Source organism: Lontra canadensis, unplaced genomic scaffold (genome assembly GCF_010015895.1).
Source record: "Lontra canadensis isolate GAN:19392208 unplaced genomic scaffold, GSC_riverotter_1.0 scaffold208, whole genome shotgun sequence".
In the NCBI taxonomy this organism is placed as follows: domain Eukaryota; kingdom Metazoa; phylum Chordata; class Mammalia; order Carnivora; family Mustelidae; genus Lontra; species Lontra canadensis.
The window spans coordinates 1107530-1242368 of NW_022631202.1; the positions used below are offsets into that span (position 1 = coordinate 1107530).

The 134839-nt window shown below is 45.3% G+C and overlaps 4 protein-coding genes and 1 non-coding gene across 11 annotated transcripts; 4 read left to right on the forward strand and 1 right to left on the reverse strand.

Annotated features, from left to right (window-relative positions):
* The first annotated feature begins 42834 nt into the window (after positions 1-42834).
* On the forward strand, positions 42835-48942 carry PDCD5 (programmed cell death 5). 2 transcript variants are annotated; one of them, XM_032848776.1, is made up of 6 exons: positions 42836-42992; positions 43823-43860; positions 46555-46616; positions 47348-47439; positions 48373-48444; positions 48761-48942. In XM_032848776.1, exons 1-6 carry the CDS (start codon positions 42927-42929, stop codon positions 48806-48808), a joined length of 378 nt encoding a protein of 125 aa, XP_032704667.1. In that variant the 5' UTR covers positions 42836-42926; the 3' UTR covers positions 48809-48942. The 2 variants fall into 2 exon arrangements, with proteins under 2 accessions (XP_032704666.1, XP_032704667.1); XM_032848775.1 differs by lacking the exon at positions 48761-48942 and having other exon boundaries at positions 42835-42992; positions 48373-48581.
* A 2821-nt stretch (positions 48943-51763) lies between these two features.
* Positions 51764-104867, reverse strand: ANKRD27 (ankyrin repeat domain 27). Of its 5 annotated transcripts, none has more exons than XM_032848771.1 (29): positions 104740-104867; positions 96074-96205; positions 89227-89337; positions 86842-86998; positions 85959-86113; positions 85462-85521; positions 85322-85375; positions 85135-85200; positions 84968-85044; positions 84014-84135; positions 82532-82610; positions 81921-82053; positions 75289-75381; positions 74186-74313; positions 73320-73402; positions 72673-72788; positions 72181-72273; positions 70607-70804; positions 68895-68954; positions 68676-68795; positions 67623-67667; positions 65019-65141; positions 59402-59599; positions 57382-57501; positions 56908-57069; positions 55796-55907; positions 54358-54436; positions 54101-54173; positions 51764-53249 (listed from the first exon to the last, which is right to left on the reverse strand). In XM_032848771.1, exons 2-29 carry the CDS (start codon positions 96173-96175, stop codon positions 52812-52814), a joined length of 3357 nt encoding a protein of 1118 aa, XP_032704662.1. In that variant the 5' UTR covers positions 96176-96205; positions 104740-104867; the 3' UTR covers positions 51764-52811. The 5 variants fall into 5 exon arrangements, with proteins under 5 accessions (XP_032704662.1, XP_032704661.1, XP_032704664.1 ...); XM_032848770.1 differs by having other exon boundaries at positions 85135-85209; XM_032848773.1 differs by having other exon boundaries at positions 52766-53112.
* Positions 104868-105512: 645 nt separating this feature from the next.
* Positions 105513-106638, forward strand: RGS9BP (regulator of G protein signaling 9 binding protein). The gene has a single exon (XM_032848766.1). It carries the CDS (start codon positions 105925-105927, stop codon positions 106636-106638), a length of 714 nt encoding a protein of 237 aa, XP_032704657.1. The 5' UTR covers positions 105513-105924.
* Positions 106639-116007: 9369 nt separating this feature from the next.
* Positions 116008-121137, forward strand: NUDT19 (nudix hydrolase 19). Of its 2 annotated transcripts, XM_032848764.1 has the most exons (3): positions 116009-116810; positions 119808-120015; positions 120931-121137. In XM_032848764.1, exons 1-3 carry the CDS (start codon positions 116109-116111, stop codon positions 121134-121136), a joined length of 1116 nt encoding a protein of 371 aa, XP_032704655.1. In that variant the 5' UTR covers positions 116009-116108; the 3' UTR covers position 121137. The 2 variants fall into 2 exon arrangements, with proteins under 2 accessions (XP_032704656.1, XP_032704655.1); XM_032848765.1 differs by lacking the exon at positions 120931-121137 and having other exon boundaries at positions 116008-116810; positions 119783-119957.
* A 5855-nt stretch (positions 121138-126992) lies between these two features.
* Positions 126993-127099, forward strand: LOC116861900. The gene has a single exon (XR_004381557.1). It is a non-coding gene; the product is annotated as a U6 spliceosomal RNA (small nuclear RNA).
* The last annotated feature ends 7740 nt before the right edge of the window (positions 127100-134839 follow it).

Consider the following 134839-nt stretch of genomic DNA (forward strand, 5'->3'; position numbering starts at 1 on the left):
GAGCCTCACTGGTGTTCCAAACACTTCAAAAGTGGTACAACAAGAACTCAAAGTTATAGGACACCTTTTGAAAAACGCAAGTTGCTTGGATTAACTGTTTCACTATACAACAATGAAGTGGTTAATAGATAAAATAGCAAAATGAATAGTGTGATCATACCATTAGATCAAGGTTTTCTTTTTTCTTTTTATTATGGGGATGTTCAATACTAAGTGAAAATATGTCAACCTAAGCTCCCTCCATCCTCATCTTTGATGGCCTTTCAACTATTGTCTTCTTGCGTTTTCAATCTGCTTCTGGGTAACAGACACGCAGAGCCTACCAGAAGCAAGCTGAATTGGAGCCCTGGCACTACCCAGACATGACCACATCCGTTGTGGTCCCTCTGGCTGTGCCAAGGGTTTAAGGCAAGCAGTTAATGAACTCTTTACAATGGTAGGGGTTAGGTTATGGGGAGCACCAGCAGACACTGGGAAGCTGTTACTTCTGGGGCCTGAAGAGAGCACAGGAGGGACAGCGTGATCTTCCTGGAACCTGTGAGATCTGGGCTGTAGGAGATGGGTCCTCACAGGAACTGGGGCCTTGAGTAGAAGGCTGCCAAGCTCGATATGGTGGTTCTGTGGTTCGGATCCTGCCTGGACAAGCTACAGACCTGGTCTCCTCCTCCATACCCTGTGCGTAATAATATCACAAACTTCACAGGACTAAGGATTAAATGTGATCTGCATCAAAACACTTGGAAAGCGGAAGTACTCAAATGCGAGCTCCAATGCATGGACTTTATCTGGAAACTGATTAGGACCGACGAGCTAAAAAAGCACTCGAATCATCTGAGCATGTGCTAATTAGATACTGGATCTTAAGGAACTGCAGAAGGGGATTAACGGAATCAGGGCTCTGTGAATTTTCCGACAAGTCCTTCTTTTTTAGAAATACATATTGAAATATTTACAGATGAAATTAAATGATGTCTGGGACTGCCCCCAAAACATCCGGTGAGAAGAGGGTACAGATGAAACCAAACCACTCAAGCCAGTCGTTACTGAGCTGTGAGCTCCTCCTATTTTCTAAACTCATGCGTACATGTGAAATAATCCATGTTAAAGACAGACACAGAATAGGATGTATACACTAAGCATCAGACACATCTGAACATTTTATACCTTTTTTTTTTAAGATTTATTATTTATTTGAAAGAGTGTGTGTGTGCTGGGAGAGGGGCAGAGGGAGAGAAAGGGAGAGAAACGGACTCCCCACTGAGCTGGATCCCAAAGTGGGGCTTGATCTCACAATCCTGAGATCATGACCTCAATGGAAATCAAGAGTCTGACACTTAAAGGACTGAGTCACCCAGGTGCCCCCATTTCGTATTTTTAATAAAAATATAATGTTTGGGGACGCCTGGGTGGCTCAGTTGGTTAAGCAGCTGCCTTCGGCTCAGGTCATGATCCCAGCGTCCTGGGATCGAGTCCTGCATCAGGCTCCTTGCTCAGCAGGGAGCCTGCTTCTCCCTCTGCCTCTGCCTGCCATTCTGTCTGCCTGTGCTCACTCTCTCTTCCTCTCTCTCTCTGATAAATTTTAAAAATCTTTAAAAATATATATATAATGTTTGGTTTTAAGATGAACTCTGATTGGGGAAACCCCTCCCCCTGTCAAGGGATTTGAACATAAATTTCTGAAGACTTGGAGTGTGAGCTTCACTGGAAGTATTCCAGCTCTTGGATGATATGGAACAGAGACATCAAGCCTCCAAGGACCCTCCTGAAATAGCTCTAGTTCCCCCACCTCAGTCCCACTCCCGGGGTCCAGCCTGATTCATTTGGCTGGCTGGTTTGTGTTGTGCAGAGCCGGGGTGCCTCCCTGGGTGAGGAGGGGTAGAAGAATAAAGTAGGAGAGGAGGGTGAGGGGCATAATTTGGAAGCATGAACCAGGCTGTCAGCTGGAGCCGTGCATACGGTAGGCACTTAATAAATGTTTGCCAGGAGGCGTGGGAACCAAAGCACAGATACTGAAGAAAGGCAGTAACTTTTTCCCCAAAGGTGAAAGGAGAAGACTGTTGATAAAGGCCATAATAAAAATCTAATTTCTAGCAAAAAGCTAAGTATTCTCTGGCAGGAATGAGCGTCAATATTCCAAATAATACTGGCCCTCCTCTGAGGGAATTTTCCTTAAAGGAATTTCTGGGGTTCTTGTTTAAACTCATTTCTCTCCACCCCCCCCCCCCGCCAAAGTTGTTTATCTTTTGGGATTTCCCATATTATTTTTCCACTGCATTTATTTTTTGGCTTGCACGATATGGCCACAACAAACTACCCAAGGTCATAAATATGCACCAGGCAGCCACAGTCATATTGCAGGAATTTAAGAAACGAAATAAAACGTCAAAAGTGTGACTTCTTAGACATAAATGAAAAAAAGGCATCGCAGACATGGCCCGATTCCATGTAAACTGATTCAGCTGAATTTAGACGCTCAATTAGGCACTTACTTATCCTGACGCTTTATTGACGCCCTGGTACAAGGCCCCGCCTCCTTAGAATCAAACGGAAGGTCCAGGTGGGCTCCCTGGAGGAGCGGGGAGGTAGGGGTGCTGCGGGATGGCAGGGAGCGTTCCAGCCGCCGCGCGCAGCCCCGCCCCTCCTGTGTACATGCGCCTTCTCCCCGAGAGACCCGCCCCCCACCCCATCTGAGTTTTACAGGTGCGTCTTCTTCCAGGATTCCAAGCACACGCTGGCTCCGCGGCACCGCCCGCCCTGAGGATGTCAGCCTTCAGCGGCCGGAGAACCCTCAGACCTGGCCGGGCTTACCACCGAGCAGCTCCGCGAAGCGGTTCCGGGTGGGGTCTGCCTGATGGGGTCGCTAGGCGCCCACTCCACCTCTTGGTTCATAACTTCCGACCGCTGGCAGCGGGCTGCAGGTCCCTGGCCCAGTACCACGTTCTAGGATAATTATGCGCAGATTAGTTTTTCATACCCTTTGGACAGAGACATGCTAATTCGGATTCTTAGACATTAAAATCTCACAAAGTGGGGCGCCTGGGTGGCTCAGTGGGTTAAAGCCTCTGCCTTCAGCTCAGGTCATGATCCCAGAGTCCTGGGATCGGGTCCTGCATCGGGCTCTCTGCTCAGCAGGCAGCCTGCTTCCTCCTCGCTCTCTGCCTGCCTCTCTGCCTACTTGTGATCTCTGTCAAATAAGTAAATAAAATCTTAAAAAAAAAAAAAAATCTCACAAAGTTCTAGGGTGATTTCAAGTCCGGTTTCCTAATTCGGACTCCCTGATGGAGAGAGAAAGATGTGGCTATGGTGTTAATCAGAAGCTCCTGAGGGGGCGGGGATGAGGTGTCTCACACCTGGTTCAGCACCTTACTTTAAAATGTCTATAAGCTACTTCCTGTGTTACCAACTGCTCAACAGGCTTTTCATCTTCACAGCGCCAAATGCCACCGAGCAGCCACAGGAACTGGAGAGCAATCAGCCGCCTCCTGGAATCAAATTTCTTTTTTCTAACTCATCACCGTCAGAAAATCAACAGGGCTGTCAAAGGCATCCGCCAACCCCCCCGCCCCCCTGCAAACTGCAGGACAAGGGCAACACTAGCCACAGCTCTTTGTCCAAAGCAGCTGCTCACAGCTCAACCCCCTGAGCCTCAATACCAACTTCTGTCACCTGCTGTTCAACCTCTCTGGACTCCACTTCCTCATCTGTAAAATGGGACTGTGTGGGATTAAAGTCATAAAGGCCAGGGAATCTCACCACAGAGTACCTAGCCCACAGTGCCTTCGAAAAATGTTAGTGATTTTCTAGGAAAACAGAAATAGAAAAAATATATATATATGTATTGAATAGTTCTAAAGTGATAGAGTATAGGGATGCCTGGGTGGCTCAGTCGGTTGGGCATCTGCCTTCAGCTGGGGTCATGATGCTGGGGTAATAGGATCGATCCCCCCCACCCCCAATAGGGCTCCTTGTTTGCTGGGGGAGGGCGGTCTGCTTCTCCCTACCCCTAGCTTGTGCTTTCTCTCTCTCTCTCAAATAAAGTCTTAGAAAAAAATTAAGTGGCAAAGTATATATTTTATAACGATAGTACATATACAATGTGGTATGTGTGGATATATTATGTATATGCTTTTTTCTTTTTCCTTTTTCTTTTCCCACTTGAGAATGATTCCACAGATAGGAGCACTTGAATTAAATTATTTGCCTAGTGGATATTCTTATCGAATCTGTTGCTTTCCCAACACTTGGTGGTATCTTTCTGTATCTCCATCCTGTCTCTCGCTCTCCCTTACCTGTTCTCTTCAGGAACTCCCAGAAACTGAGGTTATTCTGCCGAGAACAAGAGCTCATGGCATCTCTATCTCTCCTGCTCTTCCCTGACCCTTCCCAAACTTACAGGCTCTGCTGTCTTCCCTACCAGGACTCCCATCCTGAAGTCCAGGGTTGGTCCTCTGAATTGGTCTCCCTCTGGCATCCTTAATGTCCTGTCTTAGTTCCACAGCCACCAGCCCCAGTCCCACACCTGCCAGGCTGCTGCACTGCTCCACAGGCTGACATTTGCCAGAAGTCCATGGCCTCTGCCCTGGATGGTCTTTCAGGACGCACACCTGTCCTCCTGTCATTCAAAATGCCAGTGGTTCTTGGTATCCGTGATTAGTCAAAATTACTTCAGAATAACATTTTCTCATAAAAAATGTCTAAGCCATGCCTGGTGGCTCAGTCAGTTGGGAGTCTGCCTTCAGCTCAGATCATGATCCCAGGGAACAGGGATCAAGCCCTGAGCATTGGGTTTCCTGCTCAGTGGGAAGTCTGCTTCTCCTTCTCCCTCTCCCTCTGTTCCTCTCCCCAGCTCCTGCTCGCGCTCTCTCTCTCTCTCTAATAAACAAAATCTTTTTAAAAAATTCCTTTAAATGTTAACCTTGAAAGTCAAGTGAGGGTATAGGATCGCAGTTTATGGAACTGCAAGGCATGTCAGCCTCACCAATTAGAGGGTATATTTCAAACAACCCAACAGATACAGAGACCAATGCCTTTTCGGCGAGAGTTCTGCACGTGATTTGTGATGCACTTGGCCAACAAAATTCTTCTTAAAATATGTGAAGTTCTACAAAGTACCAGGCACAAAGCTAAGGAACCTTGGCACCCCACACTTCTGTGCTCAATAAAGATCTATGAGGACACAGCATTCTATTCTAGAGCTCATTGTTTTTCCAGCAAAAAGTCATTCTTAGTCTCTTAGAACACAAAATTTTTCCAACAGATTTTTTTAAAGACTCTCGAGGAACACTGAGAAGTTAGGAATGCAGGAAGGGAATGGAGAGAGCATTTAGGAGGCTGTTATTTCAGTCCCAACACAAAGATAGGGGCTGGAAGAACCAGATTTGAGATGGTAGAATTTTCAGGACTTAGTGCTTCATTAGGAAGAAGGAAGGAGGAAAAGGAACCTATGATACAGAGACCTCCCCTACCCCCATCAGGAGAAGGTGGATGTTATATTGTGATTTGTAATGAGGAATATATATTTGGTCTTCTTCGCATTCCTGCTGTGGAGCTCCTGAAACCCTTGGAATTTCTCAGGTGAAGAGAGAAATAAAGGCGTCTTTTGCTATGCTAATCAAGTGGTTTGGGGAAGCGCGGAAGGCTGGAAGCTGGTTGCCAAGGGAACCAACCCCAAGGTTGGAACTTTCAGACCTACCAGCGACCTCAAATGGGGGGTTGAGGGGGGCTGAGTGTTCAATCATTAGCCGATGGCCAATGATTTGATCAATCTTGCCTATGTCATGAAGCCTCCATCAAAACCCTAAAAGGATGGCATTCAGGAAGCCTCTGGGTTGGCGAACCAATGGAGTTTTGGGGAGAGTGGCACACTTGAAGAGAGCATGGGGAAGCTCCACACCCTATCCCCCTATCGCTCTATGCATCATCTCCATCTGGCTACTTCTAAGTTACATCCTTTTTAAAAAAACTGGTAATCCAGTAAGTGAAATGCTTCCCTGCGTTCTGTGAGCCACTCTAGCAAGTTAATCAAACCCAAGGAAGGGGACTTGGGACCTCTGATCTACAGCCAGCCAGTCAGAAGCACAGGTCAGAAGCACATGAACTCTTAATTGGCATCTGAAGGGGGCAGGGGGGCCACCTTATGGGACTGAGCCCTTAATGTGAAGGGTCTGATGCTGTGTCCAGGTACACACTGTCAGAATGGACTTGAATTGTAGGACTGTCATCTGGTGTCCAAGAATTGCTTGGTGGTGTGGACAAAAACACATCAGAATTGGTGCAAGAATCAGAACACATAAGGAGTATGGTTTTAGACTTAAAGGATTTGAGACACCTGCAGAAGATCCATGTAGGGAGAAGTCCCATTGGCAACTGGATCTTCAGCTGGGAGCTCAGTTGCAAGATAGAGCTAGAGACACATGTGTGGGAACCTTCAAGGATCACAAGTGGTATGTCATAGGTGGAACCCTGGGGAGAGATGGGATTATCCAAAACTGTGCGAAGACAGAAGGCAGCTAAGAACAGAGCCTGGGTGGGGGATTCAGCCTAGGCATCCTACGCAAGTGGAGAAGAGCCCACCAAGAGACTGAGAAGAAACAGTGAAGGAGGAGGCCAGAGCTGCTGAACAGAAAGGGGAGTGGTCAGCAGAGTCAGAGACCTCAGGTGTTAGGTAAGGTGGGAAAAGTCCCACTGCATCTGGGGTTAGAGTTATTGGTTAACCAAGAGTTATTGGTTGTGGCTCAGTCAGTCGGGTGTCCAACTCTTGATTTAGGGTCATGACCTCGGGGTTGTGAGATCCAGTCCCAAATAGGCCTCTGCACTCAGCAGGGAGTCTGCTTGAGAGTCTCACCCCTCCTTCTGTCCCTCCCCATGCTGCTCTCTTTCTCACTTTCTATCTAAAAATCATAAATATATAAATCTCAAAAAAAAAGTTATTGGTGACCTCAATCTGAGCCATTTCTCAAGATCAAACTCAGAAATCATCCTTAATTCCTCTTTATCCTTTACATCCCACATTGCCACCATCAGTTTTATTTCTAAAATGTAACTCACATTCATCTAGTTCTCCTATAACTGGACATCCTAGACTTAGCTCTCTTGAAGAAACTCTACAGCCAATATCGAATGGGAAATTGGTTTGAATTCTGTGAATAGATTTCTGATTATGTGATTTGTTTTAATATCACTGAACCTAAGGAGGAATCATGACCATTTCATAAATGCTAAAAAGATACATTCAATGAATGCCATTCTTAACAAACACTGAGATAAAGGGTAGTTATGTACTTCCAATGTGATTTTTTGAAGTTTATTTATTTGTTTGTTTGTTTGTTTATTTCCAAGTCGTCTGTACTCCCAACTGGCACTTGAACTCATGACCCTGAGATCAACTGTTGCATATTCTACCAACTGAGCCAGCCATGTGCCCCTCAATGTGTTTTGTTTTTTTTTTAATTTCATCCCAAAAGCTAGCATCAACATATTGGGGATACACTAGGGACATTCCCACTAGCTATGAGGAACACAAGGATGCCCCATCACCTCTACTACATAACACTGTCTTGGCCATACTAGCCAATGCAATTAGTAAACAGAAAGAAATTCTAAGTGGGGAGTCAGGGTGGCAGTCCCGAATGAGGCTCCGTGCTCAGCAGGGTGTCCATTTGCCATGTTCCCATCAATCTTGGAGCATGTCCTTCCATTTGGGAACAAGATGTTCCAGCTTTTATTCATACATTTTCTGCTCCAGACCTGGAATCCACTTGTTTCCTTTAGGTAGGGAATGGTATTTAGAGACCACAATCTGGGTGCTAGGGTTTTCATTGCTTCCAGGCCCTTCTTACTTACTCACTCTGATGAAGAACTTGATCTCTTCTCTACCTCACCTTCATTTTCTTTTCCCCTTTGTTTGGCATGAAATCCTTGACAAAACATGGAAAGCTCTAAAAACTAGTAGCCATGAACACAAATGGTAGAGTATTTGAAGGAAGACGACTTCTTCACTTTTTCCACAGTGTGTCCCCCTCAAGCTGAATGGGTTATAACTGGACTATTTTAAGAACTACCTATAAAATAAGCAGCCACCAGCTGTAGTTTCCCATTCAAATATTTTTCTGCTTGGGGGCAAAGAAGTGGAGAAATTTCATCTATTACAAATATGATTTCAATTTTAAAAGACTATGTCTAATTACTACGTATGACTATAGTAAAAATTGATTTTATACACTGTAATTGCATGGTTTGAATATGTAATCAGAAATGCAAAGCTTGATGCCTTTGATTTTAATTTCCATAACCAATGCCTCTCAGTTTACATATTTCAGTGGTTTCTGGCTTGATACACCTTTTTCTGATTAGCAATCAAGATGTGCACAGTAGTTCAAGACCTTCTCAGGGTTTGGACCACCCTGCATAATGCATTTTATTCCACATCATGATTATGCCTGGCCTTTTTTTTTTTTTTAAGATTTTTTTTTTTTAATTTATTTGACAGAGAGAGATCACAAGTAGACAGAGAGGCAGGCAGAGAGAGAGAGAGAGAGAGGGAAGCAGGCTCCCTGCTGAGCAGAGAGCCCGATGTGGGACTCGATCCCAGGACCCTGAGATCATGACCTGAGCCGAAGGCAGCGGCTTAACCCACTGAGCCACCCAGACGCCCCTATGCCTGGCCTTTTATTGAACTGGTCATTACCTTGACCATAGAAAGATATCCCATGGGGAATTAGTTCTTGAATTCTTACGTGGCCTAAGATTTTCATCTCTCTGGCAAGTAAATGGGTCAAAATGAACCATTAACTAGCAAATATTTTTGCAAGACAAAAAAAATGAATTACAGTTTGCCACAACTGAAGCAACACTCCAATGTTTTACTCATGAGGAGTCTGAGGATACCACAGAAATCACCACATGGTTCCAAAGGACCAAGGACAAGCCTCCTGTGAAAACTAAACTCTGGCCACCCCACACCTCTATTCAAGATTAGGCTTTGTTGTTCTGTACATCAAAGCTCATAAGATATATCAGCAGCCACTAAAAACTCAAAGCAAAATGATTCCACCAAAAAATGGGAAACTTTTCATTCACTGGGAAGTCTAGTAGTGACTTGGACTTAACTGCTAATGTTCTTGAAGAACTCAAGGAACAATCCCTACCCCCACCCCGATTGCACCCTCAGGTCAGAAGAAACCCTGCTCAGGCTTCAGGACAGCTCTGTAAGCCCAGAGCTACCCATCCCAGCCCAGAGGCCCCCCTCCTGACTCCCTTCCCATGGTTCCCCTGGTCTCTGTCACTTTCCTTGCTCCATAACTTTTTGCCACTTTCCCTCGCTGTTTTGCTATATTACTCTGTCTCCCCAAGTCAATTCTACAACAAATAAGCACATCCTATAGTCTTCAGTATTGCTAATGACATTCTTCGGAAAGAAACCCTCCTGTTATACTGGTTGTGATCATTGTGGAAAGAACCCCTCCTCTTACACTAGTTGTGATCATTGTTAAGAGTATGAAATACACATACCGCCTCCTTCTCCGGAACTTCCCAGTTGTCCCCACCCTAGTCAGCTGTGGTTATGATGAAAACCACTTCTTGATTTATTTCAGATCTTTGCCTACCCAACATAATGCTTCCCTAGCCTGCCTGCTACCAGATTCCTGTAGGAAGGCGCCATGACACACTAGACAGAGAGCTATAGGATGTAGAGCATATAGAATCTTTGAAAAATATAAAGTGATGGGGTACCTGCGTGGCTTAGTGGGTTAAGCCTCTGCCTTCAACTCAGAACAGGATCTTTAAAGATTTTATTTATTTATTTGACAGACAGAGATCACAAGTAGGCAGAGAGGCAGGCAGAGATAGAGAGAGGAGGAAGCAGGCTCCCCACGGAGCAGAGAGCCCGATGCAGGGCTCGATCCCAGGACCCCGGGATCACTACCTGAGCCGAAGTCAGAGGCTTTAACCCACTGAGCCACCCAGGTGCCCTAAATAAATAAAATCTTTAAAAAAGAATACAAAGTGATAAATCTATCAATTTCCATATCTTTTCAGAAATAACAAAAACCCACAATCTTTTCAGAAGTTTATGGTGAATATACAAAAAAATAATCACATACTGAGCTACAAAAATTAAACCCCTGAATTAATTACCAAAATAACAGGGGACATACTCTTACCACTCTGAAAAAAGGAAGAAAAGTAGCAAAATGATTGGTTAAACCAACAACAACAACAAACTAGTAACTTGTAAACTGAAAGTCACTTTTCTGGTAAAACTGGAAATCAACAAAAATCACCAGCTATAAACAGATGAGAGAAAGAGCAATATATGTGAAATTTGGGAACATTGCTATGCTTAGAAAAAAAAATAGCTGTCCAAACTAAAAACAAACCCATAACATTTTATACTTCCTCCCATGAAGAGGTAGAGTTTGTTTACTCAGCCCTTGAACCTGGACTATCCTCTGACTTACTTGGGATGACAGAATATATGGGAGGGACGTTACGTGATTCCCGAGCACAGGAGTTTCAATATTTGCTCTCTCATAGCTTCGACATGCCACCTAATGAAGCCAAGCCACTGGGTCAAGCTACTGGAGGAGAACCAAGGGCACCAGAACTAACCGCCTGACACCTGCCGAAATACAGCCCCATCAACGATCTCAGGTGAAATCAGCAAAGGTACCACCCAGCCAACCTAAAAAATTGTAAGACATAATACACTATCAACATTTTAAGCTATAAGCTTTAGGGTGATCTATTATACAGCAACCGTTAAACAGATAAGAACTGTCTGTTCTTATCTTATAAGAATTTATTATAAATTCTTATTTTATTATAAATAAATAAGAATTTATTATAAATTGTGGCATTTTCAACTAAGCATAAATAAAGCAATTAGAGTGGACATCCGCTGCTCTGTCAATTACAGACCCCAACAGAAGAACCTATCAAATGAATAAATAAAAATGCAATAAAATAGTCAGAAAAAAATAAAGTTACTAAAGAAGTTATTTTACCAGCAAAATATTTGGGAATTTATTCGGGAACAAAAGAATCTCATTTTGGGACAAACAGGCTATGGTAAAATCATAGGTGAGTCCAAAAAAACAAAGAAGAAGAACCTTATTTTATGGAGAAGGAGGAGGAAGTTGGAAGGGAATTGTTTTGAACAAAAGATCATTGGAGAAAAGCATGGGTCAAGGGTGATGATGGTTTCTCGTTGGCTGAGTTGCTGGGTAATCCATTACTTGTAGGAGATGCAATCCACATCTTTCCCATATGGGGCTTAAAATTGATCATTCTTTCCTGTTGAGGATTCTTTTGCTGGGGTCTCTAAGTGACAACTCATGCTATAATTGATGTTAAGCAGTAAGGCTCCCCTTCCAACCTCCTCTTCTAGCCTCACTGCTCCATTTTAGTGATGTTTATTTAGGTTTATGAATTTTCACCATTATTATCTATATTGATCTTATTACCTGGAAGCCACTTTGTTGGTCTTCCAGGAAACAAAGAGGTCTTCTTCACCTTGTCCCTGACTTTACCCTTCTGGGGGCTGGGACACAGGACTTCCTTGATGGATTACATCAGTCTATTTCTGCTAAAATGATTTCTAGACAAGTATCTGCTATCTCCAAAATGTGGATTGACTGGGGGAAATGCTTTTGTCCTTTTCTTTTCTTTTTCCTTCTGAAAAGTATGTTGTGTATCTATCAAGCAGCCAAATAATACTGCCTCTCTCCCAGCTTCCTCCCTGTCTGGGTCTCCTTATAGACAAGCCTGCACTCCATATGGCTGTGGGTCCTTCAAAGATCAGGAAGATGCCAGATCCTCCCTGCTTGGAGCCTGGCTGTGGGAGGGGTGCACCCAGGGTCCAAGTGGGCCATCTCAGCTCCCCCTCTCCTGACCAGCTTTTGCTTGCCGACCACAGCAGAAGAAGCCCAGAGGAGAAGAAAGACTTGAGGGAGCCATGACTCTGAGGACAACCCAGAAAGAAGGGTTTAGCCAGTAGAAGGTCAACCCCAGTGTTGAAGGGAGACCTCTGGGTGTTTCTGTGCATTAAGGTCTTCAGCTCTCCTGCCCATTCCCGAAAAGAACCATGAATGCTGTGCCCAGGACAGAATCGGGGTGGCGCCAGCAGAGAGCTGGCTTCACGGCTTGGTGAGCTGGGGTTCCCAACACAAGAAGGGAACACTGGGTGAACCCTCTGACCTGAACTCTGCGGCGGGGGGACAACTGAACAGAGCGTCACTCCCATTCTTGGGATTCCATCCAGAGAGCTGCCATTGACCCTGGTTCATTTCAGCGCCCAGGTTAAGCAGTGGATCCTTCTGATCTTCTGATTCAGGAGATTGCCGGGTGCTGCATAAAAACTAATATGGTTTCTACTGTTCCAGTGCCTCTGTTGCAAAATTAATCCCATGAGTGGCTGATAAAGAGAAGTGCTGAGCACGTTTTCCAGATAAATGACACCAGCACCTTACATCACCATGCAAAGATGGGAGTGTCCACTTGTTCCCAGTCCGAGCTCCTTAGCCATATCTCCATAATCTCCAACACCTGGCCCACAGTCCTGGCCCCTTCCCTTTTCCAGGGCTTGCCAGGTTCCTAGACCACAGGCAGAGTCCAAGGAACCAGCAGACACAGCCCCTGCCCAGTGCCTGCCCTGTGACTGCTAGGGGTCAGGGTTCTCACCACAAAGGGAAATCCTGATCCCCAGTAGGGTCTCTGGCCTGCCTTGTGCTGGACTCTTCTGTCCAGTAGCTGGAAAGCAGGAGAGCCAGGGATCTGAGAACTTTTGTCCCTCATCCAGCACTTGCTACTCTGCCCTCTTTGAGGGGGAGGTACAAAGAGAAGAAGGAGCCTCCAGGCAGAGGCAGTGGGAAAGACTGTGGTGACCCCTCCCACCCCAACCCCTTCAGCTGTGTGACCTACCTCTTCCCTTTGGGGCCCTAGAGAGAGTGGGGCCGGCAGAAGACCCACACCAGAGGTCACCAGAACAGGGTCAGGCCAAGTTCTTGAACACCTGGGCATAGTGGATAAGGAGGTACCCTTCCACATTAATCTTCTTTGATTTTTAAATGAAAAATATAAAACCTGTAAAAACAGAAATAAGTTCATGCCTATTTCCAAACCACACAACTTTGGAGGCTTATTCTACCAATTAAAATGCAGATCATAAATAACTCATTTGTTTCCAGTGAAACAGGCCCTGTCTCTGTGCAGGCACCGTGCAGCTGGCCTCAGTGGGCTTTTCCCTATAGCTGTGTAATGGGAGGCTACCATCGCATCAGGTGAATTCCCACCACTATGGGAACTATTCCCATATTGCCGTTATGTGAAGACTTCAGCATGGAAACCTGAGTTAACCAGCAGCACATTTCTAATACGCTTCAGTGATATCTTACCATTCCTTCCAGACTGCTGCCCAGGAAGCTTCCTGGCTCTCCCACCCCTTAATCTAAATTCTTATCCTGGGATGCCTCTCCCCAGTGTCTTCCAGATGGGTATTCTGAGAACATGAGCTCACGGGGCACTGACCTTGCTGTCTACTGAAAACTGTAACCAAGGATCAGTGGAGCTCCTACTGTGGCAGACAGAAAAGTTTCCAGGTGATAGATGGGAGGAAAGTATCTCTCGTGAAAGATCTAATCACATCGCATGTTCAAATGGTAGGATATCCAATGACCTCAGGCAAGGGCCGGAGAAAGCCAGCTAAGAGCTGGCTGCCCTGCTAGGCTGAGTTCCTGGAATAAGACGCTGAGCCTATCAGAAAAATATAGGATCAAGAAAAGTCTGTGCGGGGCGCCTGGGTGGCTCAGCGGGTTAAAGCCTCTGCCTTCAGCTCAGGTCATGGTCCCAGGGTCCTGGGATCGAGCCCCGCATCGGGCTCTCTGCTGGGCGGGGAGCCTGCTTCCCCCTCTCGCTCTGCCTGTCTCTCTGCCTACTTGTGATCTCTGTCTGTCAAATAGATAAATAAAATCTTGAAAAAAAAAAAAAGAAAGAAAGAAAAGTCTGTGCATATTCCCAGTGCTCTGGTTCATCTGAGAATATCCTGGTTTTTCTTTGTAATGTTCCATTTGCATTCATGTTGCTCAGAAACAGATAAAGGGACAAAAGAATTGGATTCATCTAAGAATTTCTTGCCTTCAGGAAAGAGGGGGGATGAAAAGAGAGAGAACCCACTTTCCTGGAAAGTCAGCACTTTATAATGTCTTACCAAACAAAATTCTAGAAATCAGAGAACTGTCTACACATGCGTATACACAAGAAGAATTCAATTCGCTTTACAGACATTTTTGCCATCAGCTACAATGTTGTGCTTAATGGAAACACACAAAGGTGAACATGACTGTCAGTTTTCTTACCATTAGCAATGTCTCGTTCCAGAACCTAGCAATGAATAATCGGAAAACAATATTTTAAAATACCATTTAAAATATCATCAAAGATAATCTGTAGTGATAGAAATCAGATCAAGGAAACATGAAATGCTTGGAAGTATGTCTAATGAAATTTGTGTCAGACATCTATAGTGAGAACTACAAAACTTGAAGAAGATCTGACTAAAAGGAAAAACCCCTACCTCTAATAGATTGGGAGACCCAACATTTGTTGAGATGTTCATTCTGCCCAAAGTGATTTACAGAGTCAATGCAATCGAAGTCAAAATTCTAAGAGGCTTTTATGTAGAAATTTATAAGCTGATTCAAAAATTTATGTGGAAATTCAAAGGATTTAGAAGAGCCAACATAATTTTGAAAAAGAACAAAGTTGGAGGATTTATGGCATAAAGATAGATGTATATAAAAATGGAACATAACAGAAATTCAGACACAGACCCACACACATATGGTTAACTGATAGTCTTTTCAACAAATGATGTTGATAAAACTGGATATCTGGACCTAATCCTTACCTCACACTGTACAGAAAGATTAGCTTGAACTGCATCAGAGACTTAAATGTAAAAGCTGAAACTATAAAGTTTCTAGAAGAAAACACAGAAAGAATCTTTGGGACCCTGGAATAGGGAAAGATTTCTGGGACACAAAACTAAAGGATTAAGTATAAAAGGAAAGAGTTGATAAATTGGTCTTTATAAAATTAAAGTCTTCTGCTTTTCAAAAAAGAAAAAAAAAACACTGACAAATTACTTGCATCCAGAATATAGAAAGAACTTCTACAAAGCCAGTGCATTGTAGTGCATAAAAAGACAACCTATATTTTTAATACAGGGTATATTCATATGCCCTACAATCCACCCATTTAAAATGTACAATTCAACAGCTTCTGGTATATTTACTACAAAAAGAAACACTGGTCGTCTTGACTGTCACCCCTTTACCCCATCCCTCCACCTTCCATCCCTAGGCTTAGGGAACCACTAATTTACCAGCGCTCTCTCTCTCTTTTTTTTTTTTTTTTTTTTTAGTAACATATAATGTATTATTTCAGGGGTACAGGTCTGTGATTCATCAGTCTTACACAATTCACAGGGCTCACCATAGCACATATGTCCGTCTCCAATGTCCATCCCCCAGCCACGCTATCCCTCCCACCTCCTCCACTCCAGCAATCCTCAGTTTGTTTCCTGAGATTAAGAGTCTCTTCCTCTCTGGTTTTATCTTGTTTCATTTTTCCCTCCCTTCCCCTATGATCCTCTGTCTTGTTTTCAAATTCCTCATATCAGTGAGATCATATGATAATTGTCTTTCTCTGGTTGACTTAATTCGCTTAGCATAATAACCTCTAGTTCCATCCACATTGTTGCAAAAGGCAAGATGTCATTTTTGATAGCTGTGTAATATTCCACCATATGTATATACCACATCTTCTTTATCCATTCACCTGTTCATAGACATCTAACTCTTTCCATAGTTTGGCTATTATGGACATTATTGCTATAACCATTGGGGTGTATGTGCCCCTTCAGATCACTACATTTGTATCTTTGGCATAAATACTTAGTAGTGCAATTGCTGAGCTATAGGGTAGTTCTATTTTCAACTTTCTGAGGAACCTCCATACTGTTTTCCAGACTGGCTGTACCAGCTTGCATTCCCCCCAACAGTGTAGGAGGGTTCCCCTTTCTCCACATCCTCGCCAACACCTGTTGTTTCCTGACTTGTTAACTTTAGCCATTCTGACTGGTGTGAGATGGTATCTGATCATGGTTTTGATTTGTATTTCCCTGATGATGAGTGAAGGTGAGCACTTTTTCTTATGTCCTTTGGCCTTTTGGATGTCTTCTTTGCAGAAATGTTTGTTCATGTCTCCTGCCCATTTCTTTTCTTTTTTTTTTTTTTTAAGATTTTATTTGTTTATTTGACAGAGAGAGAAATCACAAGTAAGCAGAGAGACTGGCAGAGAGAGAGGGGGAAGCAGGCTTCCTGCTGAGCAGGGGCTTGATCCCAGGACCCTGAGATCATGACCTGAGCCACAGGCAGGATCTTAACCCACTGAGCCACCCAGATGCCCTTCTGTCCATTTCTTTTTTTTAAAAGATATTTATTTATTTATTTATTTATTTATTTATTTATTTGATAGACAGAGATCACAAGTAGGCAGAGAGGCAGGCAGAGAGAGGAGGAAGCAGGTTCGCTGCTAAACAGAGAGCCCGATGCGGGGCTCGATCCCAGGACCCTGAGATCATGACCCGAGCCAAAGGCAGAGGCTTTAACCCACTGAGCCACCCAGGCGCCCCTCTGTCCATTTCTTGATTGGATTATTTGTTCTTTGGGTGTTGAGTTTGATAGGTTCTTTATAGATTTGGGATACTAGCCCTTTATCTGATATGTCATTTGCAAATACCTTCTCCCATTCTTTCATGGAACCACTAATGGAATTACTATCTCCATAAATTTGCATATTCTGGATATTTCATGTAAATGGCATCATACAATAGGTGTCTGCCTTCTTTCACTCAGCATGTTTTCAAGGTTCATCCATGTTGTAGCATGTATTAGTACTTCATTTTTTTCTATTACCAGATACTATCCCATTGTATGGATATATCATATTTTATTTATCCACTCATTAGTTGATGAACATTTGGGTTGTTTCTACAACTTGTTTTTTTAAAAACGTGCAAGAGACTTAAACAGACACGTCACCAAAGGAAATGTACAAACAGGGAATAAGCCTAAGAAAAGGTACCCAACAGCATTAGTCATTAGAGAAATGCAAGTTAAAACTACAATGAGAGGCGAACCTGGGTGGCTCAGTGGGTTAAAGCCTCTGCCTTTGGCTCAGGTCGTGATCCCAGGATCCTGGGATCGAGCCCCGCATCGGGGTCTCCGCTTGGCGGGGAGCCTGCTTCTCCCTCTCCCTCTGCCTGCCTCTCTGTCTACTTGTGATCTGTCTGTCAAATAAATAAATAAAATCTTTAAAAAAAAAAACTACAATGAGATACCTCCATGCACCTACTCAAATTGTTAAAAAATTAAGAGACTAACAGTTCCAAGTGTTGGTGAAGACATGGAGCCATCAACCTGCCAGTGGGAATGTTGAACAGAGCAACCACTTTGGAAGACAACTTAGTTTTTATAAAGTGAAAGATATACTTGAAGTATGATCCAGAAATTCCATTCCTGAGTATTTGGCCAAGAGAAACAAAAACATGTCCACACAAATAACTGTACATAGATGTTCATCACACCTTTACTTGTAACAGCCAAAAAGTGGAAAGAACTCAAATGTCCATCAATAGGTGAATGGATAGATCAACTGGTATATCCGTCCAATAGAATACTTCTCAGCGATAAAAGGGAACAAATCACTGATTCATAATATTATGAAAACATTCTGCTAAACAAAATAATTCAGGCAAAAAGAAGTTTACGCTATATGATTCTATTTATATGAAGTTCAAGAACTAACAATACTACTAATCAATGGTTATGGAAATCAGATCAATGGTTGTCTAGAGCTGGGAGTGGAGGTGGGGATAGACAGAAAAGGACATAAACAGCGGTGTACTGAGGACTCCTACAGGCTCCCAAAAGTCAATTAATTATACATATTCAGGAGTTGGGGAGCCAGTTGTTAAGCAGCCATTATTTAAAAACTGGCGGGGTGGGGGGCCCTGGGTGGTGTAGTTGGTTAAACGTCTACTCTTGGTTTCAGCTCAGGTCATGATCTCAGGTCAGGGTGGTGAGATCAAGCCCTGCACTGGACTCCACACTCAGTGTGAAGTCTGCTAAAGCTTCTCTCTCCCTCCCCACTCTGCTCACTCACTCACTCTCTAAAATAAATAAATCTTAAAAAAAATTAAACTTGCAGTTAAATAAATTATATTTAAAACAAAGATAATAAATATTCTTCCTGTCTCTTCTCAGTCATTTTACCATGTTTGACTGTTATCTGTGCTCTTGAAGTTACTTGCAGCCATTGTGTCTGTGTGGGAGAAATGCTGGATAATGGTGACCATCTCTTCCCAAGTCTGCATTTGTGACACCATGTTGGTAACATGAAATCAGCCATGGTGGGAGTGTTGGAAATTGGAAAACTTTACAAATTGTACCTTAATCTTTTTAATTATCTGGACCCAAGAGAGTGATGGGAAAATGCTAATAATGCCACTTAAGCTTAAAAGTGAGTTAGTGGGGGCGCCTGGGTGGCTCAGTGGGTTAAGCCGCTGCCTTCGGCTCAGGTCATGATTTCAGAGTCCTGGGATCGAGCCCCGCATCGGGCTCTCCGCTCAGCAGGGAGCCTGCTTCCTCCTCTCTCTCTGCCTGCCTCTCTGCCTGCTTGTGATCGCTCTCTGTCAAATAAATAAATAAAATCTTTAAAAAATAAATAAATAAATGAATAAAATTAAAAATTTTTTAAAAAGTGAGTTAGTGTGTACAGCTGTTACAATGGGAAAAGCACACACAAATTAAGAAAATATTCTTCCAGTATTCAAAAGCTATCATCTGATTCAGCAACACCACCAATGACCGTTGCTTCTGCCATTGACAAACAAGTGATGTCCCAGATCATGTTATGTTTCACTTTTGACTCCTTAAAGTAAATGAAAGTAGCAACCAACAGGTCCGTCAGAACTACACCAGCGACATCCAACCACTGGTTGGCTACAGATAAAACTCAGTGAAAACATTTTGTGATAATCAATTGACTAAACGGAATGTAAAATAAAGGATGCCATACATTTTATTAATTATTTATAACTTGTGTAACAAACATCCTTTATATCAGTAAAGTTTACACTTTTAACATGTTAAATTATTTATATGCTAAATAAATAGATGTTAAAATACAATATTTTTTTTCCAGAGCCTGCTGTTAAATATTTACCAGTATACCACTGGATACAAGGGATACCTTAGGTGATGGAAGTGACCTGTATATTGATTAGAATGATGGTTTCATGGTACATACATTTTCCCAAACTCATACAACCATTATTTAAAATGTGTGCATTTTCAAACTGATGCAGCCATTCTGGAAAACAACATAGAGGCTCCTCAAAAAGTTAAAAAGGGAACTACCCTACTATCTAGCAATTGCTCCTCTAGGTATTTACCCAAAGGAAACAAAAATACTCATTCCAAGGGATACATGCACCCCGATGTTTACAGCAACACGATCCACAACAGCCTAATTATGGAAACAGACCAAGTGTCCCTCGCCTGATCAATGGCTAAAGATGATGTGGTGTAAATATATATATACAATGGAATATTGCTCAACCATCTGAAAGAATGAAATCTTGCCATCTGCAATGATGTGGACAGAGGTAGAAAGTATAATAACAAGTGAAATAAGTCAGAGAAAGACAAATACCATATGATTTTGGTCATATGTGGAATTTAAGAAGCAAAACAAATGATCCTAAGTGGGGGGAAAAAGAGAGAGAGAGGCAAACCAAGAAACAGACTTACAGTGAATGAGCTGATGGTTACCAGATGGGAGGTGCTGTGTGGGGGATGGGTGAAAGAGGTGGTGGGGATTAAGGAGGGCCCTCGTGATGATCACTGGGTGTTGTAATGGGAATGATGAATACGGTATACTACACATGAAGATAATATTACACTGTATGTTAACTAATTGGAATTTAAATTAAAAACTTTAAAAGGGGGGGAGGGCATTTTACTGTATGTAAATTGTACCTTAATAAATTTGATTTTTAAAAAAATAACATAAAGTTGGGGACAGTTAGTAAACTAACAAATTTCAATGAACTCCACAGTAGCTGGTTCTTTAGAAAACATTTTGGGTGTCATAGCACAGTTTGTTTGCTTTTTAACTTGAAATTCAGAAAAGACAAAGGAGGAAACTGTTCCTCTGACCATCTACTGTTTCCAAGGCCTACAAACGGGTGGTCCAGTCCCAAGCCAGCACATCTTTGCCTCATCCTCTGAAAATATTCAGGAACTCACTCTTCTACATAAGTAATACGATGGGGTGCTTGGGTGGCTCAGTTGGTTAAGTGTCAGTCTCTTGGTTTTGGCTCAGGTCATGATCTCAGGGTTGTGAGATCGAGCCCCACCTCGGGCTCTGCGCTGAGCATGGAACCTTGCTTAGGAGTCTTTCTCCCTCTCTCTCTGCCCCTCCCCACCATACACACGTACTCTCGATCTCTCTACAAATAAAATAAAATAAAATAAAACCTGAGATGAGTGGCCTTTGCAGGAATTATCAGCTGGGAGTAAAGGAAATATGTGTTTTATGCTTTCCAAAGCCTCTTGTAGCCAAGTGTTTATGAATCCCCCACAGAGCAGCCCTGTGGTCCCAGCACTTGATGCAGGGGGCAAGCAAGGAGCGAGTCTTGGCCACTGCACGGATAGGAAAGCCAAGTATGAAAGTTAAAGTAACTAACTGGGGAAAGTCACGGATCTGGACGCTTGTCTTCATGAAGCAAAACGTTCACAGAGTGTTTGTCAAGAGCCAGTCGGCCTACTGAAGCTTCCAGCGTTTCATCCAGATATTTCACTGCCTATAACCCTCCGTCCTGCACATATGATTGTATATGACCTCTGTGCTACATTACATATGTACATAAGTATATATATGATCTACATCGTACATCCTAGCTTATATATCAAGATAAATGCTTGTTGGGAAAGAAGATAAATTGGTTTGCCTCCTCTCTTTGTGAATTAAAACCCCACCACTTGTCTGTCTCCAGCAGCCCAAGCCGAGAGGCTTAATGTCTAGTGTCAGTTAATCAATGAGCAGGGTTTACAGAGTGCAAGCTACATGTTTATGACGCCTTCCTGGAAAGACAGGCATTTATTGCTTTGTGTTTCTTTAATTGACATGGGTAATCCCAGCCTATTGTTTCTACCATATTTCTGTTCTGGACGCAGCAGAAGAAGTACATGTCTTGAAATTGCCGCTTTATGGCTATTAGTACGTACTGAGCAGGACTATTTTGTTGGAAAGAATTTAACTGCAAGCGGGTCTTTGGATTTTTCCTGTGAAATGATTCTATCACAACGAGAATCTTTACATTTTTAATTAATAATGATTTAACAAATCTTAAATAATTGTAAATTTGGTGGTTTCATAATACTAGGCAATTTCAGTAAATGTACTGTTACATAAGAAATTAGGATTTCTCCCGAAAAAAGCATCTCAGCACAACCCCAGGAAGAAACAGATGTGGGTGAACTTCTGGGAGTCAGTTCAGCCCAGACATTACCCTACTTTGCAGTATCACACAAGAGAGAGGTGTCCCCCTCCTCTGACCCCGCAAAAAGTGTTGCAGCTCCTCATTGATTCAAAACCAGTCCTGCTAGTGTCTAATGTGTTCCCTGGGCCAGGACACTTGTTTCAGCCCCAGAGAAAGCCCAGGCTATCCTACTGCTACCTGGATGGAGGTGTGCATCTGCAGAGCCCACCTAGAACCACTTGGGAACACATACCATCAGGGCACAGGGCTTAGGGCTGTCTAGGAACAAGGCTGTGGCTATGGGCTTGTTAGAAACACTGACTAGTTCATGGCCCTGGCACTCTGTTCACTCATTCCCACCAGAGGCTGCCAGATGGCTCGTGTTCATTCACAACCCACAGTTGTGGGCTTTACAGACTGGGGTCATTTGCTCACCATGCCGGCCCCTTTTGCTATATCTACATTTCATTCTTTTCCACCTAGAGGACTGTTACCCTCGCTGTGTGCTGGGGCCAGCCCCCACTGGCTTGTAAAGGTTGATTGTTAAACTTTTAGAAAATCTGCGAGCTGGTTGTCAAACATAGTCCTTACTAAAAATTAAATTATATGAGCATACGATTAAGTAAATCGTATTAAAATACAAAGGTGAGAAATACCCCAGACATCATCCCTAGTTATTTTATTATGTTTTACTAAGTTATTTCCTCTTGAGGTTACTTAGGACTATTGTATCTCAGTGGGAATATAATAAAATGGTGGGCTACTGGGCATCTGCTCCCAATTCAGCTCCCCGTTTAGTGACTTCACATTAGTAGCCTGAAATTGGCCGTGATGGGTGCCTTGACACCATGAAAAGTGCCAAACGAGACAAATTGGGGTTTCTTTTCTTTTGTTTGTAGCCCACTGGGTTTTGGGCCTATCTCCCATGGGACAGGAGCCCGATGAGCAGCAGACAGGCTGGTGAATGGCAGAAAATACTCGTAGCAGAGCAGACGGGCTGAACTCATTCAGAGTATCAGGAGGTAACAGAGAGCAGAAGCCATTCTGCGAGCTTTGTAGGACCAGCGCATGAGGGAAATGAGAATAGAAAGTTCTCTGAAGCCTCAGTTGCAATGGAGGGAAGCCCCCTCCCTCAAGGAGTAACACACAGGAGTTCTAGAAAGAACGATCACTGCTGCTGTGGAGGAAAGGGTGCCCCAACCCTTCCTCCATCCCCAGCTAAATCCCCCCAGACACCACTAATATGTCTGCCTACCCTTGGAGGAAGCAGACTGAGAAGAAATGAGGCTAAAGAAGTGGTGGGTAAGGGCACAGTGGGGTTGCCCTTTGGCAGAAGCTTCTACCAGATGGAAGGAGGGGCTGACTGAGCATCCCCTTTCTTCTCTTGAGAAAGACCCCAGGCTTCCCAGTGGGCCGGTATGTTAGGCTTCACAAAGCGCCACAGACTGGGTGGCTTCAACAACAGAAATTTACTTCTCATTGTTCTGAAGTCTACAAGTCTAAGATCAAGGAGTCCATGGGATTGGTTTCTTCTGAGGCCTCTCTCTTTGGTTTGTAGATGACCGTCTTCTCCCTGTGTCTTCACACGGTCTTTCTTCTGTGTGTATCTGTGTCCCGATCTCTTCTTATAAGGACACAATTTATGTTGGGTTAGGGCCCACTGAATGACCTCATTTCACCAGAATTCCGTCTTCAAAGGCCCTATTTCCAAATACAGTCACATTCTGAGGTACTGGGGGTGAGGACTTCAACATTATCAATTTTTGGAGGATACAAATCAGCCAACAGCCAGGAGTATCCAAGGAGGCTCTGGAGGCAAAGGTGAGATCCTGGGGGCCAACTGAGCAGAGCCATCCCTGGGACAGAAGGACCAGGGGCTCTGGGTCCCTTAGGGCAGGCACTGTGCTGTATCTGCCTTTGTTTCCTGAATGCCCAGCACTGTAGCTAGCACTTGGTGGCTTTTCAATAAAATGTTTTTTTGGATGAGCGAATGAATGAGCATGTTGTTAGAGAAGGAAAAGGAATCTCCTTCTCAGTACAATTTTTACGGATAGGTGAGACTCCTTCTGGTTTATTTAAGGACAGGTAAGGGTCTTCTTCATTTCCTTTAAGGTTGCTTCTCTTTGGACGAGACAGGTGAGGCTTAAGCCCAAACTTCATCTTGACCTCCAACCACTCAGGCCCCACCATCTGCATCAAATCCCTACGAAGTAGGGCCCAGAACCCAGAGCTCTCCAGAGACCCAAGGGAGTACACACAGCCTGGGAAGAAATCATGTATCGGGGCAGAACCACAGAGAAAAGAATAGAAAGTCAAGATTAACACATTTAATGACACAAAATATCCACTAGTTTCCACGCCCATGTATTGTCACTTACGCACTCCTACATTTTTATCTTATTGTAGGATAGCAGTGCATTTCTATATTTTTGATATTTCATGGAGTGGGCTCCCCAAGTCAAAGCCCTGGGCCCTGGGGGCTCTTAGATTGGTCCTGCACCTGTTAGTTTCCACCCACAGGGAAAGTCCTAGACAGGGTGACCCAGCCAGGGCCTCTCCTTTTGGCACAGAGGTCTCCTCCTGAGAAGGACCCTGCCATCCCAGCAAGTGGCCCCAAAAGCTTGAGGGGAGCTGCTTCTGAAGTCCCAGGCTCTAGAGTGGGCTCTAGATGAGAAACTCTCTTCTACACGTTTCCTGTTGGTCCCCTTTCCTACGAGGCATGAGGAGAGCTGCTCTGTGGACCAGGATACAGGAGCTGAGGGTTTTCCCTCCCAAGACTGGTTTCAGGATTTGGTCAGTTGGTCTGGGAAGGAGATGAAGTGATAGGAGTGTTTCAGGAAAAGGCCAACATTTTGCTCTTCCCGGAAAGAGCACAGCGTGAAGAACACGTGTGGCATGGCTCCGCGGCGGGACCAGCCCCGAATCCTGGTATCTGACATCAAGCCTAGCTGTAACAGCCCAAAAGTGCTTTGAAAAAATGCCATTCCGTGTACTGCATTGCAATAGGCCTGCGATGAGCAAAGAAGCATCAATACCTATTACTTAGAAACAGATGAGAAGGCAAATCGGCAGCTGCTAGACAATCAGATGATACCCCACTCCACTGTGTTTTGTGCCTTCAGGGTTTTTTTTTTGTTGTTGTTTTTTGTTTTTTGTTTTAATGGGCCAAACTTTCCTTCTGCCTCTGGCATCTTGTGATCGTCAGTGGGTTCAGTGGTACCTTCCCATGACATGACTTATCAACCGTAGGATCAAGGCTCATAAACTGGTATCAGAGAACTTATTAAGACATAACCCTTAAATGTGTGGGAGAACAACATGAGGCACGCACAGCTCCGGAGCCCAGGCTTGCCGTCAAGCTCGCTATGGCTTTCTCTGAGCGAATCCGGGCATATGGTGCCATAATGGAGCATGAATTTACAGCAACAGAGATGTACGAGGGAGATTAAAGCGTCATCTGTAATGACATACTGCGTGGCAAAAAACAACAATTATTGTATTTTCTGCTTTGTAGTATGAGGAACTCGATTCCTTTCCATAGAGTGTGGGCTCCCTCTGCTGCTGGCAGGAGACACCGGGACTCCGGGCACGCGGGGCTCCTTGGGGACTTTGGCAGAGCAGGTGGCCTGTCCTGGGAGGGGAAAGGCAGGGCTGAACGTTGTCCTGGCGACGGGCTGGTGCGGGGGTAGTGGACAAGGCCCAGGGGTCAGGTCAGACATCCTACTCTTTGAAAGGAGGACCACACTTGCTCTTTTGAGAACCATCAACCATCTTAAGCAAAACAGCTCATTTTCTGATAGTTGGGTTATTTGCATGGTCGGTATCTCAAATTCTCTGATTTCCCTCTTAGAATTCTAATGGCCATGCTAATTTCCTTTCAGTGAGTCAAAAGAAATGCCATGTGTGTGTACTGACTTCCTGGTGATGCTAACATTATTTTACTGGGTTTAATTAGATGCTGGGTGACAGGGGAGTGGGGATACTTGCTACTTCTCTGGGGTATATATTCTGATATATGATCACCTGTTCTCACCTGCACCCTGCATAGAAAAGTGTTCAATTATGTTTCTGGTTATGTCCTCAGGAACATACATTTATATTTCATATCATTAATTTCAACAACTACAGCATTTATTCATTTGTTCATTTAGCAAGGAAGCAGGCACAGTCACCCAGATGAGAGAAGAAGGTGGCCTGGCCAAGGCAAGTAGTGCAGGAGGTGAGGAGGGGGTCAGATCCTGGCGAGATTTTAAAGGCAGAGAACCCAGGATATTCAAGGGAGTTAGATGTGGGGTGAGACAGGAAGAGAGGAGTCAAGGTGACTCGGAGATCTTTGGTGTGCAATTATGAGGGGTACCCGTTTTTTGACCTGGTTGCAAGGTGGTGCCATTTACTGAGAGAGTGGAACAATGGCGGTGGCAGATTCCGAAGACATCCTCGTGACGATGCTGAGTGGGCAGATGGATGTCCCGGCATTAAGTTCCAAAGGAGGGTGGGGCTGGAGACCTCGTCTGAGACTCACCAGTGTACAGCCAGCACTGAATGAGGTTGTCACTGGCTGACTCATACCAAGCCTGGGGCAGAACCCTGGGGGATCTCACAGCAAAATCAGGAGGAGGAGCCAACCAGATCCAACATGGCAGAAGCAAGAAGAAAACCAGGAAGCCAAAGGGGCAAGTATTTTGAGGAGCAAGGGATCAAAAAGATTTGCTGATGAGTTGGAATTATGTCAGTGACTCAGAACATAGCAGTTTCAGAAAATCCTGATGGGAATGGGTTCAAGAAAAAATGAGATGTGAAGGAGCCGAGAAAGCAAACATAAACCCTCTCCAGGAGTTTTGCTCTACAGCAGAGCAGAAAAGCAGTGCCCTTGTGGGAGGGGTTTGTAGCCTCAAGGGAGGAGTTTTGTTTTCACTATGGTAAAATATACATAACATTTACCGCCTTAACCATTTTTAAGTGTACGTTTCTATAGTGTTAAGTACATTTACACTGTTGTACAATCAATCCCCAGAACTCTTCCCATCTTGCAAAACTTAAACTTTATGCCCACTAAACAACTCCTGTGTCCTTCTCCCCTCAGCCCCTGAAAACCACCATTCTACTTTCTGTCTGTATAAATTTGACTACTCCCGTGTATTAGTCTGCTAAGGCTGCCATGGCAAATTACCACGGGCTGGGGGGCTCAAACAACAGAAATTTATTCTCTCATAGTTCTGAAGGCTACAAGTCCACAATACAGATGTTGGCAGTGCTGGTCTCTCCTGAGGTCTCTCCCTTGGCTTGGAGTTGGCTGCCTTCTCACTGGGTGTCCCATGGTCTTCCCTCCATGTGCACACATCCCTGGTTTCTCTTCTTATTCTTATAAGGACACAAGCCATCTGGATTAGGGACAGACCAATAAGACCTCATTTAACCTTAATTACCTCTCTGAAGAACCTATCTCCAAATGTGGCCACACTGGGGGCTACACTTCAACATAGGCATTTAAGGGGGACATAATTCAATCCATAACACCTAAGTATTTTTTAATAAGCAGAATCATACTGTATTTACCTTTTGGTGATTTATTTTCTTCAAAGTTCATTCATATTGTAGCATGTGTCCAAACTCCCTTCTTTATGGCTAAATATAGCCCATTGTGTACGTACCACATTTTGTTCACCCATTCATTCACCAGTGGACACTTGCATTGCATCAATCTTTTGGCTATTACGAATACTGTTCCTATTAACGTGCTGTCCAGGTATCTTTTTGAGAGTCTGCTTTTAATTCTTTTGGGTATATATATAAAAGCCAACTGCTGGTTCATATGTTTAATTTTTTGAGGAACAACAATACTGCTTTCCATCATACCTACATCACTTTATATTCCCATCAACAGTGCACAAGGATTCCAATTTTTCCACATTCTCATCACTTGTTATCTTCCATTGTTTGTTTTTTCTATAGTAGCCTCCCCAGTGGGTGTGAGGTAGTATCTTATTGCAGTTTTGATCTGCATTTCCCTGATGATTAGTGATACTGAGCATCTTTCCATGTGTTTGTTGGCCATCTGTACGTCTTTGTGGAAATGTCTATTCAAGTCCTTTGCCCATTTTGGAACTGGGTTGTTGTTTTTTGTTTTGTTGCTGTTGAGTTATAGTTCTTCATAAAGTCTACATATCAACCCCTCATCTGATATACGATTTGTAAACATTTTCTCCCATTCTGCAGGCTGTCCTCATTCTTTTGACAGTGTCCTTTGATGCTCAGAAGATTTTAATTTTGATCAAGTCCAGTATATCTATTTTTACTTTTGTTGGCTGTGCTTTTGGTGTCATATCTAAGAAGTCATTGTCAAATCTAACATCCTGATGCTTCCCCCCTAAGTCTTCTACTAGAAGTTCTATAGCTTTAGCTCTTATGTTTGGGTCTTGGATGCATTTTGAGTTAATTTTGTTACTAGAGTAAGGTAAGGATAGACTTTGTTTCTGTGTTTTTAAGGAAGGAAGATATTGTAGAATATCTCTGGGCTGACAGAAGCAATGTAGGAGAGAGACAAACTCTCTGCAGGAGAAAGGGGGATAATTAAAGAAGCAAAGTTCCAGAGTGGGTGAGAGAGGCTGCCATGAGGTGTTTAATAGATACTCTCTCCCAGACCACACATCAGTCAGGATCCTTGGAGCTCTCTTTTTGCCTCGGTGTTGACTGTGGCCCCCATCCTGTCTTTGGCCTGCCCAGCCCAGTCTTAGCAAAGAATCCTACGTCATCACCTACCCAGATAACTTACCAAGTTCCTCACCCCACAATCCTTCCTGTCTGATCCCTTGACCTGCCTTTATTAAGAATCCCATCAGGCCAGTTTAGTGAAAATCCCCCACCCTCAACATCTCCTCTTAAGAATTTCCCATCCACTGACCTCCTCACCCTGCTCCTTGCCCATAAATCCCCACTAGTCTTTGTTGTATTAAGGGTTGAGCTCATGCCATGATCTCAAATAAAGTCCTTCTTACCATTTTAACAAGTGTCAGAATTATTTTTATTTTAACATGTTCAGGGGTACCTGGGTTGCCCTGTTGGTTAAGTCTCCCACTTTTGATTTTGGCTCAGGTCATGATCTCTGGGTCGTGATCAAGCCCCTTGTTGTGCTCCACACTCAACACAGAGTCTGCTTGTCCCTCTCTTTCCCCCTCTGCCCCTGCCCCCACTCATACTCGCCTCCTCTTTGTCTGTCTCTCTCTCTAAAATAAATAAAATATTTAACATGTTCAAATGTGGGGGCTGGTCTAAGTAGGAGCATGAGCAGTTTATCCATTGCTCTGAAAATTAGCTAGTGCAGAATCCAGAAAAATAATTAATAAGCAGTTGGTAATCCTAAGAGAGTAAAGAAGACACATGGTCAATGGAACAGGAATTTAAAAGTCCCATTAATTTGGACAAAGAAGGTTATTTAAACAAGATAGAGAATGTACATCTACTAGTTCCATCTACTAGATATATTTACAAAGTAAATAAGAATGCAACACAATTATAAAAACAGGAGAAATCTATAGAAGCACAATATTATGGCTTTCAATACTTCTTTAGTCTTTGATTGATCTATAAATAAAAAAATTAACAGGTATATAGGAGATATAAATAGCTTCCTATTTTGTATAAAACTTGTCCATAACCAATAAAGAATGCCTCTTTTCCAATCACATAAAATCATCATCAAAATTAATCACAAATAATACAATGGGAAAAAAAACTCAGGATTTTATACAAGCCCACATTCTCTGACTCCACTGCCATCAAAAATAAATAAATAAATGAATAACAATAGAAAAAAAGAATTCAACCCCTTGAAAGAAGTTTCAAACTTCTGGTGGGCCATAGCTTTCTTCAACAAACATTTCCAGCTTTTCATTTTCTAGGCACAGGGTAGGACTGCACTTTGCCCCCTTTGATGTCAGGCACAGTCTACTGATTTGCTTTAGTCAATGAAACATGGAGAGAAATGATGGGTATAATTTTGGGTGGAGACCGAAGGGGACAGCGAGCAGTTCACAAGGTTGTCTCTGCCACAGCAATTGGTATCACCAAGATGGCAGCTGCTCCATTAGCCTGGGTCTCAGAGTGGGAAGACATGAAGCCGAGCCCCTTGCCAACCTCAGTGGACAGGCAGAATGAGCAGGACCTAAACTTTTGTTGTTTTAAGGCATTCAGATTTTGAATGTTTTGTTATTACAGCATAACCACTCCATCCCAACTGTCATGAGCCTCCCTAAGTGACTTCTCAGCCACGGATATCAAAACTGCAACCTGGAGACTAGGAAACAGGTACTATTTTCAAAATGACAGACTGACCACTTTGTTCTCTTCTCCCTCCAGAGACCCTACACAAATGGTAGTAAGGAACTAAACTAGGAACACAATGACAAAGAGAACACCAAGCTGTCCATCTGGGGAAGAAAGCTTTTTTTTTTTTTAAGACGTTGTTTATTTGACAGAGAGAGAGACACAGCAAGCAAGGGAACACAAGCAGGGAGAGTGGGGGAGGGAGAAGCAGCTTCCTGCTGAGCAGGGAGTCCAATACGGGGCTCGATCCCAGGACCCTGGGATCATGACCTGAACCAAAGTCAGACACTTTATGGCTGAGCCACCCAGGTGCCCTGGGAAGCTTTTTAAAAAAGTTTCTGCGACTCTATCAAACTGATAGAGAAGGAATAACAGATGACACATCTCAGAGGAGTTTGATGATCTTCCCTACAGAATTCCAAAGATGTGCAGGATGGAGGATGCGAGAGACTGGGTCAAAAATAAGAGGGTTGGGCACCTGGGTGGCTCAGTCAGTTAAGCGGCTGCCTTCAGCTCAGGTCATGATCCTGGGGTCCTGGAACAGAGTCCCATATGGGGCTCCCTGCTAGGCAGAGAGCCTGCTTCTCCCTCTCCCTCTGCCTGCCACTCTGCCTACTTGTGCTCTCTGTCTCTCTGTAAAATAAATAAATAAAATCTTTAAAAAAATAAGAGGGTTACTTGAAAAACTGCCTTTAGACAGTCCAGTCCTATCTCCTCCGCTTGTTCAGAATGTGGGGCCATAAAACATCAAATCCACAAATGAAACGTCAGAGAGTACCTCCATGAAGAAATGTAATAACTCCAGAAAAAAGGAGAAGAAAAGGAAGAAGAGGAGAAAAAAGGTAAAGGAAGAAGGAAAAGACAGAAAAGGAGACAGATATACATTAGCTTTGTAAGGGCTGCCATAAAAAAGATCCACTAAAAGAAAAAAACTGAAAGGAAAGAAAACTGATTTGTTAAAATAATAATAATAGATAAAATAAGAAATAAAAATAAAATGAATATAGATATTTTTAAGTTATTATCATAACTATATTCAACATTCTTTAATGCATTCAAAATCAAGAACAAGACACTATATAAATGGCACAATCAGAGATACATTCCTGTAAAGTAAAATATGATGTTGAAATAAATTATCCAGAAGAAATTGTCCAGAACATTAGAGACCAAGAGATGGAAGACACAAATAAAAGAGACATAGAAAGTCTATCCAGGAGATCCAGTTTGAGAAGTGCTCCAGAAAAAGAGAAATCAGAGAAAGAAAATTATCAGATGAACAATACAACAAAATCCCCCAAAGGTGAAAGAGACAAGTGTCCATGTTTAAAAGACTTACAAAGCAAACCGCATAAGGACTTTTAATAGACCCATATCTTTGCAAAATTTTAGAACATTGGAAAAAAAGAAAAGATCCTAAAGCTCAAGAAAAAAATACCATTTATGAAGAAACGTGTATCAGATTTTTTATATAACTAAATGTTGGAAAACAGAGGTCTACTTTCAGACTTCAGGGGAATGACTGCTAAATGCTACCGAGTCCTGAACTGACAAGAAAACTCCCGTTATGAAGGTTCTTTGAACAACTGGAGAGATATGATGCAGGCTCTACATGAAGTAGATGATATTATTTTATCTATATTAATTTATTAGGTGCAATAATTGTATTTTAGATATGTATGAGATGTTTTTGTTCTTAGGATATATACACATAGGAATGAAGTGACATGATATCTACAAGGTACTTTCAAATGGCTCAGAAAAACGTGTGTAGACAGAGATAAAATAAATATGGCAAAATCTTAATCTTATAGATTAAGATTATGACATATATCTTGCAAATATAGATTACTACCAAGACATAACAAAGCTGGAAAGAAAATATCAAATAACTTTTTAAAATTATTAATTTGAAATAACTTGAATGGAAGAATATTTATCTAGAATAATAAATAATAAATAATAATAAAATAAAAATAATAAATAATAAATAATAAAATTATTTCTTTAGACATCTATAACTGGTCAAAATGTCAAATGTAAGTGTTGTTTTAATATGCAGACATACAAAAACATAGAAAATTTACCTGCCATACTCTTTTTTCATAAAGAATTACTTGAATATGTGCTTCAACAAAATGAAGGGTTGAACCAGGAAAGAAAACAAGGAATCCAAGAAACAGAGGATACAACCCAAGACAGTACCAAAGGGAAATCCAGAATGACAGCTGTGCTCTGGGCCTATAGAAAAACACGTCCAGATTAAAGAGGGAAGAGGAAAGCCTTTATAAGACAGGTCTCTGATAAAGTGGAGCCTGCAAGAATATATGACAAAGAGTTAGAAAAGAAATGTCCAATTATCTTTTTTTTTTTAAGATTTTATTTATTTATTTGACAGACAGAGATCACAAGTAGGCAGAAAGGCAGGCAGAGAGAGAGGAGGAAGCAGGCTCCCTGCCAAGCAGAGAGCCCGATGCGGGGCTCAATCCCAGGACCCTGGGATCATGACCTGAGCCGAAGGCAGAGGCTTAACCCACTGAGCCACCCAGGCGCCCCTGTCCAATTATCTTTGATGAAGAAAAACAAAAGGCACCCCTAAGTTTATTACATCATTATTCACAACAGCTAAGAAACGGAAACTATCCAAGTACCAACTGATAAAGAAAATGTGGTGTACACACAGGCATGCACACACACACACACACACACACACACACACACACACACAGGACTATTATTTAGCCACAAAAAAAGAAGGAAAGTCTGCCTTTTGCAACAATATGGATGAATTTTGAGGACATTATGTTACATGAAGTAAATAAGACAAAACAGATAAATACTTCATGACCTCACTTGTACATAGAATCTAAAAAAGCCAAACTCTTTGAAACAGAGCAGATTGGTAGTTGCCAGGGGCTGAGGGGTGAGGGAAATGGGAAGACCTGGCGAAAGGGCACAAACTTGCAATTATAACATTATTAAGATCTGGGGTGCAGTCAGTTGAATGTCTGACTCTTGGTTTTGGCTCAGGTTGTAATGTGGAAGTTGTGAGATCAATCGCCGAATTGGGCTCCATGTTCATCAAAGAGTCTGCTTAAGACTCTCTCTCCCTCTCCCTATGCACTCCCATTCTATCTCTTTAAAATAAATAAAAAAATCTTTTTTTTAAGGTTTTATTTATTTATTTATTTGACAGAGATCACAAGCAGGCAGAGAGGCAGGCAGAGTGAGGGGGAAGCAGGCTCCCCACTGAGCAGAGAGCCCGATGTGGGGCTCAATCCCAGGACCCTGAGATCATGACCTGAGCCAAAGGCAGAGGCTTAACCCACTGAGCCACCCTGGTGTCCCATAAAATAAATACATAAATCTTTTAAAATATTAGTAAGTTCTAGGGTTCAAAATGTACAGCATGATGACAATAGTTAATAATACTGTATTATATACTTCAAAGTTGCTAAGAAAGTAGATCTTAAATATTTTCATCACACACACACACACACACACAGAGGTAGTTATGTGAGGCCTGATGGGTATGTTAACTGATCTTACTGTAGTAATCATTTCACAATATATACCTGTAGCAAAACATGTTGTAAATCTTAAACTTACATAGCATTATACATCAATTATATTTCAATAAAGCTGGTGAAAAATACTTTAAAAGATAATAGGCAAAGCTTTAGAAATGGAAAAGAAAAATAGACACAATTAAAAACTCCAGCAAAAGCAAAAACTTGAACAAGAAAAGAAATAGCACAGTACACTACTTGGCTCTTTGTTGAACAATATTTTAATGTCATAACTTAGGGAAACAAAATGTGTCACTACAAAAAAAAATCAACTAAACACAAAAGAAGGCAGTCATGGAGAAAATAAGAAACAAAAATGTTGAAAGACATACATAAAACAAATAACAAAATGCAAAAGTAAGTGCTAAATAAAAAACAGGATTCAACTATAGGCTGTCTACAAGAGACTCACTTTAGATCTTAGGACATAAATTGGTTGAAAGTGAAATGATGGGAAAATATATTCCATACAAATAGTAACCAAAAGGAACAGAAGTGGCTATCGGACAAAATAAACGTAAAGTCTAAAACTGTTACAAGAGACAAAGAAGAGCATAATACAATGATGAAATGGTCATTTCACCAAGAAGAAATAACAATTATAAAAATACATGTATCAAACATCAGAGGTCCTAAATATTTGAAGCAAACATTGACAGAATTGAAGGGAGATAGCTCTCTAAGAATAGTAGAAGATTTCAATATCCCACTCTGAATAATGGAAGGAACAATCAGACAGAAGATCAATAAGAAGATAGAGGACCTGAACAACACTATAGACCAGTGGACCTAACTGATAAATACAGAGCACTCTAGCCAGCAACAGCATAGCACACATTCTTCTCAAGTGCACATTGGCTGGTTTCAGGACAGACCATATGTTAGGCCACAAAACAAGTCTTAATACATTTAAAAGACTGAAATCATACGAGATATCTCTTCTGATTACAATGGAATGAAACTAGAAATCAATAGCAGGAGGAAAACTGGAAGGACCACAAATATGTCTAAACTAAACAACACATTCTTTAGCAACAAATAGGACAAAGAAGAAAGCACAAAGGAAATTAGAAAATATCTTTAGACAAATAAAAATGAAAAGACATCATACCAAAACTTATAGGATGTAACAAAAACCGTGTTAGGGTAGAAATTTATAGCTATAAACATATTTTAAAATAGAAACATCTCACTCAAATCAACACCTGAATGAATTAGAAAAAGAACAAACTAATCCCAAAGCTAGCAAAAGGAAGGAGATTATAAATAGAGATTACAGCAAACATAAATAAAATAGAGAATGGAAAAAAAATAGAGAAAATGAACAAAACCAACAGTTGGTCTTTGAAAAGATCAAAATTAAAAAACCTTTAGCTAGACTAACTAACGAAAAAAAGAAGACTCAAAGAACTAAATCATAAATAGAAGAGGGGACATTACTACCAATTTTATAGAAATAAAAAGGATATAAAAAGGAACATCTGTATACCAACAAATTGGAGAATCTAGATGAAATGTTAAAATTCCTAGAAACACACAACCTACTGAAGACTGAATCTTGAAGAATGAGAAAATCTGAAGAGACCAATAACTAGTAGGAAGATTGAATCAGTAATCAAAAACCTCCCAACAAAGAAAAGTCTAGGAATACATGGTGAATTCTAACAATTACTTAAAGAAGAACTAAAACAAATGCTTCTCAAACTCTCCCAAAAATATAAAAGAGGAGGGAACACTTCCAAACTCATTCTATGAGGCCAACATTACCCTGAAACCAAAGTCAAACAGAGACACTACATGTTTTTGCAAAAACAAACAAACAAATAAAAAAGAAAACTACAAATATCCCTTATGAACACTGATGCAAAAATCACCAATAAAATAGCAGCAAATAGAATTCAAAAGCATATTAAAAGGATTATACACTATAACCAAGTGGGATTTATGCCTGGAATACAAGGATGTTTCAGCATATGAAAATCAAAATAATATACCAGGACAACAGAATGAAGGTTGGAAAAAAACCCATAATTGTCTCAATTGATGCATAAAAAGCATTTGACAAAATTCAATATCATTTCATGATAAAAAACACTAGACAAACTAGGAACAGAAGGAAACTACCTCCACGTAATGAAGGCCATATATGAAAAACACACAGCTAACATACTTGATGGTGAAAGTGTGAAAGATTTTCCTCTAAGATCAGGAACAAGACTAGAATGCTTGCTTTTACCATATCTATTTCACATAGTACTAGAAGTGCTAGCCAAAGCTACTGGGCAAGAAGAAGAAATAAAATACATCCAAATTTGAAAGGAAGAAGTAAAGTGATCTCTGTTCTACAAAAAACATGATCTTATATGTAGAATAACCTTAAGATTCCATTTTTAAAAAACTGGTAGGACTAATAAATTCAACAAAATTGCAGGATACAAAATCAACACAAAAATAAGTTGCATTTCTAGACATTAACAGTGAACCATCAGAAAAGTAAACTAAGAAATATAATTCCATTTCTATTGGCATTAAAAAAAGAGCAAAATACTTCAAAATAAACTAAACCAAGGTAGCAAAAGACTTGTACATTAAACTTCAAAATGTTGCTTAAAGAAATTATAGGAAACACAAATAAATGGAAAGACATCCTATGTTCATGGATTGGAAGACTTGATATAGTTATGATGTCAATACTCCCCCAAAGTGACCTACAGATTCAAGGTAATCTCTATCAAAATCCCAATGATTTTTTTTTCAAAAATAGAAAAATTTATTCTAAAAGTCATATGGAATCTCAGGGGATCCTGGATAGCCAAAACAATCATGAAACAGAATGAAATTGGAGGTCTCACACTTCCTGATTACAAAATTTACCTACAGTGACAGTATTCAAAATAGTGTAGTACTGACACAAACACAGACACACAGAGCAGTGAACTATAACAGAGAGCACAGAAATAAACTCTTACTTACATGGGCAAATAACTTTTGACAAGGGTGCCAAGACAATCTGATGGGGAAAGGACAGTCTTTTCAACAAATGGGGATGGGAAAACTGGATATCCACATGCAAGGAGGAGGAAGAGAAACAGGAGAAGTTGGACCCTTACCTTACACCACACACACAAAATAAATCAAAATAGGTCAAACACCTAAACATAAAAACTAAAGCTACAGAACTTCCAGAAGAAAACAAAGGGTGTAAACTTCATGACATTGGATTGGCAACGACTTCTTAGATATGACGTCAAAAGCACAGGCAACAAAAAGGAAAAGTAGATAAGTTGGATTTCATCAAAATTGAAAACTTTTTGCATCAAAGGACACTATCAACTGAGGGAAAAGGCAACCCAGAAAATGGGAGAAAATATTTTCAAATCCTATGTTTATATATAAATATATTTTAAAAACTCCTACAATTTCAGGCACCTGGATGGCTCAGCTGGTTAAGTGTCTGACTCTTTTTTTTTAAGATTTTATTTATTTTACTTGAGAGAGAACTAGTGAGAGAGAAAGAGCACAAGTGAAGAGGAGAATAAGAAGTGGGCTCGATCCCAGGACCCTGAGATCATGACCTGAGCCAAAGACAAACACTTAACCAACTGAGCCACCCAGGTGCCCCTAAGTGTCTGACTCTTGATTTCAACTCAGGTCATGATCTCAGGGTCCTAGGATAGAGCCCTGCATTGGACTCCATGCTCAGCAGGGAGTCTGCCTGAGGATTCTTTCCCTCTCCTTTTGCTCCTCCCTCTGCTCCAGTGCATGCATGCACGTGTGCTCTCTATCTCTCTCAAATAAATAAATACATCTTAAAAAAAAAAAACTCCTAAAACTCAACAAAAAAAGAAGAACTAACCCAGTATATAAGATGGACAAAAGACCTAAATAAACATTTCTAAATATACACAAATGGCCAATAAGCACATGAAAAGATGCTCAACATCATTAATTTAAATGCATATCAAAACCATGATGAGATACAATGTCATGTCCAGTGTTATGGCTATTATCCAAAAACAGAAAATAATAAGTGTTGGCAAGAATGTGGATAAATTGGGGGCACCTGGGTGGCTCAGTGGGTTAAGGCCTCTGCCTTCGGCTCCGGCTCAGGTCATGATCTCAGGATCCTGGGATCAAGCCCCGAGTCAGGCTCTCTGCTCGGCAGGGAGCCTGCTTCCCTTCCTCTCTCTCTGCCTGCCTCTCTGCCTACTTGTGATCTCTGTCTGTCAAATAAATAAATGGGGTCTTTAAAAAAAAAAAAGAATGTGGATAAATTGGAATGCTTGTGCAGTGCTGGTAGGAACGTGAAATAGTATAGCCACTATGGCAAAGTGTACAGTGATTCCTCAGAGAAAACCAAACATAAAATCACCATATGATCAACCTTTTCTGGATGTATCCCCAGAAGAAGTGAAAGCAGGGACTAACAGATATTGTACATCATATCAGTAGCATTAATCATAACAGCCAAAACGTGGAAAGAATACCATTGTCCATTGGATAACTAAAATATGATATGTAGATAGAATGGAATATTATTTGCCTTAAAAGGGAGGGAAATTTTGACATGTGCTACAATATGAAAGAACCTTGAGGATATCATGCTAAGTGAAATAAGCCAGTCACAAAAAAGACAACTATTTCATGATTCCACTTACATGAAGCATCTGGAGTAGTCAGTCATAGAGACAGAAAGTAGGGTGGTGGTTCAGGGGCGAGAGGAGGAGGGAATGAAGAGTTAGTGTTTAATGGGTACAGAGTTTCAGTCAAGAAAGATGAAGATGTTCTGGAAATAGTGGTGTGAAAAATAGTAAAGGGAAATCTCACTAAAAGGGAGCACAGAAGCTAGAAAGGGAGATGACAATGAGGAGCCTTATCATCCAAGATCAATTATCGGAAGAACTGCCAATTATGGATCCCAACAAAAGAATCCTCAACAGGAAAGAATCATCAATTACAGGCCCCATCACAGAGATGTCCATTGCCTCTCCTGTAAGAAACCAACCCCCCCATGCAACGGAACCAATGAGAAACCACCATCACCCTGGATTCATGCTTTTCTGTCACACAATTTTGTTCAAAACAACCCCTCCCATCTTCCCCATTCTTCTCCATAAAACAAGATTCCTCTCCTTTGTTTCTTGGAATTGCCTATCATTTTGCCATAGTTTATTTGTCCCAATTTGAGATTCTCTGTTATTCCTAAATAAACCTGTTTTTTTTGCTGGTAAAGAACTAACCCTTTGGGGGTGCCTGGGTGGCTCAGTGGGTTAAGCCTCTGCCTTCGGCTCAGGTCATGGTCTCAGGGTCCTGGGATCGAGCCCCGTGTCGGGCTCTCTGCTCAGCGGGGAGCCTGCTTCCTCCTCTCTCTCTGCCTGCCTCTCTGTCTACTTGTGATCTCTCTCTCTGTCAAATAAATAAATAAAATCTTAAAAAAAAAAAACCTAACCCTTTTATTGTTAAGGTGAATGGGGGGGATGGTTCCACAACAATGTGAACAATGCCACTGAATTATATGCTTAAAAATGGTTAATATGGTTAACTTTTATGTTATGTATCTTTTACCATGATTTTTTTAAAAGAGCAAAAGAACTGGAAAAGCTATTTTTAACTTTTAGAATCAACCTATAGACAAAACAAAAAGACTTCATTAAGATTGCAGATCAGAATATCAATAAGATGTAGAAATACAAGCACAGATAATAGAAGCTGAGAATTTACCAAAAAAACATGTGAACTTACAGGAGGGTAGAGATGTTAATATCTTCATTCTCAAGCTGAGAGTGAAAAGACACCATCTGTCCTTGATGGAATAAGAAACAGAAAGTGTAAGTATATTGCTTAAAGATACAACAATAACCAACTTTAGAACTAAAACTAGTAATATGTGAATTAAGAAACTAAGAAGGAAGGAACAGAGGGGTTCTGGAAGTGTGTTAAAACCATACCCACCATGGGATGAGATAATTTGAAAATGTCTGAACTATATAAATTAAGAAATAGTAATATAGATACATTATTTAAGTAGCCTTTTTAAAAAAATGATGTTATTTGAGAAAGAGAGAGAGAGCACATGCATGCACGAGTGGAGGCAGGGGCAGAGGAAGAGGGAGAAGCAGACTCCCTGCTGAGCAGGGAGCTGGATTCGGGGCTCAATCCCAGGACCCTGAGATCATGACCTAAACTGACAAAGACAGACTTAACTGAATGGGCCACCCAGGCACCCCATCAGTTTTCTTTTATAAATGATTACATTCTATTTTCATCTTTTTTTTTTAAGGTTTTATTTTAGGGGCACCAGGGTGGCTCAGTCGGTTAAGCGTCTCCCTCTGCTCAAGTCATAATCCCAGGATCCTAGGATCAAGCCCCACATCAGGCTCCCTTCTCTGAGGAGAGCCTGCTTCTCCCTCTCCCTCTGCCGGATCCCCCTGCTTGTGCATGCGCAAGCTCACTCTCCGTCAAATAAATAAATAAATAAATAAATAAATAAAATCTTTCTTTTTTTTAAAAGAATACTAATAAATTGAGTTCTTTGGCGGAAAAACACCAAAATATTAAAATGGCTAGAAAGCATAATCAGGAAAAATAATGCAAATAAACAAATCAACAATCCCTAAAATGGATGGAACCACAGATACAGACGGGACAGCCATACATTTTTAAAGTGTGAAAGCCTAGAATATGCTGAAGGAATGGTTCTCTAGAAATTAAAATTATCTTGAGAAGAAACAGAAAACCTGAACAGGCTGATGACCCCAGAGAAAAATGAAAACCTGTGAAAACAATATATTTATTTTTTAAAGACTTTATTTATTTGTCAGAGAGAGAGAGAACTCAAGCAGGGGGAGCGACAGGCAGGGGGAGAAGCAGGGTCCCCGCTGAGGGACTCGATCCCAGGGACACGGGATGACGACCTGAGCTGAAGGCAGTTGCTTAGACAACTGAGCCACCCAGGCATCCCAAAATAATATATTTAAAAAGGGTATCCAACTCAGATGGTTTTATGGAGAGTCCTCTCATTTCCCCACAATAGTCATATAACTACGTAAAGAAGTTATCATAACTCTGATTTATTTTTTCAAAATTTATATATCTGATCCATTGAGAATGCATTTAGATTTAAGGAAGGAGGTGAGAAGCCCTGCCTGCTGACTGTGGTTTCCTCACTCCCTCACAAGTGAGTGTCACCTGGGCACCATCTCAGCTAGGAGTGCCTCCTTGTGAGCCCTGGGAAGTGAGTAGAAATCATGTGAGCCATTATACCACTCATCTCACAAATGGTCCACAAAGAGTCTCCACTGTGGATGCCCTTAAAACTCCAGACTGCCATTTTTATAATCCTCCCCCTTAACTATTTTTTTAAAGATTTTATTTATTTATCTGACAGACAGAGATCACAAGTAGGCAGAGAGGCAGGCAGAGAGAGAGGAGGAAGCAGGCTCCCCACTGAGCAGAGAGCCCGATGCGGGGCTCGATCCCAGGACCCTGGGATCATGACCTGAGCCGAAGGCAGAAGCTTTAACCCACTGAGCCACCCAGGCGCCCCCCCCTTAACTATTTTTAAAGATTTTTATTTTAAAGACTTATTTTTGAGAGAGAGAGAGAGAGGCAGAGACAGACAGCACAAGTGGGGAGTGGAGACAGGGAGAGGGAGAGAGAATCCCAAGCCAACTCAGCACTAAGCGCAGAGGCCAGAGCTTAATCTCAGGACATCGAGATCAAGACCTGAGCTGAAACTAAGAGGCTGGCACTTAACAGACTGCACCACCCAGGCACCCCTAAAGATTTTTATTTATAAGTAATCTCTACACCTAACCTGGGGCTGGAACTCACAACCCTGAGATCAAAAGATGTAGACTCTCCCCCTTAGATCTTGCCTATTTACATATTAGAGCAAAGGTATCATTAATGTTTAAATTCAAAATGTCTAGTGAATGTCTAATTCAAAAGGCATGGGTTCTCTATACCCAAGAATTGAAATACTTATACGCTAATGTTGTTCACAGCAGCATTATTCACAATATCCCCAAAGTGGAAAAAACACAAGTGTCCACTGACAGATTAGTGGATAAACAAAATGTGGTATATACATAAAATGGAATTTTCTTCAGCCCTATAAAGTAAGAAAAGTCTAACACCTGTTACAAATAGATGAATTTTGAACACAGTATGCTAAGTGAAACAAAATACTGCATGATTCTACTTACATGAAGTAGAGTAGTCAAAATCGTAAGAGGCAGAAAGTAGAACTTGAGGACTAGTTATTGAATGGGTATATTTTTTTCAGTTTTTCTAGATGAAGAATTCTAGACATTGGTTGCACAACGATCTTGGTGTATTTAACACTATTGAACCAAGCTAACCATTAAAAATGGTTAAAATGGTAAATTCTATATTTTGCCTCAACTGAAAAAAACGGCAGGTGGCTGAGTCAAGGCGTTAGGGGCCTGTGTCCCTCCACACACAATGCCCCCATTCTAAAGGCACCCCCCACCCAGGGAGTTCTCATAGCACAGCTGCCCCTGCAAGGTTCTCCCACAGGCCCTTGTGTGCCTATCGAGTGAGGGTGCCATGGGGGTGTCTGTGTGGGGTGGGAATGTCTGTGTGGGTTGGAGTGGGAGTGAGAGGTGGGGTAGAAGTGTCTGCGTGGGGTGGGGTGTCTGTGTCGGTTGGGGTCGGTAGAATGGGGATGTCTTCTGAGCTAGTGTAGGGGTGTCTGTGGGGTGGGGGTGTCTGTGTGGGGCGGGGGGGGTGCGAGGTTGTCTAGAAGTTTACACCACACGCCACAGCCCAGCTCCAACCTCTGAGGAAAGGCCCATCTGGGCCCAGTCTCGGCATCCAAGTCGGCTTTAATTTGGCTTCATAATGGCCGGGTGACAGCGACTGTCTTCTTCCCGATCCCCACCCCCCCACCATCCCATTTTAAGCGTACAATTTAGTGTCTTTTTAGCAAATGCAAGAGTTGTGCATCTGTCACCGCAATTTTGGACATTTCCCTCTGCGCACTCTGCCTGAGTCCCTGCGTCCTCATCTGTAAGTGGAGATAACACGAGGCTGGCACGGGTCGCCACCGTCAGATTTTACCTATTACTATACTTGTAGATGACAGCCTGATTTTATAGTTATCCTTTCCCTCTCGCAGTGCGGCCCTAGCCCGCCACGCCAGCGGGGGCGAGGAGGTGGGACTCGAGTCGCGAAGGCTCCGCGGAGTTGTGCAGAGAAGGCCCGCGGCTCCCTACCGCCTGCGATCGTGCAATCGGGCCTCTCCCGGCGCCCTGGCTGCGGCGGGAGGCGCGGCTCCGGGATGGATTGGTGATGCCTGGGCGCTGCGCGCGCCTGCGCAGTGGGGAGGGTCGTGCGCGCGCTGGGGTGCTGCGGGAGAGCCCTCAGAGCGTGGTCGCGGCTGCTCGACCCCGGACCGCCGCACCATGGCGGAGGAGGAGCTGGAGGCGCTGAGGAAGCAGAGGCTGGCCGAACTGCAGGCGAAGCATGGGGTGAGTACGCCTGCCCCCGCCAGGCGAGTCCCCACCGGGCGCCGCCCTCGCCCGGGTGGAGGGCGCGGCCCCAGGCGGAGGCTCGGGACGCCGCGGCTGGAGCTCGCCCCTGCGGGCCCAGGACGCCGCCGCTGCCCCCGAGAAAGGCTTCGGCCCCTCAGGGCGCGTGGGCGCTGGACGGCGAGGCCGACCACATGCGGCCCCGGGCGGTCGGGCGCTGGGCCTCCGCGGACCCGCGTCGCTCCGGAAGGGAGTGCTCAGCCCCTCTGCTCTCTCGGTCCACTTAGCTTCGAGTCTAGCCGGCTCCGACTGCTTTCGGGTGTTCTGACCCAAGTAGTCGACGTTGTTCGAGGGTCTGCCGTGTGCCGAGTGCTGCGGGTACGGCGGGGAACATCCTCTCTGACGGAGCTGATGGTCCCCGGGGAGGAGCCACGCACTAAACCCGAATCCCGTAGATAAAGTGCTCAAGTTAATGACTTTACTGTGCGGGGAGGGGGACCGTCTCCCGGGAAGCGCCAAGTGAATCAGCGTCCCCAGATACCGAAATAATTTCACTATCCAGAAATTATTCTTCTTAACGCTACGGTTTCGTAGTATAGGGACTCCCCTCCCTCATGTAAACATTCTACTAGATTGTGATTTTAGAAGCTTATCAAAACCTTGTAGTAAGTTAAAACTATCCCATTGATTTCTGTGAGGCACGGCTTTTAATGATTTGGTAATAATTTGATCTCTACCACGACAGGAGCCTTAAGTATCAGAGTGGTCCCTACTTTTTTCTTAAGTGAAATTACTCGACTAAAAGATACGGGTTTTTTTTCCCCCCCCAGGATCCTGGCGATGCAGCACAACAGGAAGCAAAGCACAGGTATGGGCTGGAGCTCTGAACTTCTTGAAGGGTGGTGTCACCAAACTGGTTTTTGGTGGTTTTTTGTTGTTGTTGTTGTTGTTGTTTTAAGTTATTTTAATAGGCGTGTGAATTTAAAGTTTTTCCTGGCATAGAGATTTTTCTGTAAGTAATCAGGGTAGTTTTACTATTAATTTGTTAATTAAACGTGTGGAACTCCACATAGGTACCTTGTTTGCTTTTCTGCTAAGCTCTGGTTACCTTAAAAGGAGCCTCATAATAGGACCACCTCATAGGGGTGTGAGTATTACACGGGGACAGTGCCTCACATTTAGTAAATGCTCTGTACACATCAACTGTTACGCAGTTCGTACTGATATTTTACTCCCAGGACATGGTAGGGCACCTCATACACAGCAGGTTTACTGAATGAAGACCTTACTTATCTCATCATGCTACCTTTTCTTCTAATTGTGATTTTTGAAAATAACATACAAAACTTACATAATTTAAGTGTGAGGTTCATTTGTTAACTATATTCTCATTGTTATGTAACGAATCTTTGGAACTCTTCCCTCTTGCAAAGCTGAAACTCTGTACTTCATGAACAATACAGTTCCCCCTCTCCACATCATGCTGCCATTTAATTCATTCATTCAACAAATATATATATATATATATATATATATATATGAAGTATTTATTTGAGAGAGAGAGTGCACATGTGAGTGAGGGGAGGGGCAGAGGGAGAGAATCTCAGGTAGACTCCGCGGAGAACTTGGAGCCCCACTTGGGCTCCAGATACCATGACCCTGAGGTTATGACCTGAGCCAAAATTGAGAGTCGGATGCTCAGCCAACTGAGCCACCAAGGCACCACCATTCAGCAAATATTCATTGAGCACCAGGTCTGGGTCAGGCACTGTGCAGGATCTACAGAAATAGGCAAAGCAGAGAAGGTTCTGTCCTTACATGACTTGTTAGTGGTAGAAGATAGATGGTGCTAAGAAGAAAATAAAACTACTACATGAATTTCATTGATGCTAAGATGTACATTTTTTCCCATATTAACATAGATTAGGATGGGTCTCATAAATGATCACTCCCGTCCTGGATTCTTGCAAAGATTTATTTTTGCTTCTGCCATCACTTGGGTACATTTCGAACCTGAAATGTTTTAAAATTAAATTCTGTGCCTGAGATTCCACCCCCATCCCACCCCAGGCAGTGTAAATTCGGATAGCAAGCCTGCAAGACTAAAGCTTGAAGTTCAGACTCTCAGAGGAGCTTTTTTCTTCTTCCACTCAGGGCCAAGGCTGATTCATGCCTCCTTCCTTGCTGTCCCTTTCTGTGTTGCCGGTTCATTTTTTGTTTACCTTGTACTATGGATGTTACTCTTTGATGCCCCAGCTTTGAGTAAGGGTCTCCTGTTAGACTCATGTAGAGTGTTTTTTGCTGTTCTTAAAAGCATATAAAACTGTGGTGCATCTTAGAACTGATGGCATCTCAGATTCAATGAAATATAGTAGCAGTAGTTCACAGCAGGGTTGAAGTACTCAGGAGCAACAAGGAAATGGCCTATGGAAGTGGGCTATAAGCTCCTCAGGTGGGGTGTTTAGTAGGTACAGCAGCCCCACCCAGCTCCCCTTCTAATTCAGCCAAAGGATCTGCTTTTGTCTGTGTTGTGTATTAAGTTCCTTAAAGGACTTCATTTGGGGGAAAACTTTTTGCTACTTAAGTTTGAAACCACTGTCCTATGAACCTGAACTAGTTACAAGGATAGTTGTAGTGTTATAATTTCACTCCCTCTACCGAATTAAAAAGTGGACCTCGGAGTCTTGAAACATGGCGCTCAGGGGAGCCTGCGTGGCTCTGTTGGTTAAGTGTCCAGCTCTTGGTTTTGGCTCAGGTCATGATCTCATAGATTGTGAGATCAGGTCCCACATTGGGCTCCGCACTCAGCAGGAGTCTGAAGATTTTCTCCCTCTTCTTCTGCCCCTGCTCCCAGTTGGGCGCGTAAGCTCATGGGTGCACGTTCTCGCTCTCAAATCTTTTTAGAAGAAAAGAAACATGGGGCCTTATTTTATCTTGGCCATGATTACCTGTGTCCCCCGTAAGATGGCCTCCCTAGGTCTCAGCTTCATCTCTAAAAATACCAGACAGAGGGGCACCTTGGTGGCTCAGTGGGTTAAGCCTCTACCTTTGGTTCAGGTCGTGATCTCGGGGTCCTGGGATTGAGTCCTGCATCAGGCTCTCTGCTTACCAGGGAGCCTGCTTCTCACCCCACCCCCCCTGCTGCCTCCCTCTCCGCCTACTTGTGATCTCTGTCAAATACAAAAAATTTTTAATACATATATACATGCTTGCATGTATACATACATACCACACAGATTAATCTTTTGCTCCTTGGATTGCTTGGATTCTCACTACAAATTCCTAGAATCTCTCACACGCTGCGTACTTAATAAATGTTGGTAATGGTGGTACCTTTCAGTCTGGTAGGTTTACACTCACATAAAATACAGCCAGCTTTGAGGGCAGAGGCGGCCTCTTACCTGACTGTGGGTGCTGCCCCCGCACAGCACTGCCTATAGTGCAGTCTGTGCGCGTCCCAGGCCTCCATCTTGGGAAACCTATTGAGTGAGTTCCATTTTTGTATGTTCAGTAGGAATGCTGACAGCATAGTTCTAATTTTGCTGACCTGTTTTTGTCGTAGGGAAGCAGAAATGAGAAACAGTATCTTAGCCCAAGTCCTGGATCAGTCAGCCCGGGCCCGTTGTAAGCATCTTCAGTTTCCTTTAAGTTCTTTCCATAACCCTTACTTGAGTTAGTTGAGCAGGGAAAGATACATGAAATCATTGCTAATTCTGGATTAAGTATTTAACCTAAAATACAATACAGATAATATTGTTAAGAAATGTGAAATTTATAAACCTAAGGAAATGCATTTAAATTATTATTAAAAATACCAGCTCAGTTCTCTCTTATGAAGGAGATGATCTCCAAGTGCATATTAGGTAAGATTTACAGGAAATAACTTGTAAATCGAGTCAGTTGCAAAATGTGGCTGGTAGTTGATGTGGGTGATGGGGACTTGGGCAGGGGTTATTGTCTCTGTTTCAGTGTATGTTCATAATTCTTCGTAATACCAAAACAGTGTAGAAAAATAAAATAAGCCAATTGGAATGAACTAGTATCTTTCGTATTGTAACTCGAAGCCCAGCTTAGAAGCAACCTTAGATGGAGCATCACAATGATGTATGTGTAGGCATCAGGCTTTGAATCCCAGGGCCCAAGTTTAATCTTGGCTCTCCCACTACCTCTGTGTGGCTTTGACTGAGGTTGGCATGGCTGAACTTGTTTCCCCTTTTTAAGCGGGGTAGTAGTACCATCTGTCTCACCTACCTTACTAGTCTCAAAACATGTCTGTGAAGTGCTCTGGAAATGTCAGTGCATAATTTTAAGTTCTATAAGTGCATTTAGTTTTGACTCCTCCTTTTTCTTTTTAGTAAGTAACTTAGCACTTGTAAAGCCCGAAAAAACTAAAGCAGTAGAGAATTACCTCATACAGATGGCAAGATTTGGACAACTAAGTGGGAAGGTAAGCTTGGACTGCCTTGAGGCAATTTTACTATTCTTTACCTAACTTTTATCAAAAAAATACCTTCAAAAGGTCAGTTTTCAGAAAGGTTAAAGAACTTCCTGTTAACTGTTTCAGTGAGGCAGTTTATAGAGGAGAGAATTGTAGCATCTGCCATAAATCCTAAATAACTAATTGCCTTTCCTAAAATCCTCTGCTGCTTTCCTTTACCGACATTGCTATGGAACCTTGATGTGTTTGTGACCCAGTGACTCTTAGGGTCAGCATCTAATTGCTTCTACACTGGAAACAGGTTTGTCAATAATATCCATTAAATACTACCAATGTAGGTAGAAGTTAAGCTTGCTTTGCAAATGAGGAGGTGCTGAAATTTTTGGTTCTTACGTGTGCTGCTGTAATGCCATTATGAGTATATACTGGTGAGCCTGACCTTCCTTCAAGATCCAGATGAGCCCCACCTGCACCTGAAACCACCTGTTGCCACTGCAGCCTGCGGGAATCAGTCCTGCCCTGAACCCTTTACTCTAAGAGCATGCATGGAAGAGACAACGACTGGTTCATCTTTTCTGAGTGACTTCCCTCCTGCATTTAAACTTCTCAACCACAGAGGCAATGTGTCTCTGTTCCTGACCCTTAACACAGTGGCATAAGTGGTTGTCATTGTCAGCTAGTGGTGATAAAGGTGTTCTTCAGCAATGTTAACTTCAGATTTTTCTGCAAAAGCTAATTTTGATGGCTACTTCCCACCCTCCTCAAATGAAGCTAGAAGATCAAAATTTTTTGGAAGTTAAACCAATAGTTAGAACTTCCCATCTTGCCTTCCCTTCCCTTTTGACCTCTGCCCCCACATCCCAGGAAAACTAAAACCGTTCAGTGTACTAATGTAAACACTTTGTTTAAAAAAAGTACTGTTTTTCTTTCTGGTTATCCTAGGTATCAGAACAAGGTTTAATAGAAATCCTTGAAAAAGTAAGCCAACAAACAGAAAAGAAAACCACAGTTAAAGTAAGTGTCCCCATATGCTCATGGCAAAAGAAAAAGATTGCTATTTTAAGTGATAAGTGTTAAATATACATTTGTTGTAGCAAAAACGTGTTTCAGCTCATAAACACTTCCATTTTGTAAGAGGTGAAAGTTGGGGGAGAAAGGTTGCATGTGCTGAGGCGTCTGGTGTTCCCCTTCCCTGCAAGACCTAAAACACTAAGCTGTTTTAAAGATGCAGTGTCTTGCTGTAGTAGGTAGACCTTGTTCTTCTCATAAAGTCTGAGTTATGCTTTATTAAACATGTTATGACCCTCGTTTAATTTCCCCCTCCCCCCAGTTCAACAGAAGAAAAGTCATGGACTCTGATGAAGAGGACGATTATTGAAATTTAAGATGTTTAGAGACTGGAACTTAATGTTCTAGGACAGATAATACTGGGTAGAAGTGAAGATCTGATTGTTTACTTTGTTTATTGTCTATATGCCTTTTAAAAAAATAAACTTGTTACGCAAAATAGAACAATTTGGGCAGTTATTTTTGTATCATAGCTGAATGAACAGATCTGCATTTTGAATTTTCTTTCCTACCTAAAGTTTCGAAATGTGTAGCAGCATGAATATATCCTTTGTAACTGTGACATTAGCGTTAGGTAGGAAAGTGGCCTTTGCACAAATAGAAGCCAGCTTACTCTTCAGTAAGAAGAAAATAGCATCCAGTAACATCATGGTAGTTAAAATGCACGGATTAAGAGGAATCAACTTTAGTACTTAACGTCTAATATTTCCAAGACCTAAGTTCTGAAACCAGGTAAACTATTCTTCCTGAAGGTAGTACTCACATTTAATTTAAGAAAATGCCTAGCTTTGGTTTCATTTATAATCTTTTTTTTTTTTTTAATTTATTTGACAGAGATCACAAGTAGGCAGAGAGGCAGGCAGAGAGAGAGAGAGAGAGGAAGGGAGGCAGGCTCCCTGCTGAGCAGAGATCCTGATGCGGGGCTCGATCCCAGGACCCTGGGATCATGACCTGAGCAGAAGGCAGAGGCTTTAACCCACTGGGCCACCCAGGTGCCCCTCATTTATAATCTTTTTTAAAGGCATTGCGATCAAGTGATCTGACAAATATCATCCCTACCCAAGACAGTCTGAACTAGAGTGATACTTGCATTGCAGAAAATTACCACAGTAACTGGGAGATGCTGGTAGTAGTACTTCAACAGTAACAAGCATGTTGGTTAAGAGAAGTGCCTCCTAAATAAAAGACAATTAGCAGTTAAACATTTTGGTAGAGGGGCACCTGGGTGGCTCAGTGGGTTAAAGCCTCTGCCTTCAGCTCGGGTCATGATCCCAGGGTCCTGGGATCGAGCCCCGCGTCGGGCTCTCTGCTCAGCAAGGAGCCTGCTTCCTCCTCTCTCTGCCTGCCTCTCTGCCTACTTGTGATCTCTGTCAAATAAATAATCTTTAAAAAGAAAAAAAAATTTTTTTTGGTAGAAATATTCTGAGTTCTTCACTGACAAAGTTGCAGGTAAGTTAAATGGCATCTCTTACATTGTGCTTTCCTCCCACTAGGTTTTGAAACTTCTGTGTTTTAAACTGACCTGTCAGGTGGGCTGTTTGGTGTAACGGCTTAGAGGTTCCAGCCCCAGGAGGAATTTCGTAACATTTTATGAGGTGAATAGGATTAGTAGCAGGAGAGTAACAGGAAAAGTGGTTTACAATCCCAGTCTCTGCTTTAGCTAGCATACCGCTGATCTATGTTTAAATTGTTTATTTGAGAGGTTACTGTTTTTGGGACTTGATATTTGGAACTGCGGCCCAGAAAAAAAGTGTTGGAGCATCTAGCAATGAATGAGCAGAACTGTTACCATCCTTTTTTTTTTTTTTTTTTTAAAGGAGCAGTAAAGTTTCTTTATAAGTAAACATTTAGGGAAACCCAAGTTTCCTTCAGGGATTTTAAAAAACATCCCTATAGAGGTGAACTTTGCTTTAGGTCTCATTTACATAAAAACACATTCTCAGCAAGTTTTTGTCACATGCTTCCCCCTTCAGAATAACCACTGTCTGGACAGCAAATACCTATGTGAATGTGTTTAAACTGTCAAACCCTTGTCCTGTCCTCCAGATACCCCCAAATGGAAAGTGGTTCTCTACACACAGATAAAAGTTCTGGAAGACAGAAAGGGGGTAGAGTACACTTTGGCCTAGGAAATGGAGACTGGTTATTCTTTCTACTTTAATTGACAGTACTTTGAATTCAAACCATTCTTACACAGTAGAAATTTGGGCATTACCAATTTGAGTTATCAAATCAAGTTTAGTTTCAAGTGGGAAAGCAAGCAGAGAAAAGCAAGTGTTCTTAAAAATAATTGAAGTGGTCACTTCAGGTGGCTTTCCCTGCTGATAACAAGAGTAGTTTAAGCAGCTTCTCCTCTAAAACTGTCTCATTCAAGGTATTTATATCTCCAAAGGAAGGACACACCATGTTGGAAACTGCCAATTCACATGACCCCGCCAAGCAGGCCTTGACTGCAGCTCTGATGGGGCAAGCAAATCAGCCCCCTTTTTTCTCTGAACCTGTTTCTTCATTTGACAATTCTACCAATCAGGGCGATTGTTAGAATTAAATGGGGGATACACGTGAAAGTTTTCGAAATTATATTGTACCACCCCAAAAATCAGGTGACACCAATGTGCGTATTTGCAACCTGGCTATGCTGATAAGTTTCTTAATTAGGGTGGCAGTGAACCAAAACAACTTGCCAGTAAGGTGGTTTTGTTTTAAAACCAGGAGAAAGGAGGAAAACTAAATGAGAACAAAGAAATTTGCAAAGCAACTGTGCTTACTTTCTGTTTGGGCTAAGAAGCTGTATTACATTCATTTTTGATCTGATTCTTTTTTTTTAATATGTATTTATTTGACAGAGATCACAAGCAGGCAGAGAGGCTGGCAGAGAGGGAGGGGGAAGCAGGCCTCCCCGCTGAGCAGAGAGCCCGATGCGGGGTGCAATCCCAGGACCCTGGGATCATGACCTGAGTGGAAGGCAGAGGCTTTAACCCACTGAACCACCCAGGCGCCCCTGATCTGATTTTTTTAAAAGACATTTTTATGGGCCCGAGTTATTGCACCTACTAGATTAACTCAGGCCTGAGCGGGTGAATAGATAATGGTCTGCTCAGAATGATCCAGTTTACATATCTCAGTGACCTCAGTAACTGAAAAATGTATAATCATCCAATGGGAGAAGATCTTCCCATACAAAGAGCCCATGTTTATAGCAGACAGGCTGAGAAATACCTCTCTGCAGAGCAAGACATTCACTAAAAAAGTGTACCATGACACACTCAAGAATCATAAAGTTTACTGCTTCTTTCCCATCATTTGGCACATATCCAAGGCACATTAGAAAATTAGAAATCATAAATTACTTTGTAGAAAAATAATCAGCCCCTCCCTTCTATACATAAGCAAGTATTTCCAAGAACGTGCACAAAACCATTTCCGTATTACAAAGTTATTTGAAAATGTACTCAGGACAAACCCATGTTTGCAGCTGTAGACCAATTAGTAACATAAAAAAATAAGAGTAAAATCTATAGAAATTTATAAAAAGGAATAAATGGCAATAAATTCTAACTGAAAGTAACTCTGACCTGGTTTGTGCTGTAAGTTTTGAATCGGAATCAAAAGACTAAGAAAAGATGTGCCAAATCTCTCTTGTTCATAACCATCCATCAGGTATGACAACAAAGGGAGGTTTTTTAACGGAAGGGGCTGTGTCTCGAGAGACGCTGATATAGGTGCGTAGGTGCAGTGATCAAATATCTGTACTTTGTTGGAAGAAAAATTATACCCAACTTTTCCCACATACATAGTGTAGAATAGATCCTAAATGTCCTTTCCATGAAAATGAACATCACAACAGCATGTAGGCATCTTTGGGTTCAAGTGCTGCTTTGCAAAGGAACACTTCCCAGTCCTCTTTTCCTCGTTCCCATGTGTCGCTTCTGCCTGCCTCCACGGTATCATGAAACCTAACTGCTTCTCTTCAGTGGATCCCAAATGAAGAAATTTTTTCAGCCTGTGGTTTGCTTATTTGTCCACATCACAGATGCTAGCACCTTTCGTCAGGAGGAGGTCGCGATCTGGTCATGAAACTCTGCATGGTAGTCAGGGAGCGCCCGCTGCTTCAGAAGAAACCTACGCCTGCTCTTACGGATCTGGACACGGCCGGAATCGGTGTGCACTCCTTTTCCAGCGTACGCACTAGCTTTGGGGAGGAAAGAGAGGATCGTTTTCTTGGTCGCATTCCTTCCCTCAGCCACAGAACAGCTAGCTTTCAGGAACTTTCCGCTTTTCTTGCAAATCCAACAGAAAGTACATTTCAGTTCTCAGCTGTGTTCCTGCTTGGCGCCTCCTTGCCGAGGACTCTCCTGGCAGCAACACAATAACCGCTTATCACTGCTAAGACTGGGACGTGACCTTAGAAGTGGCTGGGTTGCCAGCTGTCCCTGGGCCCGTGGGTACGACTGCGTCCTCGACTGTGTGTCTGCGCAGCCTCCGCCTGTTTGAAGGAACACTTTGTCTCGGTCCAGGCCCCTCGGGCTGATTGCCGTGCCCTCTGTCCGCACTCTCAGATCTGCTGTGGTCTGGCAGGTTGTCCCGTCTCCCTGTGACTCTTTGCCTCCCTGGCTGAAGAAATGGTACAATTCAAGCAGTTCACTTGCACTGCAGTTTAAACAAGAACCACACAAGAACAGCGCTCTTGGGTGCTGCTTGTCACCCAACGTGCTTGGTACTTTCTGGGCATCATTTTGGCTCTGACATCCCCGTGGGGACAGGATGACATGTGTGTACTCCGTGTGCCAGACACAACATCAGCGCTTTACCTGTTTGCACAATGACTCTATAACTAACAGGGGTGTACTAACTGCTGTCCCCATTTACAGCTGAGGACGCAGGATCAGCAAATGGAAGCAAGCTGCATGAAGTCCCACAGCTCACAAGGGGAAAGCGCTTGACGGAACCCAAGCAGATGTCAGAGTTTGCGGGTTTCCCATGCAGCAGCACATCTGTTAGCAAAGTCACGAAAGGTTACAGAAGAGATCGAAATGAGTCAGGTTAACAAACATCGCTTTAATTCTCTATAACAAAGATTCAGAACTTCTGTATCTTTGCTGTAAAGTCTGCTTCTCATCAAGTCATAGATTGCAAGGAACAAGAGAAAAGTCACGTTTCTGAGAAGAGTCACCTAATGTTATGACAGAACGTCAAGCAAGCATCTCTGTAACTGAGTAAGTGGTGCCGTAGGAAGAGGGCCACATGCGGAGTTGTCCATATGAGCAGCTCTAGACCACATCTGGAGAAGTTTGTTACCCTTCTATATGTAAACATGGTTTCCTCCTGACATCCGTGAGTCACTCGCGGAAGCTGACCATTTCACCAAGTACACGCACCACGAGCCATAGCCTCTCTCCACGCGTACCTCCATTTCCCATTTTCCCTCACCTTTCTCAAATAAATGAAGTCTGTACTCGGCTATCCCACTAACAAACTCCTCTTAATTGTTAGAAAATCTTGCAAAGGGAATCATAAAATGAGAAATGTGTTCACCGTGGATTCGTTTTGGAAGAGCCAGGCTTTAAGAAATATGATGATAAGCCAGCATTGAATAACTCACCTCATGCAAAGAGTCTTCAGTAAAACTAGGGACACTCCTATCTCTTGCCATAATCTCCTTTGAAGTCCTTCCCCTGAAACCCGAAACAAAGTGAAATCAGTGTCTGAAAGTGGCATGAAACGCTCTGGTTGGCCACGAGGTGGCAGCATTTGGTGAGTGCAGATTTTCTCTAACCCACTGAAGGGGCCCAGACCGGCTCGAGTTTTAAGCAAACGTAGGGTCAAAGGCAGAGAAATCAACTCAAGGTTTATACTCACTTAAACTGACCACCCGAGTGGACAAAGTAAAACTGTCTTGTAAAAGGCTCATCGGGTAGATCGTACATTTTTGAGTTCCCTGTAGATTAAAAAAAAGGATAAACATCTGAAAACTTCCAAAGCAGGGAAAGAATTAGAGGTATAGCACAGATGCAACCTTTCAGTTGTCTTAGCTTAACAAAATTTAGAAAACTTAAGCACTGCTATTTGCTTAAAGAAACATATCAGTAACTATTTATTACTGTGTGACCCCCCCCCCAAAGGAAACATTCATCCTTATTTTTTTTTTTATTTATTTAACAGACAGAGATCACAAGTAGGCAGAGAGGCAGGCAGAGAGAGGAAAGCAGGCTCCCTGCTGAGCAGAGAGCCCCACGCGGGGCTCGATCCCAGGACCCTGGGATCATGACCTGAGCTGAAGGCAGAGGCCTTAACCCACTGAGCCACCCAGGAGCCCCAACATACATCCTTATTAATACACGGATATTCTCCAGCTACAGGCAACAGCAGTGAGGCAGCCTCAGTGGAAGTGGGTTTAGTCACATTATTCCACTACAAACTAATTCTAAGAAAAAAAGAGCAGAGGAGTGCCTGATTGGCTCAGTTGGTGGTACAGGGTGCAACTCTGGTCTTGGCCTTATGAGTCTGAGACCCACGTTGGGTGTAGAGATTGCTTTAAAAAAGAAAAAAAAATCTTTGGGGCGCCTGGGTGGCTCAGTGGGTTAAAGCCTCTGCCTTCGGCTTGTGTCATGGTCCCAGGGTCCTGGGATCAAGCCCCACGTGGGGCTCTCTGCTCAGCGGGGAGCCTGCTTCCTCCTCTCTCTCTGCCAGCCTCTCTGCCTGCTTGTGATCTCTGCCTGTCAAATAAATAAAATCTTTTTAAAAATAAATAAAGATTTTTTTTTTAAATCTTAAAAAAAAAAAAAAAAAGCAGAGCATGGGCCCTATCTAGACTATAACAACTTAAAATACTTCAGCCCTATCCATGTTTGGCAACTACTGTTCTAATTACCAAAAATCTCTGTATGCCTGCAAATTAAGTAAATAAATTAAACCTTGAAAGGTAGCAGGAAACACTGAGCCCCAGATGTCCAGGAAATGCTTAGAAAAAGGCCTGGGTCTGGGCCATGTAGCGCATAAGAATCTCCCAGAGGCGGCGGCTCCTCTCCAGCTGGCAGGGAAGGCCTGAGCCATCAAAGGTGAGGCTTGGAGTGGCCACCTTATTCCCTTAGGAAGCATCATCCCAGTCAACCAGAAAACCAGTAGCAAAACAAGCTGATGAGTGAGGCTGTAACATATGTTTCTTTGGTGCCCTATCCCACCCCCAGTCGTGAGTATAATGACATTCCACCCTCACAATTAAACAAGCACCAGCGACTACTCATGAATTTCCAAACATGCCCACGTTGAAAATTACAGAGAGAATGCAAATTCTTACATTTCTTCCTGATCTTAACAGTCACGTACTCCTTGTGGTCTGCTTCGCCAACATCATCTGCTGAGGCCATGCAGTTTGGTACTACCTGAAGTAATTCCATTATTTTTGAATTCTACAATTGGAAAGGGAAAAGGTTAACAGTTGATCTTTAATTCTTAGCAGGTTACAGCCTGTTTTTAATCTGTCAGTACTGGTGCAGCTGGGCAGAGAAGCTAAGCAGGCAGGTAGAGGCAAAGCTGACGCCAGAGAGCCTCGTGGTGAGAGCAGCCCTGCCCTTGGAGCCTGGCTCTGGCTCTACTAGGGAACCTGGGCCGGGTACTTAGCTGCCCTGTGCGATGGGGCTGAGAATGGCATCTCTCACTCCAGAGTTATCCCGGGGTTTTCGCCAGCCCAGCACATGGTAAGTACTTGATAAAAAAACACTCATCCTTACCATCATTTGAGAAAGTGCTCAAGGAAGGTTTAAAATACTTTGATTCTGTTAGGAAATGACACTGAAAATTAACATGATAAGCCTGAGTACGCTGGGTTTCTGGTGACTTTCACGTGACACCATGTCATTTAACAGCCGACCAGCTGTCTACCCGGAGTCGAAAACAGAAAGACTCTACGTGAAAATGGTGACAATAGAGGGCTTGCTTCTCCCAGGAGAGGAGGCCTTCTCCTCACCAGTACCCTGCGCAAACACCCACAGCACGGGAAGGAGAGCTGACCTGCTCATCACAATTCCCCTTACAGGGAGAATAACTCCGGGAGACTTAGAACCACAACTGAATGAACATTCTCTATTGTGCTAAGACCCCAGGTGCAGTCCCAGCCCAGGGAGCATGAGCCCCGGATCAGCCATCCTGTGCCCTGGGACCGGAGCAGAGCGCTGACACCTGCAGTGGCCGGGGGAGCACCTCCACTCAGCCCTTTGAAAGCGAGTCCTGAAAGACTGAGTCCTGGCTCCCTGAGCAGGCCACCTCTGACCCAGGGACCAAGGACTGGATATTCAACCCACTGCACGCTCCCGGCACACGGACTTAGCCCAGCATCCCAATTCAAAGGTCGGCTCCAGCTGTTTCAGTTGTGGTTTCACCTGAGCGAGCCGCACGGGCGCACCCACTCACCTGCTCAGCACAGTCCATGGCGGTGCACTGCCTCTTGTTCAAGACCTGCACTGATGCCCCGTGAAGCAGCAGCAGCTCCACCACGAAGACGTGCTTCTCTATCACGGCCTCGTGCAGTGCTGTGTTACCCTTATTGTTAGAGACGTTAATGGAGGCCCCGTGCTAGAAGGAGGAACAGTGCAATCAAAAGGAATGCCAGAGGGGTCCTGGGCAGCTCAGTCGGTTAAGCATCCAACTCTTGATTTTGGCTCAGGTCATGGTCTCAGGGTCGTGAGATCGAGCCCCATGTCAGGCTCTGCGCTGGGTATGGAGTCTACTTGAGATTCTCTCTCTCTCCTCCTGCCCCTGCCCCCACCCCCTGCTCCCATGCGCTGCTTCTCTTTCTCTCTCTCTAAACAACAAAAAGGGAATGCCAGGAAATGAAGCACCCACGACCGACAAGTACCGGCAGCTCCAGGGCTGGGAGGCCCTTACCTGTAACAGCAGTGCCGCGACTTCGTGGTGGCCACTGGAACAAGCGTAAATGAGGGGTGTGTTTCCACCTATATCCTTTTTATTGGGTTTTGCGTTACAATCCAATAGATACCTCACCACCTATCCCAGAGAAGACAAAATTCCAGCCTTAATTAAATCTGTGGGACACCTGGGTGGCTCAGTTGGTTAAGCAACTGCCTTCAACTAGGGTCATGATTGCCTTCAACTAGGGTTATGATCCCAGAGTCCCAGGATCTAGGCCCACATCGGGCTCCCGGCTCCACAGGGAGTCTGCTTCTCCCCTCTCATGCTCTCTCTCGCTGTCTCTCTCTCAAATAAATAAATAAAAACCTTTTTAAAAAAATTTAATCTGTGGAAAAAATCCTCTAACAGGATATCCTTTTGACTTTTCTCTAAGTTTATTTGGAAGGCTTTTTGGACACATGTCTGACTCTCGGGAGAAAGCCAACCAACTCAAGTGGGGTGCAACAGACATCTGCTGACGTTCTCCTCCACCAAGCAATGTGGGAGGCGCTATTTTTTTTTTTTCCATTTCATCCTTAGACCTGCCCTATGGAGGACTGGAATTATCACTCCAGTTCTGTAGACTGGGATACTGGCAATTGAAGTACAATGTTAGGTGTCACAAGAAAGATGGAAGACCTGATTTGGTTCCTCTCTTTTATTTTTTATTTTTGTTTTTTTTTTAAGTAAACTCTACACCCCACGTGGAGTTTGAGCTCATGACCCTGAGATCAGGAGTCACACACACTACCAACTAAGCCAGCCAGGCACCCCTGGTTCCTGCCTTTAAAAGCTTACAGTAGAGCTATAAGGGAAAAATTGTTTTAAAGAGGCAATTTTCAGAAAAAAATATAGGACTTTGAAAAAGTCAATCATTTCACAATTCTCTTGTTAGGGCCAATTTAATGTTAAAACCTGTTTAACTATTAGGGCCTGCTTAGCCAGAGCAACTCCATATTGCCTAGGTAGCCATACTGTTGTTTACATCCATGGACTTCATTCCCGGAATAAACGCCCCAGTAGTTCCCGGTATGGTTCCGGGTATCGATTCTGGGAGTAAACGCCTTAACAATAGAAGCCACATACCTTCGGTCTGCGGTTATGCCCTATAAAACCAGCCTGTGAGATCTGGAGGGGGTTGCTCTCTTCGGAGGCGGCCCTGGCTGGTCAGTCTGACTTCTAATGCTTGGCATAGAATAAAGCTCTACATAACTTACACTTTGTCTCAGTCTCGTTCCCCTGGCCGGTCAGTCTGACTTCTAATGCTTGGCATAGAATAAGGCCTTGCATAACTTCCACTTTGTCTCAGTCTCGTTCCTTTGATAACGGACCCCAACACTCTCCTGTACCTCCGCCTTAGGGTCGTTGACTATAAAGTACTAAACTGGGGTGCCTGGGTTGCACAGTCAGCTAAGCATCTGCCTTCAGCTCAGGTCAGGTCATGATCCCAGGGTCCTGGGATCGAGCCCTGTTTTGGCTTCTGGTCAGCGAGGAGTCTGCTTCTCCCTCTGCCCCTTCCCCTGCTTGTGCTTTATTTTTCTCTCTCTCTCAAATAAAAAAATATAATCTTTAAAAAAAATAACAAAGTCCTAAACTGTCTGACAAAGACCAAGAGCTGTGGGGATGAAAGGTGCCAAGCTGCAGGCAGAGCCCTCAATGACCAACACCCAAGCACCAAAGACTGCTCCTGCTGGGGTCAGAATCAGGATAGGGCCTCTGTGCCACTGAGAGGTGCTTGGCAGTGGAGTGGGGGGTGGGGATGAGCAGGGAGGGGAAGGGGAAGGGGGAAGGCCCACCCCCAGAACAACCAGAGTTCTGCATTCTCTTGCTGAGTAGTCCTGCCCTGGGTAGCGCAGAATCTTGGGACTGGGAGGAAGGACATGTGTCTGTGCTCTGGGCCTGCCCCCAAATTTGCCTCTCTGCAGCATTCCCAGCACGGACAGCTCCAACCAAGAGCAAGCACCCATGCCTTCTGCCCAGGAGAAAGACCCTGTACCTGGAAGTGGCCCTTCTGGCAGGCCAGGTGGAGCGGGACAGCTTGGTTCGCATTTCTGGCCCCCACACTGGCACCATGTTTCAACAGGAGGGGGACGAGCTCTGCCCGCCCATGCAGAGCTGCAACATGAAGTGGGGAGGAGCCGTCCTGGTTGGTCACATTCACACCAAGTCCACTGGCAGGGATCTTTGCCAGCTTCTAGCAAATGCAGGTGGAGAGAGAGAAACATCATTAGTATTTAAGAAACTGGGATGAAGGAATCGAAGCCATCCACGCCCACCCCCGCTCCCCGCCAAGAGCCCCTGTGCACAATTTGGGATCACAGCGGGATCCAGAATCAGGCTACACACAGGTGAATTCCTACAACTTTAGAAAGGTAAGCCGTACCAAAGGATTATTTTCATATTCAAGAGAGCAGATCCCCCGAAATGAGACCCTCTTTATGCCAAGGTGATTCAACGAGAAACAAGAAGTCTGTTCCACAAATGGCGTCTCAACAACGGGTTATCCACATATGGAAAAACTGCACATGAATCCTTAGCTCCCCACATACAAAATTGAAAATGCACCATAAACCTAAACGTAAGAGCTACGACTATAAACTTCCTGAAGCGAGTACACAAGACATCCCCGCAACACTGCGATAAGCAAAGATTTCTTAGATAAGATACAAAAAGCAAAAACTATAAAGGAGGGGTGTCTGGGTGGCTCAGTGGGTTAAAGCCTCTGCCTTCGGCTCAGGTCATAATTCCAGGATCCTGGGATCCAGTCCCGCATCAGGCTTTTTGCTCAGCAGGGAGCCTGCTTCCTTCTTCTCTCTCGGCCTTCCTCTCTGCCTACTTGTGATCTCTGTCTGTCAAATAAAAATAAAAATTAAAAAAGGGGGGAGCACCTGGGTAGCTCAGTGGGTTAAAGCCTCTGCCTTCAGCTCGGGTCATGATCCCAGGGTCCTGGGATCGAGCCCCGCATCGAGCTCTCTGCTCAGCAGGGAGCCTGCTTCCCCCTCTCTCTCTGCCTACTTGTGACCTGTGTCTGTCAAATAAATAAATAAAATCTTTTTTAAAAAAAGAAGTATAAAGGAACAGTTTGATGAACTGGACTGAAAGCACATTTTTTTTTTTTTAAGATTTTATTTGTTTGACAAAGAGAGATCACAAGCAGGCAGAGAAGCAGGCAGAGAGAGAGGAGGAAGCAGGCTCCTTGCTGAGCAGAGAGCCCGATGCGGGGCTCGATCCCAGGACCCCGAGATCATGACCCGAGCCGAAGGCAGCGGCTTAACCCACTGAGCCACCCAGGTGCCCCTTAAAATAACATTTTAAATGGTTATTCTCTGAAAGACAAGATCAAGAAAATGAAAAGGCGAGTAACGGAGCGGGAGAGAATGTTTGTACTACGTGGACCTAAGAAAGCACGGGTACCAGCCAGAATTTAAAAACAGCAGCAGATTCTTACAACTCCACTGACAACCCAATTTAAAAAAAAAAAAAAAAAAAGATAGGCACAAGATTTGGAAAAACAAAAGACACATGTATCTATCATGGAGATGGTCTGTATCGATTCACAGTGGTTTTGAAACCCATCAGGCCAATAGGAGAACAATCTATCAGGAATTAAAAGGACAAAGAAAACATTTATAAGCCATGCAACTGAAAACAAACACTGAATTATGACACTGAATCCTACATTTGATAATAAAATTGCTTTGTCAGCATTCTAGGTGACTGCCCAAGGATGAAAACTTTGGTTATCTAGTTCACTTTTTAAAAAAAATATTTTATTTATTTATTTGTCAGAGAGCGAGAGTGTGCACAAGCAGGCAGAGTGGTAGGCAGAGGCAGAGAGAGAAGCAGGCTCGCCACTGAGCAGGGAGTCCGAAGCGGGGCTCGATCCCAGCACCATAGGATCATGACCTGAGCCGAAGGCAGAGGCCCAACCCACTGAGCCACTCAGGCGTCCCTAGTTCACTTTTTGATGATTAAAAAGGTTCCCTCTCAGAAAAACGGCATGGTGAGTTAAAAGGGTGAATTTTGCTGCATGTAAACTGAACCTCAAAAGATAAAAAACAAACAGATGAAGAAGTAGGGAGAAAAAAAACACAATGAAATACTGCACATTTACAGGAATGGCTGAAGTTGAACAGTCACAAGGATGTGGGGCAACTAGAACTCTCACACACTGGTGGCAGGAACGGAAGATGGAAAATCACTCTGGAAAGCTGGCAGTTTCTTATTAAGTTACACACGCACTTACTACATAATCCAGCAATTACAGCCCGAGGTATTTACCCAAGGAAACATACACTTATACACAGACTTGCTCACAAATGTTCACACTAACTTTCTTCACAAATCCCCAAACAGGAAACTACTCAAATGCTCATCAACAGGTGATTTGACAGATTATAGTATAGTCAACAAAATACTACCCAGCGACAAAAAGAAAGAAATCCACTGACCCCATGTGGATCTCAACACATTCCGCTGACAGAAGGAAGCCAGATTCAAAAGAGTGTGTCCTGTCTGGTTTCCACTCCTGTAAAATTCTAGAAAATGCCAAGGGATCTGTGATGACAGACAGCAGACCTGGGGAGGAAGGGGGAAAGCCCAAGAAAACCCTCAGGAGTGATGGAGAGTTCTGGATCTAGACGGCGATCATGGCTTCATGCTTTTACATGTCTGCAGAAACTCAACACACTGTACATGGTACACAGGACTTTATCGGGTGTAAATTGTACTTCAATAAAGGTTTTTGGGTTTTTTTTTCAAGATTTTATTTATTTATTCATGAGAGAGAGCGAGAGAGCAAAAGAGTGAGCACAGGCAGACAGAATGGCAGGCAGAGGCAGAGGGAGAAGCAGGCCTCCCTGCCAAGCAAGGAGCCCGATGTGGGACATGATCCCAAGATGCTGGAATCATGACCTGAGCCGAAGGCAGCTGCTTAACCAACTGAGCCACCCAGGTGTCCCCAATAAAGGTTTTTTAAGCAAATACTCTAAACACACCAGTAGGCTAGAAGAGGGTGGGGCCAGGGGGTGATTAGCTAAGTCACAGACATGAAGCAATTTCCATAGAAATGTCTTTTTTATGTCTTTTTGTGTCTTTTGGAGAAATTTCAAAATGAGAAAAAGAGGCTTTAAGAAAGCAAAGAATGGGGGCGCCTGGGTGGCTCAGTCATAGAGCATCTGCCTTCAGCTTGGGTTATGATCCCAGGATCCTGGGATCAAGTCCCACATCGGGCTCCCTGCTCGGCAAGAAGCCTGCTTCTCCCTTTCCCACTCCCCCTGCTTGTGTTCCCTCTCTTGCTGTGTCTCTCTCAAATAAATAAATAAAATCTTAAAAAAAAAAAAAAAAAAGCAAAGGATGGAAGATTTTATTCAATAAATCCAACATTTATTTTAATGTGTAATCCAGTTTCTTGTTACAACTAATGAACTATGAGGTGGGGAACAACAGAGTCTAGGACAAAGGCAAGAACAGTGACAGGGATACACAGTTAACTGCCTCTGGCCACAGAGTCAAGACCGGGCCTGAAGTACAGTCACTGCACATCGTATCCTTCTGAACATCATCTGCCTTTTTAATCCCTTAGCTTTTTTTTTTTTTTAAAGATTTTATTTATTTATTTGACAGAGAGAGATCACAAAGCAGGCAGAGAGGCAGGCAGAGAGAGAGGAGGAAGCAGGCTCCTTGCTGAGCAGAGAGCCCGACACGGGGCTCGATCCCAGGACCCTGAGATCATGACCTGAGCCGAAGGCAGCGGCTTAACCCACTGAGCCACCCAGGCGCCCCAATCCCTTAGCTTTTTATAGCAGTCTACACAGGGGAAATAATTCTTTGGGCTGTCCCCATCCAGCAGCATTGCGACAGAACAAAAGCTGTACATCCCTAATGTACAAATGACCCTGGAGCGAGCTAAAAAGCTACATGTGAATGGAAGTTTCACTCATTTCAGTATTATTGGGTTAGAATGACCCATGTGAAGCTTTTTAAAATAAGTCCAGATTATCTTATAATACAAAGGACAACACTATCTGTTTTGCAGAGTCTAATTCTCTCAGTATGGGACATACATATTGAGTTAAATAGCTAGCACACAAGCACATGCTCTATACACAATACCATCTACAATTTCTCAAAAGAAAATGAAATACTTAAGTATACACTTAAGAGAACATGGGCAGGATCTGTATGCCAAAACTCACAGAATGATGAAGAAATCAAAGAAATCAAAGGTGGCCAGAATATTTGGAGATATACCATGTTCATGAAGTCAGCACAGTAAAGATGTCATTTCTCCCTAACTTAATCTACAGGTTTTGTTTTTTGTCTTAAGATTTTATTTTTTTTTGTCGGAAACAGAGCAGAAGTAGGCAGAGTGGCAGGCAGAGGCAGAGAGAGAAGCAGGCTCCCTGCTGAGCAAGAAGCCCGATGTAGGACTCAATCCCAAGACCCCAGGATCATGACCTGAGCTGAAAGCAGCCGCTTAACTAACTGAGCCACACAGATGTCCCTAATCTACAGTTTTTAATGCAATTCCTACCAAAATCCTAGTAAGATTTTTGGTAGACATAAACAAACCCACAGGCCTTAGAGTAGCTATAATGATCCTGGCAAAGAAGAGCAAGTTACGAAGAATGACTCTATCCGATACAAAAGTTTCCTCTAGCTACAGTAATCAAGACAGTGTGGAACTGGTGGAAGGACAGATGCACAGATCATGGAATGGAACACAGACCCTGCAGAGACACCCACACTGTATATTATCAACGAAGGTGGGACAGCAAGTCAATGGAGGAAGGATAGTATTTTGAACAAGTGATGAAAACAGGAAGACATCCATAGGCAAAAAAATGAACCTCAACCTCAATCTCACACCTTGTACAAAAATTAACTCAGGGTTTAGGGGGCAGCACGGGGGCAGATGGGTGTGGGAAAAGGCAACGTGAGTAGATCTCTCCATAATGAGGGAGCTTGTTGGTACCTTCAGTGTGGTGGTAGATGCACAAAGCTATGTGTGTGATGAAAGTGAACACACGTGCACACACACGCATGCATACTGGGCACAGGTAAAATCAAAGAACTGTGGATAAGATGTGTGGACTGTTCCTGTGTCAATATCCTGGATAAGAAACAGTCCTGTGGCTTTGCAAGCTGTTACCACTGGGGGAAACTGGGTAAAGGACACAGGGGATCCTCTATATTTGGAGGGAGGGTCCTCCTGCAGAAGGTGGACCAACTTAAGCAAAGACTGTGGGCAATGGATCTCGAGTGCAGCTTCCTCAGGGGACTGGCAGCCATGTGGACAGACACCCTCAGCCATGGACTCTTGCCTTGTGACTCAGGGGCCTGCAGAGCAGCTGAAACACTGAGCACATGTGCATGTCTCTGCTCCCTGAACTGCCCATTTAGAAAGCAAGGCGCCCAAGCCAGATCCACACTCGTGTTAGCCTCCCTCCTCCCTGAGCTAAACAACTAAACCTCACCACATCTCAGAGGATGCCAGCTAACAGCCACTGCGGAACCAGCTGGCTGGGAAGCAGACAACTTCCCTCAGCGAAGAAGAATTATTTGCCTCCCCATCCCCACCCCCAGCCACACCAATGGAAGCAAAGCCAAACCTTTTGAGCTGGAGCACATTTTGGGCACTGGCACAGGGGGTGACAAAATTCAATACTGTCTATGCTGATGGCACCTTCCAGCTCATCCAGGTCCTCCTCGGTCCACTCCAGAAGGTAGCGCACCTGGTGTTGGGCAGGAAGGAGAAACGGGAGCTTAAAACTCATCCTTAGTTCCTTTACAAGCTACAGTATCTCTCCCTCCCTCCCTCCCCTACACACACAACACACACAACACACACACACACACGCTCCCAGACCAGGGCCTACACTTTCTCAACCACCAGTGATTTTAGTCCTTTTACTAGTGATGCAGAGAACTTTAGCTGCCATTTCTACAGCTTGTGGTACAGACTCCTTCATCTTTTTTTTTTTTTTTTTTTAAGAATTATTTCTTTTAGAGAGCAAGCGAGCACAAATGGGAGGGACAGAGGAAGAGGGAGAAAGAATCCAAAAGACTGAGCTGAACAGAGCCTGACGTGTGGCTCGATCCCAGGACCCTGAGATCACAACCTGAGCTGAAATCAAGAGTCAGATGCTTAACCGACCGTGCCACCCAGGCGCCCCAGAGATTCCTTTATCTTAAAAGAGAAGTGTGACAGCGTGGTGCTGCTTTCACTCCCCGGTCCTGGAGCATTTCACAAGCACCTGGGCTTGTATTATCTAATTGTACTCTTTCAACAACCACTCGTCCCGGGCCGCCTGGGTGGCTCAGTGGGTTAAGCCTCTGCCTTCGGCTTGGGTCATGATCCCAGGGTCCTGGGATTGGGCCCTGCATCAGGCTCTCTGCTCAGCAGGGAGCCTGCTTCTTCCTCTCTCTCTCTCTGCCTGCCTCTCTGCCTACTTGTGATCTCTGTCAAATAAATAAACTAAAGTCTTTAAAAAAAAAACAAAAACACCACTCGTCCCTTCTAACCTGGGAGAAAACTCACTCTGAGAGGGAATCTCACCCAAAGCCACACAACTAGGAAGCGGTGGTCAGAACCGACACTCGGGCTCCCTGACGCCACTCCCGCAACCCCTCCACGCACTAGCCACGCAGTAGCCACACACGAACGCACTGAAAACCACCAGAAAAAGGTCAAATTTATGTTGTAGTAGAAACTAGTCTCTAGAATATTAAATTTGAAAACTGGAAACAATATGAATACATTTCTAGGCCTGGTTCCGAGCACTGAGGAAGTCAGCACGTGCATGTGGGGAGTGACAAGGGCTTCAAGAAGGCCACCTTCAAGCCCAAAAGTCTCTCCTCCATATCCCTTCCACATCCTGACAGCAGACACCCCTGAGCATGGAAATCCCAAAGGCCTTGACCCAAGAGCCTCAGCTAACAGGCTAGCTGGGACAGACAAGGGGAGGAACAAGAACGGGGGGAGCAGGGGCAGGTGCCTTGGACAGGGGTTGGAGGCTGTCACGTGGGTAGATCAGTTTGGGTGGGGACCCCTGGGCACCAGGTGGTCTGCCTCTGCTCGCCGCCTTCACGAATGGCCTCAGCCTCCTCACCCACCCACAGAAGAAGGAGGAGTGGGTATTCATGACGCAGGGACAGTCATAATCGGTTCTCCACACAGACTACGCCACTGGTTCACACCAGGGCTCCAAGGGGCCTGAGGAAGTCCTACTCTGCTTCCTCCAAACAATGCTGAGTTCTCCTGGGACCAGTCTCATGAGAAGACACATATCGTATAGACATCCTTGTCCCGCTCCCCAGAGGGACCATGTGTCAGTCTGGTGCACTGATAAAAGCGAATACACTGGAAACTACAGTCAGATTCCGAACATCCCCAAGGTGGTCATAATCAGACTCTAGTAACTTCTATGCTCCACCTCAAGCCGGATCATCTGCAAAAAGCCCTCCTGAAGCACACAGCAGCATCAAGCTCCCTCGTTAGATGATTTATTCTGAGCTCCTCATAGTAACCTATGTTACTGCTCCTTTTAAAGTGGAAAACACTTCCTTTCAGGAAGCCAAAGGCAAGCCAGGGAAACCATCCATGGAATCTAAGGAAGGCTGCCTCTGCTCTCCATGACCTGACCAGATGTTCCCTGGCATCTGCAGGGAGGGTTGGGGCAGACACCGCCCCCCACCCCAGCCAGGCCTTCTCCTCCCCAAGCCAACAGCCAGCACCACCTCATCGGGACACCCTGCCTGGGACACCTGGGACACCTTGGACTCCCATGCCTCAGACCTCAGCCTCCTGCCCAGGTCCCACCATTTCCACGGGCACAGCGGGGCCTCTGGGCTCTGGCACTACCCACTCCACCCGCCACCCCTCCTCTCTACCCGCCCTGCCTGAGCACGCTGCTCCCAGCTAGCGGGCCGGGACCGGAGCCCACACTCTGTGCTCCCACACACGGTGGGCTGGCCAGCACCTCAGCAGCGTCCTGGAACCCAGACGTCTGAAAGGCTTTCTGTGCGGCTTTATGACCACCTGCTTCCTTACATGACAGGAAAACACGAACACCTACGTGACCCCATATTCATTAAATGCAGCCCTGCCATGTGAAAGGGAACAGGACGTAGCTCCTGACTGAACCAGAGACCAGAAACAGGCTCAGCTCTTCTCACGACAGCAAGCTTTTTTAGACGTGCTGCTAAAAACTCACCATTTCCAGATCTCCGTCAGCAACCGCTCTTAAGAGTTTTTCTACCTTAAGTAAAGGAAAAACAATGTTAGGAAATGATTTCAATAATAAAGTAGTAATAGAAAACCCAGAAGCTCTCATTTGTCTCGGTCTGTGGAGTTTTAACACCTCATTCAGCATCTTGCAAGCACATGTCTGACACTGTCCGGCTGGGCCGTCCAGCAGGGCGCCAGCGCATACCGAACCCAGCTTCCCCTGACGCCTGGGGAGTGATCTGGTAATGTGGCCAAGGAAGACGCCGGTCACTGCGAATGAAGCACAAGCCTACAGGGTCACGTGTACTCAGCCCTCATCATCTAACAGCTAAGAGCACACCAGGAACCATGCCAGGGCTCTCTCAGACCCTGGAACGTGTCTCCCAGCTTTGTCTCCTGTGCTGTCACATCAGGCTAAGCTCTTCGGGCCCTCCAAGTGCAGGTCACAGCTTGGGGGTGGCGGGGGACAAACGCCCTGCACAGAGGCAGGGAGGCTCCCCGTGCACAGAGGAACAGGCAGAGGAGTGTGGCCTGTTCATAGGATGGTCTGCTCTATGGGCTGACGCTGGATGAGCTCACAGAGAGGTTAAATGGAGAAGAATTAAAAAAAAAAAAAAAAACGGGCTATAAACTGCTTTTCACAGAACACAACATGTTGGCAAGAAGTCAGGACGACCATCATTCAGGCTGAAAGGGATGCTTACGCAGTGGAACGTAAGGGCGGAGAACTGAGTTTGTAAAATGATCGTATATCTGAAGACCCGCAAGTGACTTTCCTTAGACTTCTAGAAGACACCCCTCTCTCCCTCTGTCTCAAACACACACACTATCCCCAAAGCAAAGAGCTGCTTCAGGAGCCGCACATGCAAGGAGCAGGGTGAGAACTCCTGGCTGGGCTCCCCTCCGGGCCGTGCCCCACACGCTGGCCCAGTAATGGCAGCGGAGGCCCACTGGGCAGCCTTCATCGTGCGTGGCTCTTTAACCAGTAGCCTCGACACAGGGCTGCCCTCGCAGCCGCCCTCCCATCTGGGATCCTCACCTCTCTGTAGTCCTTCTTGGGCTCCTCCTGTCTGGAGCTCACCAACGCAGAGGAGAAGCTGGAGGTGGAGGAGGCCTGGCTGATGGAGTCCACAGGGTGCTGAGGGGGCTGCACGGGGACCTGCGGCCACGGGGCCCCAACAGGAGAAGGGCCTCGTGAGGGCCAGAGAGCAGGCCGCGGTCTCCAGCGGGGCCCCCAAGCCCAGCCCCGTTCACTCACCTCTGAAGACTTCCTCCTTCTTTCCAAGGTCAGATGATGGGCTTCCATTATTGACAGAATCTAGGAGGAGAAGGGGACATGAAAAATACTGAGAAAAGTTACCAGAGTAATGTCACCCATTCGTCTAGCTGCCTGTCCATCTCCTCCGAAGGTCACGCAGCCCCACCACACCCCTGGAAAGACAGAGAAACCAACTCCCGAGTGGGCAGGCGCTCCTACAGGACCACAGGGAGCAAGCGGGGGCTTCCTGCAGCCACTCCACAGGCCCCGCTGTCCAACAGGAGCTGGGGCTTCCCGCGATGGGCTCAGAGGACGAGGGAGGCCCAGGTGCAGAAGGGGTCCCCAGACAGTGTGACCTTCCCACTGGCGGCCCCAGGGTCTTGATCAGGAACAGCTCAGAGCTGGGCCAAGAAGGCGGTTTGCTCTCTGCTCTGCCTGTCTCCCTTTGGAAGGAGCCTCTGGGAGAAGCCACCACAGCGGAGGTGCCTCTGCTCCTCACAGACACCTCAGGCCAAGCGTGACACCATCCCGGCCTGTCAGCTGCAGCTGCTCCAAAGCCGACACCCCGCAAGGGCCTGGGGAACAGGGCGGGGGCCCACCCAGGGTGAGCAGCAGGGCTTCGCACCTTGACTGACGGCCGCTGTGGACCCCGTACTGTGTCCGGAGGACACACGCAACATAGCACTACTGCTCATGACAGAAAGAGGGCGGGAGGAAAAACCTGGACGTGACGGGCGCATCCATGGCACGGGTCACAGAGCGGGTGTCACAGGCGTGTACTCGTCCCCAAGCTCCCTGAGTCACACACGTTAAATAAGTTCGGCTTTTTGTGCATCCATCGTATCTCAATAAATGGGTTAAAAGACAAAAACTGCGCTCCTCGAAAGAGATGTGAACACCCGGAGAGAAGCCCATGGAACAGAGCTGGGAGCTCTAAGAGCAGCCGGTAAAACACACGAGGCAGACGGCAGAGCCTGCGCGAAGGGAAAGGGCCGGAGGCTGGCATCAAGATGACATCGCTCGTGTGGGACGCACAACCACCACACGCGGGACATGGTCCGATGGCCTCGGGCTGGCCACGCTTCTCCGGGGACATCCCCTGGGCCGGAGCGGTTGCGGGAGGCAAGGCACAGAGAACCGGCCTTTGCACACAATCCGCCTGCCCCACTCCCCACCCCCTAATGAGCGGAGCACTTTCACGACACACTGCCAGACCCTGACGTGGCTCCAGCAATCACCAACAGGAAAGGACTGATTCATTATGAGAAACCGTACCCAATGACGATCAGAACCGGCCAGAAGAGAAGGCACTTCGGAGATGAGGATGGAAGTAACAGGAAGACAGACTGCTGCTTCTACGCCACAGGCCCTGTCCCCGCTTCTCTCCACCAGAGCCTCTGCCCCGTGTCCGCTCCCCCACCACGTCACCTGCTCTGAAACCAACCGCACTTAGGGGCCAGGGCCAACCCTTCTGGGACCATCTCTTGGAACAAGACTGAGAAAAACTGCTGGTAAAGCTGAAGATAGTATAAATAAGTAAAAACCCACAGACGACCAGATCCCAACTGCAGCAGGAAGGGCGCAGGCCAAGTTCGGGCCTCAGGCACTAATGCACCACTTGTCCAGCACGGCCAAGACCCAGTCTTTGGACATTGATGATTTTTTTTTTTTTTTTAAGTGATACTGATGCTCTGAGATGCAAACAAAGCTACCTTTGAGTTCAGTGCACACTTGAGCGGTGTTTCTTTCAGCCTGTTCTGGATGTCCGTGGATGCTCCGTTTTGTAACAGCGTCTCTATGATGCCTTGGTAGCCCCACCGTGCAGCTATGTGTAGTGGCGTGTCCCCCTTCTCGTTACCGATGTCTAGTCTGCACGCCTGCACGTCGTAGTAGACCAAGGCCTTCACACACTGCAAAGAAAATGGGAAATACCACCCGTAAGTCGCATGCCATGCCGCAGGCATGTCTGTGGACCCCACAGCCTCGGTCCAAACCGCACTTTCATCCAGGCTCCTCTCAGCAAGCAAACGTGCAGAAATGAGAGAGACAGACCTCAAGGTTACCTCCTCAGGACACATCACTTTTTTGCAAACTGTCGATCAGTAAAAAAAGGCTGAATAAATTGTGATATACCCAACTGCAGAAGAGAATGACCACAACATGTCAGCGGAGACCGCTGTCCCCTGCAAGGCCCGCTTGCAAGGCTGGCCCCTGACCTGCAATGTTCGTCAGGAGCTTGGATTTCCAGAATGGCTCGCTGTGTCTAAGTCGTGCAACAACATGGGTTAGGCTGAACACCTGCTTTCCTTCTAGGAGTCTGAAAGTCTGGCGTGTGATAGGCCCGGGTGTTATTTACGTGACCAGCTTCCAGTAAAAATCCTGGGCCCTGAGTCCCTACAGAGCTTTCCTGGTTGTCAACCATCATATTTGCTGTTAAACTCAATGCTGGACAAACCGAGGATGTCCTGAACGTCTCCCTGGGGAGTGGACACTTGGAAGCTTGCATCTGGCTTCCTCTGGACTTCTTCTGTGCACCTTTTCCCTTTGGTGACTGTGCTCTGGGTCCTTTGGCTATTGTCTGTCAGAGCCGTGGGACTGCATGCTGAGTCCTATCAGTCGTCCCCCGCAAAGCACTGAACTAAGGGGTGGTCTTAGGGACACAGACGCAACACGCACAACAGATCACTGTGTCGTGACGAAAGGACGGGCTGGGGCTATATTTACTGACCTCCAGGGTTTCCATGATGTACCATCAAGGAAGAAAGTGGCTTTATAAAGGGGAGGGTACGATTTCATTTTTCCACAACCACCCCTAACGCAGCCTCAGGCTTGGGTACATGTAAACCCACCCCAGTGTTACCACACAGAGAAGATGGGAGAGGGAGCAGCCAGGACAAAATCACACACACACAGACACACACGCGCACACACACACAGTTGGCTGTTAAGGGGAAACAGAAATGATGCAATCGTCATGATTACTATAAAAATATAAAAAGTAAAACCTGAAGGTGAACAAAGGTAAGAACCAGATAGCAGCAGGCAGTGAATGAAAATGATTTTAATTTCAGGGTATGCTAATGGGCAATTCGTGTTTGGATTTCTGTTATTTCAGCGGAGCAGCTGTAGTAAATTTAAGTCTTTTTTAATTAAAAAGAAATTACACGCCAAATGTTCTAGTAACGATCAACATGAAGCACGACATTCAACCAACCAGACGTTCGCATCTCCCGGCAAGCGAGGAAGTGGGGAACCCGGCCACCCCGGGCACAGAGGCACCACTTACGTCTTCGTGGCCGTAGGCGCACGCCAGGTGGAGAGGCGTGTTGCCGTTGTTGTCCTGCACCTCGGGGCTGGCTTTGTAGTGCAGGAGCAGCAGCTACCAAAAGAAGAGAGCGTGCAGGTGAGGCCCGTGCTTCCTCGGGCAGCGCGGCCCAGAGGCTCACGGGGGAGGTCGCACCTTGCCACCTGCAACCTTAGTGACCTATGCTACAATTAAAGTTCCACCCTCATGCTCATCCTTCCCCTTAAAACATGGAGAGATTAAAGAACAAGGCCCACAGCCCCACCCTTCTCCTCCAAAGCCGCCACGACGTTTCACATCGACACCGAAGGGCCCTGTCCAGTGGGCCCACAGGGAGGTGCCGTGGCCTAAGATATGTGGCCTGCCCCGGGAGGCTGCAGCAGGGCCAGGTTGTGACGCAAGAGCGTGACCATGATGCAGCTGCGCGGAGCCGGGCTCCTGGGAGCACGGGCACGGGGATAGCACCCCGCTCACCGTGACACTCTGATAGCCCTTCTGGCAGGCGAGATGCAGGGGGGCGGAGCCGTGATAGTCCGTGGCATTCACCACCGCGCCTCTGGAAACCAGGAGGTCAATGAGGGATGCCTGCCCTGCAGAACAGAGGGGTTTTGCCATGGAGAAGGAAAGAGCAGGGGCTCTCCGAACCCTAAACCTGGGGTCCCATTATTTTGCCCTCTTATTCTCTGGCAGGGGACACACCAGGAAGTGTTTTTCCCCTTAAGAGGAACCTGAGCTAACATCAAGTCAGACTCTAGATTCAGGACACTCTGGGGTGGACCCCCCCCCCCCCCCCCCCCCCGGCCCCCCGGGGGGGGGCCCCCCCCCCCCCCCCGCCACTGGCCCTCTGGAGGGGGCTCAGCTCTGGCCCACCTTTCAGGAACAGAAGATAGGGGAAGGGAGTCTTAGATATCCACAGAAGAGTCCACAGTTCCTCAGTTCACAGGATGGAATACTGTGCAACCGCTAAAAAATTAGCAAAGGCCCTGGGCATAGCCCATGACATGGGCCCTTCCAGCCCTGACTCCACAGCCCTCTGTCAGTCAGGCCTCTGCTGGGCCACCCCTGGCTCCATCCCTTTAAGGCAAAGTAGCCCAACCATAGACCATCCCAAGACCACATACCACAGAGGGCGGCCACATGGAGCGGTGTGTGACCCCTGTCATCTCTGGAAAATGGAGTGACAATGGAGGGATCATTCAGCCTCCTAAAAGAGGAAGAAGAGGGGGGACATCTGGATGGCTCAGTTGGCTGGGCATCCAACTCCTGATTTTGGCTCAGGTCATGATCTCAGGGTTGTGACATCAAGCCCAGCATTTGGCTCATGCTGGGCATGGAGGCTGCTTAAGATTCTCCCTCTCCGGGACACCTGGGTGGCTCAGTGGGTTAAAGCCTCTGTCTCCAGCTCAGGTCATAACCCCAGGATCCTGGGATCAAGCCCTGCATCAGGCTCTCAGCTTGGCAGAGAGCCTGCTTCCCCTCCTTCTCTCTCTGCCTGCCTCTCGCCCTGCTTGTGATCTCTGTCAAATAAATAAATAAAAATATTAAAAAAAAAAAGATTCTCCCTCTCCTTCTGTACCTCCCCACCCCTACTCTCACTTTCAAAAAAAAAGAGAGAGAGAGAGAGAGAGAGAAAGAGAGATGGAAAATACAGAAAAATACACCCTAGGAATGGCAGGGAAAAGCCTCTCCCTTCCAGGCTGGACATGCCAGAGTCCTGGGGCTAGCAGACCCATCTCAGGTCTGCTAGCCCCAGACCCAAGCTGGATCTCTTCAACAGCGTCACAAAGCTCATCCAGGCCCTGCTCAGTCTCCTGCAGGGTGAGGCATCTGGTTCCAGCGTCCCTCCCCTACCCATCCCTGTAGGCTCTGACACCCAGCAGAACAGCCCGACAAGGGGAAGGGAAACCACAGCAAACTAGTGGAGACATCTCCCCAGGCCTGCACCTCCCGCATGCCACACACTGAGCCTCCGTGGGGACCCTCTTACCCGGAGACAAGTTTCTCACAGTCATCACAGAAGCACAGAGGGTGACACATCCTTTGGACGGCATCTTTATCTTGGTCATCTTGGCTCAAAAGTCTCTCCACTTCTTTCTGGTTACCCGCCGCTATGTGCTACAAAGGGACGTCAAAAATACTATCAAAGTGAAGAAATTCTTCTCTTCTTCAGGCGTAAATGTTTGGAGCCTCCTTACAAAAACACATATCTGGGGGCGCCTGGATGACTGGCTGTCTGGGATGTGTTCTGAAATAATCTGGGCAGACACGGAAAGCAGGTTGGGGATGGAGATAAAACAGGACAGAGATGGCCACGTGGCTGTGCATTTATATTCTCTACTTCTGCAAATGCTATAAATCATCCGTAGCTTAAAACGACAACAGGACAAAATTCCCAAAGCAATGGTGGGGGAGGATCATGCCTCCTGGAACCTCAGGGTGGACACAGGCTCCTCCCTAGAACACGCCTCCGTCCCGTCCTCTTGGGTCCTAACAGAGCCTTGGTTTGGGGGGAACAGAAATGGCTGCATTAGCAAGAGAGCCCATCAACAAACAAGGCTACAGTGCAGGGCTCAGCAAGATGTGTTCCTCTCGGGGAGCGAGATGCTTTAGGGAACATGCTGCCCTGGCCCTCACCCAGCCCTCGCCGACCACCCGGGCGGGCACCTCGCTAGCCTCCCAAGGGTCGGTCACATCTGAGCAGGGAGCCGCTGCGTGCTGAGCTCTTGCCCTGGCACGTGCTCCCATGAACGTTGGCAACACGGGTCCCCGGAGCCCAGGAGAGCCATCAGCTCTACTGAGACCACCCAGGGGGGCACTTCGGAGCAGACCCTGACGAACAGGTGGAGAGAGGACAGCCCGGGCACAGGGCTTCAGGCGTGCTGTCCCTCTTGGCCACGGCACAGCACACCTTGGGGGAGATGCACAGACATCAAACCACAGCACCCCGACCACCCTCTCTGACCACCAACGTGAACTTCCGTGTTGAACCAAGCACATCCCCCTGATGGATGCTGGAAAGAGCTTAGAGATGCGGAAAAACAAAACATCCCTCACCCGCCTGTGCCCTCAAGGGACGTGCCGGTTTCTTACCTTAAACAGACAATCAATGGGAGTTGAAGTCATCTGAGACAGTAGGCTCATTCTCTGCTTCAGGAACAGTCGGTCACCAAATCCCTCAGACTCCTGCAGGAAAAGCCCAATAATCTGTTTTATTGACTTGTCACAACATGTCCGTGCAGACCCTTCCACACGGAGAACCTGGGAGCAGTCCTGGCTACTTCCTCACAGAACACTGTCGGCAGAGCCTCTCTCCCTGGGCCAGAGAGCAGATCCTCACCGGGCTGGGCAAAGCGCTTCCCGTCTGTCCCCCCAGGAAGCAGCTGTTTGATGGAGGTGAAGGGGGGGTGTCTGGGGTCACGCTGCCTCTGTGCACGTGTGGAATGTGTCACCACTCAGTGTGGAATGTAGCACGTTCACACCAACCTCCTCTGGGCAGAAGCCTGGTTTGCCCTGGCCTCCTCCTCTCAAACCACTGTTCTACAGCCTGCAGAGCCCTAGCCCCTGCCACTTTATCTGGGCATACAGAGAGGACAACCATCTGACAGACTGTTCTAGATTTCCCAGTGTCACCCAACAGGAGAGAAGTCTTGCTTTCTGAACATTCTTACTAAAATAGCAGATGAAGCTGCTGCCTTCAGTTCAGGTCATGATCTCAGGGTCCTGGGATTGAGCCCCACATCCGGCTCTTTGCTCAGTGGGGAGCCTGCTTCTCTCTCTCTCTGCCTGCCTCTCTGCCTACTTGTGATCTCTCTGTGTCAAAAAAATAAATAAAATCTCAGTGTACTGAAGCCTCTGCCTTCGGCTTGGGTCATGGTCCCAGGGTCCTGAGATGGAGCCCCGCATCGGGCTCTCTGCTCAGCAGGGAGCCTGCTTCCCCCTCTCTCTCTCTGCCTGCCTCTCTGCCTACTTATGATCTCTGTCTGTCAAACAAGTAAATAAAAATCTTTAAAAAAATAATAAAAAAAGCCGGAGGACGGGAAGGAAGATGGCGGCCTCCCCGTCTCCGGCCCGGAGGAGCCGAGAGCTCGGGGTCCCACTCCTCAGTGCGCCCTCAGGGAACAGCGTCCAATTGCTCCCGTCTGCCTGGCCTCCGGCTGCGCTCCGAGCTCACCGAGCCTGCGACCTGTTCAAGAGTGGGAACGACCAGAACACCAAGTCTCACCACTTCCGAATGCCGAGAAGACTCATCAGCTAGAAATGACAGAATAGCAAGACTCCCTTTCTACTTCCCAGTCAGTTTCTCTACTGTTTTGCTTCATGAAACAAGAAACGCAACAAGGACTTCATGTGACAGTTAACAGCAGGGCACCTCCCCAGTCACTCTTAAGATTGGCATTGACCTTCAGAATTTCTCCCCATGAGCGTGAGTGCTCCCCGCCCCCCAACTTCTCCCTGTCAGCAGCAGCGTGTAGATCTAGCAACAGCAATTTCTAGAACCTTTCTGTATTAGAGAAGATAACTAGGGTGAGCACTTAAGTTATTGTCCAAACTGGAACATGTGTTTGGTTTTTATTTTTAACCTAGACATTGAGAGAGTGTTTTTTAAAAAAAGTTTTTATTTTGAAATAACTGTGTATTCATACCTAGTTGTAAGAAATGAATATGGACAGATCCTTTATATCCTTCACCCAGTTTCCCCCAGTGGTAACATCTTGCATTAACTATAGTACAATGTCACAACCAGGAAACTGACATTGATACAATCGACCTTCTTTATTCAGATTTCACCAGATTTACGTACATTCCTCTGTGTGTGTGTGTATGTTTCTATGCAATTTTATCAAACGTGTAGACTACTGTGGCCACTACCACAATTAAGACAGAAAAGCTTCATCACAAGGATCCCTTGTATTACCCTTTACCTTCACTTCATTCCCCCCACCCAAGCCCTGGCAATCACTAATCTCCAGCTCTATAATTTTGTTGTTTCAAAACTGTTATATAAATGGAATCATGCAGGATATAACCTTTTGGAATTGCCCCCCCACCAATATCCCACATAATTTCCTTCAGAACCATTAAAATTACTGCCAATATGAGTAGTTCTTTTTCCTTTTTGCACCATTCCAGTTTAAATGTACCACATTTTGTTTATTCATTAATCAGTTGATGAACATGGAGTTGTTTCCAGCTTTGGGCTATTACGAATAAAGATGCTATTGCTAAAAAAAAAAAAATAAAAATAAAAATAATAATAATAATAATAATAAAAAAATAAAAATAATAACATAAAATAGCAGATGAACAGGGCCACCCTTTCTGAATCCCATAATACACTGGGGTCGCCCCTAAATAAGAAACCCAGGTCTTCGTGTTACAGGTAATGTTTACTTAAATACACAAATCTAAAAACGCATCCTTCTCTATGAAATAATTCCTAGCGAGACAGTTCAACACTTCTCCCAACCACATGCAACTTGACTGATGACAAATGAACTTCCTCAAAAAAGTCTCCGTGGGAGGTAAGGGCGGCTTCTACCCCCCAGCCAGCTGCTGCCGGAAGAACTCACGGAACCCTGACAAAGGTATGGGATAACGCCCATTACAGCTAAGTTCTGACGCAGAGATCCAGCTAAAGACAGGGCCTGGGTGGCACCTCAAGGGACGGCCCCTTTCTGGGGTCCTCTGTCGGCACGGTCCCTCACACCAGCAGCCCTAAGAGCATTAAACACACACCAACCCCTCAGAATGAGAGCCCATTTGCTGCCAGCTGCCAGTTGCTATATGAAGCTCTAACAACACGTTTTACTCAGTGATTTGCAGTCAAGCAGATTAGGGTCAGGGAAATGTGAAAGACACTGTCACGCTGGTAGATGTGGGGTTTCCTTCCTCCACTCTGGGTGACTATATGAAGAGCAATGATGAAGAAAGGCAAGTCCTTGGGGCCTGAACCTTCAAGGAGAAATGACCTACTGGAAGAGACAGCGTATCAGCTCAGATCTATCTGGGAGGGGGGTATATATTAGTTATGAGAAACCCAGTACAGTGAGAAAGACCAGAAGCCCACAAAGCTGGAACAGAGAAGGGAACCGATTCTTTCAAGGTTTTCCCTGGTTTTTGGTCTACAAAGGTTAAACTAGCATCATCCCACTAATGCTCATTTTCAATAAGCTAGTCTTTATTTACAAGACTTCTAAGTCTTTAAGCTTAAAAAATGCATATATGGTCACCTCAGGTACAATCAGTTATTAAGGGGGGAAATTTCTGTGAAGCTACATCATAGTACATAAAGAGGCAATAGGAAGACAAAATTTGATTTACTGATATTGAGTCCTGACTGCTCTCCAGAAACGTCACCTGCTGTGTGGAGAGCCACCTGAGCTCCTTCCCCAGGAAGGGACACAGACACATCACACTGGCCTCACACCTTCCAAGACAGAACTGTACTGGGACAGGAAGCCAGTCAGCAGCTAAGGCTGACCAAGGCCAAGGCAGAACCTCAAGGCTGGCATCACAAAAGACAAGGAAGCCATGACACCTGTTCTGTCAACACAGGAAAGAGCATCTCTAAGGCCTGTCCCACTCAAGGCCCAAGGGGCTGGCTCCACAGCCAGCTGTAAGGATAAGGCACACCTTATCCTGACACCTGATGGGACCAGCTGCCCCCATCCAGGAAGGCAGGACCAGGACCAGGGGCAGACACCTCAGACAAGAGGGGCACAATGGGCGGTGTCCCCACATTGCCCACAGAAGCCATCCACGCAGGATGCCCCGGAGAACCAGGAAATGAGACACCCAGATGCGGGGGTGTTGGAAAAGCAAGCTGAGGACAGGAGTACCAGCTCATGCTTCACAAAGGCACTTCTAAACCCTCTAGTTCATCCTTAGAAACTCCTAGCAAGAGGTGAAACATACAGCATCACCTTCAGTGTAGACAAGACATGGACAGAAAGAGAAGAGATAAGGACTTGCCCAAGGGCAAATACAAGTACAGGGCTTGAACCAGAACCAGCACCAGCACAAGAGGGGCCACCCCTCAAAGCCTCCCCAATCCAGGGGCGCCTGGCTAACTGTCGCTAAAGCTACATCAGTCTCGATATCGGGATTGTGAGTTCTGGCCCCACGGTGGATGTCGAGGTTTCTTAAAAATAAAATCTTAAATAAATAAATAAGTAAAAAAGAAAAACCAAAAGAACTCCTCCAATCCCACTCCAGATGTTGTCTGAAGTCAAAGTGGGTGTGGGAAGCCAACTGGTGCTGTGTGGTCAACCACCTCCTTCCACTCCTTCCACTAAGGCTCCAAGTGTTAGCTGTCTACAGGCTACAGAAAGCAGGCAAGCAGGACAGCCAGCAAGGGAATGGCAACCCCTCTCTCCAGGCGACAAGGGGCGCCCTTGAACCCATGGAGAGGCATCAGGCAATTCCTACCACCAGCCTACATGCCAATAAGAGGAGCATAATCTTAAATTTCAGTTAAAATACAATTGGAGAGGGGCGCCTGGGTGGCTCAGTCGGCTAGGCGTCCGATTCTTGGTTTTGGCTCCAGTCATCATCTCAGGATGGAGCCCTGTGTCAGGCTCCTCACTCACCGTGGGGTCTGCTCGACTCTTTCCCTCTCCGTCTCTCTGTTCCTCCCCTTGCTCATGCACACACTCTCTCTAAAATAAGGAGGGCTGGGGCGCCTGGGTGGCTCAGTGGGTTAAAGCCTCTGCCTTCGGCTCAGGTCATGATCCCAGGGTCCTGGGATCAAGCCACGCATCGGGCTCTCTGCTCAGCAGGGAGCCTGCTTCCCCCTCTCCCTCTCTGCCTGCCTCTCTCTGCCTCCTTGTGATCTCTGTCTATCAAATAAATGAATAAAATCTTAAAAAATAAAAATAAAAAATAAAATGAGGGCACATGATGTGATAAACACTAGGTGTTTTATGCAACTAATCAATCACTGAACACTACACCAAAAATTGATGATATACTATATGCTGGCTAACTGAATTTAAATTGTAAAAAAAAATTTAATTAAAAAATAAATAATAAATGAATAAATAAATAAATAAAATCTTTTTTAAAAAGTTGTATAGGCACCAAAACGTTAATAAGTCGTCCCCGGGCTGGTGAATTTGAGAGAGGTATTTTTTGTCTTCACTTCAAGTGTATAGAGCTGTCCCTCGAACAACAGAGGTCTGAACTGCACGGGTCCACTTGGATGATGACAGACACAGTACATTCCTCAAAATGCAATGTTTTCTTTCTTACGACTTCCTTAAAAACATTTTCCCCCAGCTGACTTTATTCTAAGAATACAGTATACGATACATATAATAAATCTAATATGTATTTCTCGACGATTTATGTCATCAGGACTCTGGCCAACAGCAGGCTCCTGGTAGCTAAGTTCTTGGGGGATCACAAGTTACACACAGATTTTCAACCATGTGGAGGGTCAGCAACTTTAACCCCTGCGTTGTTCAAGGTCAACTGTATACTGTAAATATTGCTTATAAGCAAGGATTAGTCTCCCAAGCAGAAAAACAAAAAACAAAAAACTATTCTTTCAGGAAAAAGAGTGTAAAATGTTATATACAGTAGAATTTAAATCATGTGAAGTACACATAGATGGGAGAAAGATGGGAAAACACATAAAGATTTTAATAACAAATTATTTCACCCAAGTGCACCTATCTGGGCAGGCCTCTGGTTTTTTCCAGCTGTTTTAACTTATCATTACTTGGGGGAGATTCTAAGATCGAGGGAATGCTCAGTCCTCAGGACTCCTGGTGTGCAATACAGGAATCTCTTCACCTTATTACTTTCAACGCTGCTGAAATTATGTGCATACTGTCACATTTTGCCAGCCGGTGCAACAAGCTAGCAATGCGATCTTGGTGTAAGATCTCACACATCCCATAGAAATACAAGTGCCTCCCCTAAGGAACGCTCACCAAGAAAATCATAATGAGGCTGGTGAGTCCTAAAACTGCATTATGTCAATAATCCCATCACTTGCCTAGATATCCAAACTCATGGTTTCTAGCCTCTCCCTTCTGCCTATGTGCTTTTTTTTTTTTTTGAGGATGGCAAGGACTGACAAAGCAGGCTTTTAACTGTGAATCCCACCCATATTCTGCCAACTTGCACACCCAACTGGGTGCTTGACGTTTCAGGCTGCTGGATGGCTGTCAAGCCCCACAGTCCTTAGACAGCAGAGACCCCGGTTCTTGGGAGACCATTTAAGAATCCACATCCCTGGGGCGCCTGGGTAGCTCAGTGGGTTAAGCCGCTGCCTTCGGCTCAGGTCATGATCTCAGGGTCCTGGGATCAAGCACCGCATCGGGCTCTCTGCTCAGCAGGGAGCCTGCTTCCTCCTCTCTCTCTGACTGCCTCTCTGCCTACCTGTGATCTCTGCCTGTCAAATAAATAAATAAAATCTTAAAAAAAAAAAAAAAAAGAATCACCCTCTCCCAGGGCGCCTGGGTGGCTCAGTCAGTTAAGCGTCTGCCTTGGGCTGAGGTCATGATCTCAGGATCCTGGGTTCAATCCCCACATCGGACTCCCTCTCCCTCTGCTGCTTCCCCTGCATGTGCGCTCACTCGCTCTCTCTCAATCTCAAATAAATAAATCTTGAAAGGAAAAAAAGAAGAACCACCCCTCTCCACCTGCCAACCTCAGAACCCTACCAAAGGTGCCCGGACACCCACAAAGGAAGGCCAGGGCAGGAGGGATCTTACAGGCGGCTTAACGGAGAGGCTTCCTTGACGAATATATTCGATCGCAGCCTCAATCGAAGTCAGGCAGTACCCCAATTCATCTTTTGCTGAGCTGCTGAATCTGAAGTTTTTGATGTAACTCAAATTTGCCATCCTAACAAAAGGAAGAAAAATATTTTCACTGTTGTGGACCCAATTCGCACATCTCCAGGAACAGCGCTATGGGCATGAGTGACTGAAGTCGGTTAGCTCCAGGAGCTCTGACTCTGCCCACTTAAGCCCTGGAGAATGTAAGTAAAACTTCTTGGTCCTTTCCTAAAGTATGCCAGTTTTGAAAAAGCTGACTACTGTAAAGTGAACCGGAGGCTCCCATCAGAAGAGGACAGGCTTTGGAGACAAACACAAGTGGAGTCGGCGTTCTACTCAGTCACTGACTAGTTGCGTGTTCCAGAACAAACAACATAAGCTCTCCGGGCCTCAGTTTCCCCATCTGTAAATGGGACGACGGCCACCATCTCCAGCGCAGACACAGCCATGGACTCATAAGGGGCATGCGATTTCCTGGAGTTATGCTAAAACCACCCTGGTACAATGCTGCCATTTTGCAAAAGTATTTTAACAGAAAATATTACCAGTTGGGGATCTCTGTTTTCACAAGCAAATACAACAGGACCGAGAGCAGATCATCAGCACACATGGTCTCCAAGTTAACTGCGGTGGGAGGGGGAACACATGTTCAAAGCCATCATGAGACCAACGAGTACATCAACTCCCCACCATCATCCAACCCACAAAGCCACAATCCAGTAAGACTACGTATCAGGGAGAAGTTCCATGGCACAATCTCCTTGACAGTGTCCTGAACTGATGTCCCATTTGAGGGGAAAGCAAAAGCCCAGCATTCTCAGAACATGTGTAAAAGAAGGAAATTCCAAGCAGACCCCCCTCGCCACCTCCCAGGAGGTTCGAGTCTGTGAGGGCAGACACAAGGTGAAGGTGCGCCCACCTCTTTCCTCCCGAGATCATTTCCATTTTATATACTGCCAAGTCTAATGCTCATGTTTAACTCTTTTTAATTTTTTTCACTTTTAAATTTTAAGGAATCCATTCACATGTCTAAAAAAATCTGAGTAGCACAAAAGAGCAAACTGGGATTTGGTATCTCCCATCCCTGCTGCCCAATCATCACCCAGAGGTTACTGCTGTTGCTGCCCTCCTAACCTCCTAACCCAGAAAGAGCCCAGGAGCTCACCACCATGCATACAGACACAGAGCTGCCCCCCCTTTCTGGAATGCCGTTAGAAGTGTACCACATACACTCCCTTTCATTTCACTTAATGCGCTTTGATGATCACCCCCTATCTGTACTCACAGATATGACTCCCCCTTACTTTTTTCTTAGCTTCTTTTGCTTTACTGTTTATAAGGGAAAATTTTAAGCAGACACAAAATTAGGAAGAAGGGTCTAACATACACTTGAACCCTCGTGTCGCCATCACCAGCTTGGAACATTTTTCTTTAAGATTAAACATTTGTAATTTTGGCCAAAGAATTTTGTCGCTGGAACACAGCTGCAGAAGGGGCCGGTAAGCACTGTGGCCCTGGACTAAGTGAAGCCAGCAGTGAACGTCCTGATGGGGCCATACACCCACGCCCCAGTGTCATGACAGGTTCAAGAGAACGCATGACAGGAAGTTTAAAGCCCATCATACATATTGTTGTACCTTGGCAAGCTCAGACTTGCACTGTGGACAGTGTCATTCTGGAAACAGGAAGCTACTGAAAAGGCAAGTTCTCAAAGAAACTGTGCTGCTTGGATTCTGATCTACAGACCAGCTGCATGGTGCCCAGGCAGGTATGGGGAAGCCTGGCTGGTTTGAGGTCGCTACTTCTGTGCCATTATTCTCTTGCCCTTATCTTGCCTATCCTACCCCCAGACCCCTGTTGCTAGGCACCCACGCATCAGAACAGACTCCGGGGTGCTGACACAGGGGTGCTCTGAGACACATCAGCCCATCTGTGTGACCCTTCAAGACGACACTGCTCCTTAACAGACTTTTGCACCTGGACGTAAGTGTCTGTGCCACCATCGGGCCCCTCCCCTGAGCACAAACCTCTCTGGCTGGGAGACTGGGTTATGAGCTGCACCACCTTTCGCAAACAAATCAGCTTCTGCTGTGGGGAGGTGCATTTGTTCAGCTGGGCCAGCTCTCTCTTTGCACGAGGTATGTTGAAGCTGCAGAATAATTCAGAAAGTGACAACTTAAGACCACACTGGGCGGGCCCTTCTTCCCTGATCTAACAGCACACCTCAGATTTACTCTGCTTACAACAAGCCGTAGGTAACGACAAACTGAAAGAAAAACTTGGGCTCCAATCAGAAGCAAGACAACACCTCTGAATGTCCCATCAAAGAGGCAGGACAGTAGAACATTAGGAAAAAATAAAATTAAAAAAAAAAAAAAAATCCTTAGCAGGTACCTGGGTGGCTCAGTGGGTTAAGCCTCGGCCTTCGGCTCAGGTTATGATCTCAGGGTCCTGGGATCAAGCCTCGCATCAGGCTCTCACCTCAGTGGGTAGCCTGCTTCCCCCCCGCTGCCCGCCGCCTCTGCCTGCCTCTCTGCCTACTTGTGATCTCTGTTAAATAAATAAGTAAAATCTTAAAAAAAAAAAAATCCTTAGCCCCAGAGTGAGATCGCTCAAAGGGGTTAAAACAGTCTCAACGTAAACACTTCATAATACCAAAGAAACATAAACTAATTCAAAAGCAGGCGCCCGTCTAGCAGGTGAGGTGCGTGTCTGTATGCGGGACCCACCTGGGTGAGCGGTGTGCCCGTCAAAAGACCAGCTGTGCGAAAGCCCCACCCATCGAGCTCCAGCTGGCCACAAGGGCAGGAGGGGGATCCCTGCCAACCCCAGTCCTTTATCCTGGGTCACAAGGAACTGCACTGTTCCTCAGAAGGAACCGAGTGAAACCAGGGTGCCGTCCCTATGGCTGAGAGCCCTGTTTCCAGAAGCAGAGGCCCCAGCCCCCGAGGGGGCCGAGCTCCAGCGGCACACGCTCTTACCTACACTCAGGTTTCACACCAATGTCCTTCTGCTGAAGATCCTGAAGGCTTCTTGTGATTTTGTTAAAGGCAGCGTCCTAACGGCAGATTTTTAATGAAGCTTCAGATTTCTTACACAGCTAAGAATAAAAGGCTTCTAATGGGGATGATGGGGATTTGGGACATACCTCGCTTGCCTCCATGGTCCCCACATATTTAAAGATCAGATCATAAATATCGTGCTGGACGTACATCTGTGGAATCAACAAACAGACCACAGACAGCCATTCCAAGGGTGCAGAGGGGACAGGAGCCCTGCCCCTCCCCACCCCCTGCTCCTCTGCCTCCTCTCTCTGCCCTGGCCTGGCTTCTTACCTCCACTGCCTGCTTTAGCAGGTTCATCTGGGCCTCCTGCTTGGCAAGCATTTTCTGCAGGACGAGAAGGTAACGTTAAAGACCTTGGACTGGCATGTGAGCAAACTGCAGTTCTCTCTTTTGGAAGTCCTGAAGCTTACCAGGTGAGAGTCCCTCAGAAGCTGCTGGAGGCATTTGGTGTAGAGAGCATTCACCGAGTCCTGTGTAACCCAGAGCAGAAAGACAGGTCACTCAGGACCCAAGGCCCCCAACACAAAACCCAAAACGTGCCACACGTCCTGGAGTAAGAACACATTGCCAGATGTACTTCCCGGGGGATAAGCTTTAAGTCCTGATACAGGCTTATCAAATAAGTTATGTGATTTTTTTTTCAACTTTTTTAAGTGTAGATGCATGAAGGGTAAGAGAGAATTTCCCTTGGGATTCACACAGGTAATAACAATATTCATTTTTATACTCTGTCATGTTCAAGTTTTCTCCAGGGGCTCCTACTAGCTTTACTGTTAGAAGGAAACATCTAAACAAGGCTTCCAACAGGGGAGGCAGCAAAGTTTCAGGGTACACTGGGAGGGAGCCCCTGTGTTCTTGAACCGGCCTGAGCCAGGGCACCCTGGCAAAGCAAGACACAGCTACTGACTATGTGTTGACGGAGGCTCTTTCTTTCACATTCTCTGAATGTTCGCTGGAAAGAAGCAATGCTCCTGTCAAATCTCTCTGCATGTCTTCCCAAAAACTCTCTCACATCTTCGATGGTTTTCAGGGTAAATGGATCTGAAGATGTTGAAGGCTCTTCTGAAAAAGAGGCAATGGGTCAAGCTGGCCGAAGCCTTCCCAGTTTCCTAATGGGGGAAGTACCACATCCTTTGCCCTGCTCCCCCAGGGTCTGGAGCCCCATCTTCCAGCAGAGGACAGGAATTATTTCAAGATACTGCCCAAAAACAGCCTCATACAGGACAGCTCAGGGTCCAGAGAGCCTGGCCCTCCTGAAGCCCCTTCCATGGACAAAACAATTTGATACCATAGGGATGACCTAAGAGGCTCTGGTGAGGAAGCCCGGATTCCTGACAATACAGGACTCAGAGTACATTCAGCACATTGTTATCTCAATTTCCTGGAACAACTGAAGAATTATTATTTATTAAAAATAATGAGCTCTCAAAGAGACACAACAGTGGGGCAATAATGACATTAAGAGCTGGCTCTAACATTGAGGCCCAGTGTCAAAGCCAGGGCTGCCACCCTGCACAAACTCCAGTGGGCAACATTCACACAGAGGTCTGTATGAATATCACCTCCCGGAATTGTGTAATGCCCAACCTGTGCAACCATACACAGCAGCCCCCAGTCCCATTGTCTTAGCTCAAGATGACTTTTTGATTAAGCTCTGGGGAATTACTCTAAAGTCAGGCAGGCTTCTAGTGGGCTCTTGAATATTTTATGGGACGTTTATAACAGCTATGTCAGGAGGAAGTTGAACACAGTTCTCCAAATCAGGGGGAAAGGGTTTTCTCCCAGAATACCTGAACTCTCTCTCTTTTCCAAAGGATGGGCTATACACAGTATGCTGAAACTTTCTTCTTTTTCATTGTAGAAAGTTTCTTCAAAGAGAATGGGCACTGAGAGAAGATAGGCGAAACCAGCTCCTAATTTAATCCTGTTTCCTTGTATAAAGACATCCTGGAACAAGAGAACAGTCACTGCAGCAGCAGCCAGCGGTGACCAACAAGTCCCCCTGGCTGGCCCCAGACAGGGCACTGCTTCCAACCTGCCCTCCTTTGCTTCAGTGGGGCTTTACTGGGGCGGGGGGTCATGAACACTCTTCCATTTCACTTTTTGATACTAAAATGTTTTCTTTCCTCTTTGTTCACACTGTAGCTACAGCTGATCCTTTTTAAATATTGGGACAGAGATGCATTAAGCTGGTCCTTGGGGCCTTAAGAAAACCTGTACCTTCTGGGGAAGGAGGAAGAAGGCCCTCCTGGAATGGCCTGGCGCTGCAAGGAGACGCGGACGGGGAAGGGATGCTGCTGTCCCGGCCACATTCAGAACTCTGGCCACAGCTGGGGTACCCAGGCAGATGAGATGTGATAAGCCTAACTCCTCTGTTCTCCTTGTAGATTTGGCTTCCCCGAAGAGAACAAACTAACAGGGACTGGCAGGGAGAACAGGGCTGCTGACTCCCCCCCTAACCCCCCACCGCCAGGCTGGTGTCTAGGTAACCCCGTGTCCTGTCCTGTCCCTCCTCTCTCCGCACAGGCTCACACAATCCCTGACTGTCAGGTCTGAGGCACTCACCAAATACACTGGCCCCATGCCAGTTCCGGTGAGGAACAGAACATCCCCCTCCCAGAATCTCTCTACCTCCCCTTAAAAAATAAGAAAATGTGGACCCCAATGTTACCCAAAGGTAACATCCACAATGAGACAGACTGACATCATATGTCTCTGGTCACGACACCCGCGGAGTGATAAAACGCCCTCCCGGCCGCGAGGGAACCTCTGAGAACCCCAGGCTGAGGGAAAGTGTACAAAGCAAAGCCGTCCGTGTCATGGAAGACAAAGACAGCCCAAGGACTGCGCCAAGTCACACGAAACTAAAAACACCAGCAACTGAAGGCACTGCAGGACCCTGGATCTAAAAAGACCAAAAAAAAAATCTACAAAAGGATATTATTTGTATAATTAGCATGATTTGTATGAGGACAGCGTGTTGAACAGTTCACTTTCCTGAGTGCGCTCACTCTGAGTAGTTATGCAAGAAATAACATGTTTTAGAATAAAGGGACGTAGTGTCTGCAACTCACTCTCACTTTTTCCGAAAAAGGTTCAAATAAAGTTTACTTTGTGCAAAAAAAAAAAAAAAAAAAGGTTCAGAAAAAGCAGTAATACTGTGGTGGGGAGAGGGGGAAGGGACCTATAAAAATAAATGTGGCCAAAGTGCTTACAGCTGACCAACCAGGGGAAGAGCAGAGGAGAGTTCTTAGGGCTTTCTCTAGGTTTGAGAGGATTTAAAAAGAATGTTTTTTATTTATTTTTTCAGCTTGTTTTTTTTTTAATTTTTATTTATTTTTAAAGTTCTTTTCAGTGTTCCAGAATTCATTGTTTATGCACCACACCCAGTGCTCCATGAAATACGTGCCCTCCTTAATACCCACCACCAGGCTCACCCAACCTCCCACCCCCCTCCCCTCCAAAACCCTCAGATTGTTTCTCTGAGTCCACAGTCTCATGGTTTGTCTCCCCCTCCAATTTCCCCCAACTCCCTTCTCCTCTCCAGCTCCCCATGTCCTCCATGTTATTCCTTATGCTCCATAAAGAAGCGAAACCATATGATAATTGACTCTCTCTGCTTGACTTATTTCACTCAGCATAATCTCTTCCAGTCCTGTCCATGTTGATACAAAAGTTGGGTATTCATCCTTTGGCTTATTTAAGTTTTAATAACACACCTGTGTTTTTTTTGTTGTTTTGCCTAATTTAAGTTTCAATAACATTTTTTTTAAGAATGTTTTTTGAAAAGTTAAAATTCACCCCGGATGTCCTGTTTGTGGCCAAGAAACTGATGAGCTCTCAAGAGCACGGGGATAAAACAGGTTTAGCCACAGGACCTCCATGAGATATTCCAGAGACTCCCTGACTTACCAGCAGAAGGCCCTAGAACTGAGGAACCCCGCCCCACCCCTCCCCACCCATCCTCCCAGGCAGAGGCCCAGCCAGGCCCTGCTCAGCTACTACCTCCTCTTTCCTCAAAGGCAGAGGGCCCTCCAATGCCCCCCTGCCCCCGGCAACGTCAGAGCCATCATTTACCACAGCAGGGACAGGGAGAAACGTGGGACCCCTGCCCTCCCCACCAACTCCCAAACACTGAGTGAGGGACCCTGGCTGACCCACAAAGAAGTGAATACCTTTCCATTTAAGGTCTGGAAGTGTTCTTCCACGGGGATCAAAATGTAGGACTCAAACTGACAAGTGGACTGAACGCTGCTCGACAAGCTTCCCTTGCAGGGCACCAGGACCTGCAAACAGTAGGCATAGTGAAGAGTGCGGGAGGGGCCACTCACAGCTCCAGCTGGACACCCCCTGCCTGGAATGCTACTGGCAGATGGAACCCAGCGACTGGGGTGACAGACGTCCTGGTGGCAAAGCCGCGATTCCCCAACCTGGGTGGAGGCCAGGCACAGTCCCCCTCCAGGCTTGTTCCCACACCCGCTGGGTACCCCCCGCCCCCACAGCCAGGTGCCCCAGTCTATTCTCAATGGACTCGGGGACAACTCCAGAGGAAGACAGGGCAGTTTGGAAAGAAGAGAAAAGTCAAACTAAAAAGTCACGTGTAGGTGCCTGGGTAGCTCAGTTGTTAAGCATCTGCCTTTGGCTCAGGTCATGATCCCAGGGTCCTGGGATGGAGCCCCGCATTGGGCTCCCTGCTCAGCGGGAAGACTGCTTCTCCCTCTCCCACTCCCCCTGCTGTGTTCCCTCTCTTACTGTGTCTCTCTCAAATAAATAAATAAAATCTTTATTAAAAAAAAAAAAAGTGACACATAATCCCACCACCTGAATGAGGAGAAACACTGCCGCTTGAAGACAGTTTCCTTCCCTGTCTTTTTTCTCGGCTATTTTTTCTAAGCCTAGTTGCAATTATAGTTTGTAATAGAAGCCACAGAAACAGGGTTTCCTAGGACAGATTCCCCACCTCTGCCAAGATATCTGGGGGTGCTAGACTCCATCCTTGGGGCGGGCTCCATCTGAGAGGCAAACAGCTTCTGCACTAGCCCCATTCTACAGATAAGGAAACTGAGGCTCAAGGGAGCTAAGGAACCTGTCAGTGTCTCGCGGCCCTGACACAAACTCCTGCCACCTCCTGGAGCCAGTGCTGGAGGCTCAGCCCTGAGCCCGCTGGAGCTCCCTCTGCAAGGACCCAGGGAATCACAGCAGCCTTCAGAGCCGCTGTCACCGGGGCTTCCTTAGGCTGTGTGGGAAGAGCAGCTTGGCCTCTCCCCACACAGACGAACAGGCCAGTGTCTCACAGCGGAAGGAGTGACTTGAGGCTGAAAGAATGTTGACAAAATGGCCTGGCCCCTCCTCAAAGAATCAACATCTCGATCTAACTATCAGTTTCAGGAAGCATCGTGAACAGGGGACCACCATCAGCACCAGCCCCAGGACTGCAATCGGCAAGAGTCAGAACCCAGGGAAACTCTCCAGGAAGACGGACCCAGAAGAACGAACTGCAAAGACACAAAGAAAGAAAATGAGGAAAGCGGAAGATGAAACGAAAAAGCAGTGGAAGACTGTGCAGACGGTTTCCCAAGGCCACCAGTATGTCAACGCTGACCACGCCTCACACCCAGGGCCTCACACCCGGGGCTGCGCACCCCTGTGCACTTCACTTTAGCTCAGCGGCGAGGAGGAAAGACGGACGTCATCCGTCCAGTGTGACGTGTGGATCTCCTCTGGGTCCTGCTCTGAACAAACCCCCCGTGAAATGGACAATTGTGAGATGATTTGGGGAATCTGAACAGGGACTAGATGGCGGACAATACTGAAGAATGATTGGGGAAAGTTTTAGCTCTCATTTTGTCAACACTCTTTGTGGCATTGTGGTTACTTTTTTTAAGAGTCCCTATCATTTAAAGACACATTCCTAAGTATCTACAGATGAAACTGTATGACAATCCGACATAATTTTCTGGAATTTGCTTCAAAATAATCCAGTGTCCGAGGGTGGAGAGCAGGAGAGGGCAGAAACCACCTGGGATGGGCCAGCGAATGGATCACAGCTGAAACTGGGTGACAGGTGCATGGGGCTCATTATGTTACCCTTTCTACTTGGATCGTATGTTTGCAACTGAGCTCAGACACTAGAGCACGCGACTCTCTATCTCAGGGTCATAGTCTGGCCCCCAAGTCTGGCACAGAGATTACTTCTTTTAAAAAAAAATCGTTCTGGGGCGCCTGGGTGGCTCAGTTGGTTGAGTGGCTGCCTTCGGCTCGGGCTGTGGTCCCAGGGTCCTGGGATCGAGCCCCACATTGGGCTTCCTGCTCAGTGGAGAGCCTGCTTCCCTCTGCCTGCCGCTTTACCTACTTGTGCTCTCTGTCAAATAAAAGAATTAAAATTTTTAAAAATTTAAAAATCATATTAAAATAATTTAAGGGGTGCCTAGGTGGCTCAGTGGGTTAAAGCCTCTGCCTTTGGCTCAGGTCGTGGTCCCAGGGTCCTGGGATCGAGCCCCACATCGGTCTCTCTGCTCAGCAGGGAGCCTGCTTCCTCCTCTCTGTCTCTGCCTGCCTCTTTGCCTACTTGTCTGTCAAATAAGTAAATAAAATTAAAAAAAAATTTTTTTAATAAAATAATTTAAATTTTACTAAAAGTGAAACTTAAAAAGGGGGAAAAGATAAAAATAAAATAAAGAAAGAAAAGGTGGGCCTTAATATAAGCCTGAATTGGGAAGCAACCTCCTCATGGCCCAGGGAGTACAGGAAGAAGAGCCTGGGGACCAGGGGGCTAACCAAGGGCACAGGAAGTCCATGAACCAGAACTCGGGTATGTTTAACACCCAAACTGAGGAAGGCCCAGAGAAGGTCCCACGCCTGCTCTGTGGATGAAAGAGTCGTAAGAGACTCCAGTGAGAGACCAGGGACTTCTGAGGTGCTTTGGAGAACCTTACCCCAGCTGTTTAGCTGTCTGCCTCCCTCTCTGCCTCCCTAACTGTCTGCATCCCTAACTTAAAAGTAAGACTGGTTCCTGCTACACTGTATCCCTGTTACCAATCTCACTGCTTGACATTCAGTAGGTGCCCAATCAATGTTCGTTGAGTGAACAGGGATCCGCCTATATCAAGGTCCCCCACCCCCCACTGCCAATTTTCAGAAAGACAATACTGCCCAGAGCAGTTCTTTGCAAGCAGAGGCCAGCGGCTGGGCTCTCTGGCTGAGAGGGAGGGTGAGGATGCCAGCCCCTGGGGACTGGAGTGGAGTTGGGGACTGGAGCAGCTAGGAAGCTGCCCATAGGAGGTGGGGTCAAGTGCAAGTGCCTTCGGGGCTCTCCCAAGACGGTGCTTCAGCCTTCCTGGAGATGTCACGGGCACTACGGCCTATGTGGAGGACACAAAGTTTGGAGCCTCCGAGTAGACCATAAGTGGGGGACCTGCTTATTTTAAAGCTTAACAATAAAACTTTTCATTCTGGTCCCTTATAAAGAATTCTTCAATAACAGAAAAGGAAAAACAGTAGAACAGAAGCAATAATCAGCATTTGTGACACTACTCCAGGGTCCCCTCCTAACTCCGCAGCATTCGGGTAATTTCTGTCCTGACACCCGCCGTTCTGAAAGACCAACGGCCAGCTTCTGGAATTCCCTGAAGTCACGCAGCGTTCTCCACTCATCTGTGCAATCCTGGAAACCGGGCACGGTGCCTGGCTCCTAGCAGATGTTCAACAAATTGTTTGTTGGCTGGATCTATGCCAAACGGATCCTAAGAACTAGAACATGGACCTCAGTGCCCTTAGCTGGCCCATCTAGGTATTGTACTCGGAAGTTCTTTGGAACTTGGAAGACATGCTGACAGGTTCCCAGGCTAGCCCTCAAAAGCCTACATACCCCATAATTAAAAGATCACAACAGGGACGTCTGGGTGGGGCAGTCTGTTGAGCCTCAGACTCTTGATTTCAGCTGGGGTCATGATCTCCGGGTCATGGGATCAAGCCCCATGTTCGGCTCCATGCTCAGTGGGGAGTCTGCCTGAGAGTCTCTCTCCCTCTGCCCCTTCCTACCATGCATGCTCTCCCTCTCTCAAATAAAATAAATAAATCTTTCCAAAAAATCCAAATTAAGAGGAAAAAACTTAAACTCCCTTTGTAATTTTTGTTTCTCCTGTAAGCAAATGGACCCACCCCTAATCTACCTGGGAATCCTGGAGGACCCGCCCCCTGCCACCTCATGGACAAGAGCCCCAGGGAGGCAGCAGGCTTGTCCAGCCCACACTGAAGAAACCACAGTATATAATTAGCTGGGTGCTAATTAAATAGAACAAGGGTGACAGTAGAAGCGGTGTGGGGGTGTTACAGGCCTCTGTGGCTGGAATCTGGGGAACACGGGGAGAAGGAGCTTACCCCGTCCAGTCAGAGAGCAGGTGATGGCAGGAGGCGCCCGCCTGAATGCACAGGTATCCCAACCAAAGGAAAGTTCTGGAAGGAAGTCAACCTGGAGGAGTGATGGGGCAGGCGGGGGGAGCAATCAAGCTGCACCCTCGGCTGCCACTCACACTGTCTGTGAGGATGGGGGCCAGCGAGCTGGGCTTTAGGAAGACGTGTGAGGGGCAGCTGACCCTGGAGGGGAGGGACACACGTTTAAAACTGATGATTTCTCAGTATTTTAGAGCCCACTAAATGACTCTGGTTCCCAGGGCTGATTCAAAGGCAGCCAAACTTGGCCCAATGGCCAGGCCCCAAGGAAAGAAATTCAGCATTCACCTGCTGAGGAGATAGGGACCCTTGGCGGTGGCAGAAATGATGTGTACTCTTCCAGAGGTGACTGGAATATTCTTTTTTATTCCACCAACAGACGTGGACGGGGCACTACTATGGATTAGACCAGGAGGAACGGGAGCCCCCGTAACACAGCCAGGAGGGGCAGGAGCTAGCCATCAATGTCTGACTGGGCTGAGTTGGGCAGCAATAGCCAGCTACTGCTCATGGAGACTTCCGTTGAGACGTCGGCCTCACGGATTCTCCCACCTACTGATGGCCACGACGTCAGTGTTGCCAAGTGTTGGCCCCCGGCAGCTTCCCGTGGACCCTGCAGATCCCAGGAGGGGCCAGAGAAAGGACCTAGGTTACCACTGGGAACTCGGATGGCACAGTTTAAGAAGACTCTCCTATTCCTCGGTGTGGCCAAAAGGAAGGTAACCAAGAGGCCAAAGTTCTTATTCAAAATTGCCCTTTCATTGAGGTGAGCTTGAATGGGATTCCACTATTTGCAGCTGGGAAAGCATCTTCCTGGAAACACAGTGGTGAGCAAGACAGACAGGTCCCTCACAGTATTCACAGTGTGGCATTTTCCTTTTTATTATTTTTTAGACAGAGAAAGAGAGAGCGAATGCGCATGAGCTGGGGGGGAGGTAGAGAGGGCGAGAAAGAATCCTGGGCAGGCTCCACCCCCAGGATGGAGCCTCACTTGGGGCTCGATCTCATGACCCTTAGATCATGACCTAAGCTAAAACCAAAAGTTGGACACTTCACTGGCTGACTCACCAAGGCGCCCCCACAGCGTGGCATCCTTAAAGAGCAAGAGAAAGTCACACATAGTCTGCTCTTCTCCAGACAGCATTTTTGAAAATGTTATAGAACAAAGATGGGGAGGGAGTATTTCCCAAATTTGTTTAGCGCCTCCCCACCAACCGTTAACATGACTGCTTTGTATCCTGTATTTCTTCTCTGGAACACGTACCACAACTGTAATTAGTAGGTATTTGCTCAGAGCGTGACCATTTCTCCCAATAGCATTTCACCTCTATAAAGGTAAAGATGGTGATGTTTATTCCCATTTTTTGCTGAACCCTCCCCATCAAACATGGTACCTTCCCCAGAGGAGCACTTCATAACTACCGTGAAATGAACAGATGATAATGTCTCTGGTGAACTTTATATGATTTTTATTTTCTTGTTGGAAACAGCTATACTCCAACTGTTTTTTTATACACACACACAGACACACACACACACATATATATGTATACATGTATACACACACAGACACACACACACACACATATATATATATGTATACATGTATACACACACACACACACACACACTGAACTTTATGACCTCTAAAAACCAAAGTAAAGTAATTCTGGGAAAAACATATGAATCACAAAACCAATCCTAAAAACTGGAAGGAACCTGGAAAAAGCAGGCTTGTGGTGGGAGTGGGACAGAGTGGGCAAAGTGAAAGTCAGCTCCCGGTGTCCAGACAAGGCACCTGCTAACCCAAAGTGAACCTGAGCTACACTGACTTCTCCTCTAGTTCAAATCCTTGGCCACGAAGCAGAAACACAGTACGAGAAGAGGACAACACATAAAAAAGAAACACGAAGGCAAGAAAAACCCCCCAAAACAGAAAAGCAGCCACACAAAGGCAGCAAGTGCTCTGTGTGGCGCGGGGCTGTGTGCACCAGACGGCCACCAAGGCCAGGAGCGGAGAGCCCACCACCCTGCAGGCAGCAGATGGCCCCACAGACATACTGTGGTTCCTCGCGTGCGCCCCTCAGCCTGCCATCTGGATGCCTCGATTAGATCACCGGTTCCTCCCCTTTAGGAGATGCCTTTCAAAGCTACACACGAATGTGTTCACATGTTCCCGGATTCTATGTGAGTGAGCACACGCCTCACAGACAAGGACCCATGATGCCCTGATACACTTTCTGCCCCCAAGAAGCTCTCAAGGTCAACGCAGAAAGAGAGAAACAGACGAATACCCGAAGATCAGCGTCCACGGGGGCTGTCAAAGGTGTCAACAGAGAGGATTATACCCGAGGCTGGTGCAGAGCCAAGAGGCTTCCTGGAGGAGGCAGCTCATGGTGGTCCCTCTCTGCTCGTTCTCGTACTGAGCATGGTCTGGCGCTTGTTACACTCAGTGGGTTTGTAACTGACTCCCTCTAAGCTTAAACAAAGTCTACGGCATTTCTGGCCTTATCAACACTGCCTGGTCCACACCTGTTGGAGAAGAACGACCCTCAGGATCGATGCACTTACAATGCCATGGGTTTGGGCCACCTTGCTGCATAAGTCAGGACGCCACTTTTGAAGAGCCAAATAGAAAGGATTTTTCAGGAGATCTTCATCGTACAGAGCCATATGGACTTCAGATGGGGCAAAGAGAGTCTCCTGGGACAAGGGGAGAAAAAGCAGTAAATGACCACTTTCAGATTTACATAACACAAAAAAGTCCTCATCTGAAAGTTTCGAAAAAGCATCTCTGACATGTACTATTCTGCTCTACAGGAAATATCAAAGATAACCCACCAATTCCAAGATGACCTTTTTACTGGTCAACTGCAAAAATCATGTTCAGAAAGCTTGTTCAGGAGCGTCATGATCCCTGCATGGGGCTCCTTGCTCAGCGGGGAGGCTGCTTCTCCCCCTCCATCTGCCTTTCCCCGCACTGACGCGCATACTCTCTCTCCAAAAAGTAAAATCTAAAAAAAAAAAAAAATCTTGTCACACTCAAAATCATTGCAAAAAATAAAAATGGCTATTTTTAGAACATTCTACATGACCAAAATTATATTTTAAAGATATGCATATATTTTAACGAAATATGTCAAGCATACACAGAAATACAGAGGAATAATGCAAACCCACCACCCAGAACTACCCAATCTCAGCATTTTGCCATGTTTGCCTCAGATTTTCTTTTCAGAAATAAAGTATATTGGAACAGACTGGAGGGGCGTGGGTGGCTCAGTTGGTTAAATGTCTAACAGTTGGTTTCATCTCAGGTCATGATCTCAGGGTCATGGGATCGAGCCTCACACAGGGCTCTGCGGTCGGTGCGGAGTCTGTTGGAGATTGCCTCCCTTCCCCCAGCTCCTCCCCTGCTCATGCTCTCTCTAAAATAAATAAATAAAATCTTTAAAAAAAAAATAGACTAGAATTCCCCTGTGCCCTCTCTGATCTGGTAAATACCATCACATTAAGAATTATATGAATGGGGAGGCACAAAAATTCAGTCCATGGCATAAGCTAATTTTCCCATTGTCCCATTTTCTGAATAGTCTATCCCTTTTGCACTGGCCAATAATGCTATCTTTGCTATACTCCCAAGTTTCCATATATGTGTGGCCTGTTTCTGAACTCTCCTCTATTTCAATAGTCTAGTCTTGTGCCATCCAACGAATATATGAGAAATGTAATTTCATGGTGTACATGCATAATCACATATGTAATTTAAAATTTTCTAGTAGCCACATGAAAAAGCAAACAGACGAAATTAATTTTAACAGTATATTTATCTTAATATATCCAAAATATCATATTGTTAACATGTGATCTATATTTTAAAATTATTAATGGCATATTTTACATTCTTTGTTTTTTGTTTTTTGCTTTTTGTGTTTTAAGATTTTATTTATTTATTTATTTGACAAAGAGAGAGATCACAATTAGGCAGAGAGGCAGGCAGAGAGAGAGGGGGGAAGCAGGCTCCCCTGAGCAGAGAGCCCGATGTGGGGCTCGATCCCAGGACCCTGAGATCATGACCTCAGCCGAAGGCAGAGGTTTAACACACTAAGCCACCCAGGTGCCTCCATATTTCACATTCTTTTTTACTCCTATTAAATCTTCAAGATTTGGTGTGTACTTTACAATCACTGTCCAATTCATACTAGCCACACTCAAGGGCTTACAAGCCACATATGGCTAGTGGCTATTATACTGGACAGAGCAGAGCTAGACCACATTAGTTTACATGACTACAGCTTCATAATAAGCTTTGGTATCTCATAGAGAAAGGCATCCCTCCTTGTTCTCCAAAATTGTCTGGTTATTCCTAATTTTTTGCAATATCATATAAATTAAAATCAGTTCCTCAATTCCATGAAAAATCCTTTCGGGATTTTTATTAGAAATGTACTAAACTGGGGCACTTAGGAGGCTCAGTCATTAAGCGTCTACCTTCAGCTCGGGTCATGATCCCAGGATCCTGGAATCAAGTCCCACCTCAGGCTCCCGGCTCAGCAGGGAGTCTGCTTCTCCTTCTCCCTCTGCCCCTGCTTGTGTTCCCTCTTTCACTGTCTCTTTCTCTCTGTCAAATAAATAAATAAAGTCTTTTTAAAAAATGCACTAAATTTATGGACTGGAGAGCCAACATCTTTATAATAACGAATCTCATCATCCATGGACATGGAATGACTTTCCACATATGTCTTCTTCAATGTCCTCTGGTTAAATCAAATAGACTATACATAACTTTTTTTTTTTTTAAGATTTTTATTTATTTATTTATTTACTTGACAGACAGAGATCACAAGCAGGCAGAGAGGCAGGCAGAGAGAGAGGAGAAAGCAGGCCCCCCGCTGAGCAGAGAGCCTGATGCAGGGCTCGATCCCAGAACCCTGGGACCATGACCTGGGCTGAAGGCAGAGGCTTTAACCCACTGAGCCACCCAGGCACCCCTATACATAACTTTTATTAAACATTATTTGTGTATTCTGTATAGATTCTCTCCTGTTATGAATGGGGCTTTCACTGCCCTGGTCTCCTCCCTTTACCAACCATGAGTGTAGTTTCACCAAGCTATCAGAGCTATCAGAAACGAATATGAAAAATGGGCACAGAAACAGCATCTGAGCCTCCATCTCAAGGGGTGAAATGGGGAATACAAACACCTGTATTGCAGGACTCCCATTTACATGCTGCCTTCAGTATTTTTGCCATACTGCATACCAAAAGACCACCATGTACTGCTCGCCCACATGGGGTCTTGATGAGAATTAGAAAAAGGCACCCATCTTCCCAGTGGGTACAATGGCCCTGTGCCAGGGCACGCAGCTTGGTAAGTAGCTCACAGACTATCAGCCCCAGTTTACCAATATCTCTCTCTCCCAGGCACAGCACCTATGCTATAACCTCCAATAACTGCACACAATGGCTCTACTGTTAAGTGTTTGACATAGTCCTTTAAACACCTACTCTCTTTTAAAATTTATTTTTAGAAGAACCTTTATTACAACTTTAAATATGAAAACAGTATACTCCAGGGTGCCTGGATGGCTCAGATGGTTGAGCGTCAGACTCTTGATCTGGGCTCAGGTCATGATCTTGGGCTGTGTGAGCAAGCCCTGTGTCAGGCTCCCTACTCAGAGGGGAGTCTGCTTCTCCCACCTCATCCCCCACTCGTGCTCTCTCTTTCTCTCACTCTCTCAAATAAATAAAAACAAAATCTTTTTTTAAAAATTACAGAAACGGGGGTGCCTAGGTGGCTCAGTGGGTTAAAGCCTCTGCCTTCGGCTTAGGTCATGATCCCAGAGTCCTGGGATCGAGCCCCAAATTGGGCTCTCTACTCAGCGGGGAGCCTGCTTCCTCCTCTCTCTGCCTGCCTCTCTGCCTACTTGTGATCTCTGTCTGTCAAATAAATAAATAAAATCTTAAAAAAAAATTACAGAAACAACTGACATTATGTAAAACTCTTCTAGATACTATTGACTGCCAAACATTCTGAGCTTGAGCCTGAGACCTCTTCTTATAAAAGAGAAAATTCGATGGGGCACCTCGGTGCTACAGTCAGTTAAGCATCTGCCTCTTGGCTTCAACTCAGGTCCTGATCTCAGGCTCAGGTCATGATCTCAGCGTCGTGAGATCTGCAGAGTCTGTTTGAGTTTCTTTCTTCCTCTTCCCCTGCTCCTTCCCCCCACTCCTGCGTGCTCGCTCGCATGCACACACTCATGCTCTCTCTCTCTCTCTCTCAAATAAATAAAAAATTTTCAGAGAAAATTAGCAACTACTAAAGGGCATCAAGTAAAACTTGACACAATCAGATAAATGAAATACGAATAAAAAACTGAATTACTCTCTTATCATTTAACAATAGTCCAACATGCCTTCTTGGGAAAATGCCAGGACAACGCATATAAGTAAGTACATTATGAATTCTGTTACGGCTAATGATAAAAACAGCCACTATTCAAGAGCATCTTTGGTTCAGGTACCGTGATAACTTCTATTCACCCTCATCCCACCTTAATGTTCATGATAACTGCAGGCAACCGACTACAACCAGTGCTCACAATAACTATAGATATCATGAGCCTCGTGTTTTGCAGATGAAGAAACTGAGGCTCAGCTGGCCCACTTGAGGTTGTTACACAGATGTCAGAATTTATTCTAACATCTGCCTCTTTAACCACTGCACCCGCTGTGTAAAATAACTATGCCTGGATTAAGGGTTACTTCATAAGCCACAGATGCCCAGATTCCATATTTCATTTCCCCCAAAGGAAAAGTCACCATGACAGATAGCCCCATGGGCCCTACATTGAATTCCCTAGGTCTGGTCCAGGCAGAACTGTCTGTGCCACAGGCTCTCCTGGGGACTGCCTGAAGGAGGCCCCTGAGCTCCCTAAAAATCCTCTTAGGGGAAGAGCCTAGCATGAAAAAGGCTACATATAGTCTCTCCCTGGACCCCAGAGACAGCTCTGCAACAATTCAGGTATTTGACTTGTTGAATTCAATTATTACTAGAGCCCAAATAATCCTTGTATGAGGCCCTAACCAGAACAAGTGGATAATGTGATTTTGCTGGGGTCATAGTCTCAAGAAAACAAAATTGTTTCTGGTTTCTGACACAATCGGTTCTATATGACAGACTGCAAAACTAAAGACACCTTGGACAGAGATCACAGGAGAGACAGGAGGCCAGTCAGTCAGAATGAAGGTGGGAAGAGACCCTCCTTCTGCTCCTCAGACAAGATGCTGGCAGAGCTCCAACAACTCTATACCCAAGACGGAGGTGACAAGGACAGGCTCTGATGCAGGAAGCAACAACCTAACTGGGAGGCAAGGAATGTGTATTCATAGAGTAAAACCAACCCAGAGCGGTGCTGGCACAGGTCAGGACTGGGGAACGGAGCAGCAGGGAAGGAAGGTAAGATGGAGAGCAGAGAAGGCAGGAACAGAAAACCCAAGAATAAATTTTTTTTTTTAATTGATGAGAAGATGAATCCAGGGGAGTAACAGGAATGCAAATAGTTTGGTCAGAGAGGGACAGCAGGGTGAGGGGAGGCCCCTGAATGCCACATCAAAACATTAAGTTCAAATGCATGAAACACACAAGACTTGAAGCAAGCATTGCTTGTGAATGGGACAGAGCCCGCTGGGTTTCAGCCCCAGGTCATCTGTTTTCTGTAGGACTTCATTCCTCCTGGTTACCAATGACTGAACCCTCCATCCAGGAGTAAGGATTCAAAGAGCGCTGTCCAATGCTCTTCTCAACCTTTTTGTTCTGGTGGTTAAAACATATAAGAATTCAATACAATCGGGTGCTCAATGTCAGAATGAAATTCTTATATGGGGGTAAATACTTAACACAGGTTAACGCCCTCACAAGTTTTACTTGCAAAAATTCGTTTTATATTTTAAAATAACATGCAAAGTAAACTGACTGTTCCTTATTAAATGGGAAAGAGGAGTGAATCCTCTCATAAAACTCCTTAAAAAAAAATTCCACCCCTGCCTAAGCTCAAATGATAGGATGATTTACAGCAAATCCAGCAAAATTAATCTGAATACCAAATACCCCGAACATGAGTTATCTGAGCTTAACTCCTACAAACAAGAGCACCAGGCAAGGTCTCAAACTAGTACCGGACATTTCAAGAGGGTGGTGTGCACACTTGTGGTTTTGTGGTCTACAACCGTCCCACCAGCCCAGATGAGGCTGGGTGGTCAGGTGTCCCCATCTGGTGACAGCGTGCAGCCTGGCTCAGCAGAATCCAGCACAGGAATGTCTGTGCCTTTTAGAGATAAACTCCCAACTGAAATCTCACTGCTGTGGCTGCTTCCACCCTTTGGTGAGGGCGCTCACCAAAGACCCACACGAGACTTACTGCTGCATCCAAAAAGATGCACACTGCATCCGAAAGCTGAGCATTATTCGCCAAAAAGTTTAATTTGTGATGCAAAAGAAAAAGGCATTATCTATGTTTCATAGCAAACAGAAGCAACTGGATGATGTAATATACGATATTATAGTCACTTATGTCCTTCTGGCCTGTACTGTCTATGGATCCTATCCATATTTTTCTCAAAAGCTTTTCTTCAAAGCGTCCAGTCTGTGCCTGGCCACGTGGCTCACTGCAGGCATGCTGTTTAACTGTTCGTCAACTGAACAACATGATAGTGGGGTGTCAGGAAGCTCAAGCTCCCAGGGAGACGTCATCTCTCAGAGAAGCTGGAAATCCAGGGGAGAGTGAAGGGCCGGCCCTAGGTAGCCATGCTGGCACGGGCAAAAAGCCAGAAACAAATGATACTCAGAGCTGGCTAAACACAGTGACAGCTGGAATGTGGAGAGTCACACAGGGAGGGAAGGCCTCAGAGCTGGAAGAGGGGTGTGACCACTAAGGGAGCAGGAAGACTTTGGAGGAGCACAACCACCCCTGGATTTGGGTCTGAATCCTTTCTAGATCTATCTTCACGTGGTCACATTCCTCTGCTCCTCTAGGAAAGAATCAAGTTACCGCCGACCGGACACCAACCTAATCCTGGCAATTCATAAACAAAAGGAGGGCCCCACAGAAACACTAATAGTGCCCAGACGTGTGAATAACAAAGACCCAGTAGTTGCCCTCGTGAGGCCAACACAGTCCAAGAGCCACAAGGAGACACAACCAAGACCTTGACCCCAAGCCCTATGCAGACAGCACTGTTGGCTCTCCCAGTGAAGCTGCCTAGCAGGGTGATTCCCGGTGGCAAGCCAGAGTGAAGAGAGCTCACCCACGGGATCTGTTCAACATCAGAACCTCAGCTGCTCTCCTGCCACGGAGGCTAGACACAAGTATCTGTCCCTACTCCCGTCCTGCGCTTCTCCTTCAGAGGCCTCTGCCCTCCTGATCTTACTGGGACTGGTCCACAGGAAAGACGACAAAGCGATCTTTCCAACACTAAGGTCTACTGTGGGGCAGCAGTCCCCCTTATGCTCAGTTGTGCTTTACAATTTCATTTCTCTATGGCCAACTGGGGTCTGGAACAGATGGTCCTCCTTCTGACACAGAGTCAGCAAGTCAATAGCAGCTAACATTATATGACAATACCTATATCCATCACCTCACTTCGTCTCATCACCGAGGCACTGAATCATCTCACATCATCACAAGAAAGGTGAGTACAGCACAATAAGATATTTTGAGAGAGAGTCCACATTTATTTAATTTTTATCACACTATATTGTTAATAATGGTTCTATTTTGTTATTTTTGTTACTCTGCCTACTTCAGATATTAAACATCACAAGTACACAGGTATAGGGGGTAAAAAAACGGAGTATAGGGTTTGGTACTACCTGAGGATTCCAGCATCCACTGGGAGTCTTAGAACACATTCCCCATGGACTAAAGGGTGGGCTACTATATTCTTCCAGGACTTCCCCTCCACTCCCTACTAGATAAACTCTCAGTTTCTCTTCCTGGCATTAAGGGACTCTCAATCCCGCCTTCCACCCATCTCTGTAGCTTCATATCCCTCCACTGTCCTTAAAGCTCCCCAAAGCAATGAGTTCTCCCTCCTTCTATCCATTTTGTCTTGAAAACTACTCTTTCCCTGTTAAGGCCCCCATCTGGTCAGTGGGTGGCGAAGACCCTCCGCCACGGAGAATGGCCAAGGCCTGGGACATCCAAACCCCGGCCACAAATAGCCCCAAATCTATAGATTAAAGGACAGAGCACAAAGTGAGATGCAGCCCTGGGGCCCAGCGCTCTGGATCTTCTGAAACGCCTCAATACCATGCCCGGGAAGGTGAACTCAAACGCTAATATCCCACTAAGACCCCCTGCTCTTCTCTGGGGCTGGTGGGAAAGTGAGCTAATCAAAATATGAGCCTCTGCCCATGAACCCCATAAACCTGGAAACCCCCAGCTCGCATGCAAACTAGTAGACCCTCCAATCTCACCAGCCCCTCCTTCCCTGAATGTCCTAAATCCTCAATGAAGACGCGTCATTTGCTCCGTGGCCCAGCACCGGCTGCTAGTGCCCAAGTCCCTAACATCTCCAAGGTCCATGCCTAGCTCGCCCACCTTGGGCAGTCTATGTGCAACGAAAAGAACTGAATAGACCCAGAATCCGGAATATCTGTTGGTGCTTAAGTTCTCCTGGAGTAATTTTTACCCAGCAGGAGACCGGCCCTTCAAGAGGCTGGCAGGCAGGGATTCCCTCCTCCCTCCCCTGCGCCTTCACCACCCCCAGGGACCACATGGAATGAGGCTCCGGACCCCCGCCCTACATCCTCCCCCTCCAGCGGCCCCGCCAGGCGGTCCGCAAACCACCGAGGCCACTCAGCTCTTGAACCACTGCCCCGCCCACTGCCCCCAAGTCCGAGCTCCCAGGAGTCCGCATCCTCTGGCCCGTCCTGCAGTCGCGAGGGTCAGAGGGCACATTCTTTGCCACCCCGCACTCCAGGGGCAGAGAGAGCCTGGCGGACGACGGGACCCGCAAAGCGCAGGCGGGGTGATCCAGCCAGCGAGGAGCTAGGGTCTAAGGGTGCCGCCCAGGGGCAGCCAGCCCAGCCTGGGGGCGCCGCGGGGCGCTGGCCGCGGAGAGGAAAGAGCCCCTCCCCCTTCCAGCTCCCGGGCCCCGCCCGGCCTCTAGGCCCCGAGGCGCAACCGTCCCGAGAGAAGGGAGGCGCGGGATGAGACAGGAGGAAGGACACTTACTTAAAAGGCTACATAATTTCACTCCCTGTCCTCTTCGGAGCAGCGGCGACGCCTCCCGTGCCCCGGACTCGGACCTCGGTGCCCACCACCCCAGCACAGCGGTTCTGCTCCACCGCCCACCTCTTTACTCCGCCGTTGGGCGGAGCCGCACCTGGTCAGCCCAATGAGCGGCCGTCCTTATCCAGAGTGACGTGTGCGCAGAGCAATCATTGAGTCCGCCCAGCCGGGGTGGGGTTCAGGCGGCGCACGGTGCTTCCTACTCAGCCCTGAGTAGCCGACTGCGCGTGCCCGGAACGGGAGGGGGCGGGGCCGAAGGTGATCTGACACTAGAGGTGGGATCCAAGCTTCGTTCGGGGAAAGTGGGTTGGATCCCGATGGCGAAATCCCGGAGCTGTCCCGCCCTGAGAACTGCCCTTTACTGCTAGCTTTGGAGGACGGAGGTGCCCAGTCCTACGAGGCACACCACTCCGTCGCTGGCAGGGTCTGAGAGTTAGAGTCCCTGAGTTCAAATTCCCTCACTTACATGGACATCGCGTGACCTAGGCCCCCCACTTTTTTTAACCTTGGCCTCAGTTTCCCAGTCTTTACGATACCAGAGTGTTGGAACTGCCGAGCCCTAGTATTCCCGAACTGTAACGGGGAGAAGAGAAGGAGGAGATGGGGGAACCTACACGTGACTTCCCCGCGCGGGGCCCCGCCCATCCACTGTCTAAGGGATGGAAGCGCCCTCGGAGGACGGGTGGGGGTAGGCGGATCCTAAGAAACCCGACCCCGCAGCCCTGGGCAGCGGCTAAGGCGGAGCGCGCGGCTCCGCGGCCGGCTAGCCCTGGCGACGGCACCGGAGAAGGATGGGGACCGCAACCCGGGCTTCGCAGAGAGCCTCCTTGGAGGCGAGGGCGGTGCAGAAACTAGGCGTGTGACTCCAAGCAAATCGGGGGAGGATGGATGAGGGGATGGGAGATAGCTAACTGGGCTGACTCTCTGCGTCCGGTCCGCAGAGGCTCACGTCGCGGGTCTCCAGAGGCTTCGTCGACAACATCGGCAGCGCCGAGCCAGTCTCGGGCCATGAGGAGCGCGCAGGCCGCTCGGCCGGGAGCCGCCGTCGGGGCTGGCAGCGTCCCGCTGCGCTGAGAGCGTGGAACCGAGAGGGGCGCGGGCGGCCGGGCTGCGCCAGAGCGCACAGCCATGGCGAGGGAGGAGTGCAAGGCACTGCTGGACGCTCTCAACAAGGCGACCGCATGCTACCACCACCTGGTGCTGACCGTGGGCGGCTCGGCAGACTCGCAGAACCTGCGCGAGGAACTGCAGAAGACACGCCGGAAGGCGCAGGAGCTGGCGGTGGCCACCCGCGCCCAGCTGACGGCCGCGCTGCGCGACCGGGGCCTGGGCGCCGAGGAGCGCGCCGAGTTCGAGCGCCTCTGGGTGTCCTTCTCCGGCTGCCTGGACCTGCTGGAAGCCGACATGAGGCGCGCACTGGCCCTGGGCACCGCGTTCCCGCTGCACGCGCCGCGGCGACCGCTGGTGCGCACAGGCGTGGCGGGCGGCTCGGCGGGCGTAGCAGCGCGCGCCCTGAGCGTCCGCAGCTTGCGGCACGAGGCGGAGGGCAACTTTGACGTGGACGACCTGCGCGAGCTGGAGCACGAGATCCTTCAGGTGAGCGAGATGATCCAAGAAATGGAGATGAAGGTCAACGTGCCCCGCTGGACGGTGCAGGCCCGGCAAACGGCGGGCGCCGAGCTCCTGTCCAGCGCCAGCGTACGCGTCTCCTCGGTGGGCGCCGTGTCCGTCCAGGAGCGCACCGGGCACTGCGACCCGAACAAGGCCCTGGCCGCCACCGTTTTCAGCGCCGTGCTGCTGGCGGCTGTGGCCCTGGCAGTCTGCGTGGCGAAGCTGAGCTGACCGACACACTACTTTCTCCTGCTACTACCGCTCCCTCCCGGGAGACATCCCTCGGGAAGGACGGCAATCGCCTGGACTGGGGATGGGAGTGGGATTTGGCACGTTTAAGGGAAGGGGTTCCAAAAACCCCGTGTGTGTGTGTGCGTGCGCACATGCATGTTTCAAGCACACATCTGCTTAAGCAGAACATGGTTTCCTCTTGCTGGCCGGGGAGGAGTTAATTTTGCGCGGGCATCCAGGGCATTACCGCTAATGTATGCAGCAGCTTTATCCCCTATTAATAGAAAACCGTCCCACGGTGACCCCAGATTCCTCCGAGTTAATGGGTGACCACGTGTGCTGCTGGGGCGTGTTTACACGGAATCTGAGTTTCGTGCCCCCACCGCTACCAGCGATTCCCACTCTCTGCGTGGGTTAGTTTGAAAGGGGGGTGAGGTGAAATGAAGTCGGGCCGGGGGAGTTGTTTTGCTGTGTGGGTGGTGATTTGGTTTCCTGGACAAAACTAGGAAGATGTAAGCAGGTTATATTACCTTAATCCTTTGGGGCTTAAGCTTAGGATAGCGTGCAAAGCGAAGTCTGTGCAAAGTGCTTTCTCTATGGAACGCCATTGAGCTTCTTGGCAGAGTTCATCAATTAGTTACCAAAAGCAGCAAGAAGACGTTTGGGTTTGGGGTTCGGTGACGTTCCCCACAAGTGCTGACCCTACTTAGGAAACCAGACATTGAAACTGCCCCCACTTGCCTATTGCAAGGGGCTCTTCCCCGTCAGCCTGGAAGGCGCACAAGCTTTGGGAAGGACATAAGCTATTCAAACAGGCACTTTCTCCTTTGCAGGGGCTTTTGTTTGTTCCAGAACTAGACCAGAGTTTTAGATCTCCTTGGGGGGAGGGCTGCAGAATCCTCTTTGGAGCCATTAATCCTTTCTATCCCTTGGAATTTGCCTGCTGGCCAGTAGGAGAGCTGGCTTTGGAGGAAGCCCCACAGCTCCCTGACCCTCACACTGACCCCTGAGAGGGTAAACCTCACTGCTGCATGCCGTGGGACCGGATTAGCCCAGGAACAGGGTTAGAAGGCAACAGCTTCCACTTGGGAATTTCAGCGGCATTTTAGAAACAAGAATCATTGAGGAAGAAAAACTATATAACCATATGTTGCCCTATCAAAGCCGGCTTCTTATAGAGGACATTTGGCCACGAAGTCATACGTGCCAATGAGTCAAACACAGTGGTCTTTTACTAACACCCTTAAGTTAGTAAATACACATCTATTATGAAAATAGACCTTCTTAAAGGCAGGAGGTCATAGCATAAACTATTGGAACCACGGTGTACATAACAGAGGTTGGGTGACCTCTGCTTCTGTTGCTCAGTGAGTAAAGAAGGTGGAAACCCCGGGGTCCCAGGCTGAGCAGTGCCACCACCGGCCGCCTGTTTTGCAAAGAGAACATAGCTGGGGAAATAATGCTGAGAAAACACATTTACCTGTCAAAAGGTAATTTCGGGGCACCTAGGTGGCTCAGATGGTTGGGTGCCTGCCTTCGACTCAGGTCATGATCCCGGGTTCCTGGGATCGAGTCCCCCATTGGGCGGGCTCCCTGCTCAGTGGGGAGCCTCCTTCTCCCCCTCTCTCTGTCTCTCATGAGTAAATAAAATCTCAAAAAAAAAGGGGGGGGTAATTTGGAATAAACCCCAGAGACTTTGGCTGAAAACGACAAGGTTTTTTGTTTTTGTTTTTTTTTTTCATTTTTTACCCTAAAAGTGGGAGAGGACCAGGAGGAGGGAAATGACAGTTTCACAAAGGGAGCTCAGAGGGCAAATAGGAGGGGTGCAGCCATGGTGCCCAGTCCTGAGGTCCACCCTTCTAGCCCAGCTCACTTCCCCTCCTCCTCAGCACACAGATTACAGTACCTCCGGATGAAAATATGGGATCTCCATGTGTGTCTGTGATAATGGTTTTAAAACACCCACAAGGGCTTAAGCTGATTAAAAGTTTTATGACCTTAACTAATAAAAGAAACACCTTCTGCCTCATCTGAATGGAAACCACTTCAAATTGTTTTGCACCAGCCTGCTCAGGGTAACTTCAGAGATGACATAAAATTTTTCGAACTCCCCTCATACCCTCATTCCCCTCCCATAAACATTGCAATACAGAATCTCCATTCCCTTCCCCAAATCTCAGTTTTCCCAGAAGAGAGGAGGCTGGGCATTTTGTGACCCAGTGTTGGAAACTATCCTTTAACACCACGCCCTAATTATATTCTCTTGTTTCTAATACAGTGACTCTTCTGTTCTTATCAAGTTGTTTTGGTTCATAACGACAACAAAAAATCGTTCAGCAGAATCTATTGAAAAAAGCCCATGAGAGCAGTTGGGACAAATGTCTTTGTTGTCACCCTTTCCACCCACTTGGCAGACCCTTGGGTATTTAATTGTATGTGCAATCAGATGTGTACCTAATTCCGAGTCCTCTGGTCACTGAAATTAGGGGTAAAATGTTGCACGTGCACATAGGGGCGCCAGGGTGGCTCAGTCGGTTAAGTGTCTGCCTTAGGCTCAGGTCGTGATCCTGGGGTCTTGGGCTTGAACCCCACATCGGGCTCTGCTCAAGGAGGAGCCTGCTTTCCTCTCTCTCTCTCTCTGCCTGCTGCTCTGCCTACTTGTGATCTCTCTCTCTTTCTCTCGATCAAATAAATAAATAAAATCTTTTTAAAAAAATGTTGCACCCGGGGCGCCTGGGTGGCTCAGTGGGTTGAGGCCTCTGCCTTCAGCTCAGGTCATGATCTCAGGGTCCTGGGATCGAGCCCCGCATCGGGCTCTCTGCTTAGCGGGGAGCCTGCTTCCTCCTCTCTTTCTCTCTCTCTGCCTGCCTCTCTGACTACTTGTAATCTCTACCAAATAAATAAATAAATAAAATCTTTAAAAAAAATGTTGCACCCACACACACAAAAAAGCTGAATTACAATGAACATATTTATCCTGTGGACCTGTTAACCTAAACAACTCTGTTTGAAAGGTTTTTTTTTTTTTAAGATTTTATTTAGTTATTTGACAGACAGAGATCACAAGTAGGCAGAGAGGCAGAGAGAGAGAGGAGGAAGCAGACTCCCTGCCGAGCAGAGAGCCCAATGCGGGGCTCGATCCCAGGACCCTGGGATCATGACCTGAGCCGAAGGCAGAGGCTTTAACCCACTGAGCCACCCAGGCGCCCCCTGTTTGAAAGTTTTAAGGATTAGGACTATTTGGTATTATTCAGAGTTCTAACGTTGCCTATTAGAACTTTCGCTATGTGATGCAAGAAGAATCAGCTTCTGCTTGAGCAATAGGCTGTTGTCACTATATCTCTCTGCTCTCATTCCCTGTATATAATTCAAGACATTGCTTTCTGATAGAAACCTGATTCTATTTAGGTGTTTGATATCAAAGTCATTAATTTTCTAAAAACATTCGGTATGATTTTATACCATGATACAACTACAGGGAAATTTTTCAGGATATTTAACATAGGATATATATGATGAGTTCAGAGTTAGAGTCTATGGCCAAAAAAAAGAAAAAAAAAACACACACACACAACTAGTTTCCCATATTAAAGATACAAGTTAAAGGATAGATCTTTATATCTGAAATTAAATGCTATGATAAATACCTGTAAAGAGAAAATATCCCTGACTTCCCTTTTGGGAAAACGGTACTATTTTATCTGATTTGGAGAAGACAAACAATTGGAACGTCAAGGCACTTAACGGAAACTTTGAACTATTGCTAGTAATGGGAAAAAAAAAAAAAGAAACACTAATACTTATAGGAGAGAAAAAAAATGCCTGGCAAATTCATTTTTTGTGTGCTTGAAGAACTTAATGCTTTTAAAAGCTGAAAAGGAAAGATTTTTGATAAAGAAAATTAGAGCATAACCTGCATGGTTTACTTAAGGTTTACAGTAAGCTACATAAGAGATGTGTGATGTCAAATGACAAGTCGTTTTGGTTAAAGAGTGTTTTGGTTTGAGTGAGGATCCTGGTGATGCTGCATGGTCTGTTTCTAAGTGCGCATTGGTACATTTTTAGCTACTCAGTTGCATTTCAGAGATAGCTCTCCCTTCTGTAATGAATGCTTGCTTGTTAAGGGTGTGAGCCCTGCGTTGAGAGCCTGTGTGTTAGCCTGAGAAGTAAAGAAATGTTAAGACTTGCTTCTGTCTTCCTTTGGGGAGTGCCTCCTCCCTCAAGGCCAGATCAGCTGTGATGGACAGGGGCTCTGCCTGTTTCTCCAAGTACCTCAGAGAAGTCATTGACCTTCCTGTGCCTGGGTTCCCTCCATGGTGAAATAGGGAGGGAGCCCTGACCAATGGACTCAAAGGTCCCTTCCAGAGTTTAAAACATTTAGTAGAATGCAGTTAAACAGGAAAGGATTATTCCGTTTCTATGGGGTTTTTTTTGGTAGCTATTGTTGGTTTGGATACATATCAAAATGAAACGTTACAGTTTGATGGTTATTATCTAAGATTCCATATAAATTTTAAAAATCAGAATGAACTGAGCTCACTGTGATATTAGTCCATATCAGAATTAGTGGATGGACTTAAAAGCAAATTTGTATAAATGCTACTTATTTACAGTACTTCAATTAGATTAGGAATTTAAATTCAGACTATAGGTCTGAGTCCAAGAAAGCTTACTATTGATTAAACAGTTAGTTTTACCCGGCAATCGGGCTACCTAAACTAATTCTGGGAAATTATAGATGTGAAACTCTCATTTATCATGGAGGCTGGGAAAATCCTATTCTGTGAGTAACCTGGAGCCTTCAGAACCATGACCACATTGGCTGCCTGCTATCAGGAAACATGAGCACAGCATGGGTGATTTTGTATGTGGCATCAGATCCAGAGTGGAATTAAAGGCTTCATGTCAACTGTTCATCTACCTGAAATTGTTTATTAAATAAAAAAAATCAAAAGTAACATGCAGCATTTATAACTTAGTTGGAAAAGACACCCTCAAATAATTCAGCTATTGACTCTTGTGATTTAAAAATATATAGATTCTTGGGGCGCTTGGGTGGTTCAGTGGGTTAAGCCGCTGCCTTTGGCTCGGGTCATGATCTCAGGGTCCTGGGATCGAGCCCTGCATCGGGCTCTCTGCTCAGCGGGGAGCCTGCTTCCTCCTCTCTCTCTGCCTGCCTCTCTGCATGCTTGTGATCTCTCTCTGTCAAATAAATAAATAAAATCTAAAAAAAAAAAAAAATATATATATATATATACATTCTTAATCTTTTTTATGCCCATTTGAAGTGAAGTGAAGGTCCTGATCAACATTGTTATCCTTCACAGATTCCATTACATAGAGAGATATTCAGAAATTCTCCAGGATTATAAATCCCCAAATGCTTCTGTACAGTATGATTATACTTGTCTTGTAACGCAGGAGGGAACCAGAAAGGACAGTAGGTGTCCACATGAGTGATCTCTGGCTGTGGTCAACACAGATCAAAGTCACATTCAAATAGTATACATTTGGTTCTTAAAAAATGACTGAAGGTGCAGTAACTGACCACATGCTGCAGCCCTGTGTCCCCAGGGACAAGATGGAGTTCTCAAAAAGCTTTCTTTTCATTTACTTATTTTCATCTCATTCTTACGGAGGAGTCTGGGTGTTTTCATTGCAGTACTATGAGATCTTGGGCACCCTTGTCTGTTGGTGTGTATAACCTTAGGCTAATATAACAAAGGTGAACAAGCCAAATGACAGCTCCCATTGGCAAAATGATTTTGAAGATTCCTTTTAATATGCTGTTGCCAGAAAGCAAAGTTGAATGTCCCCTGCCTGTATGGATTGTTAGACATCTAGAGATCTACAAGGAAATATACAGAAATGAAAATATTTGTGAAGGTGGGGGAATTACGAATTTTTTTCAATAATTCAATGTTATATTGTTTTTACAATATAACAATAAAATTCTAAATGCTTTTATCATCCAGAAAATATTAGTGTTATTAAAATATAAAGTTTAACAGTGAGGGTCCCAAAGCATAATGAGAAACAATTTCAGAACCTTCTCCCCTAAAAGCAAAGCAAAACAGTTTTGGAATAATCCTACCCCAGGGAATCGGAAGTTTTGAAATTTAGTATCAAGACACTGTAGCCTTGAGGTTAAGAGCACTGAGTATGGAATAAGGTACACGGGAGTTCAGTTCCAATCCCACTGAAGACTTTCAATGTCTCTGACCTCAATGTCTTTATCTTTGCAATGGTGTGAAGGTATACTTCATAAGGATATCGAGATAAGACTTTTTCCAGGCACAGGGCTCAATAAATGTTGGCTGCCACAGTTGTTATTTATCAAACTACTTTAGAAGTCCCAACTTCGGATAATTGGGGAAAAGAAACCATATGAAACCATTTACACCATTAACTTAGGTAAAATCTGCGATAAACCAATTTGAAGGTTAAAATTAGATACACTTGTCAAAATGACAGAAGGTAATACTGTTAGGTCCCCCAATAACGGGTCCGTGATCAAAGGAGCAAGACTGATACAAAGCGAAGGTCAAGCAAAGCTTTATTTTGCGCCAAGCATCAAGAATCAAACCGACTGGCCCGGGCGGTCTCGTACGAAGAGGGGACCCCTCCCTGCTTTACAGACTAACTTTTATAGAGCAAAGGCCATGTGGTTGAGCCTGGCCACACACAGGCGGCCAATGAGATTGTAACACACAGAGAAAGCTGCACAGTCATGCTAGGTCACACGCGGGTAGCCAATTAAATTACAATTCACCCCATAGTAGCTATTTGAACTAGTCTATCACCTTGGTCAGAATTGGTGCCCAAAAGGCGGGGCCCACACTCCTTGGTAACTAGCGAGACGGTATGCGCCCCCAATGATTGGATGTCTCCATCTGGCCTGACCCGCCCTTGTATTTGGGCTTTGTTACCTGGGATTGGTTTCCTGGACTTGCCTTTTTTTTTTTTTTTTAAGATTTTATTTATTTATTTGACACACAGAGATCACAGGTAGGCAGAGAGGCAGGCAGTGAGAGGAGGAAGCAGGCTCCCTGCTGAGCAGAGAGACCAATGCGGGGCTCGATCCCAGGACCCTGGGATCATGACCTGAGCCGAAGGCAGAGGCTTTAACCCACTGAGCCACCAGGCACCCCTCCCGGACTTGCTTTTAAGTAAGTTCCCTGAGGGGGGTAGGGGGTCAGGGTCAGTTTAAGTTTTACTGCATAAACAACAAAATCACTGTTTAACTGGATGAATGGCTCTGGCTAGATATGCCCTTACACTACAAAGGATCAAGTACAGATGGCTTATCTGGCAGTTGCAATCTATGCATTTTTAAGGTCAAATCTGTTGAGGTTTAAGTTCAATACAGTAATTTTTGCCCTTCTCAGGTGAGCGGTTTTGAGTTTTGACAAAGGGATGCAATCATGTAACCACACTGCAAACACGACATTTTCAACCGTCCCCCCTCCCCCAACCTCTGGCCACGTGCTTTCCTAGTCAATCCTTTCCTTCTGCCCCAGGCTCTGGCAACCACTGACTTCGTTTCGGTCCCTACAGTTTTGCCTTTTCCAAAATGTCCCATAAATGGAATCCATACATATTTGAGAAAACAATGCTGTGAAACTTTTTAAAACTCTTTTCAATAAACATTTGGAGACATAATTTTTCTATGGTGATTCAGGAGGCACAGGATGTTACTGGTCAATCGCAGGTGTATTTTGTTTAACCCAGGTGACATGCCTTGGCTCCTAGGAAGGCTGAACAGGTTTTCCTGATACCATGGAGTGTCCAAGCTCAACTTTTCTTTTGTGGCTAGCCCCATAGATCACATTCTCTTTCTTTCCTGGTTTTTTTTTTTTTTTTTTAAAGATTTTATTTATTTGACACAGAGAGAGAGAGTACGAGCAGGGGGAGAGGCAGTCAGAGGAAGAGAAGCAGGATCCCCACTAAGGAGGGAGCCTGATGCAGGGCTCCATCCCAGGACCAGATCATGACCTGAGCTGAAGGCAGATGCCCAATCGACTAAGCCACCGAGGAACCCCTTTCTTTCCATTTTAAACTGAAAAGCCTGATAAATAATGGATAACAGAAATGAATTTGGGATTGCTGAACTCAAGACCGAACTAAAAGACTGCACACAGCTATAGGTGAGAAGCAACAGGAAACATGGGGAAAGATTTTTTTTTTCCCCCAAGGCCTACCATGTTCTAATCAAATAAGGACTTTCTCAATTTTAAGTAAAGCTGGCAGGACTGGAAGAACATAAGAATGAAGACTCGGGGCGCCTGCGTGGCTCAGTGGGTTAAGCCGCTGCCTTTGGCTCAGGTCATGATCCCAGGGTCCTGGGATCGAGCCCCGCATCGGGCTCTCTGCACAGCAGGGAGCCTGCTTCCCTTCCTCTCTCTGCCTGCCTCTCTGCCTACTTGTGATCTCTGCCTGTCAAATAAATAAATAAAATCTTTAAAAAAAAAAAAAAAAGAATGAAGACTCAACTGGGGCGCCTGGGTGGCTCAGGGTAAAGCCTCTGCCTTCGGCTCAGGTCATGATCTCAGGGTCCTGGGATCCAGCCCCTAATGGGGCTCTCTGCTCAGTGGGGAGCTTGCCTCTCTGCCTACTTGTGATCTCTCTGTTAAACTTAAAAAAAAAAAAAAATCTTTAAGAATGAAGAGTCAACTGCCCTTAGCTATGAAGTAAGCAACTATGTCAAACAAAGTGACTCACTCTCTCATGCCAAGTGGTACATGTAACTCCTAGAGCTACTAGGGGGTTGCTGTGCACACTTACTGTGTGACCTGGAGCAGCTGGCACTGTGCCCCTCGCAGGACAGGCCTGGGCAGGGAACTCTGAGACTATGCCAATAGGTTTGGAGACTGTTTCCAACACTTGCTGGCTGTGACTTTTAAAAAATCACTGACCTCTTTTCTTGCCCATTTTCCCACACAGTTGGAGGCTTGATCCTTTGTGACAGGCGTTACTGATCATATTCCCAGTTTATTATGTCCTAGACTTTCTTAGGCTCTTCTTTGTCATAATGAAGTTATAAATATGGACAGAATGTCCAACTGAAATATCTTTTTTCCCTTATTGCTTCTAAAGTCTGAGTCCACGTGTCCTGGGTGGGGACAAGGAGGTCCTCCTTTCAGGTGGCTGTGAACGACAAGACAATTCCTCTCCGGGGAAAGTGACAGCCTTAGTCCTACCAGCGACCGGACTGGAAACTAAGGCACTAGAGGCGGCGCCGGTTCGCCTCGCCGCCACGCCCCCCGCCCCCTCCGAGGCAGGCGCGGAAGGAGGCCAAACAGCCCGAATTCACCCGGCGCCCAGTGCGCTCGCCACACCTCAAGCTCGTCCAGTAAGACACCGGCGTGGGTCCCCAAGCCCTGGACAACCGCTGGGTCGGTAAGGTCGGTGCGCGACAGCTCCCGGCGTGACGCAGCCCGGAGCTTGGTAGCCACCCGCCGCCGCCCGCCATGAACGGCTCCCTGCGGCCGCGCGCCAGCAGCTGGCGGCGGGCAGCCACCGTCGTGCTGGCGGCCGGCTGGGCGCGCGCGAGCCCTGCCGCCCCGTCGCTGCCCCCCGAGGGCTTCCGGCTGCTGCTGCTGCAGCGCTCCGGGAGACAAGGCTTCCTGCCCAGTGCGCACGTCTTTCCGGGAGGCCTGGAGAGCTCCGCAGACAGCTCGGCGGACTGGCTGCGCCTCTTCGCGCCGCATCACCGGCCGCCGCGCTTCGGCCTGGGGCCCGCACGGTCTCGGCCAGCCTCCTTCCCGGGGCTGCCGGACGCCCCCGCCGCCGCCGACGGGGACGCCGCGGCGCTGCCGGATGACGTCGCCTCCCGCATCTGCGCCATCCGCGAGACCTTCGAGGAGGCGGGCGTGTTGCTGCTGCGGCCCCGGGCCGCCTTGTCCGCCGCTCCCGAGTTGGGCCGGGCGCTCGCTCCGCCACCGGGCCTGGACGCTTGGCGCGACCGCGTCCGCCGCGACCCGCGCCACTTCCTGAGCCTGTGTGCGCACCTCGACTGCACGCCCGACATCTGGGCGCTGCACGACTGGGGCGGCTGGCTCACGCCGTTCACGCGCCCCGGCGGCCGCCGCTACGACACGGCCTTCTTCTTGTGCTGCCTGAGCGAGCCGCCGCCGGTCTACCCAGACTTGACCGAGGTGGTGAGCTGCCAGGTAGGGCGTGCTGGGCGGGAGTCGGGGACCCACCCGAACTTGAGAATGAGGGCCCCGGCCGGTAGCCAAGGCCCACCTGGAACCTCCCGATAAGCCCAGGATAGAGAGGCTGATGACAGGTGTTCTCCCAACTCTGATGGGGCTCCCGCTGGTGGACCTTATCTACCTAAGATCATGGCTTAGCCTGGCCTACCTTAAAGGTGCTCAGAGCCCTTATATTAGTCTTCTGCTGGGCAAAATCCCCTAACACGAAGGCTGTTTTATAACGAAGGATTGACTTATCTCATGTAATTTATTGAATACTAGAAGTGAGCAACAGTATGCGTGTAAGCATGTCTTTGGTTTACCTTCATGATCTCATGCCTGACTGGGAGTTTGCTCATTGCTCCTGCCCAGGGTTACCAGTAGTGAGTAGCTAGCTGGGGGGAAAGCTCAAAATTCAAAAGTAACGTTTCTACTGAATGCATATGGCTTTTGCAGCGTCCTAAGTTTTCGAAATTGTAAACTGAACCAAAGACCGGTCGATGTAGCTTCCTCAGAGCCATAGAGCCCACAGAGAGGGCATGGCACCCAGGAAGGCCAGCCCTCAGCCCTACAGGCCAAAGCCAGGACCTTGGTGAAGTGCTCTCTGCTTTCCCCAGCTTCACAGTCCAGGCCTCACGCTGCCTCTCCCATGGTTCCCCCAGGAGGGACCCGAGGAAGATCCCAGGAATGTGCAGTGCTGCTCATGTGCCAGGCTCCTTTCTGAGCACTTTACCTGCGTGAATTCATTTCATGCCCACAACAGTTAATTATGCCCTCAGAGAACATCCTTTATGTGGTTTCAGTCTTAAATTCATGGAGACTCATTTTATGGCCACCAATATGGGTCTGTCTTGGTGAATGTTCTCTGCACCTAAAAAGAAGAATGCTATGTTTGATGGAGTGTTTGTACAAATGTCAATTAGGTTAAATTTGTTGGTAGTGACTTTCAGTTCTTTGCCATTTCCTTGTTCTATCAGATATTGACAAGAATGCTGAAAAAAAATTTTTTTTTAAAGATTTTATTTATTTATTTGACAGAGAGAGATCACGAGTAGGCAGAGAGGCAGTCAGAGAGAGAGGAGGAAGCAGACTCCCTGCTGAGCAGAGAACCCGATGCGGGGCTCGATCCCAGGACCCTGAGATCATGACCTGAGCCGAAAGCAGAGGCTTAACCCACTGAGCCACTTAGGCGTCCCTGAAAAAAATTTTTTAAAGATATTTTTAAAATAGTCTCTACAGGGGCACCTGGGTGGCTCAGTGCGTTGAGCCGCTGCCTTCCGCTCAGGTCATGATCTCAGGGTCCTGGGATCGAGTCCCGAGTCGGGCTCTCTGCTCGGCAGGGAGCCTGCTTCCCTCTCTCTCTCTGCCTGCCTCTCCGTCTACTTGTGATCTCTCTCTGTCAAATAAATGAATAAAATCTTTTTAAAAAATGAATAAAATAAAATGCTCTCTACAGCCAACATGGCTTCAGGGCTTCATTTTCGTATTCAGAACCCCGAGATCAAGAGCCGCATGCTCTACTGCCTGAGTGAGCCAGGTGTCCCAGGAATGGTGAAATTTTTTTTTTTAAGATTTTATTTATTTATTTGAGAGAGAGAGAATGAGAGAGAGAGAGCATGAGAAGTGGGAGGGTCAGAGGGAGAAGCAGACTCCCTGCCGAGCAGGGAGCCCGATTCGGGACTTGATCCTGGGACTCCAGGATCATGACCTGAGCCGAAGGCAGTCGCTCAACCAACTGAGCCACCCAGGTGTCCCAAGAATGGTGAAATTTTTAATGAGTAATTATGGATTAGTCTTTTCTTCTTTTAGTTCTGTCAGGTTTTTTGTCATGTATTTTGAAGCTCCCTTGTAGGATGCTGCATAGACATTTAGGACTAGACATTTAGGACTGTTAAAGTTTGATGGATTAACCCTTTAATTATTTTGAAATGAGCTTCTTTATCCCTGGCAATATTCCTTATCCTGAGATCTGAAATTTCCTCTAATGCTAATATAGCCACTCTCCCTTTTATTTGATTAGCAAGAGCATAGTATCTTTTCCCAGCCTTTAATTTTAACTTGTCTGTATCTTTACTTTTGTTTTATTTTTTAGAAGATTTATTTATTCATTTCAGAGAGAAAGACCATGAGTGGGAGGGCTTCACCAACTGTACCACCCAGACACCCCTCTGTCTTTTTATTTATTTATTTATTTTTAAAGATTTTATTTATTTGACAGACAAAGACCACAAGTAGGCAAAGAGGCAGGCAGGGAGAGAGGAGGAAGCAGGCTCTCCGCTGAGCAGAGAGCCCGACGTGGGGCTTGATCCCAGGACCCTGGATCACGACCCGAGCTGAAGGCCAAGGCTTTAACCCACTGAGCCACCCAGGCGCCCCTGTCTTTGTATTTAACGTATGTTTCTTGTAGACAACATATGCTCTCGCCTTTTTTTTTTTTTTTTTTTTTAATCAATAGCACAAGTTCCACCTTTCAGTTGGGGTGTTTAGATCATTTATATATGTCTGTATATTTAAGTATTTATATTTAGTTCAAATCTATTATTTTGCTTTTAGTTTTTTATCTGCCCTATGTATTTTTTTTTTTTTTTACTTTATTTATTTGACAGATCACAAGCAGGTAGAGAGGCAGGCAGAGAGAGAGGGGGAAGCAGGCTCCCCGCTGAGCAGACCCTGGGACCCTGGGATCATGACTGGAGCCGAAGGCAGAGGCTTTAACTCACTGAGCCACCCAGGTGCCTCTCTGTCCTGTGTATTTTTCATTTCAGAAACTTTTCATTAACCAACCTCTTGGGGGCAGGGGGTCAACCCAGATATTGTTACCAAAATTTTCATGTTGTCTCAGAGGAATCTAGCAAGTCACATTAATGAATTAATTTTACAACTTCAATTAGATTTGCGTACTAACCTAACGATTTCGAATCTTTGATTGCCTCTGGAATAAACCTTAGGAGCCCCAACCTTTGTCTTCCACAGTGGTCATCTCCATCAGAGGCAACTGAGAGTTTCATATCAAAGGAAATTTGGTTTGCACCTCCACAATTCTATGAAATAAGAAGACTGGGAAATTTTGCCTCTCTCTCTGACTTGCACAAGTTTTGTTTGGATGGTGCGTCAGAAGGAATGGAAAGATGGCTGCCAATCACATTTTTAACTGCTGATGGAATGCTCGAGCTTTTACCAGGTAAGTCAGTGAAGTACCAGTGCTTTTTCACATTTAGTATTCACATTTAATGCACGGGGCTGTATGGCAGTATTGCCCAGCACGGAGACATGAATTACTGTCGTTTTACACAATACAGCAGTTTATTAAGTAAGGTCTAATTCTATAAAATATCCATAGTGTTTATTTTAACCAAAAGTTCTGAATATTTCGCTTTATACACACACATATACATTTATTTAAATGTTTACTAGATCTTGACGAAGTTCTTTCTCATATATTCTCATATTTTTACATTTTAATTTTGAATTATGAGAATAAAGTATGAAGTTGAAAACTTCTGTTTTCAAGTACATTCTATTAAGAACTTGAATTATGAGCAATTGTCAATTTATTTGAATTAGGGAGTTTGTTGGTGGTCGGTTGTTGGACAAGTGCCAGGTAGGGGTTTTATGGCAGTTTAGAGTGGGGTTTTGTGACCTGTCTCCCAGCTACTTGGCTCAGTTCTCAGAACAGTGATAATATTTGTTCCTCATCCTACAGTGGGATAGTTTAGTGGTCTTGATGTGTAAAGACAATTTCAATTATTTAACCTTAAAATTATTAGAACAGCCCACATTGAAACCCAACAATATATGGATATCAAGGCCAATATTGATATTGACTAGGATAAAGCAAGTCATGGGCCAGTCTAAAACTGATAGTTTGTGATGAAAAAATACCAATCATAAATACTTTTGTGCCCAAAGAAAATTCTTGGCTGGGGAATGGGACTGTGGGGAAGGAAAGAAATTTAGGTAAGCTCATAAAATTAGAGTTATTTAACACCTGTCTCAGTTCTAGACACGACAGATGAAAATAAATACCAGTGTATGTCACTAACGTATTGGAATGTTTTATAACATAACACTGCGGAATCAAAATATTATTTTTCAGGAGACGAACTGTACTTAGAAGATTCAGAATTTTTAGAAAATGTTATGTCCACTGGAAAAAAGACTGAAGAAATCATGAAGGAAGGCAAGATATTTCACCGACTCGTTTTACACAGCCGCCATATGTATAATCTCCACGTGACTATCCAGTCAAAGTATAAACATGTTTATCCTAAGACCTATGTAATAAGTAAGAGCCATTTGTAGAGCACTGCATATTTGTACTTGCTTGGTTGACTGCTTGAAGTTGTCCTATGGAAATAGGGAGGGTTGACTAGACCTGCTTGGAGCGCAAGGACCTGCCTGGAAGTTACAGTACAGTCTTCCACATTTCAACTGTATTACAGCACTTCCTTGCTTATTTCATTCTTCAAAACTTACAGTCTGGGTGCCTGGGTGGCTCAGTTGGTTAAACAACTACCTTCAGCTCAGGTCATGATCCCGGAGCCTCAGGATCAAGTCCCATATCGGGCTCCCAGCTCCAAGGGGAGTCTGCTGCTTCCTCTGACTTCCCCTCTCATGCTCTCTCTCACTGTCTCTCTCTCAAATAAATAAAATCTTAAAAAACAAAAACAAAAAACTTACAGTCTCACACAAGTATAATGATCTTGTTCCCAGATTGAGGGGAAAAAACCTCTCACAAGGGTTTCCACTTCTGTATTATTTTTGTATTATTTTATTATCAAAGGTTTAAGACATTCTCCTGCCATTTTCTGGTGTACTAGCACTTTCCTTGATGTGCTTGGGAGCTGGATCTGTGACTCCCTTAGACGTGCTGCTGGAATTAGTTTAAGGGTGTCTGATTACACAGGGAACAGTAAACTGAGACGACCTTCAGGTGACAGGGTCATTATTTTCTTGTTATGTCTTTAGCTTGATGATTAACCTTCAATTCTGTTTAATACTAAAAGGCCTTAGTTGTTAGGTTTAGCAGATGGGAAACCTATTTTAAAAGCTATGAAGCCACAACAAAAGCCATAATTATTTTTACTCTGGAGCAGTAGCTAATGAATACAATGAGGTTAGAGGGACGTAGAACTAGTCATCATTCATTGGTGTTTTATTAATGATGCTTATTTTCAATATTTTTAATATGGGTTATTTTTTCATGTTATTTTAAGAGGAATACTATTTTGATTAAAGATGGGAAATGGCTAAGATATCAATTCTGTTTCAGATGCTTGACTGTATCATCCATAATACAGTGTATTTTATTTTTCATGAAATGTCTTAATTTTCCTACCTATAAAATCAAGGTATTGATGAATAAGGTATATGTATATTACTTAATCTTGGCTGGAGGGATACATCTATATTAGTGGTTCTCCACCCAGAGCACTTTTGCTCAGGGGACTTTTGGCAGTGTTTGAAAACATTATTGGTTGTGAGTGTGAGTTGCTTCTACCACCTAGTGGGGAGAGCCCAGGGATGTGGTTAAATATCCTACAGAAATAGGACAGCTGTCCTCAACAATTATCTTGTCAAGGTTCAGAAACACTGATCTAAAGTAAAATTGCTTTTCTTCAATGAATGGTCCCAATGTGTACATTTTGAGAACCATATACTGTTAGCATTCCCTCTGGCTTCTGGACCTACAGAAGTTCTCCTTACTGATTTGGCTTTGGGCATAATACTGTTTCATTCTCACAGAAAACAGAATGTTACAGCTGGAAGAGAACTCACTGAACACCATTATTTTGCCAATTAGAAAACAGAGACAGCTTCACACAGCTCATCAGTGCCATAGCTAAGAGTAGAACCCAATGCTTTGACAAGCAAGTGACATCTGTCGCCTACTACCGAAAGCAGAAATGGGAACAATTCGGCCCACCGCGTCTTGGTATCATAGTCACCAGAGAAGCCACAGCACAGCCAAGCACTGGTGGAATAATATTGTATTCACATGGAGAAGAGGCAGGGCGGAATCGGTTCCAGCAGTTCAGATCAGGCCCCCACGGCCACCAGGTGCTCCCCCTGCAGTGGACAGATACAGTCACGGGATTGGCCAGGTGTCCTGGGATGCAAGCGCTTAAGCAGAGCAAAGGAGGACAACATTGAGTCTGAAACGGAGAAAGACATCCCACAGAAGGCGATGAGGCCAGCACAGGCTGTGAAGACTCTGTTGGTAGTGGAATGTTCCAGGCTCACTTCCGTGGCTGGGAAAGAGGGGAAAACTGCATAGCACTGCCTTTCCCAACCCTTTTAGCCCTGCACCCTTTTTGCTGGAGTTATGTGGTTCAGTGGATGATTTTAGGAGAAGTGACAAAGTAATTTGACAGAGTTTTCTTCATAAAAATATATTTTTGTCTTTTTCATCTGAATGAAACCTTGTCTTCCAAGAACTCCTTTTGGAAGACTCACTTGACTTCCTACCTATTGTGATACCCTAGGGCCCCAACACAAAATAATAGGGCAGATCACGTGTCCCTACTCCTCTTCTAGACCCCTTCCTGCCCATGCTGGCATCCCCACTCCATGTCATCTCCACCAGGACGCAGCCAGGAAAACTCTCTCTTTTTTTTTTTTTTTAAGATTTTATTTATTTATTTGACAGACACAGATTACAAGTAGGCAGAGAGGCAGGCAGAGAGAGAGGGAGAAGCAGGCTCCCCGCTGAGCAGAGCCCGATGTGGGGCTCGATCCCAGGACCCTGGGATCATGACCTGAGCCGAAGGCAGAGGCTTTAACCCACTGAGCCACCCAGGCGCCCCAGAAAACTCACTTTCTATAATACTATGCAGTCTCTTGAAACCAAAGTTAATATTCAGGAATAAATACAAAGTCAGTGTTCGTTTCTATTACCTACCTTCTTTTGTTGATTCCTTTGAATGACTTCCACAAGAATCCAAAACTGCACAGGCATCAGCATTTCAAGTTAACGTGTCTCATCCTCACAGTTCCCTTGTTAATAAAAATAAGCACGCCCTATCCTGTGGGAGACACAAAGGGCTCAGGTATGAGGGGACATCTCTTCTGAGGGATTTTGAGAGGGGTACCCTCACATTTGGGCATATGTAGTTATTTACTGACTCTTCTCAAACCTGTTTTTTTGTTTTTTTTTTTTTTTTAAGATTTTATTTATTTATTTGACAGAGATCACAAGCAGGCGGCCGGGTTGGGGGGGGAAGCAGACTCCCTGCAGAGCAGAGAGCCGGATGCGGGGCTTGATCCCAGGACTCTGAGATCATGACCCAAGCCGAAAGGCAGAGGCTTTAACCCACTGAGCCACCCAGGTGCCCCAAGCCTCTATTTTGTTTTTAATTTCTCTGCAACTTTTCAACCACTTGTCCTCTTTCTCTGTAACTTCTCCTCTAACTGACCTTTAGCTCTTCGAGCCCTCATTACCTGTTCGCATACCTTATTCGGTCCTTGGGTGAGGTAAGCAACTTCTAGGTTACAACCTTGAAAAAGAAAACTGCTTGCCCTCCGTTTTGTCTTTTCCCCTTCTCAGTGGCTAAAAGTTGTGACCATTGGAGCAGCTTCCTGGGACCCAGACACAGAAGCCAGGTGTTAGGACACAACTGCCTGCCAGACTTGGACTGCTCACCTCTTGCTTGCTACGTGAAAGAAAATAAAGGCCACTATATTTTGGGGTCTCTTTGTTAAAACAGTTAAGCTTGTTTCCTAACCTACAATTTTCCCTTTAAAGCAGGGTCCCTCAGCAAAGTCTTCTATATATCACAAATCTACCAGTTATTTAAGCTAAAAATATTAGTCATTCTTGACTCCTCCTTTTGCTTTATACCTAGGGGACTAGCAGGTCCTGTTGATTCTGTTGCCTACAATTACCTTGAATTTCCCATCTTTTTTTTTTTAAAGATTTTATTTATTTATTTGACAGAGATCACAAGTAGGCAGAGAGGCAGGCAGAAGAGGTGGTGGGGGGAGCAGACTCCCTGCTGAGCAGAGAGCCAAATGTGGGGCTCAATCCCAGGACTCTGGGATCGTGACCTGAGCCGAAGGCAGAGGCTTAATCCACTGAGCCACCCAGGCACCCTGAGTTTCCCATCTTTTGTCCTCTCCACTGCCATCACATTAGTTGAGCCCCAGTTATATTTTACCTAGACACTATCAGCCCTGTAACAAATGTAAGAGCTAGTCTCTCCATCTTCATTCTTAACCTCATGACACATTCTCTCCTATTGAACTGGAAAAGTGCTCTCGATATCCAAATGTAAGCCATGTCCCATCACTGCCTTCATTAAAACCCTTCAGTGGCTTTTCTTCACATTTAAAAGCTGAATTTACTGTGGCCTGCTTCTCCTTCTACACTCCGATGAGAAGGGTCTTCTTTCTGTTCCCTGATTACTCAAAGTTCCTTCCCACCTCAGGATCTTTGCACATACTGTTTGCCTTGAAGCAAACTGGATCTCTAGTTGTGTTTTTGTTCTTGAGTCTCTGTTACCACTGTGTCAGGAAAACAGATGAGGACATGTGGATTGTTGGCATGTATAAAAGAAGATTCCAGGGCAAAGGGAAGAAAAGCATTATTTAGAGAAGAGAATAAAATTTGCTTGAGATAAAGAAAAATGTTGATCTTCGGGTAAAAAGATCTTGTTGCCGTCAAAGGAAAACAAAAATTGCCCAATATCTGGATGATATTTTGAATTTCAAGTGATAAAGAATGCAGATTTTCAGGAAGAAAAAGAGAAGATTGCTCACAAAGGTAGAAAATCAGGCCTCTGAGTGTGTGTCACGGAGTAACAGGATATACTGAGCAGGGGAAAAGGATGTGTGTAGTCAATAGTTCTATTGTGTGAAAGTCACATACAATTTTCATTTACATATGGGCTCTGAAAATTCCACATGTTCTGAAAAAATTCAATTGATAGAAATATTGTGGATAACAGATTAATCAAAAACATTTAAAGTAGAAGTAGGTGGTAGAAGTCCTAACGGTGAGTGTGGAAATCAATTAAATATAGGAAGTAAATATAAATAATATGACTATAAAGTACTGTAAATGTTTTGAAAGACATATTTTATAAATTTAAAATGGATGAAAGACTTAAATGTGAGAAAGGAAACCATCAAAATCCTAGAGGAGAACATAGGCAACAATCCCTTTCACCTCAGCCATAGCAACTTCTTGCTAGACCCATTCCAAAGACAAGGGAAACAAAAGCAAAAATGAACTTTTCAGACTTCATCAAGATAAAAGTTTTCCACACAGTGAAGAAAACAATCAAAACTAAAAGGCAGACTACGGAATGGGAGAAGATATTTGCAAATGACATATCTGATAAAAGAGTATCCAGGGTGCCTGGGTGGCTCAGTCGTTAAGCCTCTGCCTTCAGCTCGGGTCATGATCCCAGAGTCCTGGGATCGAGCCCCGCATTGGGCTCCCTGCTTGGTAGGAAGCCTGCTTCTCTGTCTCCCTCTGCCTGCTGCTCCCCCTGCTATTCTCTCTCTCTCTCTCTCTCTCTCTCTCTGTGTCAAATAAAATCTTTAAAAAAAAGAGAGAGAGAGAGAGAGAATCCAAAATCCATAAAGAACTCATCAAACTCAACACCCCAAAAAAACAAATAATCCAGATAAGAAATGGGCAGAAGACATGAATAGACATTTCTCCAAAGAAGACATTCACATGGCTGACAGACACATGAAAAGATGCTCAATATCACTCATCGTCAGGGAAATACAAATCAAAACCATGATGAGATGCCACCTTAACACCAGTCAAAATGGTTAAAATTAACAACACAGGAAACAACAGATGACTGCAAGGATGTGGAGAAAGGGGAACCCTCTGACACAGTTGGTGGGAATGCAAACTGGTGCAGCCACTCTGGGAAACAGTATGGAGGGTCCTCAAAAAGTTGAAAATAGAATTACCCTATAATCCAGCAATTGCACTACTAGGTATTTATTCAAAAGTAACAAAAATACTGATTTGAAGGGGCACATGCACCCCGATGTTTATAGGTACATTATCTACAATAGCCAAACTATGCAAAGAGCCCAAATGTCCATCAACTGATGAACGGATAAAGAAGAGGTGGTATATATATTGTATTTTATATGGTGGTATATATGGTTTTGTGACAACAAATACCTGTGTAAGTACTCACTTTGTCAGCATATATACTAAAATTGGAACAATACAGAGAAGATGATCATGGCCCCTGTGCAAAGATGACACATAGATTCATAGAGCATTCCATATTTGCGGGGATTAGGGAGCTCACTTGTGAAGAGCACGAGGTGATTAAAATAAGAACTTTAAAAAATGCGTGTTTTTAAAAGCAAAAATAGCTAGTAGAATTAAAAATAGGAAGGTCGCTTTTCAAATCAGCCAAAAACAAAACATAACCCCTAATGCAAAAGATAGAAAACAGTTTAAGGGGTGCCTGGGTGGCTCAGGTTAAGTGCCTTCAGCTCAGGTCATGATCTCAGGGGTCCTGGGATCAAGCCCCATGTCATGCTCCCTGCTCAGCAGGGAGTCTGCTTCTTCCTCTCTCTCTCTCTCACTCACTCGCTCACACTCTCTCTGTAAAATAAATAAAATCTTAAAGAAAAAAAGAAGAAAACAGTTTAAGTGGCAATGAAACAAAAGCCAAAGGCTTACAGTGAAATGATTCAAGTAGGAACAATGTCAACCATGACAATATATAAAAATGGGTTAAATTTATTCATTCATATATATGAAAACTCTCAGATTAAGTGTATTAAAGCCTAATTAACTAGAAAAAGAACAAGCTAAGCTCAAAATTAGTAAATCAAGGGAAATAGTGATTACAGCAAAAATCAATGAAGAGACAGGAAAATAATAGAAAAGGTTAAGAAAACTAAGGTTTGCTCTTGAAGACATGAAAAAAAAATTAACAAGACTTTAGCTAGACTAAACAAGAAAAGAGGACCCAAATCAATAAATTTATAAACGAAAGGGGAGACATTACAAAAGACATCAAAGAAATAGAATGGATCATAAGAAACTACTATGAACAACTATATGCCAACAAACTGGGTAACTTAAAGAAAAGGATAAATTTTGGGGCGCCTGGGTGGCTCAGTGGGTTAAGCTGCTGCCTTCGGCTCAGGTCATGATCACAGGGTCCTGGGCTCGAGCCCCGCATCGGGCTCTCTGCTCAGCAAGGAGCCTGCTTCCTCCTCTCTCTCTGCCTGCCTCTCTGCCTGCTTGTGATCTCTGTCTGTCAAATAAATAAATAAAATCTTAAAAAAAAAAAAGGATATATTTCTAGAAACATAAAACCTACCAAAACTGAATCAGGAAGAAATAAAAAAGTCTGAACAGACCAATAAGGGATAAGATTGAATCAGTAATCAAAAAGCTCCCCAAAATGAAAAACTCAGGACCAGATAAATTTACTAGTGAATTTTACAAAACATTTAAAGAAGACTTATCACCAATCCTTCTCAAACAATTCCAAAAATTGAAGAAGAGGAATATTCACAAGCTTATAAGGCCAAGAGTACCCAGATAGCCAAGCCATATAAGGACACTACAAGAAAAGACTACAGGACTGTATCTCTGATGAATATAGATGCAAAAATTCTAAACAAAATACTAGCAAACTGAATTCAGCAGCACATTAAAAGGATCATATACCATGATCAAGAGGGATTCATCCCTGGGATGCAAGGATGGTTCAACATATGCAAACCAATAAGTGTAATATTATCATATTAAAAGAATAAAAGACAAAAATCACCTGATTATCTCAATAGCTGCAGGAAAACATTTGATAAAATTCAACATCTATTCATGATAAAAACTCAATAAATTAGGTATAGAAGGAATGTACCTCAACATGACAAAAGCCATAGATGACAAGCTTACAGCCAACATCATACTCAGTAGTGAAAGGATGAAATATTTTTCTCTAAAATCAGGAACAAGACAAGGGTGGTCAGTCCCACAACTCCTATTCAACACAGTACTAGAAATCCTAGGCAGAGCAATCAGGCAAGAAAAAGAAGTAAAAGACATTACAATTGGAAAGGACAAAGTAAAATTGTCTCTGTTTGCAGGTGACACGATTTTATATACATAGAAAAATATATGTAAAATATCCTAAATATCCCACCGAGAAACTTAGATCTAATCAATAAATTCAGTAAAGCTGTAGGATACAAAATCAAACATACAAAAATCAGTAGCATTTCCATACACTAAAATGAACTATCTAAAAAAGAAAACAATCTCATTTATAAAAGCATCAAAAATAATGAAATACTTGGGAATAAGTTTAACCATGGAGATGAAAGATCTCTACACCAAAACTGTAAGACGTTGATGAAGAAAACACAAATGGAGAAGACAACCTCTGTTCATGGATTGGAAGAATTAATATTGTTAAAATGTCCATACAATCCCATATCATGTTTCCATCCAATCAACCCCTATGAAAATTTCAAGGACTTTTTTTTTTTTTTTGCAGAAATAGAAAGAAAAAACAATGTTAAAATTCATGAGGAACCATAAAAGACTGACCTCAAATAGCAAAAGCAGTCCTGAGAAAGTAAAGCAAAGCTGGGGGCATTACACTTCCTACTTCAAACTATATTGCAAAGCTATCACAGTAGAATTGGAAAGGTATGGTACCGGCATATTAGCAGACACACAGACCAATAGAATAGAATCAAGAGCTCAAAAATAAACCTATGCATATACAGTCAAGTAATATTTGATAAAAGAGCCAAGAATACTAAGTGGAGAAAACCTAGTGTCTTCAATAAATGGTGTCAGGAAAATCAGATACTCACATGCCAAAGGATGAAACTAGACCCCTGTGTTATATCACTCATAAAAATGAAGTAGGGGGGTGCCTGGGTGACTCAGTGGGTTAAGCCTCTGCCTTCGGCTCAGGTCATAGTCCCAGGGTCCTGGGATTGAGTCCCACATCGGGCTCTCTGCTCAGCAGGAAGCCTGCTTCCTCCTCTCTCTCTGCCTGCCTCTCTGCCTCCTTGTGATCTCTCTCTCTGTCAAGTAAATAAATAAAATCTTTTAAAAAATTTAAAAAAAATGAACTAGGAACATATAAAAAGCTTTACTAAATGTGAGACCTGAAACCATAAAACTCCTAAAAGAAGACGTAGAGAAAAGGCTTATTGACATGGATGTTAGCAACAAACTGAAAATCTGCATAGCGAAAGAACCAGTCAGCAGAATGAAAAGGCAAGCCACATATCTGATAATATTAATATCCAAAATACATAAGAAACTCACTTAGCCAGAAAAATCCAAAATGGACAAAGGATCTGAAAAGACATTTTTCCAAAGAAGATATTCAGATAGGCAGCAGGTACATGAAAAAATGTTCAGCATCAGTAATTAATAGGAAAGTTTAATTAATAGGAAATCAAAACCACAATGAGGTACCCCCTCACACCTGGTGGAATGGTTCTCATTAGAAAAGCAAATAACAAGTGTTGGTGAAGAGGTGGAGAAAAGGGAAATCCTGTGCCCTGTTGGTGGGAATGTAAACTGACACAGCCACTAAGGAAAACAGCATGGAGATTTCTGAAAAATTAGAAGTAGAGCCACATGATGCAGCAATCCCACTCTTGGGGGTATATCCAAAGGAAATGAAATCTATCCTGAAGAGATATCTGCACCCCTATGTTTATTACAGCATTATTTATAATAGCTAGGACATGGAGACAACCTGTCCATAGATGGATGAACGGTTAGGGAAAAGGCAGAACAGGATAATATTCTTATATCCTATCCATATGTAAATGTGTTCTAATATATGTGATATATGTAATGTTCATTAATTAATTATATATAATGGAATACCATTCAGCCATAAACAAGGAAGTCCTGCCATTTGTGAAACATGGATGGACCTTGAAGGCAATATGCTAAATGAAATAAATCAGACAGAGGAAGACAAATACTGCATAATCTCACTTATATGTGGAATCTAAAAAAAACAAAACAAAACACCACACCCATAGAAACAGAGATCAGATTTTTGGTTGCCAGAGGTGGGTGGTCCATGGTGCAGGAATTAGTGAAGGTGATCAAAAGGTACAAACTTTCAATTATAAGTAAGTTCTAGGGACGCCTGGGTGGCTGGGTCTATTGGGCGGCTGCCTTCGGCTCAGGTCATGATCCCAGGGTCCTGGGATCCAGTCCCACATCAGGCTCCTTGCTTGGCAGGGAGCCTGCTTCTCCCTCTGCCTCTGCCTGCCATTCTGCCTGCCTGGGCTCTCTCTCTTTCTGACAAATAAATAAATAAAATGTTTTTTAAAAAGATAAGTAAGTTCTAAGGATGTAATATACAATGTGATGACTATAGTTAATAATATTAGGTTGTGTATTTGAAAATTGCTGAGAGTAGATCTTAAAGGTTCTCATCACAAGGAAAAAACTCTGTGAGGTGACGGTTGTTAACTAAACTTATTGTGGTGATTATTTCATAATATATACATATGTCAAATCACTATATTAAATGCTTTAGACATCTACAATGTCATGCATCAACTATATCTCCAGCTGGGAAAAAAAAACCGAAATCTAATTATAAGTCAATTAAAACAATTCTGCAAGAAAGCTAAAAGTAAAGAGAAAAAATATGAAAAGCTTAGAGATTATTAATTAGATGAAGTATCAGTGTACAAAGCAGTAAATGGGACAAGGTTAATTTTAGTTTGATAGTGTATAGCTCAAAATGGAGATACGGGAAACTTCTTGCAGTAAATAACAACATCGAGCTGTTAAAAATACACGAGAAACAGGGATAATCTGATAGATGTTTATTATTAGTGGGAACCATGAACAAGGCATTCTCTGACGGACAGATCAACTCCATGAAAGACAACTGAGGTGTCTTGGGGAAACACTGGGCAAGATCCAGGCTTGTATCTTTGGGCTATGATCCCATAACTGTAATGTCCTCTCTCTCTCTCAATTGATGCAAAATATCTCAGAAATAAAAGCAAAAAAAGTTCTTTTCTTAAAAAATCAACTGACAAATGATTAAACCAGCTTTGGGACTAAACTTCTTTTTTCATTCCTTTTTGTCAAAATGAGAATATTTTAAAACTAGGGAAGTGCAGACTGTTGTTTAGAATTGATGTCTCCTAGGTAAGATGATTTGAACTACATTTGGGAGAGAAGAGATCTTGGAGGGAGGGAAGAGAGAACGGGCCCTTCCTGGGCTCATTTTTAAGAATCATGCCAGTTGCAGGGGCACCTGAGTGGCTCAACTGGTTAAGCATCTGCCTTTGGCTCAGGACATGATTACAGGGTCCTGGGATTGAGTCCTACATCTGGGTCCTGCTCTGTGGGGAGATGCAGACTCTACCTCTCTCTCTCAAATAAATAAATAAAATAAAATAATAATAAAAAAGAATTGTGCCAGTTCTGGAAAACTTGGTTCAGTTCCTCTCTCTTCCACCCCAACCATGAGCGCAGTGAGAAGAGAATGCTCTGGCAGTCCTGCTGGATTGGAGGTCCTGCTATCTCCGACTTCCCCTCCTGCCATTCCTAATGTTTTGTTTTCTCTCCCTTTCTCCCTTCCCTTGGGGACTTGAAAGATGCCTTGGGATGGGAAGCAAAACAGTAATAGATTACTCTCCACTTAGGCCATTTGCAGAACCAGAATATCCTTCCCATAAAGGGAAAAACTTTAATTTTCTAACACCTAACATCACTTCATGGTGCACGCAGAGCCAATCTGCTTGTGACAGCTTTTGATTGTTTGCTGCACCATGAAATGGCCAAATTTGTTCCTGACCACTATTTAACATTCTTGCACCACTGGAATAAGCCTTTCACCCTACTTGGCCGTGGCTTAATTTTTTTTTTTTTGTCGTGGGTTTTACTTGGTAGCATTTTATTTGAGATTTCAGCTCCTATGATGATAAATGGAATTCGTCTATTAGTCTATAGTTCTTTGTATTGTCTTTGTCTGGTTTTAATATCAGGACTTAATTGCCTTAGGAAAATGCACTAGGAGTATTTTCATATTATTATGTTATGGAGTAATTTTTTTAAAGATTTTATTTTTAAGCAATCTGTACACCCAATGTGGGACTCGAACCCACAACCCCAAGATCGAGGCACATGCTTCACTGACTGAGCCAGCCAGGCATCCCTGTATAATCAACATATTACATTACTTTCAGGTGCACAACATAATGATTTGATATTTATATGTCTTTTGAAATGATCACCACAATAAGTCTAGTTGTCCCCAAACATAGTTACAAAAAAATTCGTTTCTGGTGATGAGAACTTCTAAGATCTATTCTCTTATCAACTTTCAAATATGCAGTACAGTATTATTAACTAAAATCACCACGCTGTACATCACATACCCATGAATTACTTATTGTGGAGTAATCTCTAAAACAAGCTTTCCCACTAGCTAGTGGTGGTGTGTGTGTGGGGGGGGGGAGTGACAGGTTACAGGTACGGAACTGATCCCCTTCAGCCTCAGGGGAACTAAGAAGCAGGATGGAGAAATACCTCCATTTTCTGAGCGCTGTGTTGAAACATCATATGTAGCATGGGTTCTAGTCAAAAGAAAAAGAAATGTTGACCACAAATCAAGAACTGGGAGAAAGCTGTACTCTGCAATTTCTTTGGGGCTTGGGAACAGTTCCTGGGGACTCCTGTTTAAATAAGATCTGGTCCTTTCACACCTTTCTGACAAAGTCTGGAGCTTTCAGGTTTGTTGGTCCTTCCAGATGCCTCCACTGGAGGTGAAGCCTGGTTAGTCCAGTTCATCAACAGGTGAACCTCATGTACTCAGCAGCTGTGTTTTCCTCCTTACTGGAAGTCCACACACCTCTCTTCTCCAACTCTCCTGCCTGAGATTTTAAGCAGTTCTGCTGCTTAACCTTGTGAAATCTAACAAGCTTTTAAAACTGGATGCTTTTGTGAGCATTCTGTTTCCTGAAAACATAACTCCACAACTGCCATGCTCAAGAAATTGGTGCAAAAAAAAATTTTTTTGGGGGGGCCCATCTTGTTGGTTCCCTTATTAGAAAGTTAATACCTCTTCACGTGGGCTTAAAAAAAATTTTTTTTCACAATCAAGATATTGAAAGATTCACCTGTAAAACCACATAGGCCTGAAATTTTTTTTATTATTTATGCTGTGGTTCCTTTGATTTTTAAGGAATATTCATTTTTCTTCTTGTGTGTTGACTTATGCAAATGCTGGAGGGAGGTTCCTGAGATAGTAACAAAACCTAACCGTCCCTGAGTGCTTCTTGGGTGCCCTTTATTTAACGGTGTGACCCCATCTAATTGTGAGTCTCATTTAAAAAAAAATTTTTTTTATTAACATTTAATGTATTATTAGCCCCAAGGGTACAGGGCTATAAATCACCAGGTCTACACATTCACAGCAGTGAGTCTCATTTTTTAAGTGAGAAAAACTAAGGCGTCCAGGTGTTTAAAATTTAGAGAACTCTTCGGTGCCTCAGCAACAAATACACGTGCCGGGAAGAGCCAGGCGTTGGAGTCTCCAGTTTGGTGACCAGAATGGCCAGTGAGTGACAGAGTCTGGGGGAGCCCTGCCAGCTAAGGGTCAGGTGGGAGGAAATCTGGGACTCAAAGCGGGAGGCTGAGGTGGGGAGTGGGGGGAGGGGATGTTGCCTGGAGTCCCCTTCCCCCCAACCCCTACTCCCCACCCTCACATTAGTGACCGGCTGACCCTCTTCCTCAGCCCTAGGGCCACCAGGTGGAGGAGGGCCCCGCGAGCTGACTCCTGGCGCTTGAGACGCTGGCTGGTGGGGGGCGAGGCACGTGACGCCCGGCGTCATCCACTGCACGCCCCCCCGGGCGTGTCTCCTCCCCGCGCCCCTGCCCCGCCCCGCCGCACCTGGTGCTGTGCGCAGGGCGGCGGGCAGTTGTCCCGGCCGTTGGCGCCTCGCGGGCCTTCTAGAAGCCTCGAGGCTTGCGGGGCCGGGGTCGGACGTGGGGGGGG

What these genes read in the sequence shown, in the direction of transcription:
- RGS9BP (XM_032848766.1), top strand. Translation starts at nt 105,925, where the DNA reads ATGGCGAGGGAGGAGTGCAAGGCACTGCTGGACGCTCTCAACAAGGCG.
- PDCD5 (XM_032848775.1), top strand. Translation starts at nt 42,927, where the DNA reads ATGGCGGAGGAGGAGCTGGAGGCGCTGAGGAAGCAGAGGCTGGCCGAA. An exon ending in AACTGCAGGCGAAGCATGGG is followed by an intron (nt 42,993 to 43,822) that starts GTGAGTACGCCT and finishes TTCCCCCCCCAG; the next exon opens with GATCCTGGCGATGCAGCACA. An exon ending in TCAGTCAGCCCGGGCCCGTT is followed by an intron (nt 46,617 to 47,347) that starts GTAAGCATCTTC and finishes TTTTCTTTTTAG; the next exon opens with TAAGTAACTTAGCACTTGTA.
- NUDT19 (XM_032848764.1), top strand. Translation starts at nt 116,109, where the DNA reads ATGAACGGCTCCCTGCGGCCGCGCGCCAGCAGCTGGCGGCGGGCAGCC. An exon ending in CCGAGGTGGTGAGCTGCCAG is followed by an intron (nt 116,811 to 119,807) that starts GTAGGGCGTGCT and finishes TGTCTTCCACAG; the next exon opens with TGGTCATCTCCATCAGAGGC. An exon ending in AATGCTCGAGCTTTTACCAG is followed by an intron (nt 120,016 to 120,930) that starts GTAAGTCAGTGA and finishes ATTATTTTTCAG; the next exon opens with GAGACGAACTGTACTTAGAA.
- ANKRD27 (XM_032848770.1), bottom strand. Translation starts at nt 96,175, where the DNA reads ATGGCTCTGTACGATGAAGATCTCCTGAAAAATCCTTTCTATTTGGCT. An exon ending in TTCTGAGGGACTCTCACCTG is followed by an intron (nt 85,376 to 85,461) that starts GTAAGCTTCAGG and finishes CTCGTCCTGCAG; the next exon opens with AAAATGCTTGCCAAGCAGGA. An exon ending in CCAGTCTCCCAGCCAGAGAG is followed by an intron (nt 82,611 to 84,013) that starts GTTTGTGCTCAG and finishes CTCCCACCGCAG; the next exon opens with TTAACTTGGAGACCATGTGT.